Source organism: Taudactylus pleione, unplaced genomic scaffold (genome assembly GCF_031769625.1).
Source record: "Taudactylus pleione unplaced genomic scaffold, aTauple2 ptg000016l, whole genome shotgun sequence".
Classification (NCBI taxonomy): domain Eukaryota; kingdom Metazoa; phylum Chordata; class Amphibia; order Anura; family Myobatrachidae; genus Taudactylus; species Taudactylus pleione.
The window spans coordinates 13549647-13693825 of NW_028284418.1; the positions used below are offsets into that span (position 1 = coordinate 13549647).

The 144179-nt window shown below is 45.5% G+C and overlaps 2 protein-coding genes across 3 annotated transcripts; both read right to left on the minus strand.

Annotated features, from left to right (window-relative positions):
- Positions 1-30579: 30579 nt before the first annotated feature.
- Positions 30580-36208, minus strand: MCRIP1 (MAPK regulated corepressor interacting protein 1). Of its 2 annotated transcripts, none has more exons than XM_088473203.1 (5): positions 36038-36208; positions 34715-34785; positions 34446-34564; positions 34180-34278; positions 30580-31248 (listed from the first exon to the last, which is right to left on the minus strand). In XM_088473203.1, the coding sequence occupies exons 2-5, from the start codon at positions 34720-34722 to the stop codon at positions 31184-31186; spliced, it is 291 nt and encodes a 96-aa protein (XP_088329329.1). In that variant the 5' UTR covers positions 34723-34785; positions 36038-36208; the 3' UTR covers positions 30580-31183. The 2 variants fall into 2 exon arrangements, with proteins under 2 accessions (XP_088329329.1, XP_088329334.1); XM_088473208.1 differs by having other exon boundaries at positions 35962-36050.
- Positions 36209-67192: 30984 nt separating this feature from the next.
- PPP1R27 (protein phosphatase 1 regulatory subunit 27) lies at positions 67193-103360 on the minus strand. Its single transcript, XM_088474754.1, has 3 exons — positions 102990-103360; positions 101517-101667; positions 67193-69964 (listed from the first exon to the last, which is right to left on the minus strand). The coding sequence occupies exons 1-3, from the start codon at positions 103156-103158 to the stop codon at positions 69841-69843; spliced, it is 444 nt and encodes a 147-aa protein (XP_088330880.1). The 5' UTR covers positions 103159-103360; the 3' UTR covers positions 67193-69840.
- Positions 103361-144179: the final 40819 nt, after the last annotated feature.

Genomic DNA, 144179 nt, shown 5'->3' on the forward strand with positions numbered 1-144179 from the left:
GAAATTGTGGCATGATCAATTATATCTCTTAAAAAATTATAATGGACTGAGATAGCTCTACGGTGTGGTACCTGATATGACAGAAAAGTGTCCAACGTATTGTCCCAATCCTTACTGGAAAAATATTGTAGAACATGTGTAAGATAGGAGCGCATTTGCAAAAATGCCAATGGATAAGGGTTTATCATTGGGAAATTATTTGAGACTTCCGTGTATGTGAGCATACGTTTTTCCACAATTGAAACCAGAGGTTTCATATTGGTTATACCCGCCAGACACCATAGTGTAAAAGGGTGAGCAGTCGTGCCATCAAGGAAATTAGGATTACGGATCAATGGGAGATGAAGATTGTAATAGGCATTTAATCCAGTCTTATGTTGTAAGATGTGCCATATCTTTCGAGTTGTCCATAGTAGCGGATTTGATTTATATATCTCAGATATCTCTTGTTCATGTTGATGAAGAAGACTTATTAGATCACTTTCTAGTAGGAAACTTTGTACCACTTGAACATTAGTATATATGGAGGACTGATGCAACCAATCGCGTAAATGTTGCAAAAGTGCCGCCTGATTATATACAGTTATATCTGGAAAATTTATACCCCCGTTGCTCCTAGGCTGGCAAAGAGTGTCAGCTTTTGTTAAGAGAACAGGGAGAGACTGCAAAGGATACATTAAACGGAGGATAGCCACCATCTTTAATAAGTTAGCTCTTCCCAAAAATGATAAAGGAAGACGTTCCCACCCCCTAATATCCGCACTCAATCTATTTATCGCTCTGTAATATTCAGTCTATAAAGATCGTAGATATTGCGTGGTAACAAAATTCCTAAGTATGGTATATATTGTTTAGACCATTGTAAGGGATATTGAGAGGCCCACCTAGGAGATCTAGCAGAACTTTTAAATGACATAGCTACTGACTTAGTCATATTTATATATAGACCAGATACTAGACCAAAATGTTCCAATTTACATAGTAGAAGGGGCAAAGATTGTTCAGGATTACCTATATAGAGAAGAATATCATCCGCAAATGCGGACATTTTTAATTCCTGTCTACCTACAGAGATACCCATAAATTCTCGCCACATCTGAAGAGTTCTAAGAAGAGGATCTAATGCCAAATTAAATAGTAACGGTGAAAGGGGACAACCCTGGCGGGTGCCCCTTTCCGGGTAAAAACGGGGACCTACTATTCCATTGACCAGCAATGATGTTGACGGGTTAAAATAAAAATACCGTATCAGTTCAACAAAATGTGTCCCAAAGGCTCTTCTCTCCAGCACCTCAAACAAGTATGGCCACAACACAATATCAAAGGCTCTCTGAATATCCAAACTCAATAATATATTTTCAACTCCCGACGTTCCCGCCGACTCCACCACTGCTGCAATTGCCGTCCTTATAGCCTTTACTGCATGTCGCCCTTGTACGAACCCTGTTTGATGTTCTGTCACTATGTGAGGTAAGATTGTTTGGAGCCGTAACGCCATGATCTTAGCTAAAAGCTTAAAGTCAACATTTAGGAGACTGATAGGTCTATAAGATGACATCAAATTTGGGTCCTTGTCTGGTTTTGGCAGCAGAATTGTATGTGCCTCATTAAATGTGTCATATGGTGTGTTATTATCATGTATTGTTTTGTATAATTCAAACAATGTTGGGGTTATGTGGGTTTGTAATATTCTATAATATTCGCTGGAAAAGCCATCCGGCCCAGGGGATTTGCCCGCAGGGAGCAAAGTTATGGCTTTATTAATTTCTTCCACAGTTATGCTACCTGCTAACGCCTCCCTCTGCTCCACTGTTAGCTTAGGCAGTGGCGTAACTACTGCCCCCGCAGCCCCCGCAGTGGCTTGGAGGCGCTGGATAGTTTGGGGGCGACGGGGGCAGTAGTTACGCCACTCAGTGGAGGAACTCCCGTGACTCCCTCCATCTGCCGGGCGCCCGCTGAGCATGTTAGCAGCGGGCGCCCAGCTCCTATTGAAACCCCCGGCGGTAGCCGGTGGACGGAGCTCCCTCCGACTTCCGGGTCCCGCAGGGCACTATGGGAGTGACGTCATGACGTCACTCCCATAGTGCCGAGGAACGGACGCCGGGGTATGGGCGACAGCAGCACTGGAGCGGGTATAAAGGTAAGTGTTTTTTTTGTTTTTTGTTTTTTTTTGTGTGTTTGTGTGCGTGCGGGGGGGAGAGCAACTACAGAGGACTAACTACTGGGGGCAACTACAGGGGGCTCACTACTGGGGCAACTACAGGGGGCTCACTACTGGGGGCAACTACAGGGGGCTCACTATTGGGATCAACTAGGTGCAACTACAGTGGGTTGACTACTGGTTGCAACTACAGGGGGCTCACTACTGGGGGCAACTACAGGGGGCTCACCACTGGGGGCAACCACAGGGGGCAACTAAAAGGGGCAACTACAGGGGGCTCACTACAGGGGCCAACTACTGGGCACTACTAAAATGGGCACAACTACAGGGGGCACTACTAGAAGGGGCACAACTACAGAGGGCACTACTTGAAGGGGCACAACTACAAGGGGCACTCCATATGGGCACAATTACAGGGGGCCCTGCATAATGGGCACTACTACAGGGGGCATTGCATAAGGGGCACTATTACAGGGTGGCATGTGTAAGGGGCATTGCTGTGTGGCAGAATGTGTTGTAAGGGGCATTCCGGTGTGGCACACTGTGTTGTAAGTGGCATTACTTAGTGTGTCATAATGTGTAAGGCACATTGCTGTATCATGTAACCACACACCTTAAACGTCGTCTTTGGGTGTGTTTGACCTTTGGGCGGGGGGGGAGTTGGGCGGGAGGGGAGTGCCTGAAACTTTTTTGGTATGGGGGAGCAAAATTTATAGTTACGCCACTGAGCTTAGGTAAGACGTCATCAGTAAGCAGGGTGGATTGAAGTGCGCCATCAATAGATGTGGAACGAAACATTTCTTCAAAGTGATTTGGAAATTGATTAACAATTTCTTTGGAATCAGTAAATATGTCTCCTGTAGTAGGATCTGTCAGTGTAGTGATTGTATGGCGTAGTCTGTAGGGTTTAGATAGCATTGCTAAAAGTTTGCCTTCCTTGTTGTCCCAACGGTAATATTTGTTTTTAGTGTATTCCATTTAATGTTTTGCCTGTGTTAGCAGATATGTTTATAATACCTGCCTAGCTTGTTTGTACTGATTCATTTTTTCAGGTGAAGGATCATTAGTGTATTGTTGAAAGGTGTCCTTTACTACATCTTTTAAGGCCTTGTACTCTGCCTTAGCCTCTCGATGCCTGCGTGCCACGTAGCTTATAATATGACCCCTCATTACAGCCTTTGAGGCCCGCCAAAAAAGAATAGGATCGTCCCAAGAGGACAAATTATCATCCACATAGTTTGTCCAGTGGTGAGTAAGGTATGTTTTAAACTCATCAGATTGAGCCAGATAATGTGGAAAGCGCCAAACATAATCCACTTGTTTCATGTGCGGATGAGAAAGAGCCAGTGTAACAGGGGCATGATCTGAAACTAGTATATCATGTATATCCACTCCCTGTATCTCAGACATCAAACCATCAGAGATCAATATTTTATCGATTCTTGACAGTGATCCATGTACCATGGATAAATAGGTATGTGTTTTATTAGTGGGGTTCAATAGTCACCACGGGTCGGACATATTTAAATTATGTCTAAATGTAGTGAGTATTCGATTACTCGACATCTGAGATCTCTGTGTCATTGGTGATTTGTCAAGTGAGGGGTCTTCCACCATATTAAAGTCCTCCCCCATTATGAGCGGATGAGTAAGCCTACTTTGGAGTACATGACCTAAATCCTGAATGTACATATGGGTGTTAACATTTGGGGCATAAACATTCACTAGAGTATATGCGGTCTGATATAGTTCAACATCTAGGATTATGTACCTTCCTTCCGGGTCAGCCATGTGGGACAGTATAGAGATTGGTAAATCCCTTCGAAAAAGTATGGCCACTCCTCTCGTCTTATTTTTGTAAGAAGCTGAATAACAGGAGCCCAACCAATTAGCTTTTAAGGTATGTTCTGCAGATGTAGGTCAATGAGTTTCTTGTAAGAAAATAACATCTGGATTAAATCGTTTAAGGTGGGTGAGGACCCTTTTCCGCTTAATGGGGGTATTTAAACCACCTACATTCCAAGAAATGAACTGCATGGGTTTAGGGGGAAGCGCGGTTACTTGTTCACTTGAAACTGACAGCATGGCTACTCACCCAGCAAATACAAGAAGATTCCGACAAGATTCCCCTATCATTTAGACCGGCCCTCTCTCTCTCTCCAGACCCCAGATCATCACATTCAAAATACATCAATAAAACAAAAAAGTTTTTGAAAACTTGGTTAGGTTTATCTCTTATTCTTTGTATCCATTGTTGAAGACAAAACTTATTTGATACATAACATCTCAATTCACCATTTTCAACTTTTTCCACTAAACACAAAATGATAGTGGACACCATCAATAGAGTTGCGCACACAAATATATAAAAAAAAAAACTAAATATAATTTAACTGGGGCCGCTGACCCCTAGGAGTATAAGACATAACACTCCCCATCCAGGTATAATGACCCCTACTTATAGAGCTAGCATTGATCAGTAATAATATTCTCAGCGAGGGGATCTAGAAGGTGACCTTGGATTCATAAAATGTACCTTTGCCTTTTCTGGATCGGTAAGAAGGTGCCACCCTTCACCACTCTCAACTTGGCCGGATAAAGCAGAGCAAATCTCTCCTTTTTATTAAATACAAAAGTGCAAATCTCTGAAAATTCCTTTCGTTTTTGGGTGACAGTAGTCGAACAATCCTGAAATATAAAAATTTTGTTATCATTTATTAGCAGTTCCTTCTTTTCACGATAGGCGGCCAGAATTTTTTATTTTGTTCTAAAATCTAAATATCTCGCCAAAACTGGTTGGGATCTCCTTCTTGCTCCCTCCTGTTCGATTCCAAATCTATGGGCTCTTTCAATATACGGAACTTCTATATCAACATCTAATTCCAGAGCGTTTGGGAGATCAGTTGTTAGAAAAGACATTAAATCTGCTCCTGATACTGACTCTGGTGGAATGCCTATAAAACGCAGGTGGTTGCGTCTGGACCGGTTTTCAAGGTCATCAATTTTATCTTGCATTTGTTTCATTAATCTATCATGAGAATCTACCCAGACTGACAGGCCTGCATATGGTCCTCTGCATCACTCACTCTCGTCTCCAACGCTACAATGCGTGATGCATGAGAATCGATTCTAGCTAGACCAGATTCTAAGCGCATTTGGAGATCCTCAAACCGCTTGTCCATAAGAGGCATCATAAAATCTGATATTTCCCGTGCCGTCAAAGGGGTGGTCTTATCGGGTGGGATTTCTGAGGACCCAGATTCAGAGAGAGATGGCGAAGGTGACCCTGATTTCTGGGAAGAGCCTTTTGCCTTACCAATCTTATTTGGTGTGTTAGGTTGTTTGGGAGGCATGATTTTATCAACAAATCTGTCCATGCCCTTCGGACTGCAAGAGAATAACAACTAGTATTGGTCACCTAAGCGAATTATTGGTAAATGATCACCTGGAAAGGGTTTGCATTATCATTGATTAATGTAACATTTCAATAGCTCCCAAAGGTAGCAACCCACAATTATTACAAAAGTCTACATTAGAACAGCTAAGAAGTATCCAAATATTCTGTTATGAAATAATAAAATAAATTTACAGTGGTTGCTGCTAGTGTAACCACAAATCAAATAATACCAATATCAAACACTAAATGGTAATCGTGATACCTTACTATTTTGCAAGAAAAATCAGGCTATACAGAATAACTATTCCATCGCAATCACAAATACAACAATTATAGAAAACGACCAGTAGGTGGCAATCTCAGTGCTGTAAATATGCTGTGGTTCAGTCACTACGTGATCTTGAACAACAACTTACTTTCTGTACATACACAAATACAACAATTATAGAAAACGACCAGTAGGTGGCAATCTCAGTGCAGTAGATATGCTCTGGTTGAGTCACTACGTGATCTTGAACAACAAATTACTTTCTGTACATTCACAAATACAATAATTATAGGAAACGGCCAGCAGGTGGCAGCCTTGACACTGCCAATACGTTTTGGTATCGTGGTAAGGTCTAAAATGCACAAAAATCTAATGCTTCATAAACATCCAGAAATATGACATTTATAAAGATCACCATATCAGTTTTCACAGTAATAGTAACTTATATATGGATTGATAAGTAAAAGGGCATGAAGGGGAAGGGAGTATAGTAGATTAGGCAGGGTGGGACAAAGATTGGGGAGATCGGATAAAACACAAGGTTTAGACAGGGAGTATAGGAAAGCTAAACATACAAGGAGCTATTTAGCAGCAGGGAGAGATAAACCTCTCAGTCCCCCACACCTTAGCCTCAATGACACTGTCACTAATTCTTCAGTGTGTCAGCCAGTATACAGGAGACAGGCAGATGTGTAGCAGAGCCAGACAACACCAGAGAGTCATCAGCCATCAAAGAAAGTCCACCAGAGTCCGTCACTGGACGCCCCCGCACAACCACCACTGATAATGGGTATAGCCGGATTAAGCGCTCTGTAGGATAGGGAACTGGGGATCACCCATACCTGCCTACTTTCTGGCTGCTCCTTCCGGGAGGGAGCAGCCAGATCGGCAGGACAGGGGGGGGGGGGCGTCACCGCCCCCCCCCCCCCCCGCTGCGGGGGCTGCAGGAGTTATAGCGGAGGAATAGGAAGGGTGAGCGGCAGCCGGGAGAATTGCCTGCCTTCCCGGGAGGTCGGGAGCGGCACCCGATTTTCGGAAGGCTCCCGACCAAATCGGGAGGGTAGGCAAGTATGGGATCACCCCACGTGAGCCTGTGAGATAGGGAATTTGGGCATGAGCCACGGGGAGCCACGGGGGAAATGTGTTAGGCACCTCCATGGCACAGTCAGGCCAGCAGAACTTGGCACAGGATGCCGAATAGAGCCACCCGGATGAGAGGATGGTTGGACACAAGTGAGTCACAGGTGAAGACGCTGAGGGTTTCCACACTGCAGTCGGGTAAGCGGAGTCGTGACACCAGCCACGGAGCAGAGCGGTTGAAAGGAGAAGAGGCTGAGCGCAGGTACCTTGCAAGGGGAAGCCCCCCCACAGCAGTGGAAGGCACAGGAGACCCGGGAGTCCGGAGTGACCGCTGCGCCGGGGATATTTTCAGGCGCCAATCTGGACGGCAGCTAGGAAGAGGATCATAACATCCACAGTCTCTCAGAAGGGAAGCAGTCGTAAAGGCACAGCCAGCGATGTTGAAGGTAAGTGTCAGAGTACAGCCGGGGATCGGCTGTCCCTTACCGTCCCGCCGGCTTCCTCTGACTTCCCGGGCGGCTGGTGCGGCGACGTGGGAGGTGCTGAGCATTCTCCCTGATGCTGGTGTCTCTGGCGGCCTGGTGCACGGGGATCGGAGTTCCTGTCATGGGCGTCGTCATGACACTTCCTTATCTGACTCTCCTTCCTTCCCTGACAGTCTGGCCGGTCAGCTGACGCTGTGGACCAATCAGTGGGCTTCCAGGGGTATATATCCGGCTCCTGTGTATCAGGTAGTTGCCTGAACAACCATTGTCGTTGCTAGTGTTACTAGTGGTCTCTCGTTCCAGGTTCCCTTGCTTCCAGCGATCTATTCCTGTGTGCAGCTATATCATCCATCTCACCAGTGCTTTACCATCTCAGCCTGTGTGCAGCTATTTCATTCATCTCATCAGTGCTTTACCATCTCAGCCTGTGTGCAGCTATTTCATTCATCTCATCAGTGCTTTACCATCTCAGCCTGTGTACAGCTATATCATTCATCTCACCAGTGCTTTACCACCTCAGCCTGTATACAGCTATATCATTCATCTCATCAGTGCTTTACCATCTCAGCCTGTGAGCAGCTATTTCATTCATCTCATCAGTGCTTTACCACCTCAGCCTGTGTGCAGCTATTTCATTCATCTCATCAGTGCTTTACCATCTCAGCCTGTGTGCAGCTATATCATTCATCTCATCAGTGCTTTACCACCTCAGCCTGTGTGCAGCTATATCATCCATCTCATCAGTGCTTTACCATCTCAGCCTGTGAGCAGCTATATCATTCATCTCATCAGTGCTTTACCATCTCAGCCTGTGTGCAGCTATACCATTCATCTCATCAGTGCGTTACCACCTCGCCTGCGTGCAGTATACTATCTATTTCACCAGCGCTTTACCATCACAGCCTGAGTGTAGTTATACCTACCCACCTCTCCAGCCTCATAATCTCTGGCTGGCTCCAGTACCACTACCCACCTCGTTACTGGACTCTGTGGTCCCTACCTACATGTTACAGTATTGCACCGTGGTGCACTCTTTCTAACCGGCAACCCGGTAGAGTGTGTCCGCAGTGCACACTTCCTTGTACCTCAAGTACAGTGTCCCTACGTGCTCCTTACTGGCACAGACCCTTTGGGCCATGAGTGTTCATCTCTCCTTTTTCCTGCGGGCTTTGGTCACCTAGTCAAAGGACCGCGACCTGCTCACGAGGTGCAGCTCAAGTTCATATCCCGATTGGTGGGGTCACTGGCGAACACCATCTCGTGGGTTAGATTCCGCACCTTTGACTAGGTCTTACCAACAACCAAGACCTGTGGATGCGGAGGTCGTACATTCAGGCCCCTCGCCTCCGTTTCCTCCAGCAGCCTCAGGCCTCAGCTTCCAGAAAACCGCCTCCCAGCGTGACAGTTTGTTCAGGCCAAATGGAAGCTACAGGCTCCCCAGGTACCAGGAGCTAACCAAGAGGCGGCACAGCAGCATGTGGCCCAGTACCTACAGGAATTATCTGGTCAACTCCTGTCTATTCAGAACACTCTGGCAGCTATGTCTCATGCTCCACCTTCTGTCGCTCCTACGGTTTCTCCTGTATTACCTTCGGGGGTCGTTCCTCAAAAATCTTGTTTGCACTTGGCTACTCCCGAGAGGTTCGATGGTACTCCTCAACGATGTCGTGGTTTCATAAACCAGTGTGAGATCCAGTTCGAATGCCTACCCCAGAATTTCCCTACCTCCCGCTCTAAGGTGGCCTATGTAATTTCATTACTAACCGTGGCAGCTCTGGATTGGGTCTCCCCCTTGTGGGAACGAGCAGATCCCCTCGTATCTAGATATGAAGAGTTCGTGGCAGCTTTCAAAAGGTCTTCGATGAACCTGGGAGATCTGTCTCTGCTTCTTCAGGTTTGCTTCGTGTCTGTCAGGGTACCCGGTCCGTCGGGCAATATGTAGTACAATTTCAAACCCTGGCGTCCGAACTAAAATGGAAAGAAGAAGCACTTAAGACAGCCTTCCTACATGGCTTATCTGAGAGGATGAAGGATGAATTGGCATCTAGGGATTTACCTCCCACCTTCTCGGATGTTATATCCCTCTGTATAAAAATTGACCTTTGCCATAGAGAGCGGTGGGGAAATAGGGGGCATGGAGATCGTCCTCGGGATCGCCCATCCTTGGGAGGTCATTCCTCTCCTTCCTTCTCTAGCAGTGTGGAGCCGATGCAAATTAACAGATCCCGATTAAGTACCGCCGAACGGAACCGGCGTTTTCAAAATAAATTGTGCTTGTATTGTGCTGCTCCGGAGCACACATTAAGGAATTGTCCTGTATTGACGGGAAACGCGAAACCCTAATTGATGTTGGGAGCATGCAATTGTGGGTTATTTCTGACTCCTCCCAAATAAATGACAGTTATTGCCTGTGTCACTCTCCTACCAGTCCAGGACAAGGATGGTTAAAGCCCTTGTGGATTCTGGGGCTGCCAGCAGTTTTATTTCTAAGTCACTGGTTCAGACCCTAGGCATTCCGGTGGTTCCATTGCCAAACAGATTACTGCTCTCTGGTGTAGATGGCAAGACCTTGCTAGGGAGATCCATTTCCTCAAAAACCCTGCCAGTGTTCCTCCGTATTGGATGTCTGCACCAGGAGACTATTGAATTTTTTGTTCTTCCCGACTCCTCCCCCAGGGAAAATTTTTGTGACCCCAGAACTACGGGGAAAATTACTAACTTGGGCTCTTAGCTCTCTGTTTGCTGGCCATTCTGGTATCTTCAAGACTTACAAGTTCCTTCAGCGTTCCTATTGGTGGCCCACAATGAAAGGGGATATTCGAGAATTTATTCTTTCATGTGTAAAATGCGCTCAGCATAAGACTCCCCGCAAGAAGGCAGCAGGTCTCCTGTGACCCCTGTCCATTCCTAATACTCCTTGGACCCATATATCCATGGATTTAATCTCTGAACTACCATGCTCCCAAGGATACAATACCATATGGGTAGTGGTGGATCGCTTTTCTAAGATGGCACACTTTATTCCATTGATGGGTCTCCCTTCTGCTCCTCAGTTGGCAAGAGTCTTTGTTAAGGAAATATTCAGGTTGCATGGACTTCCTAAAGAGATCATTTCTGACTGCGGAGTTCAATTCATAGCTAAATTTTGGAGAACCTTATGTAGCACTTGTGGAACCAAATTAAAATTTTCTTCAGCCTACCATCCACAAACTAATGGGCAAACCGAAAGAGTTAACCAAGAGCTGGAGACTTTCATAAGACTCTTCGTTTCCTCCTCTCAAGATAACTGGCTGGATCTATTACCTTGGGCAGAATTTTCACACAACCTCAAATATCACACTTCCTCCAAAGCCACTCCTTTTTTAACGGGGTTTGGGAGACATCCTCGAGCCCCAGATTTTCAAAATTTGCCTACAGTAGAGGTTCCTGCAGTTTCTGAATTGGTGGAATCTTTTGCAACCGTTTGGAAGAGGGTTCATTCCTCTCTGAAGCAGTCGTCCAAGAACTACAAAAAAATTGCGGATAGACGACGTGTCGCTGTTCCACTGCTGAGAGTTGGAGATAAAGTCTGGGTATCCTCCAGCAACATCCGATTGAAAGTACCCAGTATGAAGCTAGCCCCACACTTTATTGGTCCTTACCGTGTTCGCAAGGTCATCAACCCAGTCGCGTATAACTTGGAACTCCCTCCTCAACTAAGAATATCCAATACCTTTCATATTTCTTTGCTACGTCCTCTAGTGCTGAATCGTTTTCAAACTTCTGCTCCCAAGTTACCTCAAGTGCAAACTTCTCAAGGTACAGAGTTTGAGGTAGGGAGGATTCTGGACTCTCGATTTACCAAATCTAACAACCTCCAATATCTCATTGACTGGAAAGGGTACGGTCCGGAAGAAAGGGCATGGATCAGAGCCACAGACGTTCACGTGCCTCAAATGGTTTGAGCCTTCCATATTAGATTTCCTGGTAAACCTGGTGGGTGTCCGGTGTCCACCCTGAAAGGGGGGGTACTGTCAGAGTTCAGCCGGGGATCGGCCGTCCCTTACCGTCCCGCCGGCTTCCTCTTACTTCCTGGGCAGTCGGGCGGCTGGTGCGGTGACATGGGAGGTGCTGAGCATTCTCCCTGATGCTGGTGTCTCTGGCGGCCTGGTGCGCGAGGATCGGAGTTCCTGTCATGGGCGCCGCCATGACACTTCCTTCTCTGACTATCCTTCCTTCCCTGACAGTCTGGCCGGTCAGCTGACGCTGTGGACCAATCAGTGGGCTCCCAGGGGTATATATCCGGCTCCTGTGTATCAGGTAGTTGCCTGAACAACCATTGTCACTGCTAGTGTTACTAGTGGTCTCTCATTCCAGGTTCCCTTGCTTCCCGTGATCTATTCCTGTGTGCAGCTATATCATCCATCTCACCAGTGCTTTACCATCTCAGCCTGTGTGCAGCTATTTCATTCATCTCATCAGTGCTTTACCATCTCAGCCTGTGTGCAGCTATTTCATTCATCTCATCAGTGTTTTACCATCTCAGCCTGTGTGCAGCTATTTCATTCATCTCACCAGTGCTTTACCACCTCAGCCTGTGAGCAGCTATATCATCCATCTCACCAGTGCTTTACCATCTCAGCCTGTGTGCAGCTATATCATTCATCTCATCAGTGCTTTACCATCTCAGCCTGTGAGCAGCTATATCATTCATCTCATCAGTGCTTTACCATCTCAGTCTGTGAGCAGCTATATCATTCATCTCATCAGTGCTTTACCATCTCAGCCTGTGAGCAGCTATTTCATTCATCTCATCAGTGCTTTACCATCTCAGCCTGTGTGCAGCTATTTCATTCATCTCATCAGTGCTTTACCATCTCAGCCTGTGTGCAGCTATTTCATTCATCTCATCAGTGCTTTACCATCTCAGCCTGTGTGCAGCTATATCATTCATCTCATCAGTGCTTTACCATCTCAGCCTGTGTGCAGCTATTTCATTCATCTCATCAGTGCTTTACCATCTCAGCCTGCTATACCATTCATCTCATCAGTGCTTAACCATCTCAGCCTGTGCACAGTTATATAATTCATCTCACCAGTGCTTTACCACCTCAGCCTGTGTGCAGCTATACCATTCATCTCATCAGTGCGTTACCACCTCGCCTGTGTGCAGTATACTATCCATTTCACCAGTGCTTTACCATCACAGCCTGAGTGTAGTTATACCTACCCACCTCTCCAGCGTCATAATCTCTGGCTGGCTCCAGTACCACTACCCACCTCGTTACTGGACTCTGTGGTCCCTACCTACGTGTTACAGTATTGCACCGTGGTGCACTCTTTCTAACCGGCAACCCAGTAGAGAGTGTCCGCAGTGCACACTTCCTTGTACCTCAAGTACAGTGTCCCTACGTGCCCCTTACTGGCACAGACCCTTTGGGCACGAGTGTTCATCTCTCCTTTTTCCCACTGGCTTTGGTCACCTAGTCAAAGGACCGCGACCTGCTCACGAGGTGCAGCTCAAGCCCATATCCCGATTGGTGGGGTCACTGGCGAACACCATCTCGTGGGTTAGATTCCACACCTTTGACTAGGTCTCGCCAACAACCAAGACCCGTGGATGCGGAGGTCATACATTCAGGCCCCTCGCCTCCGTTTCCTCCCGCAGCCTCAGGCCTCAGCTTCCAGAAAACCGCCTCCCAGCATGACAGTAAGTGAGGCAGGTTTACCAGCAGGGACCCCTCAGGGCATCATCAGGCTGCAAATGTAGGTAGGTGTGTCATTTCCCAGATTAAAGTCTCCGGGTATATGTACTGATGGGCTGCTGGTTTGCAGAATTCACCTTGGAGATCAAACTCACCAGCCAGGTGATAATTGACAGGTGTGGGGTAAAGAAAGCGTGGATGGAGAGGCCACGCCAACCTCCATGCCAAGATAGAGGCGTTCACGTAGGCCACTACTATTGATGGCCGGTCTCCGGTGCTGTAAAGGTCTCCCCCCACAAAAGGAAAGCGCCAAATTGTTCCTCCACACTTCCTCCAAGTAATGGAGTGCAGGAATGTTGGTATAGGCACTTTAGGAAGTGGATGGAGGAGGATTACAGATGACTCTGTAGGGAGACTGGTAAAAGTGCGGCCATGCTGGATGCCCCGCCCACCGGAAGTCCCTATACTATAATAATCACAATTTTTTTGACTGTCACACATCTTTGTGACTTTTTATATTTTTTATATATTGATATTTCCCTGGCAAACTACTTACTATTAATGTGACTAATAAAAGTTATATTTTACAAGTGCACCACATAGTGGGAAAACACGTAAGATGTGTTACATAGAAAGACAGATGTTGAGCCCTGCATCAGCCCCATAATCACCGCCTTATGGTAGCCTAGAATTAATGTCTCATCTATAAGGCAATGATTCCATTACTGCCACTGGCTGCTGTGTGGGATGTTCTCTGTACCAGATTTATGCCCATAGCCTATGGGAGTGTGAGAAGACATCAGCAACAGACCTCCAGAATCTCTACCTCTAATGTGGTTTTGTTCTTAAGCTGTCATTATTAGGTGTGTTCTAACCCCTCCACCATATTTCTGACATTCTCAATGAGTTTATTATCTGGTTCCTGCCATGTAATATGAAGTCATTAGCAGTATAATCCCTCAGAGCTTGTCCTAAGGGGGAACCATTCCAGGGGTAAAAAAGTGGAGGTCTTTAAATAATTACAGCTCCCTATGATGATAAGGAAATGGCCACAATATACGTCATTAACAAGGTGTTTATGAGTTTTCAATCTTCTGTCAAATTATATTATCAGGTCTGTTCAATAAGGTATTTGGGGATATAGGGCCTGATTCAGAGGTGGACGCTATTGCAATTTGCACGCAGAGCGATTGTTTGCCATTGAGCATGTGTATACATCGCAGTGTGCGAAGGCAGCTGTGCGATTCCGCAGCGAACGCCTTGCGAGCCTGCAGGCCACGGAGACCCACTGCAGATTGATTGACAGGTAGTGACCATTTGGGGGTGTTGACAGGTGGGGGGGGTTAAGGAAACGCAGGCATGCCTGGGCGTTTGTATGCCGTTACATGGGCGTGCATAAATTAGCCACTGCAAGTGCATACACTGCCCTGCATGGCAGAAGAGCTCCCTAGGCTGCAGCAGGTCAGACCTTCCGCAAGGGTAAAATGGCGGTCGATGTCCTTCGATGTTACTGATATTTATGTGTGCATGCGATCGCGCATGCAAGTACGAAGGCAGCAGTGGGCGTCTTTATGCACGGGTGATCTTTGATAACATCGGCATATTTACACAGCTGCGAGCGTAGGAAAGCGCGGCTGCGTACGCATTAGCGTCCTCCTCTGAATCAGGCCCATAGTACAGTATGTGTGTATTGGTAAGAGTGTATTCAGAGGATTTGGTTCCATGTGTTCCATTTATGTACATGGGAGACTTCACTTAGATCTATGTCTGAAGGTGTCATTAATATATTATGAGTCCCAACTGCAAAGATACTAATTACGTTTAACAACTGCTATATTCATTGTCTTCTATTAATAATATCAGTGGTATTGATCATGACTCTCAACAGATAGTGGCTGACCTTTATCATCATCAGCAGCAGCAGCGCCTGTAAGTTATATGCCCCCACACAGGTGCATATTCATCTTTTTGTGTGGTCTACATAGGTCAAATTGGTGTGAAAAAATGCAGCCATATCTATATAGGAATAGAAGCGCATGAGGAGCATAAGAAAATGCAATCTGCTCCAAAAACAAAAGTTGCTTACCTCCAACTCTACATTAGTCCCCGGAATGGTATTAGGATGGCTAAAATAAAGATAAAAATGATCTGACCCTGGCGCTCACTATGTGGTCTGTATGTGGGCACTTACTTGGTTGCAGCTGCCAAAAAGAAAACTATGTAGTGTTTTCAAAAAACATATATATAAAAAAATAGGCTGTGCAATCCTCTAATCAATACCCACACACTGATTATCGTGTATTCAATTCAATATTTATTACTACAATATATATTTTTTTATTCCAAATATTGTATTGGAGAACTGCACATGACAACAAATATACATATATTACAGCACAATTAAGGGGCATATCCAATTAGCTGCGGGGTTTACCCCGCGGCTAATTGTCGGGCTGGACGGGATTCAATTAGTGGGGATTCCACACGCGAGTGTCATGAGAACCCGCGCACGAGTCCCCGCTGTTTGACTTTACCTGGCACCTCATGTAGGTGTGAGGTAAAATCAGCGTGAGGCGGCCCTATTCGGCCTCGCATGTGAGGGTATTACACACTGATTCCGCAGTTCTCACGGAATCAGTGTGTTCTCGCGCGGGAGTCCAGGTCTAATGACGTGGGGAAATAGCTATTTAATCGAATAGCTAAACCCCGCGTCGCGGGACTTTTGCCTGTCAATTAGCCGCGGGTGAAATCCCACGGCTAATTGGATATGCCCCTAAGTGTGTGAAAAGTTACATCCATAGCAACATTAATACAAAATTCACACATAACATATTAAAGGAAACAAAGTAAGTGAGAGAACCGCACGTGGTCCACTGAATATATAGGAACATAGAGGTAGGTGCTCTAGAATGGGGGACTTCCCATTGAAATAACCTCGAAGTTGTACCAGGAGGATAACATCACCACACAGCGAAGGGTGTCCCTTACCGAGGAGGGGAGAGTACAGACATACAGTAATCATGTTGCAATTAATTTCTCAGCCCTTTTTTCTTTATTAATTTACATATCTAGCCAATCTATATGGAACAGGTAAGAAATACGTGGCATTAGCAGGGATAGTGTCAAAGGATCTGAGGAGACCCACTGAGATAAGATAGTTTTCTTCCCAGCAGCAGCGATTTTAGGTAATAAAATACGTTGTCCCAAAGGAGGCTTAGTTTTATTGGGAGTTATGTATATGTCCCAAAGGGCCCATTCAGGAGAAATATTAATAGATATACCGAAAACATCTTTAATATACTGTATGTATGAATAATATACCAACATTGTCTAACAGCAGGGCAGCTCCACATGCAGTGATAAAGATCCGCTTCAGGTGTGTGACACTTAAAACAGTTAGGGGTAAATTTACTTAGGGTCAAGTTTGTGTGAGTTTGCAAACTCGCGTGAGTTTAGGCAGTTATTTCATGTCGCTAATTTACTAAAGACAAACTCAAGTGAGTTTGAAGTGAGTTCTCTTTTTTCACTGTTAAAACTCATGTGAGTTTGCAAACTCGAAAAAAACTCACCTTCGCCGAAAATAGGAAGTGCTTTAGATGAAAAAGATGCAACTCGCAAATTTACTAAGATTCGAGTTTCCAGTCTCGTGTAAGATTGCAGCAAACTCACTGTGAAATAGAAGTTTTAAACACTCACCTCCGGAGCTGTGAGTTTGGCTGAAACATACACAAATCATTGTGATTTGTGTATGTTTTTTTTTTTTACTTGTTTAAGTAGGGTTAAGTATTAAAATAAAAATTACGTGAGGTCCCCCCCCAAAAGACTAACCAGCCCCGGACTTGGCAGCCTGTCCTGGTACTTAAAATTAGGGAGATCAAAACGAGTAGGGTTCCACCGTAAATTAGGTACCAGAACCAGGCTGCAGGGCCAGTCCTGGTTTTAATTATAGGGGCAAAAAGTTTGTGTAGGGGTACCCCTAAAATTAAAATGAGCACTGGACCCTTTCTAGCAGGGGCTGATGCCACAGCCAGGGGAGCCCTTTCACCGGGCCCCCCAGCCGCAGCATCAGCCCTGACCGCTAGTCAGCCGGGGCCAAGGATCCCTGGGGAGTTGGGGACCCCTCCAATAAAGTGGTTCCCCTCTCCAGGGCACCCCTGGCCTAGGCTGATAGCCTGGGGCTATCCCCGCCACCCATGGGTGGTGGGTGGCGGGTTTATAGTGTAGGTGTAGTGTTAAAAATTGAATTAACAAATTGTCTTTACAGTAGAAGTGCAGGTCTCAGCAAGCCTCCCCCGCATGCAGTTACTTGGAGAACCACAAGTACCAGCATTCGGGGCATTAAGGGGCCACTGGTACCTGTAGTTCACCTGTAACGAAATGTGTACAAAAAACAAGACACACACACCGTGAAAATAAAGTTTTATTACATCCATACACACTCACATACTCACCTTCTTCCAGATGTTCATATCCCCTTCTCAACGTAAAGTATCCAATGGAAGTACCTGTAAAAAAAGATCCAATACTCACCTTTTGTCCCATGATGTTCTCTGCAGTAATCCAAATAAGGCCACGGACACACTGTAACAAGACGCTACAGCATATTGTTACAGTATCACTAATGACAGCTCTGGGCTTCACCTATCATTAGTGCCGGGAGGCCAGCCAATCAGCGGCGGCTTCCATTAGTGACCGCTCATTGGCTGGGACCCACGTGGGCTTAGCCAATGAGCGGCTCCTCCACGTGTGTCCCAGCCAATGAGCGGCCGCTAATGGAAGCCGCCGCTGATTGGCTGGCCGCCCAGCACTAGTGATAGCTCAAGCCCAGAGCTGTAATTAGCGCTACTGTAACAATATGCTGTAGCGTCTTGTTACAGTGTGTCGGAGGCCCTATTTGGAGTACTGCGAAGAACATCGTGGGACAAAAGGTGAGTATTGGATCTTTTTTTACAGGTACTTCCATTGGATACTTTAGGTTGAGAAGGGGAAGTGAATATCTGGAAGAAGGCGAGTATATGAGTGTGTATGCATGTAATAAAACTTAACACATTTAGTTACAGGTGAACTACAGGTCCAGTGGCCCCTTAATGCCCCGCATGCTGGTACTTGTGGTTCTCCAAGTACCAGCAGGCGGGGGAGGCTTGCTGGGACCTGCAGTTTTACTGTAAAGACAATGTTTTTAATTATATTTTTAACACTACACCTACACTATCAACCCACCACCCACCGCCCCAACTCCCCAGGGATCCCTGGCCTGAGCTGACTTGCGGTCAGGGCTGATGCTGCGGCTGGGGGCCCGGTGAATGGGCTCCACTGGCTGTGGCATCAACCCCCCGCTAGAAAGGGCCCAGTGCTGGTTTTAATTAGAGGGGTACTCCTATGCAAATTTTTTATCCGTATAATTAAAACCAGGACTGGCCCTGCAGCCTGGTGCACGTACCTAATTTACAGTGGAAACCTACTCGTTTTGTTCCCGTAATTTTAGGTACCAGGACAGGTTGGCAAGTCCGGGGCTGGTTAAGCTTTAGGGGGGGACCCTATGTAATTTAAAAAAATATATATATTTAACCCGTTTTTCAGAGGTATTAAAACACACAAGCAGCTTACACATATCTCACTGATATGTGCAGGCCGCTTGCTCGGGTGAGTGTTGCAGAGAGAAAACACTGCAATCTCCCGTAGGTAATCTCATCTAAACTCTCACCTAAACTCTCATCTAAATTCTCCTTAAACTCACCTTAAACTGTCATCTAAACTCGCAATTTGGGGGAAAAAAAATCGATCTGCTTCATCATCGAAAAACTCACTTTCAGCTAAACTCACTTCTTAGTAAATTTGTGAGTTTGATAAGGGAAAACTCACCCGAGCAAAGTGAGTTTAAAAACTAAAAAATTCGACCAAACTCGAATCTTAGTAAATGTACCCCTTAGAGTCTGTGGAAACCCCCATCAAGAGGAGTAATTTAGGTGTATAATAAGCACAGTGTAGAAGCTTATAGTGCATTTCTGTGTAAGAGGCAGAAATAAGGGTTTTGTTAAGATGAGTGAAAGCAATGAGAATAGTTTTGAGAGGAATAGTGGGAAAATCTTTTGTCCATTCAGCAATGCTAGACTGCACCTTGTCCAAATCTATAGAACGTTTAATATGAGTATATAGTAGTGAAGTAGAACAGCCACCTCTAAGGCAGCGGCACAGCACACAATCTAGCATGTGTTCTATCAGCTTCCGTTAACTTAGAGAGTAATTTAGACACAGAGTTACGAATTTGGTAATATACAGTGTATCCGGAAAGTATTCACAACGCTTCACTTTTTCCACATTTTGTTATGTTACAGCCTTATTCCAAAATGGAATAAATTAATATTTGTCCTCAAAATCTACACAATACCCCATAATGACAACGTGTGAAAAGTTTTTGAGATTTTTGCAAATTTAATAAAAAAAAAAACACACTAAGAAATCACATGTACATAAGTATTCACAGCCTTTGCCATGAAGCTCAAAATTGAGCTCAGGTGCATCCTGTTTCCACTGATCATCCTTTAGATGTTCCTACAGATTAATTGGAGTCCACCTGTGATAAATTCAGTTGATTGGACATGATTTTGAAAGGCATACACCTGTCTATATAAGGTCCCACACTTGACAGTTCATGTCAGAGCACAAACCAAACATGAAGTCCAAGGAAATGTCTGTAGACCTCCGAGAAAGGATTGTCTCGAGGCACAAATCTGGGAAAAGGTACAGAAAAATATCTGCTGCTTTAAAGGTTGCAATGAGCACAGTGGCCTCCATCATCCGTAAATGGAAGAAGTTCGGAACCACCAGAACTCTTCCTAGAGTTGGCCGGTCGTCTAAACTGAGCAATGAGGGGAGAAGAGCCCTAGTTAGGTAGGTGACCAAGAACCCGATGGTCACTCTGTCACTCTGTGGAGAGAGGAGAACCTTCTAGAAGGACAACCATCTCTGCAGCAATCTACCAATCGGGCCTGTATGGCAGAGTGGCCAGATGGAAGCCACTCCTTAGTAAAAAGCACATGGCAGCCCGCCTGGAGTTTTCCAAAATGCACCTGAAGGACTCTCAGACCATGAGAGACAAAATTCTCTGAACTCTTTGGCGTGAATGCCAGGCGTTATGTTTGGAGGAAACCAGGCACCGCTCATCACCAGGCCAATACCATCCCTACAGTGAATCATGGTGGTGGCAGCATCATGCTGTGGGGATGTTTTTCAGCGGCAGGAACTGGGAGACTAGTCAGGATAGAGGGAAAGATAAATGCAGCAATGTACAGAGACATCCTGGATGAAAACCTGCTCCAGAGCTCTCTTGACCTCAGACTGGGGCGACGGTTCATCTTTCAGCAGGACAACGACCCTAAGCACACAGCCAAGATATCAAAGGAGTGGCTTCAGGACAACTCTGTGAATGTCCTTGAGTAGCCCAGCCAGAGCCCAGACTCGAATCCAATTGAACATCTCTGGAGAGATCTGAAAACGGCTGTGCAGCTTCCCATCCAAGCTGATGGAGCTTGAGAGGTGCTGTAAAGAGGAATGGCTGAAACTGCCTAAAGATAGGTGTGCCAAGCTTGTGGCATCATACTCAAAAAGACTTGAGGCTGTAATTGCTGCCAAAGGTGCATCAACGAAGGCTGTGAGTACTTGTGTACATGTGATTTCTTAGTTGTTGTTTTTTTTTTAAATAAAATTAGCAAAAATCTCAAAAAAACTTTTTAGACGTTGTCATTATGGGGTATTGTGTGTAGAATTTTGAGGACAAAAATGAATTTATTCCATTTTGGAATAAGGCCGTAACATAACAAAATGTGGAAAAAGTGAAGTGTTGTGAATACTTTCAAGATGCACTGTATATGCTTTGGGGGCAGTGGCGGTTCTAAGGGCGGGCTAATAGGGCCATCGCCCAGAGCACCGGCCCCTAGAGGGCGCCACTAAGTCCCCTGAAGGATAAAAAAAAAATCTCCCCCCCCAAAAAAACCAGCGCCAGTCCCCCCGCGCTAGCCACCGCAGGGAGGCTCCATTTGACGGGTGCCCACTGAGATTTGTTATCAGCGGGCACCTGGCTCCCTCCCTGCAGCGGCAGCCGAAAGCCAGAGCTCACTCCTGAGCTCCGGCTTACGGCTCCAGCAGAGGGCACTATGGGAGGGACATCATGACGTCTCTCCCATAGATCCGAGGAGCCGGAGCTCACTCCTGAGCTCCGGCTCCCGCAGAGAGCACTATGGGAGGGGTGTCATGACGTCTCTCCCATAGATCCGTGGTCGGACCGGACGGCAGCAGACGCAGGAGCGGGCTTAAGGTAATTATTGTGTTTGCAATTGAATTGTATTTTTTTTTCAGAAGCATCAGCACTGGGGGCACGACTATAGGGGGCATTACTACTGGGGGGATTGCTATAGGGGGCACGACTATAGGGGGGCATTACTAATGGGGGTATTACAACTGTGGGCACTACTATTGGGGGCATTACTAATGAGGGCACTACTATAGGGGGCACTACAACTGTTGGCATTACTGTAGGGGACATTACTACTAGGGGGATTACTATAGGGACTTTACTACTGGGGGCACGACTATAGGGGGCATTAATACTGAGGGCACTACTAATGGGGGCATTGCTAATGGGAGCACTACTATAGAGAGAATTACTACTGGAGGCACTACTATAGGGAACATTACTACTGGGGGCACTACTAATGTGGGCACTACTATAGGGGGCATTACTACTGTGGGCTCTACTATAGGGGACATTACCAATGGGGGCACTACTACTGTGGGCATTACCACTGCAGGCACTACTGAGGACACTGCATGGGGGGCACCACTACTGGGGCCATTGTGTAAGGGGCACCACTGCTGTGGGCCTTGTGTATAAGGGGCACTAATTTGGGCATTGTGTAAAAGGGGCACGACTGTGTGTCATAACATGAATAAGGGACTCCTGTGTGGCGTAATTTGAATTGGGGATAATGTATTATAAAGGGAATTACTGTGTGGCACAATGTATTATACAGGGCATTACTGCGTGTGGCATAATGTATTATACAGGGCATTACTGCATGTGGCATAATGTGTTATACAGGTTATTACTGCGAATAGCATAATGTGTTATACAGGGCATTACTGCATGTGGCATAACATGTTATAAAGGCCATTACTGCGTGTCGCATAATGTGTTATAAAGGGCAATACTGCGTATGGCATAATATGTTACACGGGGCATTACTGCATATGGCATAGGGCCGTATTCAATTTGGAGCGAAAAGTCCGTTTCGATGATACTTTTTCGCCGATGACGTCATTTTGCCTTTACCACGTATTCAATTTCAAAGACTTTTCGCCTAGGCGGAAAGTCCATGCAATGGACCCGGCGAAAAAGTTTTGCCTATTTATTTATTTATTAACAGTTTCTTATATAGCGCAGCATGTTCCGTTGTGCTTTACAATTGTAAACATTAATTACGAAACTGAGTAACAACAGACAGATTAATTACAAAACTGGGTAACAACAGACAGATATATAGGTAGGAAGGTCCTGCTCGCAAGCTATGAATAGCAGGCGGAAAAAAGTGCAGAATTGGGGTTTTGGGGTGCAATGTTGCGGGAACCCCCGTTCTGCCTTAAGACAGTCCCCCAAAGGTAAACCGCATTAAAAAATAAATAAAAAAAACACTTAAGAAAACCCCCCAAAAAATACTTTCTTTTGGGGGCGAAAAAAATAATAATTGGGGGACAAAGTGAAAAACTAGTGAAATTGACTCCAAAGGGGTCCCCAAGTATACCCCAGGTGTTTTTTTTATTGCAGTTGCTTGCGGAAGGTGGATTTTTAAAAAATTTTAAAAATTTTACTTTAGCAACTTTTAAATATCATACCCCCCATTTTCATGTACCCCAAATTCGCTGAGACTAGTTATTTTCACCAAAAAAAAACAGCTAAATGCAATTCTTCACCACTTATGCAAAGACGCTAATTACAACCTATTGAGAATATTTAAGTACCCAAATACCTTCAGCAGGCCTATTCGGGGGTATCCATATAGTGATTCCCCATGTCAGTGCATCGTTTGGGGAGTGTCAGGCTGATTTCCCCAAATCTGACAGGACTTTCCGCCTGTTTAAGTTTCGCCAGGTCCGGTTTCGCGTCCTTTCAAATTGGATACGGGGATAAGCGGGGACGCATGCATTACTTTTTCGGCTGCAAAACACGCAATGTAGGCGAAAGGTCCGGCAGGCGAAAAAGTATCGCGGGTGCGAAACATATTGAATACGGGCCATAATGTGTTATAAAGGCCATTACTGCGTGTGGCATGTGTTATACAGGGTATTACTGCATGTGGCATAATGTGTTATAAAGGTCATTACTGCGTGTGGCACAATGTGTTTTAAAGGACATTACTGTGTGTGGCATAATGTGTTATAAAGGGCATTACTGCCTGTGGCAAAATGTGTTATACATGGCATTACTGCGTGTGGTAACGATACTGGATCAGAACCTCTATACACACCTTCCTATACCTTCTAATGTCCTGCCTATACCTTCTAAGGATGACGCTAATTTGCGTACGCAGTCACACCATAAATAATGACTTAGACGTGGAATCTGTGGTTCCAAAGCACAAGTGATATTCAGGTAAAAGTTCAGACAGTTACATGCAATTGATCAAGACACAATTTAGGCGCAAAAGGAAATTATACAGACCCAAGTACAGTATACATACGCAGGCGCTTCCGGACCCAGAGATAGACATCAGCAAGAGACCCCTCGTCATTCAGCATTCAGCACGAAGACTCAGAACCAGCGTTCGTGCACTCATATTTATACCCCCCCCAGAATAAACAGGACAATAGGGAAGTCTGTTGCTGATATCATTGGTTCTCAGGAGTGAAGCATCTGTTACAGCACATTTAACAGGCTGGTTCAAACAGACTCTCCCTGCCTCTAACAGCTGGGGGTCTTCCTCTTCACGCCTCTCGTAGCATCCTAACAGTTGTTTTTAAAATATACATTTTGTTGCTTGTAGGCTCTGCGATCCATAACTCGGGAATGCATGATGCGATCTCCCCACCGATAACACCGGAATACTGTAAAAAGGATACGCATCAGTACAACTCCAAACATGATTTGTTTAGCATGTATAATACCTTAGTTATCAAATATCTTTATTTCTCAGCATTTAAACTAACTGAACCAACTTAAATCATATACTCTAGAGCTTGTTGAACCTTATGTGTGAATATGTAATGTGTGGGTATTCAGGGTTTGAAATAAGGACGCTAGTTAACTTGGGGCAGATGCGTGCGCATAAAGCTAATAAAATAGCGGTTTCATACAAAGTCCTATGCATTCGCTAATATTCGACTAGTTAACAGTGCAATTGTGTTTATTAATGTGTGTATGAGAAATGGTGAAAGATGCAAACGCATGGTGCTATTAGTATTATCACCACATGTACTAAAATATGAGTTTATCTAAAATGGCGCTTAGGCGGCCATTCGCAAAATGGCGTCTTGCGGCCAGTCGCAAGATGGCGTCACCGCAATTAAATTTTAACCTGAACTTGTCTTAGCCAAAAATTCAGCTTCGACAGTGGCATAATGTGTTATACAGGGCATTACTGCGTGTGGCATAATGTGTTATACAGGGCATTACTGCATGTGGCATAATGTGTTATAAAGGGAATTACGGTGTAAGACATACTGTGCAAAGCACATTACTGTACATGGCAATTATTCGCCACGAGGGGAGAGCTTGGGGGAAGCCCAGCACCTCCGCATGTGCTGGGCACGCCCCACAGTGTGATGAATTGGGGGTGTTCCGCAAGGATACGCCCCCTTTCCGGAAGCACACGCAGAGGAACGCCATCTACAAAAAGTTATTTTTTTGGGGGGGGGGGAGGGGGGGCGCAACTGTATATGTTGTCTGCAATATTCCTAAAAGAAAGGACACACTCACTAATGTGCACATAGAGACAAGCAGCACTACATATCAGGACCTTTACTGAAGACTGAGCAACCACAGACAAGCCCACACTGAAACTTGCCATAACCTTCAGCAGGGACAGACTGGGGCTGTATATCAGCTCTGGCAGTCCGCCCTGCACTTCCATGTAGAGGGGGGCGTGGTAAATGCAAGGGGGCGTGCCTCAAGTCACGGGGGCTGGCCTCGCGACCGTCTCTTTTCGGCCCAGCACAGCCACCGCCGGCCCGTACAGGCCTCCACCCCTTCCGGCTCTGTGAACTCTTAATGATTTCGGAGCAGTTGGGTGGAGGGCGGGGGTCTTTTCCTTCACCCCTACTCGAGCCGGTCCTTAGGCCATCGGCCCTTCTGCCATATGCCAGAAGTGCCCGATGGCCAGTCCGGCCCTGACCATCAGTGATAAGGGGCACACCTGTGAGTGTAGAATATATACATCAACTTACCTTTATTTGTTACTAGTCTAATGGAACCGGAGTATGCTGGGTCACCTCAGTCTTCGCCCTCCCCTGCCTGTCCCCTCTGCACTAGCATCATCTTCCCAGCAATTTCTGTACTGCGCATGCACAAATCATATGGAATGTGCTATTCAATTTATATGATTTTTACTGTTTATTGATTTCTAAATTATATTGACTTTTTTTACTGTATAAGTTATAAAAAAAAATTGTATTTTAAATTGATGGAATCATGACACAAATTACATACGATGACATGGAACAAAAGGGGAGATAGATTATAAACTCATTGGGGCAGGGCTAAGAGGTGTGGGGAATACTTGATTCATTAGGTAATAGAGTAACTAATTATAATACACACATCCAATAATATAGGACCCACTGATGACTGGCATTTCCATGCAGCTACCAGTGGTAGGGTACAGTTGGAATGAGAGGCAGCAGAAGGCAGAGACATGAGACATAAACCAGTCACTGTAAAGATCTTACACCAGTCATCTGCTGGCAGCCATAATTGTCCTTCACCATTTATCATTGACATTCTGGAGGTAGACATTTGGTCCCCATTTGCGGAAGCCATGGAGACACCAAAGGAGGAAGAGGTGGCCACAGTAGTGACAGTTATGCTCATTGGCAGGGCCCATTATGGGCACCTATTATTGCATTAACACTGTAGGCCCTTCATGCCATTCTCACAATATTGTTGATTTAAAGAACTCTATTCACACAATTCTAGCATTGACTTCAGGCAGAGGTCTCTTTCCTGAAATATAGAGCTCAGAATTCCTTGGAACCTACAAGGGATTATAAAGTTCTATACCAGTGATTCTCAAACTCGGTCCTCAGGACACCAAACGGGTCACATGTTCCATGTCACCCACCAGGTGCATAGGTGTATTCATTATTCACTGACACATTTTAAAAGATCCACAGGTGGAGCTAATTAATTCACTTGTGATTCTGTGAGGAGACCTGGAAAACATGCACTATTTGAGAACCTGTGTTCTATATAGACAGATCAGATTAGTTTTATGTTCTATAATAGTATAGTAAATTATCAATGCTTACAGGTTGTTAGGGTGCACATGGGAGACAGAACTCAGGCTGAGTAGCAAGTACTTGGCTCTAAGCTAGGGGTGGGGAATAAGCGGCCCCCCAGCTGTTGTAGAAGCGCACATCCCAGCATGCCTTGCCACAGTTATGCTATTTGGCCATGCTAAAACTGTTGCAAGGCATGCTGGGAGGTGTAGTTCAACAACAGCTGGAGGGCCGCTTATTGGCCACCCCTGCATAAGCACTGCTCAGATAATTGGGGCTATTGTCTCCTTATGAAATAAGTTCATTTACAAGAGATGTAATTTAGCAGAAATAATTTTTAGCAAAGACGCTTCATATAATGTAGAATCTATTCCTTATCTGTATTCTGAGATACAATTTACTTAATGTTATGCTTCAAAAATAGTGATATCCATTGATATATGTATGCAAAATATTGTCACTTTAGTCAGCGTTCACTAAAGAACTGTGACCCATAAAAGTCAGTAAGCTTTTGCTGCTATTTTTATTTGTCATCTTCCATGACAGTACTTCTACAACAAGTAGTGAGCACAGTTTAGTACAGGGAATTCCAATTGGATTTGGTAACAGTGCCAAGATTATTTATTTACTTTATTTACTTGTGCCAGTCATGTGTTCATTTTATGTTTAAGTACATGCTGATCTTACTGACGCATGGAGCAATCTTCCAGCCACAGCTCAGTACATTCCACAGACAATGCATGTTATTATTAGCATGCGTTACAGCTGTAATATCCGCACATAGATATATTAAATATTCTCCAAACAACACAGCACCACTTGGGAAACAAAGGATGGCGTAGTGGTTAGGATGGCTGAGGTCACATAATAGGTTGGATTCAGTAAGACTGGCACTAAATTGGAAGGCTGGCTGTGTTTGATGCACACAGCAGGAGACTTGATATTGGGCATTAAACTGAATTCTATAAATATCAGCCTCCATCTCAGATTTAATTATTTTTTTAACTGTCTTCTCTCAACCATCTTATTTTTCTGTCCATTTCTGCATCCTCCTTATGGTGCATATGGCAGCTCTTGTGCTCCCAGGGATGAATTATACCTTTTACAAGCCCTTCCTGAGATGCAATTTGCTCCATTTTATTAGTTTTAATTGGAGTGAATGGGACATGTGCTTTATACCTAGGAATACACCTTTAGCACCAAATGACAAAAAGGCTGCCATGAGAACTCTTGGGATCTACAAACATTTTATGAACATGTCCCCTGCCTGACCCACTCTTCTTAGAGGAGTGTAGAAAATGGTGGCTTATACTGTATGTAAAGCAGACTTCCAAGATTACGGTGGCTGGTGCACAGCAGACCTGGACTTTCTGGTGGTCAGTGTCTTACAATATTATACATCAGTGAGACAATAGTATACACAGAGGGCCTAATTCAGACCCGCTCGCGAGCGCAGGACGCTCGCAAGCGGGTCGATGGTGCCCTAATGCGCATGACGGAGGGAGCTCCGTCGTGCGCATGCGCGAGACCCGGACAGCGACAGCCAAGCTGTCGCTCGCGGTCTCGCACCAAAGGGGGCGTGCTGTCGATGGTGACTGACAGCACGCCCCCTTTGGTGGGCATGCCGGGGGCGTGGCTGCCATACGGAGGCGTTCCCATGGGAACGCCTACCGTCTGAAGCCGGCCCCACTGACATCAGTAGTGATGTCAGTGGGAGTGATTTTGGCTCTGATAGAGCCAAAATCACTCCAGGGCTTGCGGCCACGAGACCCTACTGCAGGGTCTCGTCGCAAGCCCGATGGTCGCGATGGTCTTGACCATCGCGACCATCATCATGGACGCTCACATAAGCTGTGGGTGGTAACCCACAGCTATGCGAGCGTCCAAGAGGCCGCTCCATTTTTAGGTAGGAGGGCCCTGATTCAGAGGGAGCGCTCTGGTCAGAGCGTCCGGCTCTGAATCAGGCCCAGTGCTCCTTCCTTATACCACCTCTTGGTTTAATCAAGAATCACTGTGTGTACAATTGGATACATTTGCTTCTGCTGGAAATAATGCCAATTTGAAGATATAAATTAATTTTAATTATTTAGCTATTGCTTTCCACATTGAAAACCGTATAAATTAAATTTCTAAGCAACTGTTATGTCTCTAAAATGATGTCCCACTTTGCTTTATGAAACAACTGCCTGGTGTGTAACGGGATACCACAGATTCCTTTCCTGGCAATGAGGTGCTGGACCAATTTTGTGTGAATCCAGCTGTAAAAAGAGATTATCTACTTTTCAACTAACCGACAACTCTATAGCCTGCCTGTCAAATACCAAATAGGTGTTAAGATAGGAGGCAGACCCAACAGCGTATATGAAATAGGAGTACTCACTCCATTTAGTGCTATTCTGGTGAATAGAATATTGAATCAGAGAACACCACCTTATCTGCCTTCCCATATATTAACAGACCTGCATGAGGGTCTCTAACTGCTTACATCACATGATAGGATATAAAGAGGGGATGCTAAACTTGGACAACCTCTTTACGTCATATAAATATTTGCAAACTTTAAAAGAAAAACCTTGACAGAAAATATTTGTCATCATAAATAAGGTCAGTGGACACCCTGCTGTACGGGATGGAGGTGCTTTTTATGTTGTCCTACAAAGTTACGTCCCTTCACAAGATGCTAAGAAATGAAAATTGTGTGTCTGGGAGCTGAACACTATAGTAAATATCAAAGCTGTATACTGCAACACAGTGCAGATCAGCATCATTCAGATGAGGCACTAAGCTAAAGCATTCATTTAATGCTACTGCAACGGAATAGTATTGAAATACTGGTTCAAATCCCAACAGTGGATGCCCAACAGGATCAAGATCCCGACAGGGGCAGGTAAGTACCCTAACCCTCCCTTAGTAGTGCCTAACCCTCTCTCTGGGGGTGCCTAACCCTCTCTCTGGGGGTACCTAACCCTCCCTGCCTAAACCTAATCCTCCCCCCTCCCAAGCCTAACCGCGCTACACTCCCTAATCCTAAACCCCCCCCCCCCCCCCCATGCGACTAACGCTAGGGGCGCCCCTGAGTTGCCTTCCTTCGGATGGCGTTCTCGGTGTTGGGATTATGATAGGCATCAGTATTTTGCCGCAAGTCCCTAGCTGGAATTCCGTTGTCGGGATTGTGACCAGCAACCGCACATGACTACATCCCACTTCAATGATGCATTATTGGTGGCATATACAGAGCTGTATTGTGAAAAACATTGTAATCATCGTTTCATGAACCCACCCCCCTCAAATTTACATCAACATTTACTCTAACCTTATTTGTCAACAGTAATAAACAAATATAATTTATATGTGCAATCCAAATAAATGGGACTCCACCGATATATGCACAATGCATGCATGTTGGAGACCGGACAGACCATAGGAGTTTATTATATAGCTGGCAAATATCAGGTCAGTTTGATAACTGGGCTCGGGTACCCATCCCTAGTAATACTCCCAATTAACCTTTAGGGGTGCAGCAAGGGTCGTAAGGAAGGAGTTTTACACTCAAAATACAGCATCAATTTGAAAAACAAAATGTGAACATTCAGGAATAAGCATTAAAAAATAAATTACTAGTGGTCATGTGCCAATCAATTGCCATCTCATCATACCCATTTAACTGCCAGTTGTGTTAGCTGGCAATCACTCCATAGAATCAGTAGTATTCCTTGCAAAATAAAGGTGTGATAGACTGGGAGGATTGTTGCAGTTCGCCACTGTAGCTGGTATGGAGAATAAAAAGGTAATGGCATTTAACACACTATTACCAAAGTTATTCGATTTTTTTTTTTACTGGTTTGCTGTGAAGGATGACAGCTCAGCTGTAAGTAAGGTGACCTGGTGTAGGGTACACAGGTTAGGAATTCCTCTAGTGCTGAAGATTTACTACCCTAAAAGCAGAGGCTACTTTGTTAGTTGCTGAAAATGAGTAGAGGAGATGGTTTCATTTTTATAATGATAAAATAGGCATCAGATTATCTTTTCAACATTTTATCACTAAGACATACAAATAGGTAGAACACACACAAAACTATTAACAATTAAAAACTCCAAATGAACAGACTGATGTACAGTGTCAATTTTCAACCAGTCTGTATACTTGCACCACTGTAGCATTGTGAGTGTGACATCGTCTGTACTTAGATGCACTGGAAGATTACATTTTGGATACTATTAGTGGGGGTAATATTGCAGAACAACTGGGAACATAGGCATGAGCCGTTTAAAAGACTGTCAAGCTCTGAGCTGCGATTTTGATCGCAACCCAGCCGCAGCAGACAGCACTGATATACACCACCCACAGATTCAGCTTCTCAAATAGTGAAATGGGAGTTAAAAGGGGTTTGTCGTGATCCGCCAGTTTGTGGACAGATCCATGGGATAAAGGGCATGACACATATTGGTACAGGAAGAGGGATTTGAGGAGGGGGTGGGTCAGAGGACGACAACTCTGTCTAGTCCACACAATAAAGTCCCAGAGTAGTCCCTTTATGCAGGTAATGGACAACCAAATGGAAGAGAATGAAAGAGTCCAAACTGAGCCATTGGGAGGAATGATGAGCCAAATGTATAACGTTATTATGACTTCTTCGGGTCCTGTGTGCCCCTCCTCTTCAGGTCATTCAGATCAACTGGTTTAAAAGCTGGGGAGACACAAAGGGGATAAACTGGTAAAATTCTGTGAATGCTGATCAGCTTACAAATGCATAAGTAAAGAAATAATTCTAATATTGTACAAATATTTATTTTTACCTCTAGTACAAAGAAATAAGCTTTTCTAATAATAGATTTAAACTGGATGCGGATGACAAGTACATTTCTACACTTCACTGATTTAAAACCATCACAAGCAACATTTATGTTCAACAGGAAGGAAAATGTCATAGAAGTGTATGGTATTTATTATGCAGCTACCACATAAGCTGTAAAACCACTGCACAGAAACTGCTCTGGTATTCTGTTAAAGCACATGTTTTAAGGATGAGATAATAAACAGAATTTTCTCCCAGCTATTTTTCTGCTCAGTGCAAACAGCTAACATGCCATCAACCCAAAGCAAATGATTCCAGATAGTAATTAAACTTGATGTTTAAAGTGTAAGGGGCAGTTTGTAAAAGTCTCCACTTTCAGACGTGTTTAAGGAGCAATATTCAATTGTTTCCGTTTCACGTGCATGTCGCACCCAAATAGACCGGGTTTAGAGGCATAAAGTGGCTAAACCCGTCTAAAGTCCTTTATTTGGGCACCCAAGAGAGGGACTTTTTTGCTGATTTCAGCTCGCCACCTCAGAAGGCTGGGAGCAGAAAACATGCATTCGGCCTGTCCCAGAAACAAATGAATGGCTCCAACGGGCGCTCAAAAAACCAGCAACCTACAACAAAAAATGTAATTCTCCCCTAACAGCTGTGGGTTATTTTGTAGCCTCCTCTCTCACAGTTATTCCGGTGGCAAGCTCCTGATTGCAGAAATTCTAACATCAGGGACTCCTGTTTTGTATCAGTGGAACTTAGGGCCTGATTCAGACCCGCTCGCGAGCAGTCGGGCAGTGCGCTCGGGGCTCGCAGCAAAACGAGGCGGCTGTCGATGTTGATCGACAGCTCGCCCCGTTTTGTAGGCGGGGAGGGGGGGTGGCTGCACAAACTGAGGCGTTCCCGAAGGAACGCCTGCCGTTTGTGGGCGGCCCTACCGACATCACACGTGATGTCAGTAGTGAACTTACTGCTCTATTAGAGCAGAAAGATCACTGGGTCTTGCGGTGGACGAGACCCTACCACAAGGGTTTCGTCGCTAGCCCGATGGTCGCGATATTCGTGACCATCGCCAGGCTGTCCGCACAAGCTGTGGGTGGTCATCCACAGCTATGCGAGCGGCCTGGAGGCGGATTTTTGTTTAAATCCGCCCTGATTCAGAGCGAGCGCCTCTGAATCAGGACCTTAGTTTCACAGCTGCACTCTTATACCGCTTTTCCACCTAAATCCCGAGCCCATCCTGGTTTGGACCCGGCCTCAGAGACTATTTAGACAGACAGTGGCTGCTGCATAGATGGCTGGTGCAGGCACCATCGGCCAGTGCCCGAGACGCTCAAATCACAGTCTTTCGGCATTATCCGGGTCAAATAACCTGGGTCACAACCGCCTCATTACCCGGGACCTACCAGTGTCCAACCCTGCTCGATTCCCGGGTAGGATTGCCAAGTCAACTGAAAGGTTATTTTTTTGGAGCCGTTTCCACTAACTCGACTATAACCTGAGTTTTTGCTCTGGTGTAAAAGGGGTATAACTGATTGACTGCCTATCTCCATACGTATTAGAGTTTTTACTAGTGAATTATATCACACTATAGCCCTAGATACAGGTAACCCGGACATTTGATTATCATCATAAAGTTTAGCCAGCCGCATTTCTGTATAATTGACTGTGTCTTTATACGTCACGCGAGTCTGTAACAGTGGATCCCAATATGTTAATACAGTTATAGCCCTAATTACGACCGTCTGGGATGGTCTGCTCATCTTTTATTTGTTCCATCTGATCCGCCATTGGCACATATATGAGAAAATGTACTTGGTTATTGGTAATGTCAAAATAATATGTAATTTGGGATTATTATTTACATTGTATTCCAAACACACTATATCCACGATTGCTACACTAATTACTCCGGGCCTACACAAGTGGATAAAAGGTGTCCATCCCCTATGTCTGCAATAGATGCATTTTTGCTTACAGATGTTCAGTATTCCTTGTTAAATACATAATTATATTGTTGATGAGCTTGTTTTAGATCACTGTAAATTTGACTCTATTTTTTATTGTTTAGAATATATTGTATTTCTTTTTGTAATTTAAACGGTCACAATTATTGAGCTCTATTTGGTGAAGAAAACAAAGGTTCATATTTTTTCCGTTTCTGATTTGTGGTATATACAGAATGACCCTGCTGCAGCGCATTTGTACTTAATTAGTAGATTCTCTTTTGTAACCTTTTTATTCCCCAAACTAGGATGGCCTGAAATCAGTGTACCCCTCTAATGTACTTACAAAATACTTAAGTCCCAGGTAGCCAATCTGGCTATAGATGGGAAGGAGATTGCTGCATAGGAGGTTGGGAGCTTTTAAATTTACCTCTAAAATCTCAGTCTATTCCCCAGGTTTCCATAGTCTCCCGTGGATGAAAGAAATTCTTGATACAAACATTGCAAGAAAAATGTAACACACAAGTTTATGGGAGGAGCATGTAACTTTAATAGACCTGGTGTAAACAGCATATATCTGGAACTCCCGTAAATGGAAGAAGTAACTAAATACATTATTTAGAATATAGCACACCCTGAGTTACAGAAAACAATACACCAATCACCAAACCAAAGTATTGATAAAGTTCAATTCAACAGAGAACATAAATGAAAAGGTAAAAACTTGGCCTGGTCATTAAGGAAGGAAAGCAGACACAGCAGTATTTGAATACGGCCATTTGTTTCAGATTTTTCCAAAATGCGCACCTGACGTTACCCCTGTAGCTATGCGGAGATGCAGAAATTAGCATCAGTACTTACTATGCCTAACAACACTTACATTTCAGGTTGCTTGGCTGCTTCTCCACATATTCTTCCACAAGTCCACGATCTACACCTGACACCTGGTTTCTTAGGTCCCTCTCCACACACTGCCACGCTTTGATGGGGAAACACACAAGAGTTAATGTAGGAGTGGTTCTTGCTAAAATCCCAGAGGCACACCTCCAGCGAGACAAGGACAGGCACTAACAAATGATTTTAATACAGTCACAATAGACTGTACTAGGACAGCAAAAAAGGGCTTCAGAACAAAACACTTCTTACCTTCATAAATAAAACGAACATTCTCCTCGTGAGCTGGTGTAAATATCTCACTGCTGCTTGGAGAGCGTGTGCTGCTTGTAGGGCGCTTGCCGTTATACACTACTCGAGAGACTGGGGAGCTAGAACATTATCAGTTGTCAGACACTGGAAACCAACACAGCTATAACTCCTCACCATTACAGCCATTAATGTAAACAATGGGCAGTCCCACTGAATACACCAATACCTACAACATCAATTTCACATTATATAATCTGAAACAAACTCACCTAGTCATTGCTGAGCAGTCAGGGATTTGGCAGAAATTGATGTGTACTTTCTTGTTACAATGCCGTAGAAACTGATGAGAACAGAGAATACAAAGGCCCTCAGAGTCTATACACACACATAACATGAAGATAAGGTCCGACAAGCTGACAGGACAGGTAGAGGCTAGCAGATTATCTACAACTACTTATTATGAAGCACAAATCCAGCAATCCCTGCGCCTAGGTCAGAAACGCTAGACCCATCATAATGGCATGAAAAATGACATGCAGCCAGCAGAGCAGGGGCTGCAAAGTGTAGCGTGATTACACATGTTTAAGAGGTAGAAACTGATGCCTCAGCCATTTACAATTACAGCCAAGTATGGTGAACTTGGATGCACAGTATTCATGCTTTCATATGAACCATACTGTAGGTTTCTACAGTGACAGCCATGGACATTGCGGGACATGCCGTGCAGTGATGGATGGGACAATGGCGAACTCTGGGAGCAGGAAGAGGAGGTATCACTACAGAGTTATGCAGCAGTAAATATAGATATTATATGGCACCCCTGGCTAGCTTTCCCGATGCACTCCCCTATGGATGAGCACCTTTCCAACCTTAGCAGGTGCAGTATGTACTGCAAGGTGGGTATGGGATGATGGCAGTCAGAAACCAAATGCTGGCATCCCGACAGGGTTAGGATACAGACACCGGTATCTTAACCTTACCCCTCCCCACACCCTAACACACCCTCTAACCCCACTACTTACCGTCGGGATGCCTACATCCTGTACAATAAGCTACATCACTTACTGGATGTGTTTGTAGGGTGATGTGTGAGTTACAGTTGGAATAATAGTTGGGGGCAGAGTGACAGTGTGCTACATGTACATATTTACAGGCCAACTGGCTGCCCCTGTCTATACCCCTCACATGCCCAGGAATCTATGCAGCAGGTGGAATGTAACCCGGCACTTTGGAAAGAAACAGGGCACATCAAAGCCAGGGTAATCATGCTACCTTTACCAGCAACCTCAAAGTGTGGAGATAAAGTACCAACCAATCTGCTCCTAACTGTCACTTTACAGGCTGTGCTTGAAAAATGACAGTTACGAGCTGATCGGTTGGTACTTTATCTCTCTCCACTTTATCTTTTTCCACGGCGTAAGAAATCTACCCTTCTTATCTGTGAGTTATGCTGCCAGCGAGCACACACAATTATTGGGGCTGTGATGGGTGACACCAGCCCAGGCCTCTCACACACCTCCGCTCAGCAATAATTCCCCGGTGACTGTAAGCCCGTCATTACCGGTGCCCCGCCGCCACTGCCAGCCGCTTACCGCTGTTATTGTTGTTGTTTCTCCGGTTCCCAGCTGGCAGGCCCGGGGTGGAAATGTCGTCACATTGGGCGGAAGTGTCCCCGGTGAGCTGCGCACGCACCCAGACGGGGGAGGGAACGGTGCTGCTATGTCACGTGATCTCTTAGTCACGTGGGGTCCTGCTACTGCCTAAACTGTAATGTTAACGGACGGTTGGGGGATACAGATACATACATCCTGGGGAGTGGGCGGGGCTAGCGTCGCACTATAACAGCTTAAAAGCTACCAATTGTGGTTATCACCTCCGTATTGTATTTAGTCAGCGTCAATCTTAATAATATTGGTGGTTTTCATAGTTATAAACCAAAAATAAAATGTATATTTAATTTACCCTAATTAAAAGGTAAAAAATAAATAAAAATATAATTTTCCCAGTATTTGAAATGGTTAAAGGCAGCACCAGCTCATGATTTCTTCTTGTGACTTATGCTGGGCAAACACTACGCAATTATCTATAAGATATCAGTCCCATCTTTCTGGCTGGAATGAAAACTTGGTAATATATGGGAGCTAATGATATGTGGCCATATGGTCCCAAACACTGGAAAACAACCAAAAACGATTGTTTAAATTGGTTAAATCCATTTGATTTAACCAATTTGTCTGAACGACCATTTTTGTCAGTTTTCCAGTGTTTGTGAGTAAATGGTTGATTGTCATTTGCTCCCATACATTACCAGGTTTTCATTCCAATCAACCAGATTGGACAGATATCTGACAGATGATTGTATAGTATGCCCAGCATTATGGATGCAACACGTAGCACTGAGGATTTAGCTTTGTATGATGAACGTGTGGTGGTGCACATAATCAATGGAAGGTACCTCTTAAGGCAATAGCTTGAGATATTGGATTGTGGTTATTCTCTTTAAAGTGTACTCTTCGCCTACTCGCAATGAAAGTAGCCTCTTGGTTTGTTAATCCGTAATCAGGGAACAGGTGTTTTTTTTATTTAATTTCCATGTTTCTTGACTTCAAAGACATGCATGCACCTCTACAAAGCCAGTCTATATGATGTAGGGCCTGATTCAGAGATGTACACTTGCCCAATGGTTAGCGCCCACCTACGATTGTTGGAGGACTGTGCATGTGCAGCTCTCTATCTGCACGTCCGCTAGCAGTGTCTCTCAGCTGCAGCCTGATTGACATCGTTTTGCAGCGTTTTGGAAGCAGAGCAGGGGCATTCCTGGACACTGTTCCCGAAAACAGTGGCGTGTTGCCCCCATTTTCCGGGAGGGACAAGCCCAGGGTCAGAATTCCCGGCCTCGTAAGTGAACAGGCACCGGCCAGGCTGAGGTAAGCTTCAGTTTACGCAGCCTGGACAACGGGGCAATCATCACGGATGCCGGACTGTAGATAGACAAGTAATTAGTTAGACAATGTCTAGATCGACCCCAGTTGTTAGTCAATAGATCGACAGGTACAAAAGGTCGACAGGTACTAAAGGTCGACACACTAAAGGTCGACATGTAAGAAGGTCGACAGGTACAAAATGTAGACAGGGTCAAAAGGTCGACATGGAAATGGTCGACACAAAAATGATCTACACTTTTTTTGGGGGGGTTAGGCACTTAAGATGAGCCAGTGTCCAACGTCATTCCCTACCATCCAACGTCATTCCCTACCATCCAAGTGGGCATGGAGGGGGAATAAATCCATGTGGCGAGCGAAGCGAGCCACCATGCCCGCAGTGTGGCGAGCAAAGCGAGCCCGCAAGGGGCCGAATGGTATTTATAAAAAAAATAATAATTAAAAAAAAAATGTGTCGACCATTTCCGTGTCGACCTTTTCCATGTCGATCTTTTGACCCTGTCGACCATTTGTTCCTGTCGACCTTCTTCCATGTCGACCTTTAGTGTGTCGACCTTTTGTACCTGTCGACCTTTTGTACCTGTCGATCTATTGACTGTCTAACAACTGGGGTAGATCTAGACATTGTCTAACTAATTTTTGTCTATCTCTTATACCACACCCAATCATCACGACCAATGGCTGCGATGGTGTTCCGAGGTATCATTTACAGATGCTGCATTCAGACCTCTCAGATGCAGCAAGGAAGTGTCTATTTCCTCCAGACACCTCCAGCTGCATTTACATTTTGTTGGACAGTATTGCAATACCATCCATCTTTGAATCAGGCTTATATCCGAAGCAAACAGCACAGCAGCTCGGTCTCATTTTTCCAGTACAGTTTACAAACTGAAATCAAACATTCGTTTTGTTGCTATGGGCAATACCACATTTTTTGTGTGCTCCAATTTTCATAAATACTACTTATATCTTGCCTCTTACTTCAGTATTCTGTAGCTTCCCAATTTTCTGTAATCTCTTCCAGGCATTGCCTATTCCACCCAGTGTAACCTATGTCATGCTACCAAGATGGCTGCCTCACCTGGTACCTTCATGGGTAGGATAAATATTCCTTGGAATTTCTTATCCAAAATGGCTGCATCAACTCTGTATTATGTTCATTGGTTTCTGTATTTCATGTAAATGTAAACCTCTGTATTATGTTCATGATTTCTGTAAAACACCTTGATTATTTCTGTTGTTATTACTATATTTAGTAAAAGTTGATAGAAACCAACACACAACAATTAAGTTATCCGAAGGTGGGACAACTCTGATGCTGGCCATAGACCTACACGACCAGCATAAGATCCGATTCATCTTACTATTTCCCTTCGATTCCCTGGAGCTCCCTGGCAGTCCCGGCAGCATGTTTGTTGTTTTTCTTAACGGATCTGTCGTATGATCGATCCTGTGCCTCACGTGCTCATTAGGGAAACAGTCATTGAAATGATTTGAATTGCTGCACGATGGATCGCATGAACAAAATAAACGCCACGATCTGCGCACGATACGATGGAACATATGGGCTGCACATCTGATCATAAGATCCAATTATAGGAGCTGCGGGAGCGAGCATCGGATCTTATCTTACTAAAATAATACACGATTTTCACAAGATCCATCTTATGACTCATCGAAAATCGGGCACTCGGCCCGAAATCGTGCAGGTGTATGGCCAGCCTAAGCTGCACATTTCACCCTGTTATTGTGGTTCAAGAGGCCGAGTTAAGTTTTTCACTTAATTTCTGTACTCTCCAGTTTGCACAACTGTATAACTTTACTCTGTGAACGACAAATACGCCAACCTTATATCAGCTAGGGACCACATGACCACTTCAGTTTACCAGCCAACATGTATTCAAAGGGCCGCCAACTTAATACACAAAAATATTATCTTCATACAGAAAACATGCAGTGACATGACAAACACAAAAATATCTCCTTTACCTTACACTTCTATGCTGTAAATATTAACAATTGTGTTACTTCATCTTTTACTTAAATACCCTTTATTATTTTAGTTCTTTTGGTGTTATAAAATTAATAAAGTGGTAACTATTCCATATGCATCATGGCAGGTTGTGTATATGTCGGCTATACGAGGCTATTAAATAACAAAACTGTACTTGTAAAAAATAAACCATACTTCGTGAGTTAAAAGGGAGTCGGGGAACATTGGCCCTCATTCAGAGCCGTACGCTCTGAGCAGAGCGCACGCTCTGCATGAGGGCCGGGCTCCTTTTTCATGGAGCGTCCTCCTGGACGCTCGTATAGCTGTGGGTCACCACCCACAGGCTATACGAGCGTGCATTTTGATGGCCGCGATGGTCGTGACCATCGCGACCATCGAAATTGCGAGCCGGAGCCTGCGGTTGAGGTTTTCAACCGCAAGCTCCGGAGTGATTTTGGCTCTATCAGAGCCAAAATCACTCCCACTGACATCACTAGTGATGTCAGTGGGCCGGCTTCTGACGGGAGGCGTTCCCGTGGGAACGCCCCCGTCAGGGAGGCACGCCCACCAAAGGCGGCGTGCTGTCAATCAACATTGACAGCACGCCCCCTTTGATCGGACACAACGAGCGAAGGAAAGTCCTTCGCTCGTCGTGTCTGGCGCATGCGCACGACGGAGCTCCCTCCATCGTGCGCATGCTCAGTGCAGACCATCGACCCACTTGCGAGCGTACAGCCGCTCGCGAGTGGGTCTGAATCAGGCCCATTGACCTTGGACTATCCCAAAACGGTTTAGCAGTTTCACCCCTCTCACACATATAGCATACATGCCTACCCTCCCGTTTTTCGCAGGAGGCTCCTGATTTTTCAGGTAACCCCCCGCACCCTTGGAAGGGTAGGCACTTATCTAGCATTCTGCCCACTTCCTAGTGAAGTGGGCAGAATTCGGAGAATTTCTGCAGCGATCGCGGGTCCCCGTGTATGGCGGGGCTTAATGACGCGATTTTCCTTGAAAGCCAATCGCGGCAATTTGCCCCCATCACAGCCCACCTGCTTCTCCTCCCCAGGCTTCTCCCAGGGAGGAGAAGCAAAAGATAGGCAAGTATGACTTTAGTTTGCTGTCACACAGCATTCGAAGAAGTTGTGTTTTTCCCGTACATCGTAAAAATGCTAAGTTCAAAAGTAGAGCAACGTGTTAACTTGAAATTTTTTTGTTAAATTGTGCAAAATGCCCACAGAGTCTTTCTGTATTTTAACCGAGGCTTACGGGGCAGATTGTATGTCACGTGCACGTGTGTTTGAGTGGTACAAAGGATTTAGTGATCGTCATGAGGATGTCGAAGATGATGAATGTCCCAGAAGGCCTTGCTTATCAAAAACAAATGAAAATATGTAAAAAATAGTAAAATAAAAACCTTTTCGAATTCAACGTCGACTCAGCATCTGAATGATAGCAGAAATAGTGAACATCAACAAAGAAACTGTTAGGCAAGTTTTGCATTAAGATCTTAACTTGACTAAAGTTTGTGCTAACATGGGCCCTCATTCAGAGCCGTACGCTCTGAGCAGAGCGCACGCTCTGAATGAGGGCCGCCCTCCATAAAAATGGAGCGTCCTCCTGGACGCTCGTATAGCTGTGGGTCACCACCCACAGCCTATACGAGCGTGCAGTTTGATGGCCGCGATGGTCGTGACCATCGCGACCATCGAAACTGCGAGCCGGAGCCTGCGGTTGAGGTTTTCAACCGTAAGGCCTGGAGTGATTTTGGCTCTATCAGAGCCAAAATCACTCCCACTGACATCACTAGTGATGTCAGTGGGCCGGCTTCTGACGGTAGGCGTTCCCTTGGGAACGCCCCCGTCAGGGAGGCACGCCCCCGGCATGCCCACCAAAGGGGGCGTGCTGTCAATCAACATCGACAGCACGCCCCCTTTGATCAGACACAACGAGCGAAGGACTTTCCTTCGCTCGTCGCGTCTGGTGCATGCGCACGACGGAGCTCCCTCCGTTGTGCGCATGCTCAGTGCAGACCATCGACCCACTTGCGAGTGGACAGCCGCTCGCGAGTGGGTCTGAATCAGGCCCATGGTTCCAAGGCACTGCCGAGCAGAAAGAAAAACAAAAGCGAATTTGTACAGACATTTTGGAACAAATTCAAGTGGATTTACATTTTTTAGATAAAGTTATTACCTGTGATGAAACATGGACCTTCCAGTATGATCTCTCTTCTCCCTTATGTCCTTTCTGTCTCAGCACCTCTGCCCCTGCCCTGCTTTCTGTCCTTTACTTTATATGTCTGTCTGTCTTCCTCAGTTATATGTGTGTATTTCTCCATGTCCCCATTCAGAACTCAGTTTGTCTCCATGTTAGGGATGGCCATTGGAGGGGTGTCCATCGGTTGTTACCATCAATGGCACACACACCATCTATGGTGAAACATTGATGGTTTGCACCCCTCACCGGGCAGTGCTGCAGTGCCACCAGTCTATGGGCAGTGCTGCAGTGGGGAACGGCAGGCTGTAGGCCAATCAAAAACAGGGACTGGGCTTAGCCGGTACTGAGGGCGGGGCTAAGCACTGTCCCGTCCAGAAAAAATATATATATCGGCTCCCACCTGTCCATCGATGGTAAAAGTATTCAACATCAGCCATAAACCATAGATGATTTTGAATCATTGATGGTCGATGGCCATCCCTACTCCATGTGCTGCTCACCCCACCAACAGTATGTATGTCTCCGTGTCTCCCTCCCCCTACCAGCTGTGTGTATGTCTCCCTTCCCCCACCAGAAGTGTGTATGTCTCCATGTCTTCCTCTCCCCACCAGCAGTGTGTATGTCTCCCTCCCCCCACCATGTCCCCCTGTCAGGTTACGGCCTAGGATCGGCCGTTATTCACCCCAGCCCCGACTTTCCCTGACTTCTTGAGCGGTCAGATGTCAGGTATGGCAGCCAGTAACATGCTGCAGATTTGTTATGCCACGGGTGTGACTTTAGAGGGTAATGTCTAACAACTGCCTTGAGGGCTGGCAATTCTTGGCTGGATGTGGCCATACAACAACCTGGCTGGATGCGGCCGTACAACCTTTATAGCTGAGTTGACATGAGCACCTGACGGTGTAGTGCGGCCTGTGCCGCCAGGTTGACACAAGCAGCTGACACTGTAATGCGGCCTGTGCCGACGGGTTGACACAAGCAGCTGACGCTGTAGTGTGGTCTGTGCTGCCTGGTTGACGCAGGCAGCAGACGCTGAGCGCTCGTAAGCTGGTCAATGGTGCCATAGTGCGCATGCGCATGACGGAGGGAGCTCCGGGCGTCCGCATGCGCGAGACCCGCATAGCGACGGCCAGCCGTCGCTATGGGTCTCGCACCAAAGGGGGCGTGCTGTCAATGGTGAGTGACAGCACGCCCCCTTTGGTGGGCGTGCCGGGGGCGTTGCTGCCCAGACGGAGGCGTTCCCATGGGAACGCCTACCGTCTGGGTCCGGCCCCACTGACATCACTAGTGATGTCAGTGGAAGTGCTTTTGGCTCTGATAGAGCCAAAAGCACTCCTGGGCTTGCGGCAGCGAGACCCTACCGCAGGGTCTCGTCGCAAGCCCGATGGTCGCGATGGTCTTGACAATCGCGACCATCTTTTTGGCCGCTCGCATAAGCTGTGGGTAGTCACCCACAGCTATGCAAGCGGCCAGGAGGCCGCTCCAATTTTAGATAGGAGTGCCCTGATTCAGAGAGAGCGCTCTTGTCAGAGCGTCCGGCTCTGAATCAGGCCCAGTGTCCGATTCACATTACACCACATAGTAGCATCTCTTATTTATGTTCTGACACAGTAGTGCCCCTTTTACACAATGCCAACATTAGTGCCCCTTATACACAATGCCCACAGTTGTAGTGCCCCTTAAACACAATGCCCACAGTAGCAGTGCCCCTAATACAATGCCCACAGCAGTAGTGGCACTTATACATAATGCCCACAGCAGTGGTATCCCTTCTGCAGTGCCATCAGTAGTGGTGCCCCTTCTGCCATGCCCCCATTAGTAGTGGCCCCCGTAGTAGTGCCCCCAAAAGTAATGCTCCCTGTATTAGTGCCCCCAGTAGTAATGCCCCTGTAATAGTGCCCCAGTAGTAATGCCCCCTGTAAAATTGCCCCCAGTAGTATTGCCCCCTGTAAAAGTGCCCCTGTAATAATGCCCCCAGTAGCCCCTGTTAGTTCCCCCAGCAGCCCCTGTAATAATGCCCCCAGCAGCCCCTGTAGAAGTGCCCCCACCAGCCCCTTAAGTAGTGTCCCCAGCAGCCCCTGTAATAGTGCCCCAGGTAGCCCCTGTAATAGTGCCCCCAGTAGCCCCTGTAGTAGTGCCCCCAGAAGCCCCTGTAATAGTGCCCCCAGCAGCCCCTGTAATAGTGCCCCCAGCAGCCCCTGTAATAGTGCCCCCAGTAGCCCCTGTAGTAGTGCCCCCAGTAGCCCCTGTAGTAGTGTCCCCCAGTAGCCCCTGTAGTAGTGCCCCCCAGTAGCCCCTGTAATGGTGCCCCCAGTAGCCCCTGTAATAGTAGCCCCTGTAGTAGTGCCCCCAGCAGCCCCTGTAATAGTGTCCCCAGCAGCCCCTGTAATAGTGCTCCCAGTAGCCCCTGTAATAGTGCCCCCAGCAGCCCCTGTAATAGTGCCCCCAGTAGCCCCTGTAATAGTGCCCCCAGTAGCCCCTGTAATAGTGCCCCCAGTAGCCCCTGTAGTAGTGCCCCCAGCAGACCCTGTAATAGTGCCCCCCAGCAGCCCCTGTAATAGTGCCCCCAGCAGCTCCTGTAATAGTGCCCCTAGTAGCCCCTGTAATAGTGCCCCCAGTAGCCCCTGTAGTAGTGTCCCCCAGTAGTAATGCCCCTGTAATGGTGCCCCCAGTAGCCCCTGTAATAGTAGCCCCTGTAATAGTGCCCCCAGCAGCCCCTGTAATAGTGCCCCTAGTAGCCCCTGTAATAGTGCCCCCAGTAGCCCCTGTAGTAGTGTCCCCCAGTAGTAATGCCCCTGTAATGGTGCCCCCAGTAGCCCCTGTAATAGTAGCCCCTGTAATAGTGCCCCCAGCAGCCCCTGTAGAAGTAGCCCCTGAAGTAGTGTCCCCGGTAATAGAGCCGAGCAAAAAAAAAGTTTACTTACCTTAAGCCCTGATCCTGTGTCCGCTGCCGTCCGCCGCTCCTCGTTACTATGGGAGAGACGTATATCGTCTCTCACATAGTGCCCGTGAGGGAAGCCTAGCCAGAGCTCAGGAGTGAGCTCCAACTGCTGCTGTGGGGAGCCGAGCGCCCGCTGGTAAAATCTCAGCAGGCGCCCGGGAAATGGAGACTCCCTGCAGCGGCAGCGGGAAGGAGGGTGGCGCGGGAAGGGAGGGAAGAGTGTGGCGCGGGGGAACGACGGGATGGGAAGGAGTTAGTGTGGCGGCGGGAGGAGGGTTCCTGTAAGTTTGGCGGCGCTGGGGATTGAGCACCCTCTGCTGGCTGGCGCCATACACACGTGCGTAGTCGGCATAACGGGTGGGTCAGCCCTGTCTCTATCCCCCCTCCCCCACCAGCAGTGTGAATGTCTCCATGCCCCCCTCCCCCCACCAGCACTGTGCATGTCTCCATGTGCTCCTCCCTCCACAGTCACCAATGTGTATCTCCCCCTGTCTCCCTCCCCCAGTCAGCAGTGTGAATGTCTCCATGTCCCCCTTTCCCCACCCACCAATGTGTATGGCTCTATATCCCCCCAGTCACAAGTGTATGCCTCCATATCCCCCCATTCATCAGTGTGTACTTCTCCATGTTCCCTGCTCCCAGTCACCAGTGTACGTTTCTATGTCCCCCTCCCCCCACCCCCAGTGTGCATGTCTCCATGTCCTCCCCCCAAAGTCACCAGTGTGTACATCTCCATGTCCCACTCTCCCCCATTCACCAGTGTGTACATCTCCATGTCCCACTCTCCCCCAGTCACCAGTGTGTACATCTCCATGTCCCACTCTCCCCCAGTCACCAGTGTGTACATCTCCATGTCCCACTCTCCCCCAGTCACCAGTGTGTATATCTCCATGTCCCACTCTCCCCCAGTCACCAGTGTGTACATCTCCATGTCCCACTCTCCCCCAGTCACCAGTGTGTATATCTCCATGTCCCCTTTCCCACACCCCAGTCACCAATGTGTACGACTCCATGTCCCCCTTTCCCCACCCCAGTCACCAGTATGTATGTCTACATGTTCCCCTTCCCCCACCTCAGTCACCAGTGTATATGTCTTCAGGTCCCCCTTCCCTCACCCCAGTCACCAGTGTGTATGTTTCAATGTCCCCCCTTCCCCCACCCCAGTCACCAGTGTGTACGTTTCAGTGACGCCCTTCCCCCACCCCAGTCACCAGTGTGTATGTTTCAATGTCCCCCTTCTCCCACCCCAGTCACCAGTGTGTACGTTTCAGTGACGCCCTTCCCCCACCCCAGTCACCAGTGTGTACGTTTCAATGTCCTCCGACCACAACCAGTGTCTTCGTATACATGTCCATCTGTCCCCAGTCACCAGTGTGTATTTTTTTCATGTCCCCCCCCAGTCACAGATGTGTATGTCTCCATGTCTCTCCAGGCCCCAGTGTGTTTCTGTTACATTGTTGTGTGTGTTTGGCCTTTGTGTTTTCTCTCCTTCTTTTACCTGTGTCTTCCATTACTCTTTTTATATCTGTCCCTCCACATAATTCTGTCTTTCCTCCCCCGCCAGTCTACAGAGTTGACAAAATGCAATGCTGTTCCTGTCTATTACCATTGTGGAGCTGGTGGCTTTGCCCGGCATTATCCTAATCGTGTACCTGGACGAGGAATACCCTGTTGCCACTAACACTCCAGCCACTATTGCCGCAACTTGTGCTGAACTGAACTGGGGATGCACATGCTGCTGGTGTCCTGTGCTGGCTAGCTGTGATACTGTCGGGTATCTGACGGAGAGTGCAATTACAATTATATTGGCACCGGGAGCCGCGCTCACACCACTATCCCAGATTTTATCCCGTGAACACAGAACATAGGCCCTCATTCAGAGCCGCTCGTTAGCAGCAGTACGCTCGTTGCGTTCCAATGTTGAGAAACCGCGCATGCGTCGGTGTAACACTGCGCATGTGCGAACGGCAGTTTGCGAGCTTATTTTCACTCGTTCGGCAAATTGCGAACAGGAAGTGACATGTCAAATGTGATTGACAGAACAGGCCGTTTTTGGGCGTTGACGGGGGTGGAGATGGGAAAACGCAAGCATGGCGAGGCGTTTTTGGGGCGTACATAAATTAGCTCATGCGAACGTCAAATGTGTTCGTACCAAGTCATACGTCACTGGCTGATCCTCTTTCCGTTCAAACTGCTCGCACAACTTGGGGTCTGGATTACTCGACAACAATGGCGATGGCCTTGTCCTCTGGTCCGGGCCTCTTCGATGTTTCATCGATTTATCACGGCTTCTCAGATAAACAATCAACTTTGGATTGAAAACCAGCTTGTAATGTTTTGTTTTTTTTTGTCTTTGGGTTAGCACAAAACCGTACGCAGCTGAAAATCTCAGCTGCTAATTTCAGGATTACACAATCAATTAGCATATTTTTGAAGGAATGTTTTTTACAATTTTGTTAGGGTTTTGTGATATTGTAACAATATTGTCATCATGTTTGTGTGTATTGTAACCTTTTGCATTGGCCTGGAGATTTTGGTGTTTTTTTATAACAAAGTGTTCCTTAAAGAAACATTTTTTTTTAAACCTTTTTTTTAAAGGTTTTTTTTTAAAGTTAAGATTTCGTTTTTGCCTTGTGGTACAGGATTAACTCTAAACCATTTTTCAAATAATGTCACAATTAGGGGTGAGCGGGTTCGGATTTCTGAAATCCGAACCCCCCCGAGCCCCCCCCGATCCGAGGCCGATCCGAGTCAGGCTCGACTTTTCCCGCCTGACCCGGATCTGAAATCGAGGCAAAACGTCATCATCCCGCCTTCCAGGTCTCGCGGGTTTTGGATCCTATATAAGGTACCCGCGTCGGTGCCATTTTCTCACTCGGCTGTGGACAGTGAAGAGGGAGGGTGGGAGTTAGGGCTGGCTGGGCTGTGTAGTGTAGTGTAGTGCAGAGTAGTGTTGTGTTGTGCTGTGCTGTGCTGTGCTGTGCTGCTGTTGTCCACTACTTCAAAGTTCATAGGGGCTGGCTGTGTTGTGCTGTGCTGCTGTTGTTAATAGGGGCTGTGTCCACTACTTCAAAGTCCATAGGGGCTGGGTGGACTGTGTTGTGCAGTCAGTTCTCCATAGGGGCTGTGTCCACTCCAAAGTCCTGTGCAGTGTCCCAGTCCTAAAGGGGTGCTGTAGTGTTGTCCAGGGGGTGCTCTGTCCATCAGGGGTGCTCCCCCCAAGTGCTAAAAAAAATAATATTTTTTCTGTGTTTGTGAATTGTGTGCACAGTAGCCGCACGTGCATCAACAAAGTAGTGCCAAGCGTGCGCCTGTGTCATAAGTAAAGGGCCGGCTGGCTTGACCGTTAAAGGGTGCTGTAACCCCCAAAGTACACTCCAGTCCAAACCCCCCAAAAAAATATTTTCTGTGTTTGTGAATTGTGTGCGCAGTAGCCGCACGTGCATCAACAAAGTAGTGCCAAGCGTGCGCCTGTGTCATAAGTAAAGGGCCGGCTGGCTTGACCGTTAAAGGGTGCTGTAACCCCCAAAGTACACTCCAGTCCAAACCAAAAAAATATATATTTTCTGTGTTTGTGACTTGTGTGCACTGTGGCTGCACGTGCATCAACAAAGGAGCAGCGCCAAGCGTGCGCCTGTGTCCCATAAGTAAAGAGCCGGCTGGCTCATTTCTTAAAGGGTGGTGTAACCCACAAAGTGCACTACTCTCCAGCAAAAATAAAAAAATATTTTCTGTGTTTGGGTGCGCTTTAGCCGCACGTATATATATCAATATAACATAAGTGGAGGACCAAACTTTCTCTGATAAAAATAAAATAGGGAAAGATCAAGAACCACTTCCTCCTAGTGCTGTTGCTGCTGCTGGGAGTTGTTCATCATCCCAGAGAGGAAGTAGGAACACCACCACTTTTACTAAACAATTGACCCTCCAACAGTCCCTAGCGATGAGGATGAAGTACGACAGCAGTCATCCTGAAGCAAAACGTATAACTGAGGCCTTTACTGCTATGTTGGTGTTAGACGTGGGTCCGGTATCCGCCATTAGTGCAGTGGGATTTAGACAATTGATGGAGGTAGTGTGTCCCCAGTTCCAAATCCCGTCTAGATTCCACCTGCATCCTCAAAGCAGCAGCGACAAGCGTGCGTCTGTCTGTTAAAGGGTGGTGTAACCCTCAAAGTGCGCTCCACAAACAATTAAAAAATTCTTCTTTTTTTTTCTGTCTTTGTGAAATGTGTGGGCTGTAGCCGCACCTGCATCCTTAAAGCAGCAGCGACAAGCGTGCGTCTGTCTGTTAAAGGGTGGTGTAACCCTCAAAGTGCACTCCACAAACAATAAAAATATTCTTCTTTTTTTTTCTGTCTTTGTGAATTGTGTGGGCTGTAGCCACACTTGCATCCTCAAAGCAGCAGCAACAAGCGTGCGTCTGTCTGTTAAAGGGTGGTGTAACCCTCAAAGTGCTCCAAAAAATAAAAAATATTTTTTTTATGTGTTTGTGACTTGAGTGCGATGTAGCCGCACGTGCAGCAACACAATAGCAGCGCCAAGTGTGCGCCTGTGTCATAAGTCAAGGGCCGGTTTGGACATCTGGTCCGGACTGAAGGATGTGCCAACAATTTCTGACAAGTCTACTGTCACTGCATATGATACTGTCCTCAAAGCAGCAGCGACAAGCGTGCGTCTGTCTGTTAAAGGGTGGTGTAACCCTCAAAGTGCGCTCCACAAACAATTAAAAAATTCTTATTTTTTTTTCTGTCTTTGTGAAATGTGTGGGCTGTAGCCGCACCTGCATCTTTAAAGCAGCAGCGACAAGCGTGCGTCTGTCTGTTAAAGGGTGGTGTAACCCTCAAAGTGCGCTCCACAAACAATTAAAAAATTCTTATTTTTTTTTCTGTCTTTGTGAAATGTGTGGGCTGTAGCCGCACCTGCATCCTTAAAGCAGCAGCGACAAGCGTGCGTCTGTCTGTTAAAGGGTGGTGTAACCCTCAAAGTGCGCTCCACAAACAATAAAAAAATTCTTATTTTTTTTTCTGTCTTTGTGAAATGTGTGGGCTGGAGCCGCACCTGCATCCTTAAAGCAGCAGCAACAAGCGTGCATCTGTCTGTTAAAGGGTGGTGACACCCTCAAAGTGCGCTCCACAAACAATAAAAATATTCTTTTTTTTTCTGTCTTTGTGAAATGTGTGGGCTGTAGCCGCAACTGCATCCTTAAAGCAGCAGCGACAAGCGTGCGTCTGTCTGTTAAAGGATTACATCGGTGACAGCATCCAAGTAGGCATATCAGACAGTCCTTACCTGTACTGGCAGGAAAAAGAAGCAGTTTGGAGGTCCCTGTACAAACTGGCTCTATTTTACCTGAGTTGCCCCCCCTCCAGTGTGTACTCCGAAAGAGTGTTTAGTGCAGCCGGGAACCTTGTCAGCAAAAGGCGTAGGAGGTTGCTTCCACAAAATGTGGAGATGATGTTCATAAAATGAATTATCAACTCTTCCAGGGATACCAGCCTCCAGAACGTACAGAGGGACCTGTGGTTGTGGATTCCAGCGGGGACGAATTAATACTCTGTGAGGATGAGGATGTACACAACACTGAAGAGGGTGAGGAATCGGAGGATGAGGACGACATCTTCCCTCCGTAGAGCCAGTTTGTGCAGGGACAGATTAATTGCCAGCTTGTTTTGTGGGGGCCCAAACGAACCAATCATTTCAGCCACAGTCGTGTGGCAGACCCTGGCGCTGAAATGTTTGGTTTGTTAAAGTGTGCATGTCCTGTTTATACAACATAAGGGTGGGTGGGAGGACAATTCCATCTTGCACCTCTTTTTTTTCTTTAAATTATGTACTGTTTGGGGCCTAGTTTTTCAAACTGCCATCCTGTCTGCCACTGCAGTGTCACTCCTAGATGGACCACGTGTTTGTGCCGCCCACTCGTAACTCTTAGCATAGTCATCCAGCTACCTCGAGTGCAACCTTTTGGATATAAAAACACTATTGTGAGGTGTTCAGAATAGACTGGAAATGAGTGTAAATTAAGGTTATTGAGGTTAATAATAGCATAGGAGCAGAAAAACACAAATTCTGTGATTTTAGCTGTTTTTATGCTTTTTTTAAAAAAAATACAGATCCAAAACCCAGAACCCAAAACACGGAAGGGTGGTTTTGGCAAAACCAATCCAGATCCAAAACACGAAGAAAGATCCAGATCCAAAACCAAAACACAAAACACGAAAAGTGGCCGGTGCACACCCCTAGTAACAATACAGTTGCGAACATTTTTTATTTTTTTATTTACTCAACACATTTTTGAACAAATCATGTGCATTTTGCCTTAAAAGTTTGGGGTCATTGTTACCCACTAATATTTTTTACATTTGACTTTAAAATTAAGCCAATTTTGGCAACAAAAAAACTACAAATTCAAAACAATTCACAAGAAAGGAGAGGGAAGTTTTGGCCCTTAAGGAATATGGGGCAAGCACAGAAGGAGTGTGGGAAAAGTAGCCAGTGCTGTCAACGTTTTTTCCCCCGTTTAGCTGGGGTAGGGTGGGCGCCAGACCGGGTCCGGGATGTCCTCTGGCTGGCCTGTCCAGAGGCAGATGTTGTGGCCTCTGGACTAGGCACAGGGCTAGGCACATTTGGAGGAATGGCTGTTGTTGTGCTAGAGGTGGAGGATCCAGATGTTCCGGCAGGAAGGGAGGTCGGCTCCACCATGTGCTGGCGAACGAGCTGCTCCAGGGCATTGGCGATTCTGATGTTGGCCCTGGTATTTTCAGCCAGGGCCTGACCAATGGTAACGAGGGCCGCAGCATTTTGCTCCAGGGCCTCAGCCACCCGTAGCAGACTGGCGTCCATCCTCTGCAGAATCTCCGTATGGGAATCCGATTTAAAATTGAGTTCTGTGAGGAGTGCCACTGCCTGCGAGGGGGATTGCCCAGGACTGGCTTCTGCAGGGTCCTCAGCTGGATGTACTGTTTCCTCCCCTGCAGAGCCAGCAGAAATTCTGCGGCCAAGGCTCCCCTCTGGAGCAGACTCATCCACCTGTGTATCTGTGAGAAAAAAGAGAAAAGAGGAACATTACAATCTACATATTGTCACAATAACATTTCAGAGTTGGTTACATCACATCATTTACCTGGGACAACATGAGGAGCCGCAAAGTCTGGCATGTCCGTATCCATGTTGGACACGCCAAACACCTCCACATCTTGCACACACCCCTGTGCCAGCTCTTCCAAATCATTAAACTCCAATGACACAGGGGTGGGACCCCCACCTGTCCCCCTTGCATGCCTAGCCCTGTCAGCCATTTTTTGCTTCAGCCGATATTTGAAGTCTTGCCATCTGTGGGTGAAAAAGTAGGCATTATTCCTGCATTATTTGACCCTTTTTATTTTTGTGGGTCAAGTTTTTACTTACCGGCGTTTGACATCCCGGGCTAGACGGACATAATCACCCACCCTATTGACAGCACTGGCTATCTCCTCCCACATTCTCCACTTCTGGCTTACACCCATATTCCTGTCTGCCTGTGGCAGGATGTCCACACACTTCTGAACCAAAACCTCCATCTCCTTTCTTGTGAATTGTGGCTGCCTTTTCTTTTTGCCAGCTTTGGCCGGAATACTGGGCCCAGCAGCCTCTTCCATGTCATCCTCAACACCTATTTACATTAAATTATTGTTAAGTTAGATGTCAATCTTTCACTATATTCTGCTTCTAAATAAGCCTTGATTTGAAATGTGAGAAATACTTACCAGCCGCCTCTTGGCCATTGTTTGGCTGGTCTGTAGCCATTTTTCAATCAAAAACAAGAACTACACCAGACTGTTTGTTTTTTGCCGTAACGTATTTATACATGCGTCCTTATTATTCGGCCGCATCATTGATTGTGCGTTCCTATGATCCGTCCTTAATTTGAGCGGGAAAAGAAACACTATTTATGGCTTTTGGCGACTCGAGTCGAGGTGGCGGGTGTTGTTTGTTGGAGGTTACGTTGGTCAGAGTGGATTGTTGGCGGGAGTTGTATTTGGAGGTGTTTTGGAATTTGTTAGAGGCGTTTTTTTTGGGGTTTAACTTTCCGTTCACATTTTTTGGTGTGGTTCTTTTAGTTGTGGTGTATTTTTTGGGTAAGTTTTTTCCCATCATCCTTTTGTAAAATATGGCTCTCCTTTTTGTTTGGCTTTTGCCCAAAAATAATTATTTATTTTTTTTGTAGGTTTATTTTGGCTCTGCCCCAACGACCTTTTTGTTCTGTGACTTCTTTATCGTGTATTGGTAAGTTTTGATTTTAACTTGTTTGTTAAATGTTCATGACTTTTTTTCCGCATCTTCTGGGGACATTACTGATTTCTTCTGGCTTTTGGGGATGTGAAAACTGCGAACTATTTAGTGCACTTTTATAGGCTTGATTCCCCTTGTTAAATTGCGAACTATTTAGCGCACTTTTGTAGGCTTGATTCCCCTTGTTAAATTGCAAACTATTTAGCGTTCACAATCTGGGTTGTTTTTTGGGGGCCAAATTGTGGAAGTCGTCGCAATGTCGGTTTGCTCTTTGCAGAAATGTGTGTTTACCCCCTTTATTTTTGTGCCTTTACAAAAATCAAGCTTACAAAATGGACACCACAAAAACTTAAATTTTTATGGTCTGTTGAAATGTAGGTTTTGGAAATCATGACAATACCCCGGCATGTAAGCAGTTTTGGATTGTATCGTAAAGATAAGTATTTTTCAGTATTTTTTTGGGGCAACATACCTTAACTACAATTCTTACCATTTCAGGTTGATGTTGGTCGTATTATTGTGGCCATGCTACCGGAAGCCGACCAACCTCAATCTCGTCCCAGGCATAGGCATCGTAGGCGTGCAAGGCCCCAGATATATAGAACACGTGTCACCCTTTTTGGAATGCTCGATGATGAGGTGTTAAGGCGCTACCGTCTTCCGCCCCAAATCATCATAGACACTCTCTCATTAATAGAGAGTGATCTTGAGCGGCAAATTGACAGTCCTACAGCAATACCACCACTTACGCAATTTATGGCGGTGTTACATTTCTGTACCTCAGGATCCTTTCAAACCACGGTGGGAATAGTTGCGGGAATATCCCAATCCTCCTTTTCAAGGATCCTGAGGGCAGTGATGGAGGCCCTTTTCAAGCACCTCCTTCATTTTATTAAAATGCCTTTGGATATGGGTTACCTTAGTGTGGCCAAGGCCAATTTTTACCAAATAGCTGGCTTCCCACACATCATAGGGGTTGTGGATGGTACTCACATACCACTTCAGCCTCCAGCACGGCTGGAGGTCATTTTTAGGAACCGAAAACACTATCACTCACTGAATGTAATGGTGGTATGTGATGCCTCCCTCCAGATCCTGTCCCTGAATGCAAAATTACCCGGGAGTGCACATGACTCATTCGTCATCCGGCAATAAGGGATTTGGCAAAAATTAAACAACCTACAAGCTGGTGATGCGAGGCTTCTGGGTAAGTGGAGACCTTTAGTAGATACCAATGCAAAGCTTGATACACAGTGATCCTGATGTTGTCACGTTTTTTTCACAGGAGACAGTGGCTACCCTTGCACGCCCTGGCTGCTCACTCCTTATTTGGCTCCCACACCAGGCCCACAAAGTGATTTTAATTCCGCACTTACAGCCATCAGGCAAGTGGTGGAGCGCTGTATCGGCCTTTTAAAAGGCCGATTCAGATGCCTCCACCGCTCTGGTGGCGAGCTCATGTATTTGCCGGATATGGTTTCGAAAATTGTGGTCCTCTGTGGGATATTTCACAACATCGCCATAAGGAGTGGTGTCCCAATGCAGCCAGAGGATGCCTTGCCTGAGGATGGCCCCCCCGAGGGTTGGTCGGAGGTCAGTATGTGGGGGGGCCATACGCGATGATGTGGTGGCCAGATTCTTTAGGTAATTATTGACACAAAATAAGTTATTTGACACAATGTAGAAAGGTAATTATTTTTTAATCAAATTAATCTGTTTTTTATTTCCCATCTTGTGTTTTCTTTCATAATATTTTGGAATGAAACGATGACTACTTCCTGCTCCCAAAAAATGACTTCATGTGGCCACATTGGATATATCTTCTGGACCCAATTTTGCAACAACACATTTGTGGAATCATGTTGGCATGCTAATTCGTCAACCAGTTCTTGATTGTTTTTTGCCTTTTTTATTATGGTGTAGGCTGGATTTTTGAGATTGTTTTCACTGTGTGTATTGATTGTGACCCAACACTTTTTGTTTATTATTTATGTGTAATAAATTTTCGCTTATTTTAAAAACATCATTTCTTTTCGACATTACAAGCAAGTGTAAGCTGGTTCACCCAAGGAAAAGTTGCTTAATGGCTAATCCTGTAATATGTCAAATTGCTCAGTATTTTACTATGCTTTGTGGGTTAAAACCAACACCAAAAGGTATTATGTAGAATCAGTATGTTTTATAATCTCGGCCTAAGCAGGTTTTTAAAAATATTTAACGAACCCAAGAAATATTTAAAATCACAAATGCTGGTAACTCTCCAAACCTATTGTTAGTGTTAGGTGTTTCATGTGCCTGCTTAAAAAAATCAGCTTAACACAATCTTAGTTACATTACTTTCAAATACTTGCTGCAATAGTCTACTTATGTAAGTTTAAACAATCTAAGATTTACAGACAAGGAATGAGACTGTATTCAAACTTTGCAAAATATTTTAAAAAAATAAACATTTAAACAAAAAATAACAAAAAAAATTAGTGGCGCAGGATCCCCGTCATTCTATCCAGGACCACCAGCAGGCCGATAACATGCCCCCTTAACATCTGGACACACCGGCTAGCTCCGCCAACCGCCTCTGTTCTCTGTGGTTTATAAAATTGTGGTGCTTACTAAAATGAATCTTTAATTTATGATTCTAAATAACTTCAAAAGCAAAATCGACTTAGCAAAAAGTGACAATTGTTTTTAAAAATCCAAAAAAACACCAAATGAATTTTCCCAAACCCCCACCCCCCCCCAAAAAAAAAAAAAAACTTGCTACCATAAACAAGAGATACAAGTATGAGTGTTTGGACATGTGTGATATGTGTATGGGGAAAACATCTGTGACATTTTTAAACAAAGATATATATAACCAACCTTTTAAAATACTAAAAAATGGAAAAGGCACAAACAAAGGATTACATCAACACATTAAAATAAAAAAAAATAAAAAAAATGGTTAAAAGGGAAACATACCGTTCTGAATGACGCCTGGACCAGGAACCACACCATTGTCCTCCTCGGAGGTGGGACAATTGCCTAAGGAGGTCGGCGGGGTGATTACTGACAGTGGTGATGGGGTGGTCAAGAGAGGGGTGGGTTGAGGGGAGGGGGAATTTTGAGGGATGGGAATTCTCCAAGAGGGAGGGGCATCAGGGTCTGGGCAGGCTGGGGTGGAGGGGGAATTTTGGGGAGAGGAGGTTTGGCTAGGAGTTGGGGAGAGGGGATGAGGGCGACGTCTTTGCAGGCGATGACGCCGTAGTCTTCGCTCGGCCCCTAAATGATGGATAACAAATTGAGGTTAGTTTTTAAATTCACCTTTCTAAACGCTAATTGGTTAACAAACAAAAAGGAAAACATGCACACACAGATATGTGTGAAAAAAAGAAACAGGCCAAGCAGGAAAACATGCACATGCAGATAGGTGTGAAAAAAAGAAACAGGCCAAGCAAGAAAACATGCACACGCAGATAGGGCCGCAAATAAAAACATGAAAACCCAACAAAACATAACTTACTTTCCGCTATACGCTGGCAAAAACATGCCAGCAAGCAGGGCGTCCGCCGTTGAAGGTCGGGTTAGCTATGGTTACCCCCGATTTGGCTTGCTGAAGGTATTTGGTGTTTTTAAACAGGCTCAATAGCTGCTAAATAGCGTTTTTGTATAAATGGTGAAGAATAGTATTCAGGAGGGTTTTTTTGCAGAAAATAAGTTATCCCAGCAAATTTGGGATACTTGAAAATGGGGGTCAGCATATTTTAAAGTTGCTAAAGTTAAGTCTTAAGTGTTATTTAAAAAAAAAATTGATGCAGTTTACCTTTTCGGAACTGTCTGAAGGCTGCACGGGGGTTCCCGCAATGTTGCACCCCAAAACCACAATTCTGCACTTTTTTCCGCCTGCTTTTCATAGACGAAACTTTTTTGCCTATTACATTGCATTGACTTTCCGCCTAGGCAGAAAGTCTTTCAAATTGAATGTGGCGATACTTTTCCACCTGGCGAAATGACGTCATCGGCGAAACTTTTTCGCCGATTCCGGCTTTTCGCTCCAAATTGAATATGGGCCCATAAATTAAGCAGAGATAATGCTAATTGAAATCGCTTTTCTTCTTGCAAGATAGACATTTATTTCAACTATTTAGATAACTGTTTTCCGGGACTTTTTTGTTGTAATTAAAAACAGAGAATACCTTCAGTCTGATATCCATGGGATCAGTTACTATACACGGTGTCATTTACATTTTATAAATGGAGCATATTTAATTGATTTTAGACATATATGTATAAATGCATGTTTTATTTTTATGTATGATCTAATTTTCATGTATATCTACTATTAAATAGATTATTATTCAGTGTAACCAGCGCTGCATTGTGTTACTAATGTTTCCAATTAGCTGGATACATTTTTGACGTTTGTTACTTTCATCCCCCACCACCCATCTTTTTCCTGTGCCCCCACTACCCACTGTTCCTCTTATGCGGCCCATACACGGGGCGATTTGAAAACGTACGACACCTGGGTACGTTTTCAAAATCAGCCCGATGCATCGCATGCTGCTGTGAATGGTAAATGATGCATCTTACAAGATGCTTTACTTACCTATTTATCAGCATGACGGATCGCAGATCTTATGGTTTTTCCATAAGATCTACAATGCCGATGTACGACGGCAGGGACGGGCATCGCCGTCGTACAGCATGCCAAAACACACACGATATGCACGATTGATCGTTGTGATCGATGGAAATCGTGCATATCGTGTGTAAAATTGCCCCATGTATGGGCCGTATTACCCAGCTCCTATTCCGCCACCCCATTTCTTCTTTCTCTTGTCCTGCTGGTTGACGATCAGAAGTGGCGTGGAGAAGCCTGAGGATGGCAGGTAAGCACAATCTTCTGTTTTAAATTAATATTTTTTCTCTATAATGCTGCTGTCACTGGCGAAAACCCTGGCGGCAGTAAAATATGCCAGTGAAGCTTTCCCTTATTGACAGCGCAAGTATTATGGCGATATTTGTATCGCCACAATACCTGTTATTTCAGCGGTTTAAAATAATAAAAAAAATGTTTGAAGGATATTTTTAGTTTAGTATTTATTTTTTGTTGCAGGGGCGATTGGGGGGGTCCAGACCAGTGACTTGCCTAGGGCCCCATGAAGTGTAAATCCAGCTCTGACCAGCCCACGCAGCTCTCTCTGTGAAGTAGTTTTTGGCCGAAAAACAGATTGCAGTGCCTCATACTTGCCAGACCTAGCACCATGTGCAGGGACGTAACTAGACTTACTGGGTCCCCATAACAACATTTTCACGGGCTACCCTAGGTCCCTGTCCTCCCTTGGTCCGGGCCTCAACCGCACCCCCCTCTCCTTACCTGCTCCATGGTCGCGCTGCGCAGGGCAGGCACACCTCCTCTCCCGGTCGGCTCAATCTCTCTTCACTGACTGATGCTCGGATCAGCCAATGAAGAGAGCCGAAGACGGAGTCGACTTCGAAAAAGCGACCACGGAGGGGGAAACCACGACCACGGATCAGGTAAGACGAGGAGAGGGGAGTGAGTAGGGTGTGGGAGGGGAGTGAGGAGTGCGGCGGGAGGGGGGGCGCGGACCGAGTCAAATCTGTGCTCAAGGGAACCCATTTTGCACCACTTACTGAGGTAAAGAAGAAAACGATGGAGCTGTCAAGACAGCTGACAGATAATGAGCTACAGCACGGCTTTGACTAATATAAAATAAGAATGCAGCAGCTTGTGGATGCAGAAGGGGAGTATATAGAAGGGGAACATAGTTAACATGTACTAAATATAATTAAACATGCATTATAGCATCAGTCTCGTTATGTAATAGCCCCACCTTGTATAGCTAAGTGCAGAGTATTGTTTACTTCTAAACTCTAAAATGCCTCCTACAGTGTTTTACAGGATGCTGGCGGGCAGGAAACTTAGTAGCATTGGACAGACTTGTTTCTCGAAGTTCTGGTTAGTTGTGAAACCTTGCTATCTATAATATTTGTGTGGCTCTTCCCATAATGCTATTTAAACCATTGCACTCTATTGTTGAGGGCCACATACTAAGTAATCATACATAGCCGCCTAGTGCCAATTTCAGAGGTACAGTATCCCAGCTGTTACACTGTTAGGGGGTTTGACACGCTGACCTGCTCTGCACATCAGAACAATGTTGAATGTGTGCCCAATGCTCTGGCCACTGAGGTTGTGGAGTGGGGTTAGGGGCGATCTAATGCTTACACACCCTTTACAATTAGAGCTCTGCAAAAGTTGGGTGGTATGAACTATAATTGTACTTATCTATAACCTTTGCCATTTACCTCATTGGAATTTTTTGTGTAACTTTTATTTATTATTGCAAATGTTCAACACCTAATATAGCAAAAAGGAGTATCAGAAAAGACCCACAGATTTATTTAAAATGTGGTAACATAAACTGCAATTACCAAGTTACGTTAAAGAGAAAATTCACGTTCAGACATAATATATACTGAAATACGTTACAGCCTGTGTATTGCTGAATCAGAAAGCCACCTCTTCAAGCTGAAGGATTCAGTCTGTATGATGCAATATAGATGCAGTTTAATTTGGCTGCAAACGAATATGTGAGTTTGACATTCCTGGCTTTTATTATTTAGTTCTTTACAATTTATTATTTTATTTTGTCTTTATAATTTGTGTAGATGTTTCTCTTTTTTTTCCATATTGGAGAACAGAAGTAGACTTGATCCATGTCTCCCCTGCTCCTCAGTGATCTTAGCCACTTCTATTACATATTTGAACCTAGCTTACTTGCATACAGGGAAAATACTGGCTGCTTTTGCATGTAGCAAATAAATACAGAGTAGCTTTTGCTTTTACACTAAAATTTTGACTTAAACTAGGACACGCCCCTTCCCAACTAAATCTCTCTGAACATTTAAAACTGCCCCACTTACTATGCAACATGGTTTTGCCAAGGTGCAAGTTTGCACCTCTTTTGCTCCATTTTTCGATTTGCACTTATCTCAGCACATGGGCCTAAGGGCCTGATTCAGAGCCGGACGCTATTTGCGAACGGTCGTTCAGAAAAAGGGGCCGGCTATTTAAATTGAGCGCTCGCTCTTTGCGGTCTGTTGACGCATCTATGTCTGAGCGAGGGAACGAAACATGCGCTCGCTATTTTGTAAAGACGCCCCCTGGCCGTTCGCATCATACGTCATCTCCGCTATTTATTAGATTAATCGAGTACATCGAAAGGCGTCTGAACTGCTTGCAGTGCTTGTGGTAGGTTTTACTTCCCGCAATCACTGCGAGCAGTTCAGGCTAAAAGACAACCAAGTGACGTGGTCGATGACGCTGCTTTGTTAATTATGCACACCTATTAAACGCCCGTTTTGACCGTTTGGCACGCCTGCGTTCGGATCTCTACTCCCCGTTTTCAAGCACCTTCCCATGTTACCACCCACAAACGCCTCATTCTGTCACTCAAATTAGCAGCCCCTTGCTGTTTTGCGAGCGCACGATTTCCTACCGCAATGACTGGTTGGCGCATGCGCATTACGACCCATACGCATGCGCAGATATGCGAACATCGCTCGGAGCGAACGAGCGGCCGCCTACGAGCGGCTCTGAATCAGGCCCTAAGTGTCCAGAAGGCAATATGTCAATCTGACTTTAATTTTCCAGAAAGCAATATTGTTTAGGGAAAGATCGTGTACTATATCAGATCTCTGACAGTAGCGTAATGCACTGACCATTATATTGTACTTTTATGTTTCATGTTATTTTTGTGTTGGCCTCTGCTATTGCTATTGCTATTGCTATTGCTATTGCTGATGGAGCCCTACCAGCAGCACCAACATTATGTACAGGATTTATAAACACTAGTCAAACAAACTCTGTTTTACTTTCATATATATATAAAATGAGCGAGTCATATTTTAATTAAAATGTGTTTGTATTGGCAAATCTCTGTTTCTTTTAAGCCAACATATACTTCCGTAGAATAATTTGACTATAAAAAATAACAGTTTAACTTTATATATTGTATCACAAAACCACTTACCTTTAGGATCAATGCTAGTACTTCATATGAAAAAAAAACATTCAGCACCTGTGGGTATATTTACTAAAGGTCGATTTTAATCGATTTTGATCTTGTGTTTCTGGGGCTAAATTACACATTTACTAACAGACAATTTAGGATTTGTTTTTATAAGTATTAGTAAATTTGTGATTTAGCCTCAGAAGCACAACATCGATGTTGATCGATTTTAAATCGACCTTTAGTAAATATACCCCCTGGTGCTGAGTTTGATATTTATTCAACATAATTTACCCTAAAAAAGCAGCATTAATACGGTACATAGCATATTTACTATGTTGAGGTGTACACATTGCAAGATACATGCAGGTCTGCACAAGTAGCATATGCACACTTACAACTGTATTTTTAGTAGGGGTGAGCGGGTTCGGATTTCTGAAATCCGAACCCCCCCGAGCCCCTCGATCCGAGGCCGACCCGAGTCAGGCTCGACTTTTCCCACCTGACTCGGATCTGAAATCGAGGCAAAACGTCATCATCCCGCCCTCCGGGTCTCGCGGGTTTTGGATCCTATATAAGGTACCCGCGTCGGCGCCATTTTCTCACTCGGCTGTGGACAGTGAAGAGGGAGGGTGGGAGTTAGGGCTGGCTGGGCTGTGTAGTGTAGTGTAGTGCAGAGTAGTGTTGTGCTGTGCTGTGCTGCGCTGTGCTGCTGTTGTCCATAGGGGCTGTGTCCACTACTTCAAAGTCCATAGGGGCTGGCTGTGTTGTGCTGTGCTGCTGTTGTTAATAGGGGCTGTGTCCACTACTTCAAAGTCCATAGGGGCTGGGTGGACTGTGTTGTGCAGTCAGTTCTCCATAGGGGCTGTGTCCACTCCAAAGTCCTGTGCAGTGTCCCAGTCCTAAAGGGGTGCTGTAGTGTTGTCCAGGGGGTGCTCTGTCCGTCAGGGGTGCTCCCCCCAAGTGCTATAAAAAAAAATATTTTTTCTGTGTTTGTGAATTGTGTGCGCAGTAGCCGCACGTGCATCAACAAAGTAGTGCCAAGCGTGCGCCTGTGTCATAAGTAAAGGGCCGGCTGGCTTGACCGTTAAAGGGTGCTGTAACCCCCAAAGTACACTCCAAACCAAATAAAAAAATATTTTCTGTGTTTGTGAATTGTGTGCGCAGTAGCCGCACGTGCATCAACAAAGTAGTGCCAAGCGTGCGCCTGTGTCATAAGTAAAGGGCCGGCTGGCTTGACCGTTAAAGGGTGCTGTAACCCCCAAAGTACACTCCAGTCCAAACCAAATAAAAAAATATTTTCTGTGTTTGTGAATTGTGTGCGCAGTAGCCGCACGTGCTTCAACAAAGTAGTGCCAAGCGTGCGCCTGTGTCATAAGTAAAGGGCCGGCTGGCTTGACCGTTAAAGGGTGCTGTAACCCCCAAAGTACACTCCAGTCCAAACCAAATAAAAAAATATTTTCTGTGTTTGTGAATTGTGTGCGCAGTAGCCGCACGTGCATCAACAAAGTAGTGCCAAGTGTGCGCCTGTGTCATAAGTAAAGGGCCGGCTGGCTTGACCGTTAAAGGGTGCTGTAACCCCCAAAGTACACTCCAGTCCAAACCAAATAAAAAAATATTTTCTGTGTTTGTGAATTGTGTGCGATGTAGCCGCACGTGCATCCTTAAAGCAGCAGCGACAAGCGTGCGTCTGTCTGTTAAAGGATTACATCGGTGACAGCATCCAAGTAGGCATGTCAGACAGTCCGTACCTGTACTGGCAGGAAAAAGAAGCAATTTGGAGGTCCCTGTACAAACTGGCTCTATTTTATCTGAGTTGCCCCCCCTCCAGTGTGAACTCCGAAATAGAGTGTTTAGTGCAGCCGGGAACCTTGTCAGCGAAAGGCGTAGGAGGTTGCTTCCACAAAATGTGGAGAAGATGATGTTCATAAAATGAATGATCAACTCTTCCAGGGAGACCAGCCTCCAGAACGTACAGAGGGACCTGTGGTTGTGGATTCCAGCAGGGACTAATTAATACTCTGTGAGGATGAGGATGTACACAACACTGAAGAGGGTGAGGAATCGGTGGATGAGGAGGATGAGGACGACATCTTGCCTCCGTAGAGCCAGTTTGTGCAGGGACAGATTAATTGCCAGCTTGTTTTGTGGGGGCCCAAACTAACCAATCATTTCAGCCACAGTCGTGTGGCAGACCCTGGCGCTGAAATGTTTGGTTTGTTAAAGTGTGCATGTCCTGTTTATACAACATAAGGGTGGGTGGGAGGGCCCAAGGACAATTCCATCTTGCACCTCTTTTTTTTCTTTGAATTATGTACTGTTTGGGGCCTAGTTTTTCAAACTGCCATCCTGTCTGCCACTGCAGTGTCACTCCTAGATGGACCACGTGTTTGTGCCGCCCACTCGTATCTCTTAGCATAGTCATCCAGCTACCTCGGTGCAACCTTTTGGATATAAAAACACTATTGTGAGGTGTTCAGAATAGACTGGAAATGAGTGTAAATTAAGGTTATTGAGGTTAATAATAGCATAGGAGCAGAAAAACACACAAATTCTGTGATTTTAGCTGTTTTTATGCTTTTTTTAAAAAAAATACAGATCCAAAACCCAGAACCCAAAACACGGAAGGGTGGTTTTGGCAAAACCAATCCAGATCCAAAACACGAAGAAAGATCCAGATCCAAAACCAAAACACAAAACACAAAAAGTGGCCGGTGCATAGTAATACGCTTCGCCAGTGAAATGTACGTTTGCTATTGGGTTTCAATAAAGTAAAAAAAAAAAATTAAATAATGGGTGCAACTCTCCATCTTGTGCAGCAAAAAAAAACAACCCATTGCTTAATCACACACACTTGAAAGCACTAATGAGCTTCAGAGAAGTGGTTAGGTAGTGCTGGCGAACATCACCATCATCAGCATGTATTTTCTCTATATGATTGATTGTACTATTATAGGCATGTATGTGCTTCAGTGGCAGTCTGCATCTGTGCCCAAGTATGCAAATAACACAAGCACACACTTACTGTATGAAACCTATGTTAGAACGCTCCCCCCTCAACCTGCTTCCCTAGTCGTAAGCGATTATGGGCCTTATTCAATTAGAATCGAAAAGTCAGTTTGCGCGATACTTTTTCGCCGATGACGTAATTTTTGAAGATTTCATTTATCCCCGTATTCAATTGTAGCGTCTTTTCGCCGGTGCGATAACGCAATGCAATGTATTAGGTGAAAAAATGTAGCCTATGAATACCCGGCGGAAAAAAGTGCAGAATTGAGGGTTTGGGGTGCAATGTTGCGAGAACCGCCCTGCACTCTTTGGACACCCCCCTGACACAAACTGCATCAAAAAACACAGAAAAAGCACAAAGGACACCCCAAAAAAGCAGTTTGAAAAAGTCAAAGTGGGGGTACAATTCAAAAAGTAAGCCCTAGTTTTTTAGTTTTTTTTTAGCCGATTGCTGAAGGTGCATATTTAGCGCTTTTTAACACTTCACAATAGCCAATTAAAAACATGCTTGCACCCATTTTCATGTACCCCAAATTTGATGGGAGTTGTTATTTTCACAAAAAAACCCCTCAACATGCTGTTCTTCATCACTTATGCAAAGACGCTATTTAGCACATATTGAGCCCTTTTAAAAACCCCAAATACCTTCAGCAGGGCAATTCGGGGGTACCAATAGTGATCTCCCATGTCAGAGCATCTTTTGGGGGGTGTCAGGCTGATTTCCCCAAAACTGACAGAACTTTTCGCCGATTTCAGTTTCACCAGATCCCGTTTTCGCTGATTTGGAATTGAATACGGTGATACACGGGACGAGTGCGATACTTTTTTGCGCAGAAAAGCAGCGAAGACGGCGAAAAGTCCGGTAACTGAGTTTTCGCTCCTAATTGAATACGGGCCTAGAAATTATAAATGTCAGAATCACAAGCTGGCTTAAGTCCAATGCCCAACACCACATAGGACACTTGCCAGATAAAGCAAGGTACCACACTTCATTTATTGTAATTTACTTTTTGATATACACATCCCCTGGTAAAAGGAACAGCATTTGTCAACCAATAGGGTAATTGTTGGAATATAAAGCGTATAGTCCCAAATTAGATATACCATAGCTGATCAATTAAAAATAGCATCCACTGGATACGGACGCTATCTTTATAACTAAACAACATTATTACAGAAGTAAGGGACAATACAGAGTAAAAACAAAAGCACTTTACAAATACAATATCACACTTGTTATGATTGCAAAATCCCAGCCAGCACTGCTGCTTGTCACAACCATGATCTTGCTATCTTGCCCATTGGGGAAGTTTAATATGTTCATAAATAGCTGCCGTCAGAATGTGCCTGTAACCCAAGCTATTATTTTTTTATACTATACCTTCCCAGATGCCTCCGTTACTATGAGATATAGGGAAGCACCTGTACACTGTAAGCAATTTATATCTCCTTCTGTGTCTTTGTAATGATGAGCTAATCCTTGCCTCCTCCCAGGTTTGTGGTCCTGGAGACACTGCCTTATTGTCTAGCTGGACATGTTTGACCCAATTTAGTATTCTTAAATCACTGAAATGTTGCAGTAGGGCCTTTAAGTCATGAACACTGCATGATCACAGTGTTCTTACATGTTTGTTCACAAGTATACCAGTAAGTTGAGTTCAGAAGGAATACTTATAGTATTTAACCTAATATCATAGAAAATGTAAGAACAAATGGTATTACATTTTAGTATAAGAATACATTGTATAGATTAATATTGTATTTATATAGGTTATTATAATATTTATACAAAACCAGGTATGCACTTTGTACTCACACAGATTTTGCCGTATACAGTGTTCTACCGCTGTGCGTGCACAGAAATAAATATTTGTATTTTCGCCCGAATGCAGAGTTGTACACAGCTGTGCGAGTGGACCGCCACTATTTGTATAGTTAGTTTGCTACTGGCCACTGTTATCAGTGCAGGATTGCAACAGCCTACAGTGCAAATGATTCACCTGGAAACAGGTGTATTTATGCTTCCATACAACTCTACATAGCCCGCACTTCCATCAACACGCCCCCTCCCTGAACTTTGTGAGACGCCCCATTACAGCCTAGTTACGCCTCTTCAGTCATATGTGCATCGTCCATACATGTGTACGCTAGCTTCCGAAGCATGTGCAGTGTGAAAACACACAAATTGTGCTTTGCAAACCGGCATGTGTCCAACTCAGCATCAGGCATGGGGGACCTGCTAGAAATATTTGAAGTAGTTATCTCTATATTGTAAAAGAAGGCCAAATATAATCTGATTTACAGAAAAGAGTCATTGGTGATATTTACACATCTATATGCAAGATAATATGTGGATTGAAAGAGAAGAGGTTTTGTGCATTCAGGCCAGTCCCCTGTAAAGGTAATGATTAATAGTAGTGATTAATGGTGGCTCTATCCCAACTAACCATGATGCCTGATTGATATTGCAGGGTTGCAATATATGTAGGTGTATGGGATGGGGGGAGCCAAAATGACACACCCATATCATGACAATACATGGTGTGGGTGTGGGTGGTTTCTCTGATTGTGGTCAGTCAAGGGGAGGGTTCTAGGTACTCAGAAACCCACCCTGCGTGCGCCACTGTATTAATCAGATTACAGTCACACAGTTTGGTAGATGCAGTTGGCAGATTACAGCTATTGCGTTGTGTGTGCCATTATCTTCCAAATGTATTATTCTGACTGAAGCTGGAAGCGATAAAGACGAGTCTGGCAGGATCGTCCCGTCTCTGGCTAGCTGAATATCAAATTTTACAAGACAAATCCTTACACTCAGATAACAAAAAATATGTACATTATCACATACAATTTTGAATGCTACAATAAACCTTTTCATACTACATCAACAGGAACGTTACAATTAGCAGCCTTTTAAACACAACTCTGCACAGTTATAATCTGCTTTGAGTTTTGCACACCCAGATGAATTTGTTATTTAGGTAGTCTGGGCATGGTTCAGGGACACAGAAATAGAAATGACTATTTGCTAACTTTATTCACTTTTTTTTTTTTTATATATATATTTACTATTTGGTCATTATCAGTCACTTATTTTTTCACCAGTAACAATGATGGCTAGAGGAGCATGAGGATACAGAGTGCCTACTTTAGGATATACTGTAGTTTCTTACAATAACTAGGGCAGAATGAGCACTAACTGTAAGGGAAAAAGCACATTTTCTATATTAAAAAAAGGCATTTATAATTTGAAAAACTTTTTTTCAACTATTGAGATGGCTTTCAGAGTAAAAATGGGCTGGCTTTAGGTTTTTCGTTTGTAGCATCCTATTTTACATTGAAAAATAAAAGAAAAAGTAAAAAGTTGCAACTTTTTTTATGGTATAAAATAAAACACACAAAATATGATTTCCAGGGAATAAACAAGCACAAGTGGGAGTTTTCCGGTCAGCTGTGCACACATTTTGTTGACTTCACTCAATTTAAAAAAGAAAATCTCAAAGACTGCAACTAAGAGGGAGATGTATCAAGCCTTGGAGAGAGACAAAGTGGAAAGAGAGATAAAGTACCAACCAATCAGCTCCTAACTGTAATTTTTCTAAAACAGCCTCTAAAATGACAGTTAGCAGCTGATTGGATGGTACTTTATCTCTATCCAAGGCTTGATACATCTCCCCCTGTGTCCACTTAATAAATGTTTGTTACAGACTCAATTGCAGACAACAGGCCTCATTTAGAGTTGGACACAGGCCATTTTACTTTGCATGAAGTATAAATTCCTGTACCTTGCATGATTGTTGCATATCATAGTTTTGCGGACCCTTATGCCTGCATATGTGTCCGAGGGTGGGCAGAGACAATCAAGGGTAAAATGAGTACAGTAAGGGTGTGCTGAAGCAAGTGCAACATAGATGTGAAAGCAACCCTAAGAACCAGGGACGTATCTACCCATTGGTCAGGATGGCACTCGGCAGGGGCTGCGACCAAAGGGGGGGCGCCGTCCGGCAGTGCCTCCAGCAGCCAAGGGGTGGACAAGTCCCCCGGCCCCACAAGTGTGGGGCAGATCGCAGTGAGAGCGGTCTGCCCTACACAGTTTACAAACACACAGCAGCCAGCGGCGGCTGTGTGTTTTTAATAGCAGCCAGCTAATGAGTCAGACAGACTCTCATTTGCTGCTGCGTTGTCCGTGGAGGGAGCCGGCTGGAGCTCACTCATGAGCTCCGTGTTCTGGCTCCCCCGACAGCATGTGATGGGAGGGACATCATACGACATGACGTCTCTCCCATGCAGGAGAAGAGCGGTCAGGACTTAGAGCGGACAGCGGTGGTCGCGTCAGGAGCGGGGATCAGGTAAGTTGAATTTTTTTTTGTTCTTTTTGTGTGTGTGTATAAGCCTGGCACTACGGGGGGGGGGGCACTGAAATAGGTGGTGGCCGCTACTGGGGGCACTTTATGGGGGGGTGCCCTCTACTGGGAGCACTTTATAGGGGTGGCCACTACTAGGGGCAATTTATGGGGGGGGGTGACCACTACTGGGAGCACTGTATAGGGGTGGCCACTACTGGTGGCAATTTGGGGGAGGTGGCCACTACTGGGGGCACTCTATAGGGGGGACTACTACTGGGGACTATTACTGGGCATACTGTATAGGGGGGACTACTACTGGGGTCTACTACTGGGGGCACTGTATAGGGGGACTACTACTGGGGGCAATGCAGCATAGGGGGGATTACTACTGGGGGATTACTACTGGGGTCACTGCATAGGGAGGGGGTAGGGGGGCATCAGTCCATTACATTGCCAGGGGCGCTTTGATCCCTAGATACACCCCTGCTAAGAACACCTCCCTTTTACAGGTACTGTAGGGCTGGTGCAAGGATATGTGATGCTCAGCCTCATCACCAGCAGCAGCACTATTTACCTGCTTACTGACCCCTCCAGCTGGTATTACTTCATTCATTATGTTACATAAAATCACGGCCCTCTATATGCATATTTGTCATTATTTGTCGTTTCCTTTTAGACTACTGCAGGACAGTAGATTCCCTCTGGACTTTAAGAGGGTAAACAATAGACATGTGGATATTAGTATTTCATTACATTTATATGGAATATGTTTTGCAGTTCTTACTTTGTTATATTGTGTACTAACAGGGTAATGTGACTTGGGGCATCTGTATGAAACCTTTCAGAGAGATAAAGTGGAGAAGTTGCCAATAGAAACCAGCTTATAGCTATCATTTATCCAGCACAGTTTAAAAAATCAGTTAAAAGCTGATTGGTTGCTATGGGCAACATCTCCACTTTATCTCTCTCAAAGGTTTGATACATCTCCCCCTTTAGAATTAACAGTGTGAAGCCACATCCTTATCTATGCCTAGTCATAAGTATACACACTAGTACTCCTGACGTATATAAGGCACAAATGCTACGACACATCTTGGGATACATCTGACTACACACATAAGTATGCTTTTCTTATCCATGTTGTGTTCTGCTAACAATGCATTCGTAAATGCGCCCAACTGTAAAAGAGGTACAGTATTCTTCATATTGATTACAATGCTGTAGCTGGTAGATTAGTTAGTTATAGTACACAGTGCTCTGCATACGCACATACATTGCCCTATAAATAAAACAAAGTCAGATATCAGCTTTCCATGTCAAGTAATTGTCCAGCACTTGTAGACAGGGCCCATTGTTACCGGTAAACAGTCACAATACGGTCACCCTACTTCCATTGTGAATTTACACATGCTTTTCACTTTGTGTTTTGTTTAATTATATTATCAAAGAACCAGTATAAATATACTATGTTGCTTGTCACCGTCTTGTCCTTTACAGTGTGTGTGACAGTAGCATAACATAAAGAATCTCCTCAGGTATAAGTTAGGTTGAATAGACGAGAACCCATGGAGAAACCTCTGCACTCAACGTTCCACCACAAGAGAGCAGCACATTTCAAAAAATTCCAACCCTGCTTCACTGGCAATCAGCCCAAGGGCCCGTCAGTCGCCCTCCTTTGTTGAGAAGATCTGCACTAACTCTTCGCAGTCAGAGTCTATCAGTTCACATGGCTTCTCCCCTTCACTGTTCACAACATCTTTTTGTGCTCCAAGAGAAAGGAGGTATCTGTATGGAAGAGAGAGAGAGAGAGCGAGAGACTGGTGTAGTCATATATATTAAAATACACAAGTAACAAGCAAATGTCATCTCCCAGTGTGAGTTATAAAGATGTTATTTAAATTAGTATGTAAACATTGTAATTCTTTCCTGACATCCTATTGTCCCATCTATAACAGGGCTTTACGATGTGCTGTGCTGCCGTCCCACTCCCCTGACCGCGTGACATCATGATGAGGGGGTGGGGCCATAGTGACAGGAATAACAGCAATGTAGAGGCTGCTGTAGCAGTGACATTGGCTGCAGGCTGCTGTTCCAGATAACCTGCTAGTCAGATGCAGGGACCACCATGGGTCCACAGAGCCCTGCTCTCTAGTTATGGCCCTGGTCCCATCATACTTAGCGCCATGTTCATATTTGGGCTATCTGCCAATTTATATTTTTCTAATTTGTTTTTATTTATTTTCTAAGACAAAGAGGTACAGAAAAAAGTAAAAGCAGTAAATGGGAAAGGAATGGAATATAATAGGGGGGACACAATCACCAGAATCACACAAAATATATACATACATGTACATGGGTGCACAACCTCAGGTGGTAATTAGGGATGTGCGCCGGACCATTTTTGCCGGATTTGGATTTGGATTTGGTTCTAATTCGTCGTCCGGCTTTGGATTTGGATTTGGATTTGCCAAACTGCGGTGACTGGCTTTGGATTTGGATTTGGATTTGGATTTGGATTTTTTTACAAAAATTGACAAAAAAAGCTAAAATCACATAAATTGGTCTTTTTTTTCTTCCTAGAGTATTATTAACCTCAATAACATTAATTTCCAGTCAATTTAGACCATATCACAGCTTATAATATTGTTTTCAACATTATTGGCCAAAGGTTGCAGTGAGCTGACTGGTTACTAAGCGACAAAGCAGCGGCACAACGACACAGACACCACAGTATAAAGCACATCTATGACACATTGCCACACAGCAGTGGCAGAAATGAAAAGTAGTGCACCCACCCAGTGGGGTACGGCCAGCAGAGTCACAGTACTTGTTTACAAAGTGGGCTACGGCCCTAGGAGTCACAGTGCACAATCTTATTAGCATTACACCGCACATAGGGCCTGATTCACATTACACCATAAAGTAGTGTCTCTTATTTATGTTACGACACACAGTAGTGCCCCTTTTACACAATGCCCACAGTAGTGACCCTTTTACACAATGCCCACAGTAGCGGTGTCCCTTACACAATGTCCCCCAGCAGTGGTGCCCCCTATGCAGTCCCCTTAGTAGTACGGTCCACTATGCAGTGCCCCCAGTTGAATGCTCCCCAGTAGTATGCCCCCCCAGTAGTATGTCCCCCATTAGCAGGCCCCCCCAGTAGTATGCCCCCCATTAGCATGCCACCCAGTAGTATGCCCCCCCAGTAGTATGGCTCCCCCAGTAGTAGGCTGCCCCAGTAGCAGGCCCCCCCAGTAGTAGGCTGCTCCAGTAGTAGCCCTCCCTGTAGTATGGGCCCCCCCTGTAGTATGGCCCCCCCTGTAGTAGGCCCCCCCAGTAGTATGGCCCCCCCCCAGTAGCAGGCCCCTCAGTAGTATGGCCCCCCCCAGTAGTATAGCCCCCCCCAGTAGCAGGCCCCTCTGTAGTATGGCCCCCCCAGTAGTATAGCCCTGCCCAGTAGCAGACCCCCCCCAGTAGTGCAGACCCCCCCAGTAGTATAGCCCCCCCCAGTAGCAGGCCCCTCTGTAGTATGGCCCCCCAATAGTGCAGATCCCCCCCAGTAGTATGGCCCCCCCAGTAGCAGACCCCCCCCAGTAGTATAGCCCCCCCCAGTAGCAGGCCCCTCTGTAGTATGGCCCCCCCAGTAGTATTGCCTCCCCCAGTAGCAGACCCCCCCCCAGTAGTGCAGACCCCCCCCCAGTAGTATAGCCCCCCCAGTAGCAGGCCCCTCTGTAGTATGGCCCCCCCAGTAGTATAGCCCCCCCCCAGTAGCAGACCCCCCCAGTAGTGCAGACCCCCCCCCCCAGTAGCGCCCCAGGACCTTTGACAAGTAAAAAAATAAAAAAAATAAAACTTACCTGTATCCCCGCTCCCGCGCCATCCGCTCTGTCACACGCTGAGGAGGGAGCCGGAAGACGGAGCTCATGTGTGAGCTCCAGCCGGCTCCCTCCGTGCAGCAGCCAATGAGAGTCTGTGTGACTCTCATTGGCTGCTGTAACAAACACACAGCTGCCGCTGGCGGCTGTGTGTCTGTGTCTGTGTAGGGCAGAGTGCTATCACTGCGCTCTGCCCTACACGCGAGGAGACCTGATGTCGGATTCTCTAGTGAGAATCCGACATCAGGCGGCCGCCGTTCGGCCCCGAACGGGGATCCGAGTCAGGCGGTGAACACCCGAACAGGGTTCGGGTGGACTCGGATCCCCAATGTTCGGAGCGGTTCGGATTCCACAGAATCCGAACCGCTCATCTCTAGTGGTAATACTTTTTATTCTGCAGACTAAACAGCTGGGACACTGGGACACTGAGAGCACCGGGAGTCGGAGCTGCTCGGCCAGGGTTTAACACCAGACCAGCCCTTCTGGCATTTGTGGAGAGACTTTTCCTCAATTTGGTTCTTGTGTCTGGACCCACTATTCTCACTTGGCCTATAGCCCATCAGTGCGATTGTGCCTGGAGCCTAGGTCACCAGTGACCCTGGTGATGTTCATTTTCTTTTGTAACTCCACAAATAGAATCTGTCATTGACATAAATGACCTTGGTCTTCTGATATATATTCCTTTGTTTTATTGTTGTAAAGTTCTTTGATCAATTTATACACTAGTGCGCTGTAAGCTGCAATTTCCCTCTGTCCTCCCCACTCGCTCTACTGTTATTTTTTTATGAAAGGTATTTAAACAAAAATATATATTTTCAACGTGTCACAGTTATATTGTAAGATTACAATTCTATATAAAAGGAGGAGATACGTGCTGTGTTCCTGGAGCATGCATTGAGCAATGGTGTGATATTCCTCCACCATAAGGCCATTGTTTACTTCCAAATGGAAAATAAGCATATTTTAAATGAAAGATATTATATGTCACCCACCTTGGAGTTATTCCCCAACTATTAGAACCAGGTGTATACAACCCACCAAAAAAGCATAGCAGCTGTAAACATTGTGCAGAACACCAGGTGCTAGATAATTACAATGTACAGCTATAAGCATACACATGCTTTAAACTAAATATAATTATCCACATGGTAAGCTATACCCATTCACAGATGCCAGTTTGTATACCCTTTAGAATATGTTTAGTAAGATATAGCGAGTATTCTAATAAGATCCTATTTAATTTTCAATGACACCACCAGTGAGTGGCCCCTATAACATAACTATTGCTGTATGTTAGCTGAGCACTGTACTTAATGGCACTTGTCCAGTAGGAGCTGCCTATGGATACAGAATCAGTAATGTATACCTAGTAAGTGTCAAACAAATGCTAATCCCCATGGCCACTTACACATGTTCCCTGAAGAATGCCGCCTATTCAGTGCATAACCCCTCTTCTCCTGTGCTTATATAGGCTCTAGATGATATCTCTGCTACACCAGTGCTAGGTGTGTAAACGCTAAATACAAGGTTAGCGACATTAGCACTACACGACACAGTGATCAGCATTGTGAACTACTTATACTGCACTGAGAGGTAATCTTGCTGGAAACCCCAAACTAATGGTAACATTGGTTTTCTAATGCGGAATTCTATGGGGCTTATGTAATAGGGTGCGATCTGCAGCCGCTGCAGGAACTCCTGCAAGTCTTCCTGTATTTTTAAAGCCAAAATTATTTTAAAGGCAAAACCAAGGTTTTGCCTTAAAATAATCGTGGCTTTAAAAATATGGGAAGAGGTTTTGCCTTTAAAATAATTGTGGCTTTAAAAATACGGGAAGACTCGCAGGAGTTCCCGCAGCGGCTGCAGATCGCACCCTATTGCATAAGCCCATATGTTTCTAAATGAATTGTAAGTATACATACACAATAAGGTTTTTACCTTCAATGCAGTATACCTGTCACAATAGAGATCATTGATCTTTATGCTAAAAGTAACTTATGTACTCGTTACAGAGCTGACTGCACCTACAATACTATATGCTGCATTTTAGGTTTATCCTGCACTTGGAAAGTATGTTTGTGATTACCCTAGAGATCAATTATATAATGTGTATTTACCAAGTGTGTATGTAATCTAATTGTTCTCAGCTGCTGCACTGGGGTGGGACATTATTTAGTGGAGGCACATACAGGGGTTCAGGAAAAGCTTGGCATGGACAAATCTGGCCTTCGAGGTGTCATTCACATGATATTATTATTTTTATTTATCTGTAAAGTGCTGCGGAATATGTGTGCGCTATATAAATATCTTATAATATATAAGGCGCCACAAGGGTTCCATACATAGTAGATGGAATATACAGTAAAATTACATAGATGGGAGAGGACAGTTAAAGACAAATTCACAACTTTACAGATATACTAATATGCATAATATCATAATCAGCAGATAACATAATTACTTAAAGATCTCAGAAGGAGAAAAGGCCCTGCCTGCAAGATCTTACATTCTACAAGGGCTTAGGGTAAACATATATAGGGGGTGGAGCAGAGTTATAGATTGCAAAGGCTGGTGCGTTGGGAGGAGGTGTGGTAGGCTTTGGTGAATAGATGAGTTCTGAGGGTATGTTTGAAGGTTGGGAAAGTATCTGAGAGTGTGGGAGGAATTCAAGAGGATAGCAGCAGCACGGTAGAAATCCATCCCAGTGTGGGAGGAGTTCATCGGGGAGGAAGGGAAGCAGCAGTCATAGGTAGAGTGATGTGGGCGGTAGAGAGTGTTGGTGGGAATCAGGTGGATGATGTAGAAAGGAGAAGAGAGGTTGAGGGCTTTGCATGTGTGAGAGGAGTTTTGATTCTGAGTGAGACAGGTAGACAGCATAGGGGGTCAGGCAGACAGCATAGGGGGTCAGGCAGACAGCATAGGGGGTCAGGCAGACAGTACAGGGAAACAGGCAGACAGGACAGGGTGACAGCAAAGGTGTAAAGGTGAGAGGAATATGAGGCAAGTAGTTAAGGAAAGACTGAAGGGAGCAGATCAATAGGTTGACGAGGAGCAGATTACAGTAATCTTTACAAGAGATAATAAGGGCTGCGATGGGGGTTTAATGGCTCCCTTGGGGCTCTATTTATTAACATTATTTTTACTAAAATAAAGTGAAAAAGGGTGTTTTCACACCCTTTTCACATTATTTTAGTATCACCTATAGTTATTACAGGGCAATTGGAGTAGAATTCGTAAAATTCTACTCCAACCCCTAAGTATCACTAATTTTTAGTAAAGCAGATCGCATTTCCCATAATTGTAATGGGAAATGTGATCCGACCTGAGTTACTAAAAATAAAATGTGAAAAAATATCAGGGAAAGCACTGTGATAATAACGCCACCTGGAGGTGGCGTTATCCAGGGTCTCCCCCGGTTACCGGCCTCCTGCCCTGCTCTAACGGGGAGAGCAGAGCCGGGAGTCGGTCCCAGTAATTAGCTGTGTGGTCTAAAAAGACCACACGCTGATTACTGTAAAAAAAAAGAAAAAAAAGTTGTAAAAAGAAAAATTTACTTACCTGACTCCAGGGACCGGCGATCGGGCCTCCGGTGATGACTCCCATCCGGTCAGCTGGTCTCCCAGAGTGCACTGTGGCCCGGTCATCAGGTGATCGGGTGCCAGTGCAGTATGGGAGATCACCTGACCGGAGGAATGGAGAACATCACCGGAGGCCCGGAACATACAGGTAAGTGTATTTAAGGGAGAGGGGGTCGCGGGGGGGGTCCGTGATCGCGGGGGCGGAGCTTAGCGCCAGGGGGGTAGCAGTGGCAACTGGTCGGCGCATGCGCGGGCACTTAATCACGGTATTTTTTGCGAAAATTCCATGATAAGGCTCCAAAGGGGATTTGCAAGGACAGAGCTTTATCGCAAGCTCTGTCCCTGTAAGGGAATTGTAGTAAATCCCTCTGATATTGCCTGAATTCGCAATGCGAATTCACTCGGTAATATCACACTACAATCTGCATTCAATATGCGGATTGTAGTAAATAGAGCCCATAGTCAGGAATGTTCTAATCCTGGAAATATTTCAGAGATGGAAACAAAAGGATTTAGAGAGGGATTGGATGTACAGGGAGAGAGAGAGCAGAGTTGAGGATAAATCTATACATGGTTTTTGGGAAACAGGGATCCCGGCTGCCAGGAAGAGCATTCAAGTTTCCAGGTCAGGCACCACGTCTGACCGGAGCCGTCCACTTCCCGGTTAAAGTGGGCAGTCCAGACGGCCTATGACGCAATTCGTGCTGAATCACTCCATCGTAGCCACGCTGCCAACATTATAATGCCAGTAATATCGGGGCCATGATGATGTGATAGCGTCATCACACCTCCCGCACTGTCTACCTACGCTGAGCCACGCCAACCGCCGTGCCAACCTCCCGGAGGGGGCAACCAGTAAGTCGGTAAGTATGATGTAATGTAACAAGTTTGGGGGATAGGTACCATCTCCTGTGGTAGACAGTAGTGAACAGCAGCTGAGAGATCATACAAGTTGAAGGTTTGGGGTATAACTGACCTGTCCAGTTTTATTAAGCTGAGAAATAAAATAAAACTTCAAAATAAACACCTTGCCTGTCCGGCACTTATTAAACTTACATTTTTCCTGACTGTCAACTACAAAATCATTGGAAGTTTCAGCAAGTGTACTGTAGCTCACCTTTAGTAGCAGGTGTTCTCTCACAGTGGGCCCTATGTATCAATATTATTTTTTATAAAAAAATGTGACAGGCAGAGCACAGCCGGGCCCTGTGATCAGCTGTGTGGTCTAAAGAGACCACAAGCTGATCACTGAAAAACAAAGTAAAAAAAACCCCACTTACCTGCATCCAGGGGCCGATTATCAGTACTCCGATGATGTCCCTGGGGCTCCGGTCAGCTGGTCTCTGGGCTCTTGCACTGTGACCTGCTGCATAGAGCAACTGACCGGAGTCACAGTGCAGAGGATGGAGACCAGCTGACCGGAGCCCCAGAGGACATCACCGGAGGCACCACTCACCAAGGTAAGTTGATGAGTCGGCGGCACATGCGTGGACATCTCACTATTTCTTGCGATAGAGATTGCAAGAGATTTTTGATAAATCCCTGTGATATTTCCTATATTCGCAATGCGAATTTAGCCAAAAATATCACTCTACAACCGCATTTTAAATGCGGATTGAAGTAAATAGGGCCCAGAGACTGCAATCCCATTCTCCAGGCAGTGAGAGACTGGATATTCAGCCTGCCATTTTTATTCACATATTCACACAGGTGCAAGTACTAACCAGCCTACTCATAGGCTGGAGGCCCTAATGACCTAAAATGGGCCTAATGGATGGAGCCCACCCTCACTCTCCATCTATAACCCCAGGAACCCATAACGAGTTTTTACCAAAGCCCAAAAGCTCTCATGAAGCCGCTTAAATAACAACAAATCATACTTGCCGACAATGTGACTGCCTCCTCCAGGAAGAGGCAGCCTAGACCGGTATAGCAGGGGGGACGTGCCACTAATCGGGGACGCAACTGCGCGAATCATGTCATCGGCTCCCCTGGACTGCCCTCTTACAAGGGAGATGGGGAGCGGATGCCTGTTGCAGGCCAGCAGGTAGACTTTCCCAATCTTCTGGGGTGCCGGGAGAGTAGGCAAGTAACCAACAAACATTTTCCTGGGGTTTTTAAAACATGTAGCTCAGAAGCCTGGGACAAATAAACCTGCCTTCACACACTATTCCAGTGTTCTTGTCACAGTACTTTTGTGTTAAGCTAGTGAGAAAAAAAATAAAACTTAGACTTCCCCCAGCAGCACTAAACAAGTTGTTTACATCTTGTGATATTCTGACTGCAAGGAAATAAATGGTAATGTTTCTAAACCCAGAGTTGGTATTCTATATATAGCCACCATTAGAGGGTGCTAAAGAGCTGATGGAATACGTTCACTAACCCAATGTAAGATTTACATGGAGATGGGTTAGAAAAAAGAGGAAAAAAACATTTTGAGAACTATAAAAATGTGTACTGCCCATTCATTAGACTAATACCCATTTTCCACCAAAATTCTGTGTCCGACCCGGGTTTTTGAACATGGTTCCAACCATGTCATAGCCTTAGTCATAGTTAGATTCTTTTTACATGGGATATAGTCACCATCGCAGCGGACGGGATGTTGGAGATCAGAAAATCAGTGACTGAATCCTGACAGTAGTCGGAATCTCGGCTCCAGAAGCCAGACTGCCGACATCCCGACGGTAAGTATTACGGTTAGGGGGAGGCTTAGGGTTAGGCACTAGGGGAAGGGTCAGGATTAGGCTCTGGGGGGGGTAGTGGGGGGTTAGGCTGAGGGAAAGGTGGGTTAGGGGTTAGGGTTAGGCTACTCACCTTCAGGTGTCTGGATTCTGACAGTTGAGATGCTGCTGTTGGTATTCTGACCTCCGGGATTCCATACCCAACCCCTTTTACACTGCACCTTGGACCTGGGTGGAGACTGCTCACTGAAGCTCCAATCAGGGTCGTAACTAGGGGTGTGCGAGTGGTGCGAACGCACAGAGCGCAGTGCTCTGTGGACGGCACCACCGCTCAACCACAGCTCCTGCAACTGGCTAGCAGGGTGCTTGTAATGGCACCCTGCTGCCAGAATCTCTGCAGCTGTGCCACATGTAGCGTCTTTAGGTCACAACGCTCCAGACGGCAGCCCAGAGCGCAATCACCTGGGTGCAGGCCACGCCCCCTCAACGTGACATCATACAGAGGAGCGTGGCCAGCATCGGGAGCACTAGCTATGGCACTAGCTCCAGTCAGCGGCTTCTCTTTTGCGTGACCCTCGGCCCAGGTTATTATTTTTAGACTCTCTTATAGCAAACGTCGACCCGGGTTATTTGTTTGGCATATGACAGTGTTCTGCCAGAGATCAACATATCAGCATTATAGGTTTCCACCCCATCCCTCATTGCTTTAATATAAATTGGTACTTTTGCTGGGGTAACTTGAAAAATTGCTTTACAGGCTGTGAACAACTCACAAGCAAACAAAAGTCACCCACTAACCACTAAGGTACGGAATGCCCCCCACTCAGTTATTTTTGTTTCTTAACAGTCATTTATATAGTAGCGGTATGCGTTCGGCATCCCGGCGGTCAGGATGCCGATGCTGACATTACCTGGGCCAGAATACCGACGCCAGTCAGAATCCCGGCGCCGGCTTCCTAACTGCCAGAATGCCAAAGGTAAGTAATGGGATCGGGGGTGGGTTAGGCACTAGGGGGAGGGTTAGGAAATAAGGGGGGAGGGTTAGGTTTAGGGTGCGGGGAGGTTGGATTCAGGCACTAGGGGGGAGAGGGAGGGTTAGGGTAGGGAGAGAGGGAGGGTTAGCATACTGGCCAACAAGTGTCGGTATGTTAACCCTGTCGGGATCCCGGGTTCGGGATTCTGACCGCCAGGATCCCGATTGGCGGTATTTCATACCGATTCCATAGTAGCAGCATAGTCCATTGAGTTTTACAATTGGAAACAAAACAGTAATAAAATTACGTTTAGGGGGAGGTTTAGGGTTAGGCACTAGGGGGAGGTTTAGGGTTAGGCACTAGGGGGAGGGTCAGGGTTAGGCTGGGGGGGGGTAGTGGAGGGTTAGGCTGTGGGAAAGGTGGGTTAGGGTTAGGCTACTTACCTTTAGACGTCCGGATTCTGACAGTTGAGATGCTGTTGTTGGTATTCTGACCTCAGGGATTCCATACCCAACCCCTTTTACACTGCACCTTGGACCCGGGTGGAGACAGCTCACTGAAGCTCCAATCAGGGCCGTAACTAGGGGTGTGTGAGTTGTGCGAACGCTCACAGCATAGTGCTCTGTGGACGGCACCGCCGCTCATCCACAGCTCCTGCAACTGGCTAGCAGGGTGCCTGCAATGGCACCCTGCTGCCAGAATCTCTGCAGCAGTGCCACCTGGAGCGTTTTTAGGCCATAACACTCCAGGTGGTCACAACGCTGCCCTTACAACAATCTGGAGCATAATCACCCGCTCCCGGCGCTGGGTGCAGGCCACGCCCCCGCAACGTGGAGTCATACAGAGGGGTGTGTCCTGCACCGGGAGCACTAGCTATGGCACTGGCTCCAATCAGCTGCTTTTTGCGTGACCCTGGTCGTATAACTCGGGTTGTGCAGTTTACACCGCTCCATTACCAGGGTCGGATTCCCGGGTAACTCGGCCCAGGTTATTTTTTTTAGACTCTCTTACAGCAAACGTCGACCCGGGTTATTTGTTTGGTTGAAAATCCCCTGCAGCATATGACAGTGTTCTGCCAGAGATCAACATATCAGCATTATAGGTTTCCACCCCATCCCTCATTGCTTGAAATATAAATTGGTGCTTTTGCTGGGGTAACTTGAAAAATTGCTTTACAGGCTGTGAACAACTCACAAGCAAACAAAAGTCACCCACTAACCACTAAGGTACGGAATGCCCCCCACTCAGTTATTTTTGTTTATTAACAGTCATTTATATAGTAGCGGTATGCGGTCGGCATCACGACGGTCAGGATGCCGATGCTGACATTACCTGCGCCAGAATACCGACGCCAGTCAGAATCCCGGCGCCAGCTTCCTGACCGCCGGTATGCCGAAGGTAAGTAACGGGGTCAGGGGGAAGGTTAGGCACTAGGGGGAGGGTTAGGGTTAGGCAATAAGGGGGGAGGGTTAGGTTTAGGGTGCGGGGAGGGTAGGTTTAGGCACTAGGCGGGGGAGAGGTTAGGTTCAGGCACCTGGGAGGGAGGGTTAGGGTAGGGAGAGAGGGAGGGTTAGCATACTGACCAACAAGTGTCGGTATGTTAACCCTGCTAGTAGGAAGGCACCTGACGCAGTTGTTCGTTATCAGCAAGGGAGTGCCGACCTTTACAGAAAGCATATATATATATGATGAGTAAAGACCTGATCTGTCAGAGTGGAAAATTGTCAGCTAATTTCCTGCATTGGCAAAGTACCATACTTGCCTACTCTCCCGGAATGGGCAGGAGGCTCCTGAAAATCAAGTGGCACTCCCGGCCGCCTGGAAAAGTCGGCAAGTTTCTTGACCGGCCCCCACCCGCCCGCATACAATCTGCCCCCAAGGGGGTCTGTTGACACAATTTGCGCTGAATCGCGTCATCATGGTGCCACCCCCTGCTTCACAATAACGGCATTGTGTAGTGGAGGCGAGGCCATGATGATACAATCGCACGGTCACTCCTCCCGCTCTGCCCCAATAAAGGATTATGTTCCCACCACACCATCCTTACGCCGCACCGTTATGTTGACCTCGCTGCCTCCTCCCAGAGGGGGCAGCTGGAATTTTGGCAGGTATGAGAAGTGCCTGAAGTCCTGATTTGTGCATTCTTGATACTCACATGTGGATTACATTGTGTGACCTACTTAGTTTTATGTATAAGAAGTTAAATCAGCTGTCAACCTAATATTAGCTACAACTAGTGATTTCCTAGGTACTCACAGTAAAAGGCTGCATGGGTGAAACACAGCATTACAGGCACCATAGCAAAAGTTGGGGTAGGGCTGGCGATGCCGTGCTATCCTCTGAGCTCCTATGCATAAACAATGAAGCCTTGCCAAGGGCTTCACTGAACATGTGCCGTCTCCCGTCTCCGAAGAGTAGAGCAGAAAGTTCGTCAAGAAAGTTGTCCACCATTGCCGTACTTACGCATTCTTCAAAGTGTTATCAGTTCCACCACTACAACCCCTGCAGTGGTGATAGATCCACCAGTGTAAACAAAGAGGGGTATTCAATATGGGAGCGAAAAGTCCATGACTTTTAACTCCACATCGGAGCTTTTCCTGGGATAAAGTATCGGGTGCGCGCCCACTTTAACCCCGTATTCAAATAAAAAGCTACGCAAACGGGAGCCGGCGAAATAGGATCAGCGAAAAAAAACGAGATTTACCTGGAATAAATTGTAGGACCCCCCTCAAGCTGTCAAAACATGGGGGATCACTATGGGTACCCCCGTTTTAGCCTGCAAAAGAAAGTCGGGGTTTTAAATAGCGGCTGCAGGTGGTTTTTTCCGACATTGAATAAGTGATGCAGAAGAGCACTTAGGTTATTTCTTTTTGTTTTTTTAAGTGGTCCCATCAAATTTGGGGTACATGAAAATGGGTACTAGCATATTTTTATGTCCCTAAAGTAATTTTTTAAAAATTCTGCAAAAATGCACCTGCCGCTAATAGCCTATTCTAGAAAACACCTGCCGCATACTTACAGAATAGCCCTGAACCTATTTCCCTATTGTTAATCATGTTTTTCCTTTTTTTTTTCACCCCAATTTTTAAATAAATTTTTTGGAGTGTCCCTATTTTTTTTAAAAAACTTTTTTTTACACAGTTATTTTTAAAATGTAATTCCCAGGGGTGCAGGCTATTTTTTTTAAGCCTGCACCCCTAAACTCCAAATCTGCACTTTTTTTCGCCACCTATTCAGTGGTGAAAAGTAATCCCGTTTTTTTTTCAAAGGCTTTTCGAACCTGCGAAAAGTCTTTGAAATTGAATACGGGGATAATTGAAATCGGCGAAAATGACGCCGATTTTCACTCCAAATTGAATACCACTGAAAATGTAATTCCATGTCAGGTAGTTTTTGTCTTATAGTGCTAGCATGAATTATAATATAGCAGCTGTCAGTACGTGACCCACAGTGCCACCATCAATTCAATAACTGAATGGAAGCCTCTTTCTTAATAGGAGTCACCAACCAATATTAGTTACAGTTGGAGCCTCTTTCAGAAACCCCTAAACCCAGGACCACAAAGAGAAACAGGAAGAGAGATAAGCAGATAAGCATAGTGACCGTTATAATTAGAGGATGAAGATATAATCCAAGGAAATGTTTATTCAGTATTTTAATAAATTATTTTATTCTTTACAGTTTTTCAAGTTTTCGTTTTTTTTAGTTTACTTAATGAAAGTTGTTTAAATGAATGCATTTTTTTTTCTTCTGGAACTTGTTAATTATACTTATGCCACTGTACCACATTAACGCCACTTCTTCCACTTGAACAATTGTTTTCAAATGTCTTGCATGAGCGAATCTTCACTTGAGCCAGGTAAAGGATATTGGAAAACAGCGGTTCAAGTAGAAGAAGTGTTGCTAATTTGCTGCAGTGGCGTCCATATACCGTAATTAACACGTAACTTTCTTTTTTTTTTTTTACAAATCAATAAAAAGTAGTTCTGCTTTAGATGCTTATACTTCCAAGAATAAGGATTTATGTAAAAGCTTCTGTCCCAGTAACAATATATGATGACGGTGGTAACAGAACAGAGAGTACCACCTCAATGCTTGAAAAATAGGCTCCACCAACAAGTGTTATTGCTGATTGTACCTTAATATATAGGGCCAAATGTAATAGGGTGAGAGCTTAGAAAATGTGAGAGTTTAGCTGTAAATTCTCACACTTGTTAAACTCGGCCAATGTAATAGAGTTTGAGAACAGGCAAACTCACATGTTTTTCAGACTCAAAAAACTCTCACGATATAAACTCTCATCCAGATGTTTTCCCATCTTGAAGATACAACTCGACCAATGTAATAGTGTGAGAGGTTACTGCTAATCTCTCACATCTTCTAAGCTCTCACCCTATTACATTTGGCCCATAGTTTGCAGTGGAAACAACTCATTTTGCAAAAACACTATCTTCTCCAGAATTGCATTCTGCCCTTATTACAAATCAAACCCTTTGGTCAATACTGTAATAAAACATTTCTATATAAGCTGTTGCTATAATATGATATAATAAACCACATTATAACTAATCAGGTACGTGCAAACATAAAAGTAAAGTTGGCTAAGCACACCAAAGTGAACAAACATATCTAAAGAGATCTGGGTCTGATTTTTATTTCCAACCCAAATTACAGTGGGAGTGGGTTATACATTATAAAGCCGCCAAAGTCTGGGTCTGCTTTTTGCCCTAATTTATATTTCTTCTCTCTGTTAAGTTATCTATATTAATTCGATACAATAGTTATTCATTATTACTTGTATATAAACTATAAGCAAGTAATAAACAGACTGAATTGATACAGTGCTATGCATCAAGTAATGAAGCTGAGCATCAACACTTTGGGCTCTATTTATTAACATTATTTTTACTAAAATAAAGTTAAAAAGGGTGAAAGGGTGTTTTCCTATACTGAGTAAATAGGGTATAGACAATTGGACATTAGCTGAACCATGATAGGTCGAGATGTATCATTATTCACAGTCAATATGTGATTATATGATTATATACGCAGCTTACTGGCTTTTATTCTTTGCCAGCATGTATGAAGATCTTGTTGCTGGGACAGCTGTGCGATAACCTTTAGTATCTAGTTTACTGAAAAATCTTTATATAAATCCCACATTTCCAAGAAAGAGATTGTGGAATATAAACAATCACTCACATAGGGCTCTATTTATTAACATTATTTTTACTAAAATAAAGTGAAAAAGGGTGTTTTCACATTATTTTAGTATCACCTATAGTTATTACAGGGCAATTGGAGTAGAATTCATAAAATTCTACTCCAACCCCTAAGTATCACTTATTTTTAGTAAGCAGATCGCATTTCCCATAATTGTAATGGGAAATGTGATCCGACCAAAGTTACTAAAAATAAATTGTAAAAAAATATTGGGGAAAGTCCTGTGATAATAACGCCACCTGGGTTTCCCCCAGTTACCGGCCTGCTACTCTGCTCTAACGGGGAGAGCAGAGCCTGTAGCCGGTCTCAGTGATCAGCTGTGTGGTCTAAACAGACCGCAAGCTGATTACTGTTAAAAAAGAAAAAAAATTGTCAAAAACAATTTTTACTTATCTGACTCCATGGACCGGTGATCGGGCCTCCGGTGATGTCTCCCCTCCGGTCAGCTGGTCTCCCATAGTGCACTGCGGCTCAGTCATCAGGTGATCGGGTCCCCTGATCGGAGGAATGGAGAACATCACCTGAGGCCCGGAACATGCAGGTAAGTGTAATTAAGGGAGGGGGGGTCGCGGGGGGATCCACGATCGTGGGGGGCGGGGCTTAGAGCCAGGAGGCGGAGCTTAGGGCGAGGAGTGGTAGCAGCGACGGTCGGTCGGCGCATGCGCGGGCACTTTGTCACGGTATTTTTTGAGAAAATACCGTGACTAGTGTGCGGAGGGGATTTGCAGGGACAGAGCTTTATCGCAAGCTCTGTCCCTGCAAGGGATTTGTAGTAAATCCCTGTGATATTGGCTGAATTCACAAAGCAAATTCAGTAGATAATATCACACTACAATCTGCATTCAATATGCGGATTGTAGTAAACAGAGCCCTATAACAGTAACATCCAGAAAGTCTTCAAACAGGCGAGTTATAAAGGTAGGACTATGGTAAAATACAGGCCTTTTGATTCTGTGTAAAATAAGTAAAATAAACAATAATCCTTAGGACTTTTGAATAAAAATGCTTCTTAGCCTAATAGGTATATAAACCACGCCTAAATTATACAAACCACACCTACATGGATTGTCACGCCCATTTTTCCATTGTGGTATGCTGGTAGAAGAACCTGGGCTCCTTGTTTGTTTTGGCTAACAGTCACGCCACACAAAAGCGTCACAGACTACACATGTGGAGCTCATTTTGCAAATGAGTGAATGGGGGAGATGTAAGAAGCTCAGAAGCGGTATCAGCGCACGTTATGTGCACTGATACTACTTCTACTTGATGTATGATCGGGGTTTTGGCGGTAAATGACAGGGGGCCCCTGTCATTATTGGCGCTGCTATCTACAGGATAGCAGCGCCGATAGCCTGGGCCATGTATGAACGGTCAGATCGCTTGACCGTTCGGCCCGCTGTAGCTGTCGCTATCAACAGCTACAGCCTGCCGCTGCCCTATCCCCAGAGCAATACTTGCGAGATCCCGCGCATGCTCAGTGGAGCCAGCCGGGACTGAAACACAGCGCATTAGCGCTAGGTTGATGCGCTGCGGTCTCTAGTGGGGAGCGCCGGAGGGGGGAGTTATCACTCCCCCGCTCCGGCCGATGAGATGTTTATACAACTCATCGGTAGTGCTTCCTGCTTTGCCTCGGTAAAGAGGTGAAGCAGGAAGCGATATAGTGGCATGTTAAGTGCCGCTATAATACATCTACCCGAATGTCTGGTAAACCCGCCTACTTAATAGATGGACAGTCATTCAGGAGAGGTAGTTCCGTTCAGGGGCGGGCTGGGCTGGGGGGCAGAGTGACATCTGCCCCCCAGGCCGGTAAATTTTTAAATATTTGGGGCCAGCCGGCCAGAAAGGAGACCGCCTGTATCTGACGGACTTCACACACATACAGTCTGGACAGCTTTGCACCACGATCATGCTTCTCTGTCTGCAGCAGGATTCTACAGAGGGAGGTGCGGCCGGTGTGGCTCTGGCTGCCGAGAGGGGAAACAGATTCTTTCACCAATAAGGAGGAGCAGTGCAGAGGCGGAGCAGAGTTATTCTGACAGCCTCAACATGTATCAGCCAGTGCGGCTCTGCCTCCACAGTCCACAGAAACCCTCCTGGCTAGCTCCGATGACTCCTCTATTCAGCTGCTGCCCCTCCCTCCTTGATTATGAGCTTAACGGGCTACATCTAGCCATTCCTCTCCCTCCCCGCATGCCTTTCCTTCTCCTCCCAGTTACTTCCTCCATAGCTCCGCGGCTGCCTCCGATTTTGGGGGTACACCTGCAGTGGTGCAGAGAAGGAGAAATGTCAACAAAAGCCATGCAGTCCTGCTGGGACTTCCTCTATTACAGGCTGCACACATAGTGGAGAAGAAAGAAGAGGGACGGATCTGCGCTACTGCTGCTTCGCCTGCATAGAAGGGGTGCCCCTGGGGCATGAGATCCGGCTGCCAGTCTAGGCACAATTTTACCTAAGAGTAGCCTGACAAAAGTTCCACCAGAGACCGATTTGAATAAAAGACCTGATGGTGGGTAACAGTGTTCCAAGGTACAATTTTTGTGTATGTAATATATATATATATATATATATATATATATACACACACACACACAAAAAATACCCTTATTTTGCGCTAAGATATGTGCCGCACCTCAAAGAGAGCCCCTGTTAGTGGGAACCAATTCTAGACAACAGAAAAATAAACATATGAGGGCACAAATCACAACAATATTTCAAACAATTAATAGAATGGAAAGAATGTCAGACGTATGGAAAAATTTGTGATCCACACCAATGGAAATGTCCAATATAGTCTCTATTAAAAAAATTTCAAATGACAGTCCACTTTTCTTCTTTATTGTACTGGACCAACTTCACGTGTCTCCAATTGAACTTTTCTAAAAAAGACCCACTCACCAAGAAAAACACCCAAGACAAATTGGCCCAATGGCCCACTGTTAGATCTTTGAAAGCATTGATTTTATTCAAAAATTGTCTAATAGACATATATATAAAAGAACATTTATTATATAAAATGCTTACACAGTTTCTTCAATAATCAATATAGAAGACAATATGGAATCTGCTATTAGGAAGCAGTAAAAGTTAGTGAGGACACTTTTAAGAAGCTTAAAAGGGAGGTTTCATTGATTGGTAGTAACTTTCCCCAGAATGATTGACAGGAAGTGACATCAGTCTCATTTGAGGATATAAAGGGGGATAGAGCAAACCTTTCATTATAGCTTGATCCAGGGATCAGAGCACATCACAGTCTGTGGAGTTTCTTCAAATCAACTAGTCCATCCTAAAGGACAGCATTGTACTATATTCACTCTGGATTTATGTCCTAATTTGGTCCATTTCAAGGACAACCTTAAGGATAATACTTTACAAATTTCTGCTGGAGTGTGTGTATTTGATATATATATGCCCCTGATGAAGTCCTAACAGATGAAACGCGTTGGGTTGTGAACTATTATCAGCATGGAGAAACCTGCCCATTTCAAAAATCTGGCCTCTCAGGGGTAATAGCAGATTCCATATTGTCTTCTATATTGATTATTGAAGAAACTGTCTAAGCATTTTATATAATAAATTTTCTTTTATATATATGTCTATTAAAATTTTTTGAATAAAATCAATGTTTTCAAAGATCTAACAGTGGGCCATTGAGCCAATTTGTCTTGGGTGTTTTTCTTGGTGAGTGGGTCTTTTTTAGAAAAGTTCAATTGGAGTCATGTGAAGTTGGTCCAGTCAATAAAGAAGAAAAGTGGATTGTCATTTGAACATTTCTTAATAGAGACTATATTGGACATTTCCATTGGTGTGGATCACAAATTTTTCCGTACGTCTGACATTCTTTCCATTCTATTAATGTTTGAAATATTGCTGTGATTTGCGCCCTCATATGTTTATTTTTCTGTTATATATATATATATATATGTATATTTTACCCCCATGTGTTCTTAAATATATACACTTAAACACTATACACATATAGCTGTAATATGTGTGAGTGGGGGGCTATGGTATTATTGTAATGTGTGTGTGTGGAGAGGTACTGCTGTAATGTGTGTATGTAGGGGTATTGATGGAATGTGAGTGGGTGGGTGTAGGAGTATTGCTGTAATGTGTGTATGTAGGGGTATTGATGGAATGTGAGTGGTGGGTATAGGAGTATTGCTGTAATGTGTGTATGTAGGGGTATTGATGGAATGTGAGTGGGTGAGTGTAGGAGTATTGCTGTAATGTGTGTATGTAGGGGTATTGATGGAATGTGAGTGGGTTGGTGTAGGAGTATTGCTGTAATGTGTGTATGTAGGGGTATTTGAATGTGAGTGGGTGGGTGTAGGAGTATTGCTGTTATGTGTGTATGTAGGGGCATTGATGGAATGTGAGTGGGCGGGTGTAGGAATATTGCTGTAATGTGTGTATGTAGGGGTATTGATGGAATGTGAGTGGGTTGGTCTAGGAGTATTGCTGTAATGTGTGTATGTAGGGGTATTGATGAAATGTCAGTGGGTGGATGTAGGAGTATTGCTGTAATGTGTGTATGTAGGGGTATTGATGGAATGTCAGTGGGTGGATGTAGGAGTATTGCTGTAATGTGTGTATGTAGGGGTATTGATGGAATATGAGTAGGTGGGTGTAGGAGTATTGCTATAATGTGTGTATGTAAGGGATATTGGTGGAATGTGAGTGGGTGGATGTAGGAGTATTGCTGTTATGTGTGTGGACGGGAGGTAGTTGAAATCCCGGCTGCCAGAATGCCAGCGCTCAGTATGCCAGCGCTAGTGGGGTTAGGGTTAGGCACTAGGGGGGAGGGTTAGGTTTAGGGTGTGAGGAGGAAGGGTTAGGATACTTACCGACAGGTTTCGGTATCCAATGCCGGCATCGTGATTCTGACTGCTGGGATCCTAAGCTTTCCATACCCAACCTGTGTTGCTGTTATGTGAGAGACGGGTAATGTTGATTGCTATAATGTGTGGGGTACTCCTGCAGTGGATATAATATTGATGTACCAGGGCTACCAGTAATGTAGTGTTGGGTATTCTTGACTGGAAACATGCCTATTTGTTACATTACATTTTAATGCTATTGAACCAGTGTTGGAGCAAGTTGGAGGGGCTAGACTCTAGAGTGTTTATTTGCTACTCAGCCTTCCAGAAGGTGCACATTACATATCTCTTTTCCAAACATGGCCCTAAATTCAAGGATCTGTTCAAGCAGCAACTAAGTGTAAGGCACTAGTGATGTTGGTTGCATGACCAGTGCTGTGGGGGTGTTATCTGCACACGGAGAGTGGCTAGCACCATGGAGGGCATAGCTAATACATAAGAAATATATACACATCTATACAAAGTAACAAGAGGAGATTCGACCCATAAACAGCTTTAATTCACAAAGGGTGCTTAGTCAAAAACATAAAGATCCAGATAAACACTGTCTAAAAAGACAGACATAACGCCAAGTAATAGTAAATATCATTGCTAAATGATTCTCAAGCCGAAAAAATTCCAAGCCATGATATTCAAAAAAGTTCACTTAATGGTATACTTATTATATCTATTATGGACAAAGGGCCTGATTCAGACCCGCTCGCTAAGCCGCGGACGCACGTTTTGGGCGATAGTCAATATGCGCATGCGTGCGTCACTCCCTGCAATCGGGAATCATAGTACACAAACTGGACGCTATTTTGAGTGACAGATAGTGCCGTTTGTGGGTGGTAACAGGGGAAGGTGCTTGTGAACAGGGGAGTGATGATGTGAACGCAGGCGTGTTTGGGCGCAAAAACTGAGTTTAATGGGTGTGCATAATTAGCAAAGGTGCATCATTGTACACGTCACTTGGTTGTATTTCTGCCTGCCGTGATCGCAGTGCTTGCGGTAGTGTATAGTCAACCACAAGCGCTTCGTTCGCATCCGATGGTACCCGATGTACCGATGGTTACATACACTTCCTGGAGATGACATGTGCAAGTAGGCGTCTGCATACACAAAGTGATCGCACGCCAAGACATAGTGGGCGTGCTTATGCCTTGCTGTGCGATCGCCTGCCTTGCTGGGCGTACGCTGGATTTGCATACACAGGGAGCGAACGAGCGCAGCCTAGCAAACGGGTCTGAATGGGCTCCAAAGTGTCAAGGCAGTGAAATCATGAGCCAGATGACCATTCTAGTAGTATATCTCCACATTTATTAAGGGCTTCTAATGTTAGAATAAAATATCTGGTTAGAAAGAATAGATGGAGCCTAGTCGCCAAAATCGCAAAAAAACAATAGGAAGCTTCAAGATTCACCTCGTGTCATTCTGACTGTTGGATTCCCAGCTGTCGGGATACTAAACGTATTTCGTCAGGTCTGAGGGTGGGTGGTGAGATTATGCAATTCTGGAATATGATTTAGTTCAGGAAGAAGGGGAGTGGGTTGCCAGGTCAGGGGGGGTGCAGTTTTGGGACATGATTTTAATTGAGGGAAGAGGGGGGAATCACATTTCAGATGGATATTAATTGAGAAAAGAGGGGGAGATTGTCAGGTCTGGGTTATGTTTGCAATTGAGGGAGGGGAGTTGTCAGGTTTAGGGCTATGATTATATTTGAGGAAGGAAGAGGGCTGTCAGATCTTAGGTCTGATATTAAACAACAGAGGAGGGGCACGTCATTTATAGGGGAACTCATTTTCTAATGAAGAAAGGGAAGGTCAGATTTGGGGGTCTACTAGTAAATGTAAAAAAAAACATTGGGAATAATTTTTTTTATTTATTTTACCAATATAAATTGGTCACTACTTTTCTGAAATTGTTGGTGTATTTGTGGTAGATTGTTTGTTTTGAGGGTTAAATAAATATATGCTTTAGTGCCAAGTCAGTAATAGTCTTATTTATTTTTTATGATGTGTCTTAGTATGTGACCAGTGCCAGCACTAACATTTGCATTTAGATTTTAGGTAGTATTGTTAGTAAGAGACGTCCAGTTTCTCTTTCTGGGATAAGTGGACTTGGGCACATACAGTCAGGTCCATAAATATTGGGACATTGACAGAATTTTCAGATTTTGGCCTCTATTCACCACCACAATGGCTTTGAAATGAAACAAACAAGATGTGATTTAACTGCAGACTTTCAGATTTAATTTGAGGGTAATTACATCCAAATCAGGTGAACAGTGTAGGAATTACAACGGTTTCTATATGTGCCTCCCACTTTTTAAGGGGCCAAAAGTAATGGGACAAACTAAACAATCCTAATTCTAACATTCACAGCCTGAAGTGTGGAACGCATAGACATCACCAGACGCTGGGTTTCATCCCTGGTGATGCTCTGCCAGGCCTCCACTGCAAATGTCTTCAGTTCCTGCTTGTTCTTGGGGCATTTTCCCTTAAGTTTTGTCTTCATCAAGTGAAATGCATGCTCAATCGGATTCAGGTCAGGGGATTGACTTGGCCATTGCATAACATTCCACTTTTTAGCCTTAAAAAACTCCTTGGTTGCTTTTGCAGTATGCTTCGGGTCATTGTCCATCTGCACTGTGAAGCACCGTCCAATGAGTTCTGAAGCATTTGACTGAATATGAGCATATAATACTGCCCGAAACACTTCAGAATTCATTCTGCTGCTTTTGTCAGCAGTCACATCATCAATAAATACAAGGGAACCAGTTCCATTGGCAGCCATACATGCCCACGCCATTACACTACCACCACCATGCTTTACTGATGAGGTAGTATGTTTTGGATCATGAGCAGTTCCTTTCCTTCTCTTCTCTTCCCATCACTCTGGTACAAGTTGATCTTTGTCTCATCTGTCCATAGGATGTTGTTCCAGAACTGTAATGGCTTTTTTAGATGTTGTTTGGCAAACTCTAATCTGGTCTTCCTGTTTTTGTGGCTCACCAATGGTTTGCATCTTGTGGTGAACCCTCTATATTCACTCTTGTGAACTCTTCTCTTCATTATTGACTTTGACACATATACATCTACCTCCTGGAGAGTGTTCTTGATTTGGCCAACTGTCGTGAAGGGGTTTTTCTTCACCAGAAAAATAATTATTTTGTCATCCACCACAGTTGTTTTCCATGGTCTTCCGGGTCTTTTGGTATTGCTGAGCTCTCCGGTGCGTTCTTTCATTTTAAGAATGTTCCAAACAGTTGATTTGGCCACATCTTATGTTTTTGCTATCTCTCTGATGGGTTTGTTTTGATTTTTCAACCTAATGATGGCTTGCTTCACTGATAGTGACAGCTCTTTGGATCTCATATTGAGAGTCGACAGCAACTGATTCCAAATGCAAATGTCACACCTAGAATCAACTCCAGACCTTTTACCTGCTTAATTGATAATGAAATAACGAGAGAATAGCCCACACCTGTCCATGAAATAGCTTTTGAGTTGATAGTCCCATTACTTTTGGCCCCTTAAAAAGTGGGAGGCACATATTGAAACTGTTGTAATTCCCACAACGTTCACCCGATTTGGATGTAATTACCCTCAAATTAAATCTGAAAGTCTGCAGTTAAAGCAAATCTTGTTTGTTTCATTTCAAAACCATTGTGGTGGTGAATAGAGGCCAAAATCTGACAATTCTGTCAATGTCCCAATATTTATGGACCTGACTGTATGTTCCCGCTTTCCATGTATGGGAAAAACATGAATATTCTCCCCTACGCAGAGCTGTCTACATCCTGTGGTACGATGACATTTATCCATATGTTTGGTTTGCTACGAATCATCTACATTGTGCACCAGCCTACTCAAAAGATGCGCATAGTAACAGACATATATTTACACTTACATCCAACTCTGTGGCTGCAGTTCTGTCAGCACTGTCACTGAGCTTCATCTACATGAGACTGCCTGTTACATCCCAGTTACACCTTTGCAGCTATAAGTGGAGATGTGCTTGAAATGCGTGCAACTCTGTATCACTTGTAATTACAAATACCCGATTCATGCCCATTTTTCTATTGCCGAGTGTCCATGGAAAGCTAGGGCCACTTGTTTGCATTTGTCCCCCTGGCTAAAAGTTGCCAGCCAGCCCCTGGTTCCATTATTGGATTACTACAATGTAGACTAGCATACCTATGCCTCCCATGGTGCAAATGCCATGGAAATGCCATTGTCTGCAGTAACAGTTTGTATTTTCTAATAGGAAATTATTGAAGGATTGGGGTGTTCCTTGCTAAGTACAGACTGGAACTGTTCACATGGAAAAACATGGTTTTGTTTTCTGAGATGAAATTATTTAAACAAGATTTGAGGGGTGGAGTTTGTGTATTAATGGGGTGAGTGGGTACATATGTACCCGGGCCCACAAAGTATTTTTCTGCTTACAAATAGGAAATTTTTAGTGACAGTGGTGAAAACCAAGCCTCATCCTCTGTTATCAGTGCAATTCTTTTATCACCCTGCATCACACATTATACAGAGAGCCTCAGTTCTATGCACAGATTCACCAATATAATACAAACCTGTAAAAGTGACACAGGTAAAAAAGACAGTCCTAATGTCCCCTCACTTGCTTATATACAAATGAAGCTAAACATAGCAGCATTTTAGGAGTAAATTCAAAAGTTTAAATTAATGAAGGGTCACATATAGGACTTGGGACTTTAATGTGTGGTTAATAAACTAATGGACATAGATATAGTGGGAGGTACTAGTATATGTGGTACAAACAGAGGCCCTGATTCAGAGCCAGACGCTCTGACCAGAGCGCTCGCTCTGAATCAGGGCCGTCCTATTTAAATTTGGAGCGGCCATTTGGACGCTCGCATAGCTGTGGGTTACCACCCACAGCTTATGCGAGCGTCCATGATGATGGTCGCGATGGTCAAGACCATCGCGACCATCGGGCTTGGGACGAGACCCTGCGGTAGGGTCTCGCTGCCGCAAGCCCTGGAGTGATTTTGGCTCTATCAGAGCCAAAATCACTCCCACTGACATCACTAGTGATGTCAGTGGGGCCGGCCCCAGATGGAAGGCGTTCCCATGGGAACGCCTCTGTCTGGCAGCCACGCCCCCAGCACGCCCACCAAAGGGGGCATGCCGTCAATCACGATTGACAGCACGTCCCCTTTGGTGCGAGACCCGGAGCGACAGCTCGGCTGCCGCTATCCGGGTCTCGCGCATGCGCACGACGGAGCTCCGTCCGTCGTGCGCATGCGCATTTGGGTACCATCGACCCGCTTGCGAGCGTCCTGCGCTCGCAAGTGGGTCTGAATGAGACCCAGAGTCCAAAATATACATGAACTATATAAATAGGTAAAACTACAAACAATTTGTTTATTTTACCTTATCCTTTTTTTTGTCTTATGCCTACAGTGCATTGTATTTATTATAGGGATGTGTGCCGACCCCCGTGTTTTGGTTTTGGATCTGTATCTCATTCGAGGTTTTGGATCTGGATTTGGTTTTGCAAAACTGTCCTTGCGTGTTTTGGTTTTGGATTTGGATCTGTATTTTTATCAAAAAATTATAAAACCAGCTAAAATCACATCATTTGGGCCTGTTTTTGTTCCTACAGATGTTATTAACATTAATAACAATAATTTTCAGGCATTTCCAGTCATTATTAACCACCTCATAGCTCACAATATTGTTTTCATTACTGTTTTTCACCAATATAGGAGCAGCGTCACAAATGTACGGCAGTTTACAAAAATATAGGATATCTATGAAACATTACCAAACAGCAGTAGCAGACAGGATGGCAGTTTAACAATCTATCAAAATGTCTGTCGGCAATGCCCCAAATTGTGCAAAATGTAAAGAAAAGAGGTGCAAGATGGAATTGTCCTTGGGCCCTCCCACCCACTCTTATGTGGAATATTAAAAAGGACACACACAGTTTAACAAACCAAGCACTTTAGCGACAAGGACTGACACTTTTGTGGCTGAAGTTCTTGGTTTGTTTGGGCCCCCACAAAACAATATTTTGGAAAGACTACCTTCAATCATTACAGAGGAGGTTAATCATGAGAGTGTTGCTGGTGGAGATTGCATGTGCTGGCCTTAACTGCTGGTAGCTGATACTAGACTGTTTGTTTTTAATTTACAAATTTGTTAAATAAATTGCATGAACTCGCTGCAAATGACATAACAGGGAGGAGGTGCCTAGATCGTTAACGTCCCTACCTCTGCTAACTTTGGCTTCACAAATGGTACAGATGCCTTCACATCTGTTGTCAGGATTTGGGTTAAAATAATTCCACACCCAAGACTTGGCTTTTCTGGTCTTATGCTCAGCCGTCACGCCAGCCTATAACCCCAGTTTATATCGTTACCACAATTTATACCATCACCCCAGATTATATAATCCAAGCCTGTATAGTCACCTGCCTGTAACCCCATTTTATATTGTCACTCCAATTTATATCGTCACCCCAGCCTATAACCCCAGTTTATATCATTACCCCATCCTATACCATCACCCCAGATTATACCAGCACCCAAGCCTGTATCGTCACCCAGCCTGTTACCCCATTTTATATTGTCACCCTAGTTTATATAATCACCCCAGCCTATAACCCAAGTTTATATCGTTACCACAGCCTATACCATCACCCCAGATTTAGCACCCAAGCCTATATTGTCACCCCACCCTGTGTTGTGTATAAATTATAGCTATGCTCCCTGTTAGATTGGGGATTCATTGTCCACTTCAGTGGATGTGAGCTCCATTTTAGTCCATATCACCACACCCCCTATACATCTTCTGATCTGGGCTACAGGAGGAGCAGCTGCACTCTGGAATATAGCTGCATGGAGTTGTCCCTCTGACTAGCTGGAATTCAGGTAGAGGGGCCATGGGTAGGGACACTATATCAGAGAATACAGGTTTAGCTGCTTTATTCTGTTTTTTAAACCGTATCCCTCTAATTTCACCTTTTGAAAATATGTTTATGTGAATCTCAGCTGAGGCGTTTGTGATGGCATGGGGGCGTATTCATTAATACTTAAATATCCTTGGAGGTAATTAGGTTTAGAACTCGCATGGAGTTCTACCTAATTAGTGGAGGAATTAATCATTCCTCCTCTCCATAAATATCTATTCCAAAAAGCTGTAATTTTTGCGATTACAGCTTTTCGGAAAACAGATAAAAATTTCTTATTTCCCTGTATCCCACCCCCCTCTCCCCCACCCCACCTACCTGGCCAGCTGTCAAACGCTGCAGCCGCGGACCCCGACCTCCCGGTCTGCAGCGGCAACAAGATACAGGACAGCTAGGCAGATGGGGCTGTATATTTTTTTTCTTTTTAAATTTCACTATGTTCTCACCGCCGCAATGCTGCTGCCACTGCCGGGAAGAGTCTCCCCTCCGTTCCCCGGTGGCACTTGTAAGCACTTACAAGTGTCACCGGGGAACAGAGGGGAGACGCTACCCGGTAGCAGCAGCATTGCGGCGGGGAGAACACACAGCGCAGCAGCCAGAGCCTGAGAAGGGACCAGGGAGCGACGGAGGGAGCCGATGGGGGACCTGCCCAGCTGAAGGCAGGTAAGTATATCACACTGTATGCCACCTGAGAGTGGCGTACAGTAACACCATCGAATACCAAAAAGACATAATTTTCGGAATTTGATGAATAGCCTAATTTCTACATCCTATATGGAAATTAACGCAGACGGACTTAACCAGGAGATATCAACGATATCTCCTGTGTTAAGTGTCTTCATGAATACTAAAAAATAATGGTAATTAAGAAAAAATGTCCTTAAAACCGTTATTTAAGTGTTGATGAATAGGCCCCATAATGTTTTATATATTACGCAAGTTTAATTTTTTATTGCTAATTTTGTGTGTCACAATACGTTTATGAATATTACACTGCGTTTCCACTTACATCGTCACAATACATGTTGACTATTACACTGCGTTTCCACTTACAGTGTCACAATATTTTTTATGAATACACTGCGCTACCACTTACAGTGTCACAATACGTGTTGAATATTACACTGCATTTGCACTTACAGTGTCACAATATTACTGACCGACAGCGTCACGCACAATACTTTACGAATTATACACTGCAGTATTATGAACCTACAGAGTCACTCACATTATGGGAAGCAGCGTCACAGTGTTTTGGATACACTAGGGGGGGTACGGTATACAGTGTCACAGTGTACGGTACAGCACAAAAAATATATATATTTTTAATTTTTTTTTACTTATTTGTTTTATTTTTTAAAACTTTTAGTTACTTTTTTTTTTTTTTTTTCACAGCCTGTGGATGGACAGCACACTAGATGGACAGCACACCCCTTGATGGACGGCACAGCACACCACTGGATTAGCAAAGCAATGATAAATTACACAGCCCCTGGACAGAGCACAGCACACCATGCCTGGATTGGACAACACAGCCCAGCACAGCACACCCCTGTATTTGATAACACAGCCCAGCACACCCCTGTATTTGATAACACAGCCCAGCACAGCACACCCCTGTATTGGATGACACAGCCCAGCACTGCACACCCCTGTATTGGACAACACAGCCCAGCACTGCACACCCCTGTATTGGACAACACAGCCCCCCTTGGACGAAGCACATCCCTGTATTGGACAACACGGCCCCCCTTGGACGAAGCACATCCCTGACAGCCCGGGACTCAGCAAGCAAAAGATCACTGTGGGGAGGGACTTATATACAATCCAAAACCTGTGAGAATCCGACAGCGGGATGATGACATTTGCCTAGTTTTGGGATCCGAGTTAGGCGAGAAAACCCGAACGGGACTCAGATCCCGTCCCAGACCGTGAAGTTCGGGTGGGTCCGGTTCTCAGAGAAAGGGACCCGCTCATTTTGTAATTTATTACTTGGCATTACATATTTATATTCTACATCTCTGTATTTACTATATTATTACTATGCCAAATCTTCATACCTCTTCCTTCAACCGTTAACCAGTTTAATTTCTACTAATATATAACATTTAGTATATATGTCTATTACATGTGTAGCATATTTGTCAATACAACCATTAGTATTTAATAAGTATAATTTTACCATGGTTATCCCCTACAAACCATGTCAGCTTTCCTGTAATTATCCCAACACCTGCATTTACCCAATATCAAACTATTATTTTGTGATTTTGCTGCAATTTGTTTGTCTTATACTTCTAATTTTAAAGTCATGCCTTTAATGGCACCTACCCCGTCATCCCCTCTTCTCTCACCCCCTTGGATGCCCCTCTTTCCTCCCTATGCATTCTCTACTATTTCTACTCATCTATAGACCCTTATTTTCTTACATTCAGTTATTTTTCTTCTTCATTGCATTCATAATATTCATTATTCTCTATTAACCCCTCCCCCCCCCTTTATTTTTGCCCTGCATCGCCTTCTGCAAATACTTTCCCATTCCACTCACTGGCCTATAAACATTGCGAAGTTGGCTCAACCATCTCTTAATACATTTTCTACGCACCTTCTTCTAGTCACACCTGTTCCTTCACTTCTTATCACTTAGTTACTCATGTCTTCACACATCATCATTGACAATGATACTGCAGATCCCTGCCTCCAGTGCAACACCATCCTAGACATAGATCCCCGGGACATCAAGGGGCCTCTTACAGTCATCCACAGCTATAAATGGGTAAGGACTTTAAATTGACATTTTATTCTTTTCACCATTCGCAGTCCCACAAAAGTAGGTGAAAATGTATTTTTACATTGGGCCTGAGTCATTGGGCCAGTATCAGTACTGGTATACTAGCCTGCGTCTGAACGTGCAATGACTTAGAGCCCACTTTCAGCGTCTGTGCACCGATGCTGTTTATGACGCCACCATCGGGGCACCATCATTTGCACCATTCATACTTACACCAGCTATATGGAAGGTGCAGTTTCTCCGTCTGACTCTGGCCTCCTATGGCTACATCTGGGAACGCAACTGCTTTCACGGATAGGCTTATAACACCCCTATAACACACCCATGAGAAGGACTGTTTTTGCGTGCACTTCTAGTCACCTGCCAGTCACCACCCAGGAATGCCCATGACTTTCGCCAGAATTTCTTATACCATGCAAAATCAATCGCAGCTGCGCCTCTGTGCGCACACAGCATAGGACGCAGACTTCCTTGACCTGGCTATCCAGTTGCGATGGCTGAGTAAGCTTAGGCTCATGCAGACTGGCTGAGGGCTGCAACCATGGCAACTCTAGATCTGATACAGTGTCTTTGGACGCAGCACTCGATTGCAGATGCATGTGGAAGGTGTCTAATTCCTACTGACGCCTCCTGCTGCATTTGCATTTTAGTTGTACGGTATTGTACAGCCACTTCCCTGCAGCTGTGCAATACTGTCCACATCAGAATCAGGCTCTAAGCTCTGAGGATACTGTGACTATGGCAATTCGTCTGCAGTAATTCCGTAAAAAAATTGCAGCTAAAAATCCATTAAATGCTAATGGCGGATTTTACACTAGCGCTTTGGCTTTTTCAGCCTGCTTACACATGCCACAGACCTCAGATGTGCTGAACAAATAATAAACCTGTTACTGGAAAATGCAATTCTGTCAAAATCAGTCTCTGACAATTACCTGGCACAGAGAATGTATTTACTGCTGATAATCAGCTATTTGTAGCTGTTTTATTTTTCCTCTTCACATCAAAATGACCAGATAACCCTTACTGGTTGCTTTTCACTTGCAGAAAATCACAGCAGAAAAAACTGTTAAAGAATCGCCAATGAAAATAAACGTGACTGTAGACAACACCAGCAGTAAAACCATCATTGTGAATGTAACTCTGAAACGGTTGAGACAGGTAAGTTACAGTCTATGACCTCACTATCTTCCCCACCTCCTCACTCATGTCAGGCATCTTCTGTCTGGTCTGTAAGTCTCCGTCCTCAGCGTCTTTTCCCCTGTATGTTAAACCAATGCTTTTGGACATATACTTGCTTCATAATTGTAAGCCCCCACTTGTGCCCCTTCCCACTGTGCAGTTCATTAGTTCACTGAGGGCGGAATGTATTAACCCCAAAATGCAGTCAAACCACCAAAAAACTGCCCTTTTGTGATGATTGCCACAAACGCCATATGTATTATCGTGGTCTGCAGTGGATATTGGTGACATCCGCTGTGGCCCGTCGGCACTGCAGTCCCCATAGATTTCTATTGGGCTGCACTGTGCTGGTATGCACCAAGCTCTGGAAAGCTAAACGTTCCGGAGCTTGTGGCCGGTAGGCATTGTCATCTGTAGATGGCGTTTACTATAAAAGCCTATGGGCTTCTTATCGTAGAACTACCCTAGGAGGGATCAGAAGGATCCCTATCTGACCCCACCCCCTCAGGTTGCGCATGGCCCGGGGCGGCGGCCGCGTATGCGCAGTAGGACCCCCGGGTCATAAACGAGGAAGTCCTCACATCACAAAATACAGCTGTCCTTTGTGTTTTTATTTGCATTTATTCATACATAGGGCGATAATAAACGCTATGTATTGTATACTCAGATGTCCGATGCTGCGACCAATGGTCATGATGTAAATCTGATTCTGCATCTTCGGACGCAGCCCTCGGATTTGAGATGCCGGCAGTAAGAGTCTTTTTATACTAGACACCTCCTGTGGCATTAGCATATTTTAGTACATCCACTATGCACTTAGGGGCTTATTCATCATGACATAATTATCACTAGTGATAAATATGTTTTAAATTTGCTGCAAGTTTAAAAAATGTTTTGGAGGCATTCATCATGCCTCCCTAGCTAAAGTATCAGTGCCGAAAAACTGTTTTTTTTTGCTTTTTTACTTTTCCGGGATGTGGCGGGATGTATCTCATGCAATATGCATTATACATCACACCCTTAATATTTTTAGATGTTCTGCTCTACTGTGTAACTCTACTTCCCTCCTCACTGTATTGTACTGCGGACACCTTGTGGCGCTTATAAGTTGTTGTTATTATTATAATTATTTTTTATTATTAAAAATCACACATCTGCAGTGCTTCCATATCTACATTCCCGGCACAGTAGACGTCAAAAGAAGTTATTTCTTCATTGACCTCACCTGGCAATGTGTGGGTGTGCATCACTACATGCCATATGCAAGGGAGTCCAGCCATTCTCATCCCTCTGCTCTATGTCTGCTCCATATTTCACCAGCAGCTTCACACACTCTAGATTCCCAGAGAGGACTGCTTCATGCAGAGCACCCATACCTGAAAGGTGAAAGCAGGGGTCACAGGTCAGCTCATACTGCTTTTGTGAACAAGACGTAATCATTGTAGTCATGTAGATGATTAACTATTGTTATATCACTCTACTGTAAATTCCAGCAGACCAACATAATCCACCATTTCTCAACACAGAAAACATACAGATTATTTTTACTACAGCACAAGCATCGGTATAGGAAAAGGAAAATCTATGCATTTATTTCTCACATGGGGCGGGATGCAACAATGAGAAAAATGCGGTCAAACCCCGAAAATGCCTGTTTGACCACATTTGTCATATGCACCAATCCCCGCTAGGTTGCGGTGTGTAATACCATCTTCCTGATGGCATTACCCATAGAAGCCTATGGGCTTCTATCGGGGGTGAGCTCAGAGAGGGATCCAAACGCTGTGCCGAAGGACGCTGGAGGGGCTTCTGGGTCGTAGACCTGCAATCCCCTCCACCGCAAAGGGCTGCTCTTACCGACAGAGTGGTCCTTTACAGTGACCATCATGCATTCCGGCGTTACAAATACCGGCATGCATGCGATGACCGGCAGAATGCTTCGCATCCCGAGTGCGATGTGTCATGCATCCTGCCCATGGTCAGACAAAGGCATCCTAGATGATAACCATGCATAGATGTAACAAATACCAGGTGATTGGCATTTGAATTCTAATTCTGATTCATTCAGGGCAGTCTATAAGAAAATATGAAAATATCTAAAAATATTTAGCTGTCAGTTTGGACCAAGGAAAACCTTCAGACCTCAGAAGCATGTAACAGGTAGAACTCTACAGTCATAAAGTGTATAAAGTAGTGTTTTTGAGTGCCATCCTTGTGGAGATATACAACACAAATCTAACCAGCTTTTGTTCTTGTAAGCCAGGAGTTTTGGATGCCCAAAATATGGTGTGAATTCATTAACACAAATCCAGAGCTTTGCCTTATTATGCTCCTGAGACTACATTTGTTGCACATCAAAGGACAAATGCATCTATAGAAACTACATCTGGGGTTTTTACCACAACTGATGGAACTGCTGTTAGAAAGACTGGTTAATAAAATCATATCTCTGTAGCGTAAACATATTCTGGTTGCAGTGTAAGTCAACAAAAGCTAATAAACAACTGTCATAAACAGATTGATGTCATTGGGGGAGAAGCTGTGGCAATTATGGCCAAGACTGGAGACGTCTCAGAAGGCAGGGAGCTGTGGTGCAGAACACTTCTATATTTATATATGGTCATGCACCATTATATTACCTGCTGAATAACTCAAACTAGACTGTTTTCCTCCCAATTATGACAATTGATACCCTCACCTGTTAAGTAGATTGAATCCAACGTCACCTTTCGTGCCCGGATAAATCTCCCAACTTGGTCCAGGTCACCCTGTCGGATATGATCCAAGAAGACAACGTCATTTGGAAAACGAACTGACCGCGTCGACCTCAGGCTACGTGCAGACCGACGGGTAGGGTAGTACCTCATCCTGAGGATGCCGTGATTTGGGGCCGCGGAAGGTGAACTTAGCGCCAGCGCTGTCAGCTAGGTATTTCCTCTTGGGCAGAATCGGGTTTGTCTCCTTCCCACAAAATTAGGTAAGTCCCTGAGCCACAATTAAGGTTTAGAACCCAGTAACACAGATCCGAATACTGAACACCAATTCCACACACACAGCAGCAGCACATAAAACCCCCTTTTTATAGCTCTGCCTTCCCATCTATTTAAGGGACTCATCTCATCGCACTGTAAGGCAAACGACCAGTGCAGACGCCCACTGCAGTTCAAGGGAGGCTCATCTTACCAGGTCAACTGATCGTGAGAGCAGCTGCTGCTCAGAGCTTCGCAGGGTCACAAGCAAGAAGCAGAAATTGGCTGCAAGTTTGGGGTGGGGTGTGTGCTACCATGGTTATTACACACAGTACAATATACAAGATGGGACAGTTATCTGTCTTCACACAGAAGGAAGTTATAACCTGGCTCATTAAATAGAGGTCAATAGAGCTAGGTCAATCTGTCTAGCCAGGTCTTAAATTATACAAATTATAATGAACTGTAAACTGCATAAGGAATGTTTAATGCTCACGCAAAATGGCTCCCCTAGTGCCAAGAAAGAACACTTTCTCTCCTGACAAATGGTGCATGGTTTAAATTGCAAGACAGACTTAGCAAAGAATTAAAATACTAATGTGTGTGGCTTGAAATTAAAGGATTGTATTACACAACATGCTAAGAGCAAATCAAAGAGCAAATAAACCCATTACTAAAGGTTAAAGTATATAAAAGTCAGTATATAATTGAGGTAAATAATTATAGATTTGTTTTGCCTCACATTAGTAGCACCAATGTAGTCCTTCAACAACTTACAGGAAATTATCAATAATACCAGGCTAATTCAGAGATGTATGGTATTCCAATGTGCACGGACAGTGACTGTGTCTTCTGACACAGATTTGCTGGACTCGGCAGCAGAGATGAGCAGCTATTCTGAGCCTTAGGCTCACTCAGATGTCCGATGCTACGACCAATGGTCGTGATGTAAATATGATGCTGCATCTTCGGATGCAGCCCTCGGATTTGAGATGCAGGCAGTAAGAGTCTTTTTATACTAGACACCTCCTGCAGCATTAACATATTTTAGTACATCCGCTACGCACTTAGGGGCTTATTCATCATGACATAATTATCACTAGTGATAATTATGTCTTAAATTCGCTGCAAGTTTAAAAAATGTTTTGGAGGCATTCATCATGCCTCCCTAACTAAAGTATCAGTGCCGAAAAACTGCTCTTTTTGCTTTTTCACTTTTCCCCTGCAGCTGAGGTATCTTCACTGCTGCATGTCTCCCCCCTCTCTATTCCCCGTTCGCTAACATCCAATGACCCCTATGTCCTTTGGTGTCCTATCCGGCCGGCGCACCCCGCGGGTGAAAATTCGGTTCCCTCCTCCCCCCTGCGGGTGTCAGATGCGGCCCCCCTCCCCCCTGCGGGTGTCCAATTCGGACCCCTCCCCCCTGCGGGTGCCCGATGCGGCCCCCCTCCCCCCTGCGGGCAGGGTCGGACTGGCCCATAGGGTGACAGGGGAATCCCCCGGTGGGCCCCACTGTCTGGGGGCCCACCCCCTCCTCTAAGCATCAGGCTCCAAACTCTGCACTTTAATTATACATTATACATATGTTACATTATACTGCACAGGACTATGATGTTGTACAATGCATTGCTGGTATTTATCTGGTACATTATCATGTATGTACCAGCAGTATTTACTATATATTTTTACAGAGGCCCAGATCATACACTCTCTAATGGTTACCCAAACCTCTCTGGAGGCTGGAGACACCCCTAAGTATGGGCCCCTATCATTGCATTCCCCCTGTGGGCTCTTCATGCCCCAGTCCGACACTGCCTGCGGGTGTCCAATGTGGCCCCCCCGCAGGTGTCCGATGCAGCCCCCCTCCTCTCTGCGGGTGTGCGATGCGCGCCCCCCCTACTGCAGGTGTCCGATCACTCAGTGTAGACACAGCAGGGAGGGATCTTAATAGATCCCTCTGCTGTGGCTGAAATGTAGATTTTCACAGGCTGCCATGTAAACAGCAGCCTGTAAAGATTATTGGGGGCTGAACGCCATCTCAAGATGGCGTTCAGTAACACCATTAAGTTCCGAAAAAAAAAAAACATTTCAGAACTTCATGAATGGCCCTGACACTTACTTTTTACAAAAGTATGTGAAAATGTAAATTTTCACATGCTTTTGTGAAAAATAAGTGCTGATGAATAGGCCCCAAAGACACAGCAGCTGTGCTATACTGTCCATTTCTGAATCAGGCCTTACATTTGTTAATATGTGGTATAATGAATTTGAATATTGCATATATCTCAGGTATATATAATGCTCCCCCCTATTATAATTTTAATTAGTTTCTTTATTGTAACCTGTTGGTGCCACTGTTGAATGCATTTTGATGGTATCCTGACAGGATAGGCATTTCTCTTCTGCAGAGCTTATAGTCTGAGGTGCAGAAAAACTCCTTTAGGTCTGTAACCGGTTTATCTCAAATATAGCAGAAGGGGTGCTACACCATATATATTGTGATTGGCCAGGGGCATGAGGCAGCAACAGGTCATACATGGCAAAAAAGTGCATCTCAGGGCTGGATGTATACGTTCTGTGACTGGTTAATATACAACTCTGGGATGCCTTATTTCGCAATAATAATAATAATAATAATAATAATAATAATAATAAATTATTAAATAATAAATATTATGCAGCCAGTATTTCCATCCAATTTAAAGTGTACCTACAGTAATAAAAAAGCATGTTTAAACATTTAATGCAGTGCTTAGTTTTTAATACATACCAGCCTAGAGAAAACCAGCAGCAAACCCTTGCCACTCTCTTGTTGCCATCTATCACCAGCTTTAAACTTACTGTAAATTAGCAGTTGGCCTCTCATGTGGGCTAATTAACATGTGAAACATGTGCATGACCCGTCTGCTGCAAAGAGGAACAGAGAGACAATAAGGAGCCAAGGAAGTGCTTTGTCATTAATATACAGCTCCTCAAAAACAATAAAAAATATGAAAAAAGCTGTTCTGCTGTGCTATTCACAGAAAACACTCCAGGATACACACTCATAGACACTAGTCTGGGTTATAGTACAGTTTGCTACTACCCATACGCTAAATATCTTCACTTCTGATAATTCACTATGCTATTAGTTATTGTGCAAGGACAACAACAAGCTAATGATGGACTTCACTGCGAGGAACCCACACAGGTTACTGAGAAATCTGCTTCTATATTAATAGATTAGGTAGTGTAAATAGATAACAGATATATTCTGTTTCTACATGGAGTGATCCAAGGCTTGAAATTTATGGCACACTCATCGGAAAGATGGAGTGACATGGCCTCAGCATTGAGCTTAGGAATCACCCAGTACTGAGAATGAATGGGAATTGCCATGAATACCAATAAGCACAAATAAACTTTCTTCAGTGAAATGGAGCAAGATAATATCAGGAAAGATTGTTTCCAGAATCCCAATCCAGAACATGGATGAGTATTTTAGCCTAAGGGGTATATTTACTAAAGTGAGAGTTTTTAGAAGTGGAGATGTTGCCCATAGCAACCAATCAGATTCTAGCTATTATCTTCTAAAAGGTGTTAGTTAAATGTTAAGCAGAATCTGATTGGTTGCTATGGGCAACATCTCCACTTCTTAAAACTCACTTTAGTAAATATACCCCTAAGACAGGTCAAGAAGCAGCAAATTAAAGTCTTGGACATAACAAAAAAAGACATTTGGTAATCATTCAAAATACCATCTTGAAAGGTAAGAGCAACAGTTCTACACAAAATAAAACCTCAAGATATGAGATTCCCATCAATAGCAACAACAACCAACAGTTTTCCTTGCATACTGTGGGGATTCCATGTGTCTGAATGAAGCCAAAGTTTAGAAGCTTTTGTCAGATTAGATGTTCACTATTACAGTATAGAAAACTGATAAATAAAGTTCTAAAAGCTTGGAGTCTCTGATTTATGCTGGGTGGGCAAGTAACCCATCACGTGGCCTGTTTGTCAGATGACCTCTGGGCTTTCGCTTGCCAGATCACCCTGTTTGCTCTGTTGGTGATCTCCACACACACCAAGAAACTGGCTCCTTGAGTAAGATCCCTTTGTTTTCCCAGATTACAGAAATGACCAAATTTTCAGGCTCTTGGGTTCTGGAGCAGACAATAGGTACATCCATCTTTGGTGGGATTCCCATTACCCAGTACCCTCACTGGAAAGAGGATGAATAACTCTGAACCTGAAATTTTTTATCACACTTAAGCCGGGATTCACCCAAAGGCTTTGCCAATTGTAGCAAGGAAAGAAAATGAGTGTTATGGTAAAATGTACCCTTGTTAACTCTCTTTCTTCGAAGTCTATAGGGTCCACAAGGAGACAATGGGGTGTAGGTGGTACTTGGAGGACAGGACACTAACAGGAAAGCTTTTTTCTATCCCAGGATGCTCCAGTCCTTCCCCCTATACCTTGCCCACAGCCTGAAGACAACTCAGTTTTGTTAACAAGCCCAAGGCAGGAGCAGGATAGGAGAGAAGGAAGACTGGTACACTGAAGAATCACTCTCACACATAGAAGGAAACAAGTGACCAAGAGAAAAAACCCATATAAGCCAGGTGCATCAGTGTGGGTTCCCCGTGGAACCTATGGACTTCGAAGAAAGAGAGTTAACAAGGGTAAGTTTTACCATAACTCTCCTTTTCTTCAGGGTTCATAGGGCTCCACAGGGAGACAATGGGGATGTCCCAAAACAGTTGTTCATGGACGGGGACGCTCCTGAGCTAAGAGGAGAACCCAGCGCCCAAAGGAAGCATCCCGAGGGGTAAATGTATCAAAGGCATACAACCTAAGAAAGGTGTGGACAGAAGACCACGTGGCTGCCTTCCATAGTTGTTCAGCAGATGCACCACGGTGGGCTGCCCACGAGGGACCCACAGAGCAAGTAGAATGAGCAGATAATGTAGCCGGCACAAAGGCAAGCTTTCGTGTAAGCCTGTGAAATAGTCATGCAAAGCCATCTGGCCAGAGTCTTGTTAGCTGGCCATCCCTTCTTGAAGAATCCATATAGGACAAAGAGGGAATCAGCTTTCCAGATGAAACCAGTATAGTCCACGTAGATCTTCAGACCACAGGCCACATCTAAGGAGGCCTCACCTGCCGAGAAGACTGGTGATTGAAAGGCAGGACGTTCAATTTCCTCATTAAGGTGTAAACAAGAGAACACTTTGGGAAGGAAGCCAGGGCGCATTCGAAGAACAGCCCTATCCTGATGAAATATCAGAAATGGGGAGCAACAGGAGAGCACCCCTAAATTAGATACCCTACGAGCAGATGCTATAGCCAGAAGAAAAAGAGTTTTTGCAGTGAGCCATTTGACGTCTACTGAATACAGGGGTTCAAATGGAGGTTCCTGAAGTGCATGGAGAATCACTGACAAATATCAAGGAGACACAGGAGGGACAAAGGAAAAGTTGTATACTGAGAACACCCTGCAGGAGGGTTTGAACATCCGTCAAAGGAGCAATTCTGCGCTGGAACCAGATGGACAGAGCAGAGACGTGCACTTTCAGAGAGGTGAGGCGGAGTCCAAGATCCAATTCAGCTTGAAGAAAGGCAAGGATTCTAGAAACCCTAAAAACCTGAGGGTCATAGTTTCAGGTAGCACACCAGTGTTAATATGTATGCCACACCCGGTGATAAAGCCGGGCAGAGGTCAGTTTATGTGCTCTGAGCATGGACTGAACAGAGCTAAAACCCTTTAGACCTTAGGAGGGATGTCTCAAAAGCCAAATAGTCTAAGACAGACGAGTCAGGTCCGGATGTAAACAGAGACACTGCAACAACAGGTCCAGTCATTGAGGAAGTTGGAGAGGAGCGTCTATGGAGAGACTTTGAATATCGGAGTACCAATGGCGTCTGGGTCAAGCTGGAGCTACAAACAGGACCATGCCCACATCTTGCCTGAACTCCGAAGAACCCAAAGAAGGGAGACTGGAGGGAAGAGGTAGGCCAAATGGAAGGTCCACTTCACTGACAATGCATTCACGAAGGCTCCGTCAGGGTTCCTGGAAGCTTGTGTGTGTGTCGTGAGGCCATTTGTCCACATCCAGTAGACCCCATTTGTCCACCAGGAGCTGAAAGATTTCTGGATTTAGAAACCACTCCCCTGCATGCACATCGTGATAGCTGAGGAAATCCGCTTCCCAATTTAGAATCCCCCGGATGAACACTGCGGAAATGGCTGGGAGATGGTGCTCAGCCCATGTGAGAATGCAGGACGCTTCTGCCATTGTAGACCGACTTCAAGTACCTCCCTGGTGATTGTGGCATTGTTAGACTGTACTTGTACTGACCTGCCTTGAAAAATATTCTGAGCCATAGTTAGGGCTCTGTAGATGGCTCGGAGTTCCAGGACATTGATTGGTAAGATTGCTTCAGCTGGAGTCCAGCGTCCTTGGAAGGAGTGCTGGCCAATCACTGCACCCCACCCTTGGTGGCTTGCATCCATGGTGAGGAGTGCCCAGTCTGGGATCCAAAAGGGGCAACCCTTGTTTAAGTGGGATATCTGTAACCACCAGGATAGGGACAGGCAAACCTCTGGAGAGAGGCCCATTGTCTGGGATCTGAGCAGATGGAGCAGCCCATTCCATAATGAGAGGATCAGGTGTTGTAGGGTCCTAGAGTGGAACTGAGGGCACTCCATCATTTTGAAGGTGGACACCATGGATCCCAAGGTCTGCATTGCAGAGTGAATTGACACTTGGCGACTGTGGAGTAACCCTTGCGCACTCGGTGCTGTAGTGCAGAGCTTTTGTCTGCTGTCAGGAAGATTCTTTGAGCCTGAGAGTCCAGGAAGGCTCCCAGATGCACCATTCTTTGAGAGGGGATCAGGAAAGACTTTTTCCAGTTGATCGGCCAGCCGTGCATTTGTAGAAAGACAATGGTTACCTGTAGATGGCATTGAAGAATCTCTGGAGAGCTTGCTAAGAGCAAGAGATCATCCAAGTATGGGAGCAGTCTGATCCCCTTTGCACACCTGAAAGCTTGAGACACTTTCCACTCAGACTAGCACCCCTACTACATTGATATAGAGCATGGAGTCTGGCATTGTAATATGCACACCAGTCAGAGGCACAATATAGGTAAGTCCTGCAAATATTTAGACTGTATAGTGCAGCTTTGGTTCATTTTTGGGGCGTGGGTCCCCCTGGATTGCTTTGGTTGATCTGCCTCAGGGCACCGCATTAGAACACATTTTTCCCTTCAACACATTTTAATGCTTCACTGTCTGTTATTTGACACTCCACTGCTGCTTTTGACACTGTTGACCACTCTCTTCTCATGCAAACACTGCAATCCCTAGGTCTTAAGGACACAGCTCTTTCATGGTTTTCTTCCTACCTATCTGATCGCTCTTTTACTGTTCATTTTTCTGATTCTGCCTCCTCTTCACTACCTCTATCAGTTGGAGTACCGCAAGGCTCTGTCTTAGGTCCTTTACTATTCTCAATCTATACCACCTCTCTTGGCAAACTAATCCGCTCTTTTGGATTTCAGTACCATCTGTATGCGGATGATACTCAATTTTACCTATCCTCTCCAGATTTATCTCCATCTGTATTGGTCCGTGTCACTGAATTTCTTTCTGCCATTTCATCTTGGATGTCATCTCGCCACCTGAAACTTAATATTTCTAAAACAGAATTAATTATATTTCCACCGGCCAATAACAGTTACCAACCTGATCTCTCTATCACTGTTGATACCTCGACCATCCACCCTGCCCCACAAGCTCGCTGCCTTGGTGTCATCCTTGACTCTGAACTGTCCTTTGTTCCTCATATTCAATCTGTCTCAAAATCATGTTACATACATTTAAAAAACATATCCAAACTTCGACCATTTCTCACACAAGATACTGCAAAAACTCTAATCCATGCACTTATTATTTCCCGCATTGACTATTGCAATAGCCTCCTTACTGGTCTTCCCAAAAACAGGCTATCACCATTACAATCCATTATGAATGCAGCTGCACGGCTTATCTTCCTTGCGAAACGTTCTTCTTCTGCTGCCCCACTCTGTCAGTCCCTCCATTGGTTGCCGGTTTTCTACCGTATTCAATACAAAATACTTTCACTTACACATAAGGCTATTAACCAAACCACACCAACATACATCTCTTCACTCATCTCAAAATATCTCCCAACCCGACCTCTCCACTCAGCACAAGATCTGCGTCTCTCATCCCCATGCATTACTTGCTCCCATTCACGGTTACAGGACTTTCTTCGCGCTGCACCCACTCTATGTAATAACCTACCTCGCACAATAAGACTTTCCTCTAGTCTCCAATTCTTCAAGCGTTCCCTGAAAACTCACCTCTTCAGGCAAGCTTATCAGATTCCAGAACCTCCCACATAACCTTCATAGCTTCCATATCTAATTACATCCCCTTTTACAGTCCACACACAATCTCACACATTGTCTTTCTCTCACATCCTCAAGACATTTGGTCGATATTCCTGTGTGACTGGATCATGCAGCCAACCAAGAAACTGTGCATTCTGGCTGGACCAAAATGCAATATATAGCACCTATCCTTGTGTATCAATGCCTATTTCCCTATAGATTGTAAGCTTGCGAGCAGGGCCTTCCTACCTATATATCTGTTTGTTATTACCCAGTTTAGTTTTGTTCTGTTAATGTTCCAATTGTAAAGTGCAACGGAATATGCTGCGCTATATAAGAAACTGTTAATAAATAATAAACAAATAATATGTATTTAACTTTTATTTTTATTCTTAACATGCAGCTGCGGCAGCTCTTAACTTTTTCCTTTATACTTCACTTTTCTTATTATAGCGGTGCCTTGGGGTGGCTTAGCTGGGCTAGTTTGGGGGTGTCCTGCGCTCTGGATTTGAACCGTAGTATGTTAGGGACCTACCCTAAAGAGGTTACCCAGATGTGGTGGGTAGGCCCATAACCATGGCCAAGATCATGCCAAGAACCTCTATTTACTGCAAAAATGTATGTATTTATTTTAGGGGTGTGCACCGGCCACTTTTCGTGTTTTGTGTTTTGGTTTTGGATCTGGATCTTTCTTCGTGTTTTGGATCTGGATTGGTTTTGCCAAAACCACCCTTCCGTGTTTTGGGTTCTGGGTTTTGTGTTTTGGATCTGTATTTTTTTGAAAAAAAGCATAAAAACAGCTAAAATCACAGAATTTGTAGGTTTTTCTGCTCCTATGCTATTATTAACCTCAATAACCTTAATTTCCACTCATTTCCAGTCTATTCTGAACACCTCACACCTCACAATAGTGTTTTTATGTCCAAAAGGTTGCACCGAGGTAGCTGGATGACTATGCTAAGCGACACGAGTGGGCGGCACAAACACGTGACCCATCTAGGAGTGACACTGCAGTGGCAGGCAGGATGGCAGTTAGAAAAACTAGGCCCCAAACTGTACATAATGCAAAGAAAAAAAGAGGTGCAAGATGGAATTGTCCTTGGGCCCTCCCACCCACCCTTATGTTGTATAAACAGGACATGCACACTTTAACAAATCAATCATTTCAGCGCCAGGGTCTGCCACACAACTGTGGCTGAAATGATTGGTTCGTTTGGGCCCCCACAAAACAAGCTGGCAATTAATGTGTCCCTGCACAAACTGGCTCTACGGAGGCAAGATGTCATCCTCATCCTCCTCATCCACCGATTCCTCACCCTCTTCAGTGTGTACATCCTCATCCTCACAAAGTATTAACTCGTCCCCACTTGAATCCACCACCACAGGTCCCTCTGTACCTTCTGGAGGCTGGTCTCCCTGGAAGAGCTGATAATTCATTTTGATGAACATCATCTTCTCCACATTCTGTGGAAGCAACCTCCTACGCCTTTCGCTGACAAGGTTCCCGGCTGCACTAAACACTCTTTCGGAGTACACACTGGAGGGGGGGCAACTCAGGTAAAATAGAGCCAGTTTGTACAGGGGCCTCCAAATTGCCTCTTTTTCCTGCCAGTACAGGTATGGACTGTCTGACATGCCTACTTGGATGCTGTCACCGATGTAATCCTCCACCATTCTGTCAATGGTGACAGTATCATATGCAGTGACAGTAGACATGTCAGAAATTGTTGCCAGGTCCTTCAGTCCGGACCAGATGTCCAAACTTGGTCCTGCCTGCCCTGCATCACCGCCAGCGGGTTGCTTAGGATACCTAAGTTTTTTCCTGGCAGCCCCAGTTGCGGGAGAAAATGAAGAAGGAGCCGTTGACGTGTCACGTTCCGCTTCAGCTGACAGTGTGTTCACCAGCAGGTCTTTGCACCTCTGCAGGCTTGTGTCGGCCGGAAAGAGAGACACCACATAGGCTTTAAACCTAGGATCGAGCACGGTGGCCAAAATGTAGTGGTCTGATTTCAACAGATTGACCACCCTGGAATCCTGGCAAAGCGAATGAAGGGCTTCATCCACAAGTCCCACATGCCGAGCGGAATCGCTCCGTCTTAGCTCCTCCTTCACTTTCTCCAGCTGCTTCTGCAAAAGCCTGATGAGGGGAATGACCTGACTCAAGCTGGCAGTGTCTGAACTGACTTCACGTGTGGCAAGTTCGAAGGGCTGAAGAACCTTGCACAACACGGAAATCATTCTCCACTGCGCTTGAGTCAGGTGCATACCCCCTCCTTTGCCTATGTCATAGGTGGATGTATAGGCTTGTATGGCCTTTTGCTGCTCCTCCATCCTCTGAAGCATATAGAGGGTTGAGTTCCACCGCGTCACAACCTCTTGCTTCAGGTGATGGCGGGGCAGGTTCAAGAGTGTTTGCTGGCGCTCCAGTCTTCGGCACGCAGTCGCTGAATGGCGAAAGTGGCCAGAAATTTTTCGGGCCACCCAAAGCGTCTCCTGCACGCCCCTGTCGCTTTTCAGAAAATTCTGCACCACCAAGTTTATTGTGTGAGCAAAACATGGGACGTGCTGGAATTTGCCCAGATGTAATGCCCGCACAATATTGGTGGCGTTGTCAGATATCACAAATCCCCAGGAGAGTCTAAGTGGGGTAAGCCACTGGGCGATGATTTCCCTCAGTTTCTCTAAGAGGTTGTCGGCGGTGTGCCTCTTACTGAAACCGGTGATACACAGCGTAGCCTGCCTTGTAACGAGCTGGCGTTTCTGAGATGCTGCTACTGGTGACGCTGCTGCTGTTGCTGCGTAAGGTGATACATCTACCCAGTGGGCTGTCACAGTCATATAGTCCTTAGTCTGCCCTGTTCCACTTGTCCACATGTCCGTGGTTAAGTGGACATTGTGTACAACGGCATTTTTCAGGACACTGAGGACACTTTTTCTGACGTTTCTGTACAGTCTCGGTATCGCCTGCCTAGTGAAGTGGAATCTAGACGGGATTTGGAACCGGGGACACACTACCTCCATCAATTGTCTAAATCCCACTGCACTAATGGCGGATACCGGACGCACGTCTAACACCAACATAGCAGTCAAGGCCTCAGTTATACGTTTTGCTTCAGGATGACTGCTGTCGTACTTCATCCTCCTCGCTAAGGACTGTTGGAGGGTCAATTGTTTAGTAAAAGTAGTGGTGTTCCTACTTCCTCTCTGGGATGATGAACGACTCCCAGCAGCAGCAGCAACAGCAGCAGCGGCAGCAGTAGGCGTAGCAATGCAGGATCCTCCGGAGGAATCCCGGATAGGAGAGTCAGTCATGCCAGTGATATGGCCTGCAGGACTACTTCCGATCCTGACTAAGGAGGAAATTGACGAGGAGGGAGTTGACGGTGTGGTTTGCAGGCGCTTGGATACAACAGGACAACGGGATTTAGGTGTCCCTGGACTGCTTACGGTCTGAGCCAAAGTTTCTGAACTTGACAGTAACTTTTTATGAACGCGCTGCAGGTGCCGTATAAGGGAGGATGTTCCTAGGTGGTTGACGTCCCTACCCCTACTTATTTCACCTTTACATATGGTACATATGGCAAGACAGTTGTTGTCCGGATTTGGATAGAAATATTGCCAGACCAAAGAGGTGGAATGTTTGGTCTTCTGCCCAGGCATGACCGTGATGGGCTTTTTCATCCCACGGACAACAACTGTCTCCCCCGGAGCCTGATTTAAACAAACCACATCACCATCAGAATCCTCCTCGCCAACTTCCTCCTCAGCGCCAGCTACACCAGTATCCTCATCCTGTTGTACTTCAACAGTGACATCTTCAATTTGCATATCAGCAAGTGGACTGTGGGTGCTCCTTTCAGCACTTGCAGGGGGCGTGCAAATGGTGGAAAGAGCCACCTCTTCCCGTCCAGTGCTGGGAAGGTCAGGCATCGCAACCACCACCACACTTGGACTCTCTTTGGGGATTTGTGATATCTTCTTAGAAAGCACAGTTCTTCGCTGTGCTTTTGCCAGCTTAACTCTTTTGATTTTTTTAGTGGGAGGAGTGCTTCCATCGTCATGTGAAGCTGAACCACTAGTCATGAACATACTAGGGATCGACCTTAGCCGTTCCTTGCCACTCCGTGTCGTAAATGGCATATTGGCAAGTTTACGTTTCTCTTCAGCTGATTTAAATGTCTTTTTCAAGGTCATTTTCCTGAACTTTGCCATTTGGGATTGTATGTGCCCTCTACTATGACATTGGGCATCGGCCTTGGCAGACGACGTTGATGGCATGTTATCGTCTATGTCATGACTAGTGGCAGCAGCTTCAGCACTAGGAGGAAGTGGTTCTTGATCTTTCTCTATTTTATTTTTATCGGAGAAAGTTTGGTCCTCCATTTATGTTATATCGATTTGATATATACGTGCGGCTAAACACAGAAAATAAATTTTTTTTTGGTTCGGACTGGAGTGTACTTTGTGGGTTACAGCACCCTTTAACGGTCAAGCCAGCCGGCCCTTTACTTATGACACAGGCGCACTCTTGGCACTACTTTGTTGATGCACGTGCGGCTACTGCGCACACAATTCACAAACACAGAAAATAATTTTTTTTTGGTTTGGACTGGAGTGTACTTTGGGGGTTACAGCACCCTTTAACGGTCAAGCCAGCCGGCCCTTTACTTATGACACAGGCGCACGCTTGGCACTACTTTGTTGATGCACGTGCGGCTACTGTGCACACAATTCACAAACACAGAAAATAAATTTTTTTTGGTTTGGACTGGAGTGTACTTTCGGGGGTTACAGCACCCTTTAACGGTCAAGCCAGCCGGCCCTTTACTTATGACACAGGCGCACGCTTGGCACTACTTTGTTGATGCACGTGCGGCTACTGCGCACACAATTCACAAACACAGAAAATAATTTTTTTTTAGGTTTGGACTGGAGTGTACTTTCGGGGGTTACAGCACCCTTAACGGTCAAGCCAGCCGGCCCTTTACTTATGACACAGGCGCACGCTTGGCACTACTTTGTTGATGCACGTGCGGCTACTGCGCACACAATTCACAAACACAGAAAATAATTTTTTTTTTGGTTTGGACTGGAGTGTACTTTCGGGGGTTACAGCACCCTTAACGGTCAAGCCAGCCGGCCCTTTACTTATGACACAGGCGCACGCTTGGCACTACTTTGTTGATGCACGTGCGGCTACTGCGCACACAATTCACAAACACAGAAAATAATTTTTTTTTTGGTTTGGACTGGAGTGTACTTTCGGGAGTTACAGCACCCTTAACGGTCAAGCCAGCCGGCCCTTTACTTATGACACAGGCGCACGCTTGGCACTACTTTGTTGATGCACGTGCGGCTACTGCGCACACAATTCACAAACACAGAAAATAATTTTTTTTTGGTTTGGACTGGAGTGTACTTTGGGGGTTACAGCACCCTTTAACGGTCAAGCCAGCCGGCCCTTTACTTATGACACAGGCGCACGCTTGGCACTACTTTGTTGATGCACGTGCGGCTACTGCGCACACAATTCACAAACACAGAAAATAATTTTTTTTTGGTTTGGACTGGAGTGTACTTTCGGGGGTTACAGCACCCTTTAACGGTCAAGCCAGCCGGCCCTTTACTTATGACACAGGCGCACGCTTGGCACTACTTTGTTGATGCACGTGCGGCTACTGCGCACACAATTCACAAACACAGAAAATAATTTTTTTTTAGGTTTGGACTGGAGTGTACTTTCGGGGGTTACAGCACCCTTAACGGTCAAGCCAGCCGGCCCTTTACTTATGACACAGGCGCACGCTTGGCACTACTTTGTTGATGCACGTGCGGCTACTGCGCACACAATTCACAAACACAGAAAATAATTTTTTTTTTGGTTTGGACTGGAGTGTACTTTCGGGGGTTACAGCACCCTTAACGGTCAAGCCAGCCGGCCCTTTACTTATGACACAGGCGCACGCTTGGCACTACTTTGTTGATGCACGTGCGGCTACTGCGCACACAATTCACAAACACAGAAAATAATTTTTTTTTTGGTTTGGACTGGAGTGTACTTTCGGGAGTTACAGCACCCTTAACGGTCAAGCCAGCCGGCCCTTTACTTATGACACAGGCGCACGCTTGGCACTACTTTGTTGATGCACGTGCGGCTACTGCGCACACAATTCACAAACACAGAAAATAATTTTTTTTTGGTTTGGACTGGAGTGTACTTTCAGGGGTTACAGCACCCTTTAACGGTCAAGCCAGCCGGCCCTTTACTTATGACACAGGCGCACGCTTGGCACTACTTTGTTGATGCACGTGCGGCTACTGCGCACACAATTCACAAACACAGAAAATAATTTTTTTTTGGTTTGGACTGGAGTGTACTTTCGGGGGTTACAGCACCCTTTAACGGTCAAGCCAGCCGGCCCTTTACTTATGACACAGGCGCACTCTTGGCACTACTTTGTTGATGCACGTGCGGCTACTGCGCACACAATTCACAAACACAGAAAATAATTTTTTTTTAGGTTTGGACTGGAGTGTACTTTCGGGGGTTACAGCACCCTTAACGGTCAAGCCAGCCGGCCCTTTACTTATGACACAGGCGCACGCTTGGCACTACTTTGTTGATGCACGTGCGGCTACTGCGCACACAATTCACAACCACAGAAAATAATTTTTTTTTGGTTTGGACTGGAGTGTACTTTCGGGGGTTACAGCACCCTTTAACGGTCAAGCCAGCCGGCCCTTTACTTATGACACAGGCGCACGCTTGGCACTACTTTGTTGATGCACGTGCGGCTACTGCGCACACAATTCACAAACACAGAAAATAATTTTTTTTTAGGTTTGGACTGGAGTGTACTTTCGGGGGTTACAGCACCCTTAACGGTCAAGCCAGCCGGCCCTTTACTTATGACACAGGCGCACGCTTGGCACTACTTTGTTGATGCACGTGCGGCTACTGCGCACACAATTCACAAACACAGAAAATAATTTTTTTTTTGGTTTGGACTGGAGTGTACTTTCGGGGGTTACAGCACCCTTAACGGTCAAGCCAGCCGGCCCTTTACTTATGACACAGGCGCACGCTTGGCACTACTTTGTTGATGCACGTGCGGCTACTGCGCACACAATTCACAAACACAGAAAATAATTTTTTTTTTGGTTTGGACTGGAGTGTACTTTCGGGGGTTACAGCACCCTTTAACGGTCAAGCCAGCCGGCCCTTTACTTATGACACAGGCGCACGCTTGGCACTACTTTGTTGATGCACGTGCGGCTACTGCGCACACAATTCACAAACACAGAAAATAATTTTTTTTTTGGTTTGGACTGGAGTGTACTTTCGGGGGTTACAGCACCCTTAACGGTCAAGCCAGCCGGCCCTTTACTTATGACACAGGCGCACGCTTGGCACTACTTTGTTGATGCACGTGCGGCTACTGCGCACACAATTCACAAACACAGAAAATAATTTTTTTTTTGGTTTGGACTGGAGTGTACTTTCGGGAGTTACAGCACCCTTAACGGTCAAGCCAGCCGGCCCTTTACTTATGACACAGGCGCACGCTTGGCACTACTTTGTTGATGCACGTGCGGCTACTGCGCACACAATTCACAAACACAGAAAATAATTTTTTTTTGGTTTGGACTGGAGTGTACTTTGGGGGTTACAGCACCCTTTAACGGTCAAGCCAGCCGGCCCTTTACTTATGACACAGGCGCACGCTTGGCACTACTTTGTTGATGCACGTGCGGCTACTGCGCACACAATTCACAACCACAGAAAATAATTTTTTTTTGGTTTGGACTGGAGTGTACTTTCGGGGGTTACAGCACCCTTTAACGGTCAAGCCAGCCGGCCCTTTACTTATGACACAGGCGCACGCTTGGCACTACTTTGTTGATGCACGTGCGGCTACTGCGCACACAATTCACAAACACAGAAAATAATTTTTTTTTAGGTTTGGACTGGAGTGTACTTTCGGGGGTTACAGCACCCTTAACGGTCAAGCCAGCCGGCCCTTTACTTATGACACAGGCGCACGCTTGGCACTACTTTGTTGATGCACGTGCGGCTACTGCGCACACAATTCACAAACACAGAAAATAATTTTTTTTTTGGTTTGGACTGGAGTGTACTTTCGGGGGTTACAGCACCCTTAACGGTCAAGCCAGCCGGCCCTTTACTTATGACACAGGCGCACGCTTGGCACTACTTTGTTGATGCACGTGCGGCTACTGCGCACACAATTCACAAACACAGAAAATAATTTTTTTTTTGGTTTGGACTGGAGTGTACTTTCGGGGGTTACAGCACCCTTTAACGGTCAAGCCAGCCGGCCCTTTACTTATGACACAGGCGCACGCTTGGCACTACTTTGTTGATGCACGTGCGGCTACTGCGCACACAATTCACAAACACAGAAAATAATTTTTTTTTAGGTTTGGACTGGAGTGTACTTTCGGGGGTTACAGCACCCTTAACGGTCAAGCCAGCTGGCCCTTTACTTATGACACAGGCGCACGCTTGGCACTACTTTGTTGATGCACGTGCGGCTACTGCGCACACAATTCACAAACACAGAAAATAATTTTTTTTTTGGTTTGGACTGGAGTGTACTTTCGGGGGTTACAGCACCCTTAACGGTCAAGCCAGCCGGCCCTTTACTTATGACACAGGCGCACGCTTGGCACTACTTTGTTGATGCACGTGCGGCTACTGCGCACACAATTCACAAACACAGAAAATATATTATTTTTTTAGCACTTGGGGGGAGCACCCCTGATGGACAGAGCACCCCCTGGACAACACTACAGCACCCCTTTAGGACTGGGACACTGCACAGGACTTTGGAACTGACTGCACAACACAGTCCAGCCAGCCCCTATGGACTTTGAAGTAGTGGACACAGCCCCTATTAACAACAGCAGCACAGCACAACACAGCCAGCCCCTATGGACTTTGAAGTAGTGGACAACAGCAGCACTACACTACACTACACTACACAGCACTAACTCCCACCCTCCCTCTTCACTGTCCACAGCCGAGTGAGAAAATGGCGCCGACGCGGGTACCTTATATAGGATCCAAAACCCGCGAGACTCGGAAGGCGGGATGATGACGTTTTGCCTCGATGTCAGATCCGAGTCAGGCGGGAAAAGTCGAGCCTGACTCGGATCGGCCTCGGATCGGGGGGGCTCGGGGGGGTTCGGATTTCAGAAATCCGAACCCGCTCACCCCTAATTTATTTATATATAATCAGTTAATTTGGAGTTATGCACTTGTATTTCTTTTTGTGTATATATCAATTGTCTCCACAGGTAGCACCTCCAATTATATTTATATATATATATATATATATATATGTGTTCAGGGTGTGCAGTCTGAGGTCCATTTTCTTTAGAGAATATATAGACTTCAGGCAAGCTTCAATCCTTCTATCCGTAGTCCTCTTTAAGGAGGTTGCTGTGAAAGGAATAGGTAAGGTAGCGTTCTTAACCAGGCGTGTCACGTGGGAATATACTGCAGGGGGAACTTCCCATTTAGGGCAATCAGTAGCTGGAAGAGGGTAAAAAAAAATCAAGCATTTAGGCAGCTAAAACTTTTTATTTGGAGTATTCCATGCTTCACTCATTAGATCAGATAGCTGATCAGAGTGAGGAAACTCCGGCAAAACTACCTTCTGTCGTTTATAGAGTGGCTCTTTTGGCTTAGGAGTGGGTTCTATATCTTCTATTTGATGAATTGATTTTACAGCACTCACTAGTGCAAGTATATTCAATTTAGAGGGGGGGCTCCTCCTCTCCAAAGAGGGAGTCAGAATGAAAGAGGTCTGCGTGTTCTGCCTTCCCAGATAGTAACTCAGATCTGATAGCTGGGTGGACTGGGAAGATAGCACAGCATGCTTAGTAGTTTTACTAGGTAAGGGTCTCTCCTTTTGCGGCATTTGTTGAAAGGCTGTAGAGATAGCTGCCAGACTCTTCACTAAGGTAGAAAGTATGTCTACCCATGGAGAAGGTAAAGGAGGCACTGGATTTGCAGTGAGTACCTGTTGTGTCCATCTCATAGGGGGAGCTACCGCAGGGACCGCTAGGTGGTCCGCAATTTTTTCCAACACCTGTGAAAAAGAAACCCAGGGGTGTCCTGAGGAGAGGTTGCAGGGGCTGATGGGCCAGGTGCCGTATAACAAGATGCACATAGACCATCTTGAATTACATCCTCTGAAGCTAAACCTGCTAAACAGGACTTACAAGAAACCAGAGTGGGAGCAGTAGCCTGCTTGTTACTCTTGCCTTTGCTAGACATAGCTGCAAGGACAGTATAGCACACAATCTGGCACAGTTCAACATGCAACACAGATATACAGTGTGTGACAGCTCTCAGAAATACAGGCAGATGTGAGGTTCATTGAACCCCCTATACCTCAGTATTCCATGGTTATAGTGAAAGAAAGGGAAAGGTATAAGCTGACAGTTGAGAAAAATAAACAGACAGCAGCGCTAGCACAAGTCACATACAATGCAGAGCATACAATATAACTGCAGAGGGCACTATATTCAACTACACAGACCGCACTTGCTGGTAGGAAATAGAGCTGTATAACCTGGCTCCTAGGAAAGGTATACAGGGAGACCGGACCCAGCGTTCCCGGAGACCTGTGGCTGTTGCAGAAAGTGGCCGCAATGAGTCTCTGAGGGGGCGGAGGGTGAGGGAGGAGCAGCTCAGGGGTGGAAAGACCACAGTGGAATGGCGCCTGGAGCTGGGGGAGGGGCCGCAGGGAGAGGACCGTCTCCCCTATGCTGACATCAACCACCAGGTCCCTGGCCTCAGCTGTCCCCTGCGCCAGTATAAGTTATTCCCTGGCGGTCTAGTGGAGTCGCGGACGAACCGGTGTCTACATTAGTGCCTCCGGTCTGTCTCCTGAGACCGGAGGCAAGACTGGGCATAGACACGGGTTCCCGCGAGTGGGAACCCACCTTACCTTTCCCCTTGGACCCGGCTGCAGGACTGTCTAGCGCTGCTTGCTTTATAGAAAAATAAAAATAAATCATAAAATAATGCTTGGGCTGCTTAAAAGCAGCCCCACTGTCTAACAGTGATCCAGCTCCTGCCGGACACCAACAAAACTGAGTTGCCTTCAGGCTGAGGCGGGGTATAGGGGGAAGGACCGGAGCATCCTGGGATAGAAAAAAGCTTTGCTGTTGGTGTTCGGCTCTCCCAATACCACCTACACCCCATTGTCTCCCTGAGAAGCCCTATGGACCATGAAGAAGAAAAATAGTGAATTTTTCCTCTTAAATAAGGAAATATTCTGGAAGCTCCTGGCTTCTATGGGTCCTGTATACCAAAAGCCTGTATAACAGCAAGCCCAGTGCCAGATTAATGTCCACGTGGGCCTGGAGCTGAAGTTTATGAAGGGCCTATTGTGTGCTGCTGCAGGGGGTGTGACGAGGGCTGTGACGGTGTGATTAGTGATGTGGGGGCGTGGCCAGTATGGTGTGGGTGTGGTCTACATAGGGGGTGTGTCCGGTGCCACAGACGTTGCTATCTCCATGTAGGGCATAGCTAGCGCCTACCTTCAACCCCTTTGTAGTGGAGCTATGGGTGTGATTCAGAGTTGTACGCAATGCCGATATTTTTGCATTTGAGAGATTGTCAGTAAACTATGTATGCATCTAAGTCGCATCACGGTATATTACCAAAGTCGCTTGCAGTGACTTTTTACTCGCATTGTGATTAACAGTTGGGGAGTGTTTGGGGGAGGTAACAGGGAGTAGAGGCAAATAACACAGGAGTGTCGCAACCATTTTGGGGGCGATCCCATACACAACAAAAATGGCTCTTGCTTATAAGTTCCCGCATCCATTCTGCATAACCAACACTCCAGCACATGTACTATATGCAATTCTATTATTTGTCACAGCATTTAGTGGTGCAAGAAAGGTGGTATGACGTACCACTCAGAAATAAGCAGCCAGTACATGGTACCCCCTACAACCGTACTGCCGGCACCATTAGCTGCGCTGCTGAGTCACAGCACTCTGCGGTAAGGCGGACCCCAGGAAATCAGTGACAAGGAGCAGCCCACCAGCTGCCAGAGTGTTGGACATACCGCCAGAGTGACGAGAAAAAGGGGCATATTGAGCGGACACAGACATTTTTCGAGTGACTACACCACTTATGATGTGTAGCCTAGTCTATCTATCTATCTATCTATCTATCTATCTATCTATCTATCTATCTATCTATCTATCTAATGTTTCTCCTATCTATTTATCTTTCCAAAAGTTCTGTACTCCCATCTCATTTCCGGGACAATGCTGGGGCTACCTCCAAGGTGTATTCAAAGATAACCCATACATATATAGTAATAGTTCCAAAATGAGGATGGAAAGCCCCAACCAGACCTGAAATAAATCAGTATGTCAGCATTTGTTACAACAAATCCATAACATCTCTGGTCGTCGACATTTCTGTCCTTCAAGAACCTTTGTCAAGACTCTGTAGGTGCAGTATGACAAGAAATACACAGCATATCAGGCAGAGATTACCTCACTATCTCCCCGCGTCCCATATTTATACCCATGAAGATGTAAAACAGAGCCAAACAAATTGCGTTCCAATCGTGAAACACATACCAGAAGTGATGTCACAAGCTCTGTTTCATTCATATCAAGTCTGCAAATAAGCTATCAAATATGGCAGTGTGTTAACATATAAATGTATGCATACCACCATTAGATACTGAAGGTGTGCGCATGCCCGATCTGCATTTCACTGTGAGTGTGCAAGCCCAGCTTTGTACTACAAAATGGAACACAAGGGCCTGCGCAGGTGCAGCCATTTGTATACGTTTTGTCTATTGAGGCTTGTTTTTTAATCTATAGTGACCTTTAACTAATATATATATATATATACTGCGTGTGTGTGTATATATATATATATATATTATATACACACACACACACACACACACACACACACACACACACACACACACACACACACACACACACACACACACAGTATATACATATATATGTATATACACAGGGACCAGACATGACACCTAACTGTGGGAAAGTCCTCTGGTTATGCATGCTGATTTCTCCTCACAACCAATGACAGGTCCTTTCCTAGGCAGTCTCTGCACTCAAACCACTGGCTCTTCTCATGATTTCAGTGCCCAGCAGCAAACTCAGTTGCTGAGAGCGGGGTGATTAATTGGTGAATGTGCATTGGCCAGGTCGGGGACTTCAGCTAACCCAGAGGGCTTCAGAGGATAACCCAGGAGGCGGATTATTGGATGACCAAGGAACACAGGGACAGCTGTGGGTGATCCAGGGGGCAGAGCTTAACATGACCAGAGATGGAGCTTTGGTCAGAATGTGGGTGGAGCTTCAGATGGGAGGTGTTTCAGACAGTAGAAGGCAGGGCTTCAGACGGCCCTGCTGTCAGCGCGGCTTCAGCTGTTCGGTTGGGGATTGGCCTAGGGAGAGTGAAAGGACTAGGGATGGCCATCAGTGGTAGTACCATCGATGGTTATCATCGATGTCAAAATAGCAATTATCCACCGATGGCTACAAACTATTCAATAGATGACCATCAATGTTATCACCAACCGAAGGTCATCCCCATCGATGGAAAAAGCAATCGACATCGGCCATAAACCATCGATGATTCTGAATCATCGATGGTCGATGGCCATCCCTAGAAAGGACAATACTCAGGGAATGAATGGACTGGACTGTTGATAGTTACAGGAAAGAAATATTTTTCCTGTCAACACTGTATTGCTAGGGATCCTATACCTATGGGCCTATATTCATGGGTGGCCTGGAGCTGAAGCTCCACCCGCCCCATTGTTAATCTGGCCCTGAGCAAGCCTGTCTAATAGCAAGCCTGTCTAACAGCAAGCACTAGTTTGTCTACAAGAGGACTCCTCACAACCTGCAGAGTCACCGTGGGGAAGCAATCGGGAAGCCGACTGCCTATTTACCGGCAGCCGGCTTCCCGACTGTCTTATCCCGGCAAGGGTGAAATGCCGGGCATCTAGATGTAGACGCCCGCATTTCCCCGACGCCGGGAGACGGGCGCCCGGCATCACGATCGTGAGCGGACAGACGCGGGGGGGGATTAGGTTTAGGGCTCCCGGGGGGGACTTAGGGTTATGCACCCCCCGGGAGGGTTAGGGTTAGGCTAGGGGGAGGGAGGGTTAGGGTTCGGCACCCCCGGGGGGGACTTAGGGTTAGGCACTCCCCCGGAGGTAGCGGGGAAGGGGGTGGTTAGGGTTAGGCACTTAGAGGGGGGATTAGGGTTAGGCACTTGGGGGGGAAGTTAGGGTTAGGCACCCCTAAGGATGGTTAGGGTTAGGTTAGGTTAGTGGATACTTACCTATCCACGATCGGGATTTCCAGCGCTGTCGGGCTTTCGCTGCGTCGCACTCTGCTCCTGTCGGGCAGCCGCTGACGGGAATCGAACCGCCGGCAATGCGGCCGGCGGTATTTCATACCCATTCCCACCCGTGAGCATGTCCTCCTGTGAGCAATACTCAATCCAGAGTCCTCATAGGACTGAATCTGGGACGAAATCTGGTGCTTGAGCATTTTTGTTTATGAAGGAAAATCTGGCAATTTCTCCAGTGAGGAAGCCATTTGCGTAAGTCCCTATACTGATTTTTGCAAGCTCCTAGCCCAAGATGGTTCCTGAGCCACTGACTCCAGGGTAAAAAAACTCCTGATTAGAAGGATGAATCCCCGGGATCCTAGCAGTGGGATTAGGAGAAGGGTTGCACTTACCTTCTTAGGGCATGCAGCAAGCTGTGTTGGACTGCAGTGTATTGGGCCAGCGATTTTTCCAGGCTAGCTCCACCATCTCAGCTGCTTCCCCCAGACATGAGCCGTTTGCGGGCCTCAGCCTTGTAATAAGCATCTGGTTTTGGGCGCCCATTTGGAAATGTAATCTGATATTTGAAACAAATAAAGAATATTACTGACTCTCAACAGGTTTAGTTCTGCAAATAGTCACTTTCTCAGACATGACAGGAGGGTGACCAAGAGACAGGGGAATAGCTGCTGAACACAGATAAACTAGAGTAAGTAAATCTACAGACAGACAGGGAGCTACCCTAAGGTACAGAGCAATCTTGTAGTAAGAGAGCACTTGGTACAGACCATAGACAACATACTTTAGACAACTGTAAATCTCACTAATGTAAGGGAAGGAGTGACCACAGTGTTCACACCTCAAACTTCTTAAATGTAAATGAAATCACATACAGTATATAATCAGGGGCGGTTCTATGGTTACGCATGGTACGCGGCCGCGTAAGGTGCCACGTAGTGAAGGGCGCCGCGGCCGCGACCATGCATAATTACCGCGGTGCAGACTGTGTCTCTGTGACACAGCTGCACCGCGCGTGTAGCGCTGACCGGACGGAGTTCGGTCAGCGCTACACAGTGCCAAACACACAGCCGCCGGAGCCGGCAACTGTGTGTTTGTTTCAGCAGCTGATGAGAGTCTGTCAGACTCTCATCGGCTGCTGTATCTCCCACTGCGGGAGCCATCTTCCGGCTCCCGCAGTGGGTAATGGGAGAGACGTCGTCATGACGACGTCTCTCCCATAATGCAAAGCGGCCCTGGAGAATGGTCGGGAGTAGCGGATATCGGCGGCGGGAGCAGGAGCGGGGGGTTCAGGTAAGTGGGTTTTTTTTGTTTTGTTTTTTATAACGTGTGTCTCTACTGGGGGGGGGCTACAAGGGGGGATTACTACTGGGGGCACTTGAAGGGGGGGACTACTACTGGGGGCACTTGAAGGGGGGATTACTACTGGGGCACTTGAAGGGGGGATTACTACTGGGGGCACTTGAAGGGGGGGATTATTACTGGGGGCACAGGAAGGGGGGATTACTACTGGGGGTACTTGAAGGGGGGATTACTACTGGGGGTACTTGAAGGGGGGATTACTACTGGGGGAATTTGAAGGGGGATTACAGGGGGCACTAGAAGGGAGGATTACTACTGGGGCACTTGAAGGGGATTACTACTGGGGGCACTTGAAGGGGGGGATTACTACTGGGGGCACTTGAAGGGGGGGATTACTACTGGGGGCACTTGAAGGGGGGGATTACTACTGGGGGCACAGGAAGGGGGGATTACTACTGGGGGTACTTGAAGGGGGGATTACTACTGGGGGTACTTGAAGGGGGGATTACTACTGGGGGAACTTGAAGGGGGATTACAGGGGGCACTAGAAGGGAGGATTACTACTGGGGCACTTGAAGGGGGGATTACTACTGGGGGCACTTGAAGGGGGGATTACTACTAGGGCACTTGAAGGGGGGATTACTACTGGGAGAACCTGAAGGGGGATTACAGGGGGCACTAGAAGGGAGGATTACTACTGGGGCACTTGAAGGGGGGATTACTACTGGGGGCACTAGAAGGGCGGACTACTGGGGGCACTTGAAGGGGGGATTACTATTGGGGGCACTACTACTGGGGGCACTTGAAGGGGGGCAACTACTGGGGGCACTTGAAGGGAGGATTACTACTGGGGGGGACTACTACTGGGGGCACTACATGGGGGGGAAACCTCCACTGTGGGCACAACAATGGGGGGACTACTACAAGGGGGGACTACTAGGGGCACTACAAGAGGGGGGACTACTACTGGGGGCACTGTATAAGCTTACTAATGGGGGCACAAGGGGCACTGCACAGGGGGGACCACTACCATGGGCACTGCATAGGGGGGGCGCCAAAAAACCTACTCGCTTACCAAAAAATTTGGGCTAGGGCCGGCCCTGTATATAATAAGAGGAGATATGATAAAACTCCGGAGTGCACACACACGCTCAATATTTTTCCAGAAAAAGAAACTATTCACACAGGACTGTTCCCCAGTAAGGAATAGGGGGGAGGAGTCTCTATCAAACAAAGAGAGGAGTTGTGTGACAGTTCTGACGGGCCCTCATCTGTCATGTAACGCCCACCAAGGAAGAGGTGCCAATTGCAGGGGTTATGCTGCAGCTGGCGTATCCCCCTTCTAATCACTACCCCGGTCACTTGTGGCCCTCAACATTCCATTGTGCAGCATTTGGCGGCAGCTATGAATCGCTATTGACCAATCTAAAATTTAATAAAAATGAAAGAAAACAGTAGGAAGAAAATAAAAATGAGCTTGCCATAAGCAGCATTTTAGAAAAGTGTCCTATGGACACCAGTTTAAATATATTCAAAGTTCCGAATCTACTTCTTTCTTACCCTCTCTCTAACAGACAATCAGTTTTAACCTAAAGGCCTACATCAGCGCAAGCCCTCTACGCAGTGGTTCCTCAAATTGAAGAAAAATAAAGGGGATCGGTATGGCCGGCAGTTCGCAAACCCAGCAGCGGCAGGCCGACAGAAGCAGAGTTCCCGGCAGCGGAAGCCCGACAGCGCTGGAAATCCTGATCATCCGTAGGTAAGTAAAAACTAACCTAACTTAACCCCCTAACCCTCCTTAGGGGTGCCTAACCCTAACCTCCCCCCCAAGTGCCTAAACCTAATCCCCCCTCTAAGTGCCTAACCTTAACCCCCCCTTCCCCGCTGCCTGACCCTAAGTCCCCCGGGGGGGGTGCCTAACCCTAAATCCCCCCCCCGGGGGTGCCTAACCCTCCCTCTCCCTAGCCTAACCCTCCCGGGGGGGTGCCTAACCCTAAGTCCCCCCCAGGGGTGCCTAACTCTAACCCTCCCTCCCCCTAGCCTAACCCTCCCGCGGGGGTGTCTAACCCTAAGTCCCCCTCGGGAGCCCTAAACCTAACCCAGCGGCTGTCCGCTTGCGGCGCCCGGCTTCCCGATCGGGCGCCTGTCAAGATATAGACACCTGTCATTTAACCCACGCCGGGATAAAGCAATCGGGAAGCCGGCTGTCGGTATCACGTCAGCCGGTTTCCCGATTGCATCCCAAATAAAGAGAAAGCAATACCGACCTTCTTATATTGATCTATAGGAAGGAGGTGCGGCTTGTAGGTGGTTTCTTGTTAAACCATGGATTGTTAGGAAAACCACTGAGGAACCTTAGAAATAGAAATAATGCGAATCAGGTTTGGCCAAAAACCTGATAGTAAGGATGGGGGAGAACAAGATAAGCACAAATAAACAACATAGGTAAATAAGAGAATAATTACAATAAAATGAAAGACAAAAGCACAAAATGAGAGTATAGAATCTATATTGCATATTACGGGATGTAGTTAAATGGCTGGCATATGGGATGCCGGACGACAAAATACAGACAACAGCATCCCGCCACCGGAAGAATTCTGACGCTGATATCCCGAAGGATATCAGGATACCGGTGTCGGCATACCGAACGTCGGAATGCCGAACACTGGTAAGTACAGTTAGGGGGTTAGGTTTAGGCACCCCAGGGGGGAGGGTAGGGTTAGGTACCACCCCACGGGAGGGTAGGGGGAGTAGGTTTAGCGTTAGGCACCCCCGGGTGGAGATTAGGGTTTGCCCCCCCCCCCCCCCCCCCGGGAGGGTTAGGATGCAGGAAGGGGAGTTTAGGGTTACGCACCACCGGGGGGGGAGGTTAGGCTTAGGCACTAGGGGGAGGAGGTTAGGGTTAGGCACTGAACAGCTAGGGTTAGGGGGGGAGAGGGGTAGGAATAGCTGATTATCAGCCTTTGGGCTTCCAGTGTCGGGATTAGAACCGGAGGCTACTCAGCCGCTGGTATATCATATCCATTCCCATATTACAACCTGTAAACTACGGGTTGAATGTGCATTAAGGGCCTGATTCAGTACGGGTCGCTGTGATTGCAATAGCGATTACACACGAAGTCCAGGGGTGTATCTATAATGGGTGCAGGGAGTGCAGGGAACATGGGTCCAGGGGGGTCCCGCACCGCACACCCTGCATCCATAATATTACTTACCTCTCCGGAGTCCCACGTCGGCGCGGGGGTCTGGCGCTGTAAAACGACTGGAAAATGGCTGTGGCGGCCATTTTCCCATTGTTTGCGCATGCGCAATACAGGGAAAATGGCCGTCACGGCCATTTTCCCGGTGACCTGTGCATACATTATAGACTCTGGGCACACTCTAGTGCCCAGAGTCTATAACTCTGGCTCTGGCCGTGCACAGCTCAGTGCGCTGCCGGCCGCTGGGCAGAGAGGATGGGGCCCATGTCGGAGACTGCACATGGGCCCCCTCCTCTCTAGAAACGCCCCTGACGCAGTCACACTGCAAAGATATGCTAATGTCTGATATCGCTATGCTATACGCACAGCAAGACCAAGGTAGTACTTCTAGACAGGCCCCAGACAATACTCAGGGAGTCTTCAACATCTTACATGTGTGCACCCCAACAAATGCCCCCCTCATACTTCACAGGTTACATTGGGATTACATAGATGAGGTTCTGTGCAGGATCTAGATCGGTGGTAGGTTTCTAGACTCCAATTTGGCACTCTATTAAAAATCCACCGCAAGAATATTTCTGAATAGCTTTTTATCTTCCTTTTTTCCCATTACCAATGGCACTCATCAAGGCTGTCCCATATAGCCCCTCTGCCTGTGACCCTGACTTCTGCTTGTTTCCTCATTCTACATCACTGCCTGTGACCCCGGCCTCAGCCTTTACTTTCATTCTGCACCTTCACTGGTGACCGTGACTTCAGCTTTCCTGCATTCTTCTGTCTGTTGATTCTGGGCCTGATTCAGAGCCGGGCGCTATTTGCGCTCGCTCGTTCAGAAAAAGGGGCCGGCTATTTAAATTGAGCGCTCGCTCTCTGCGGTCTGATGACGCCTCTATGTGTGAGCGAGCGAACGAAACATGCGCTCGCTATTTTGCTATTTATTAGATTAATCGAGTACATCGAAAGGCGTCTGAACTGCTCGCAGTGCTTGTGGTTGGATTTTCCTACCGCAATCATGTGAACAGTTCAGGCTAAGAGACAACCAAGTGACGTGGTCGATGACGCTGCTTTGTTAATTATGCACACCCTTATAACGCCCGTTTTGACCATTTGGCACGCCTGCGGTCGGATCACCACTCCCCGTTTTCAAGCACCTTCCCCTATTACCACCCACAAACGCCCCATCCTGTCACTCAAATTAGCAGGCACTCGCTATTTTGCGAGCGCTCGATTTCTGACCGCACTGACTGGTTGGCGCATGCGCATTACAACCCATAAGAATGCGCAGATGTGCGAACATCGCTCGGAGCGAACGAGCGGCCGCTTACGAGCGGCTCTGAATCAGGCCCTCTGTACCATGCCTGCACTCCCATGCATTCCGACAGCGACTGCCTTGCAGTCATTCTTGGTGAAAACCATAAGGGAAGAGGGAGTCAGTAAGACTCAGTGCATTGATTCTGCCAGTGTTGACTGCATCCTATAACAGTGCACCATAAATATGCTTGGCAGTCAAAGTGCTTGAATTACTTAGGAATTTCAGCTAAAGAAGAAGACATTTTGTACTGTAATTACCAATCCTTATAACTAAAATGGTAGCTTTAACTAAAGATTGGTGGTGAGATGTATCAAGCCTTGGAGAGAGATAAAGTGGAGTAGTTGCCCAAAGCAACCAATCAGTATCTAACAATAATTTTAAAGGCTGTGCTAGATAATAGACAGAAGCTTATCGGTTGCTTTGTGCACTTTATTGAGCATTGTAGACTTACTACTTGTTGATAGATACACCATTTAGGGCCATATTCAATTTGGCTGGGAAAAGTCGGAATCAGCGATAATTTATCGCTGGTGACATCATTTTTGCATGTTTCAATTATCCCCGTATTCAATTTCTTTGAAAAAAACTGGGATAAGTTTTCACGATGTTTTTAAAAAAAGCGCAGAATTGGGGTTTAGGGGTGCAGGCTTAAAAAAATTAGCCTGCACCCCTGGGAGTATCATTGTAAAAAAAACTGTTTTAAAAAAAAGTTTTTTTAAAAAAAAAGTCTGGACACCCCAAAAAATGTACTTTAAATTTGGGGGTGAAAAAAAAAAGGGGGAACAAAATGCCAAACTAACTAAATTAATTCTGGTGGGGTCCCCATGTATGCGGCAGGTGTTTTCTTCATTGCGTAGAGTAGCGGAAGGTGCATTTTTGCAGAATTTTTAAATTTAACTGTAGGGACTTAAAAATATGCTTACCCCCATTTTCATGTACCCTAAATTTGATAGGAATAACTAAATACAAAAAAAAAAAAGTGCTATTCTTCATCACTTCTTCATAGCCGCAAAAAAAACCTGCTGCGGCTATTTAAAAACCCTAATTACCTTCAGCAGCGAAAAACGGGGGTACCCACAGTGATCCCCCATGTCAGGACATCATTAGGGGGGTCCCAGGAGAAATTCCCGAAAATTCCCCTATTTTTCCAATACTTACCTTTCTGCGGGCTCCTGTTTTCGCCGGCCCCAAATTGAATACGGGGATAAAGCGAGCACGCGTCCGATACTTTATCCCCAGAAAAGCTCCGATGTGGAGCAAAAAGTCCAGCACTGACTTTTTGCTCCAAATATGAATATGGCCCATAGAGGGAAATCCACGTGTGTATATGCTCTGCGTTTCACTCCCGGAGCCATAAACTGCCTTTTCCCTGCGCGGTAAACCCTGTGTTAATGCATCGCTCACCATTTGATTCTGATTAAAATGCAGAATCAATGGGTATCCCTGCACGTTAAACCCCATCAGGGTACCTTTTATCTCTAACTTTTCCTCACAGCTTCACCTCTGGGTCTTAACACACATGGTAAACCCAACTAATTGAATCGTCTGGACCGGGTAATTATTTGCAGGGTAAACTAAATACTGCAAGATGTGAATGAGATTATCAGGGTTAATAATAGAAAAATGATGCAATTTTTCTATATTTATGTAGGGAGACTTTGGGGCTGATAGTGTAGGGGGTGTATATGCTCATGTAGCACTGGTCACACCTCCGCTTCTTAGTATAGGCCAGAGGTTCCCAAACGCAGTCCTCAAGGCTCTCCAACAGTTTAGGTTTTAGAGGTATCCATGGTTGAGCACAGAAGAATTAATTATTACCTCAGTCAATTTGATGTAACCACCTGGGCTCAACCATGGATATTGCAAAAACCTGAACTGTTGAGGAGCCTTGAGGACCGCGTTTGGGAACCCCGGTATAGGCACTTGATCATGTTCAGCCTCAGGCCAATGTGGCCCTTAATCCGGCCCTGCTGCTTTTGGTGCAAAATAAGCCTTCCTTTGGATTGTTATAAGCAGTTATGTCTGTATGTACCACAAAGTCCCTCATGTTTATGCCCCATATAAAGTCCCTCATGTTTATGCCCCATATAAAGTCCCTCATGTTTATGCCCCATATAAAGCATGACATGGATTCTTAAATCAATAAGTTTTCATCAGTAGTGACAATTGACCTCAAAACTTTTGCTGCCTGTAATATAGTTGCTAACCTATGGAATATAGTTGTGTATTCTTGTGAGTTTATTAGGCAAAAGATACCTGTGTGCAGTGGCGTATCTATAATGGGTGCAGTGTGTGCGGGCACACGGGCCCCCGGGTCCAGGGGGGCCCCGCACTGCACACCCTGCACCCATATTATTTTAAACGTACCTGTGCGTGGTCCCGCGTTGGGTGTCAGCGCTACTTAGAACACCGGAAAATAGCCGCTGTGGCCATTTTTCCAGGGTGTTCTGCACATGCGCAGTAGACGCCGGGCACACTCTAGTGCCCGGAGTCTACTAAGACTCCGGTGGCTGGCCAGCCGCGTTAGTCGGCTGCCAGCCACCGGGGTGAGAGGAGGGGCCACGCACGGGGAGTGCACATGGGCCCCCTCATCTTAAAACGCCCCTGCCTGTGTGGATGTCTTTCAAGTGTGATCATTGTGAACAATATTTTGTTAGTCCTTCTAATAGCTATAGCAGATTGTATGATATCCTTACAATGTTGTAATATGCATCTGTCTTTTACCATGTCTGCTATTATGGTCAATCCTCATGCTAATGGTCACATGTATTTTTTGTATACATCTTTAATGATACTTTATGAAAATTAATAAAATTGTTTAAAAAAAAAAAAGATACCTGCATGGAATAGGTAAAGTCTTTGTACACCCAACAATTATTTTTTTTAGATAGCCTTGAGCTCATTGGCTCCCTAACTGGGTGCAGTGTCACCCTGGGCCATCGCAGTGCACTTGCAGGGGTGCTGCAGGTAAGTGGTCTAGTTCCACATCAAATTTTTTGGGATGGTATCTTTGTAGACTGGGATACACATAACCTGTTGTCTTAAAGAGACAACACATGACCATTTACACAGACTATACAGCTTGGTGTGTACCTAGCATCGCCTGTCCCCTCCTGCACTTCCCCTTCTTTCTAGTCCACACGGCTTTTACACAGAGGGACCCATCTTCTCCATTACCTACACCTGGCTACATTCCTCCTCCATCCCCCCCATGTTTTTCCCATCTGCTGTGTCTCTGCTCACTCTCTGTGTGTCTGTCATCATCTTTATGGTAGTCTTTCTGTCTTTAAGCTGTATGAATACGGGTCTATGTCTCCTCCCATGTGCCACTTAGTCCTTCCCACCTTTGTATGTATGTCTCCCATTGTCACCCTATCTTCTCTGTTCCATTCTCATTTTTCACCCATCTGCTCCACACCCACTGTCAACTTGAACCACACTTCTCCCTTCTCGTATTCCACTTCTCCCCTCTTGGTTTTCTTTCCTGCTTTTCTTTTCGATGTGATAGGAAAAACCAGTGCTGGTAGCTGCCAATCTGAAGTTACATTTACTAACAGAAAAGTAACTGTGCCCATCACTGCATAACTGAGCGTAAGAATGTCCGATAAGCACAATTTTCTTATTTTAAGAGTGTTTGCTGAGTATCTCAATACTTTTAGCCTAGGGGGGATGAGATATAAATGCTGAGACTAGGGCGCATGATTCAGGAAAGTTTGGGAACCACATTTCTAGCTAAAAATATGTCATGTCTCATTGTTCTCGAGAGTTGCTAGTAATGTGTTGAACTCTCTACATCTGTAAGAAAAGAAAAGTAGGATCCTTTTCAAAGCTTTTGGATGATAACTTGCCTTAACTAATTTATTTTCATCTGTAGGCTTGTGACATAATGAGATTGTAATGTCATTATTCTCTTCCTGTTTCTTTTGTCTGGTCTCACTCTTCTTTTGCTGTAGCGCAGTGAAGAAGCCACAATCATACAGGTCTGTTCCTGCAGAGCTGCCAGAGTAGAGGTATGGGCCGCGCAGGCTGTATGGCCCCAGCTTCACAGTCTGAGAGAAGGTGGGATTCAGAGGACTCTTAAACTGGGTACACACTGACAGATTGTCACAACGCCGCCGAATCCAGGTTGCTCCTACCTGGTCCGGTGACGCTGGAGTCCGGGGCTGGTGTGTGACAGCGGGCGGGGGATCTCCGGCACCCATTGTCAGCTGCTCCTCTTCTCCCCTGGCAGCTGTGTGCAGGCGGCCGCGGCTTCCTTAGAAGCGCGCGCGCCGCTCTGTTAAAGCATTTAAAGGGACAGGCACCAAAGTAGGGAAGCGCTGATTGGGGCTAGTTGAACTCTGACCTATAAAAGGAAGTTCCTGGGAGCACTCCAGTGCCAGAGTATAGGCTCCATTACCATACTCCAGCGTTCCTGTGCATATCCTGATAATTGGTTCTGACCCTTGGCGTGTTTTGTGACTCTGATTCTGCCTGACTCCTGGTTCTACGTTGATATCTGGTTCTGACCTCGGCTATTCCCTGTGACCCGTTTACGTCTGCTCCCTGGTACCGCTTCGTCCGTTTGGTTCTGACCCGGCTAAGTCGACTACGCTCAAGTCTCCTGTATACCGACCAAGTGCCAGCACCTGTATAAGGAAACCTAAACTGAGGACGCAGCCAAGTCCATACCTTCTTGCGAGGGTCCCTGGTGAAAACCGCTGGCACATTAGACTCTGCTCCTCAGGAATAGGTCTAGACAATTCCCTGAATACAGGTAGCATCCACTATCCGCCCGTGAGTTTGTGACACAGATATATTGGCCGAACAATTGATCGGCCAATATATCTGGTGCCTGTCGGTCAGTATGTACAAGCGCTATGTCTGTGAACGACATTGTTCACAGACATATTGCATCTGCTGTGCTGCAGAGCCGATGGCAGATATATCTCCAGATATACTGTATCTGGCCATCGGCCAGTGTGTACGGGCGGTCTGCAATGATTTCAGCATTGGAAGGAGATGTGATGTTCCAAGCAACTATATAGCCTGAAAGGAGTGTTACATAGACCTCAAGAATACGTATAAAACTTGTAATTTAAACACTGAGAAGATAGATCAAAAAACTGTTTGGTTTTAGATTGTAAAAGTATGTTATTGGACCCATATGTGGTTTCAGTTTTTTTCTGGAAAAATGTGAGAATATTTATTAAGTACACTTCAAAGTGATACATTCTGGAGAAAAAAAATTAAATGTTAAGTCCTCTTTTAGAAAGGTGTCTTTGAGAACCTATTGTATTGGCCCCCATATCTTCCGAACCAGTCCCTGGTTTTACTCCGACAGGGGCCCTATTGTTTGTTTGACATTCAGCTGATCTGGAACGGTGAAGTCACTGACACTTTATAAGGACTGCTGGACGCTATTAGGTCTCAGTTCCAAACTATTTGGTTGTAATCTCCTTACTGGTTGTGCTTGTTCTATGCCAGAAAGCCACTTATATACTTTATTTTTACTGATAGTCCATATTTACTTTGAGAAGTTTTTTTTTATTTTAGTGTAATCCATTTTTTTTTCCAGTACTTTTTTCTCTGCGTTTTGTAACGTGTATATTTCATTACAAAAGACATCTCATGGGGAAGTGACTTGTTGCTAGGTTTGAAAAAAAATTGTACTGAAGTGTCCAATGTGCTAGTCTACTCTGCTAGCAACTGAAGCTGGCTACTGAGGTGTGGAGGTGCACACATGTCACAGGGAAAACCTAAACTGAAGTGTCTATATAATAAGTACCGATTCTCTCTATGGAGGGTGCTCAAAAACAGATTTGCTATAAATCTGAGCATGCTTGCTTTTATGGTTACCACCCCTCTGGGATTACTCCAGACTGTCCGGTAATACCACTATTTGTCTGGAGGTAACCTAATCAGGTGATTTTAATATTTTAGCACTTACCAAAAATACTCAAAAACGTATTCACCAGATAGACCTATCATTACTGGTAAAATGGGTGATTTTGGGGATTTCTTTTACAGAGCTACAATAATGAGGGAGAGCTGCTCTACTTTCGATTTCTCAGTCTACCCGAGACCTTGTAAAATAGTGGAACAAAAGTTGTGGATGAAATCATGCTGAAGCGCTACCCTCAGGGGTGGGGACCAATTCATTTCTAGTTTGATTATCTTCACTATATGTTAAAGCTACCAGACATTTGACATGAATTTCACATTATTTATTTTATGAATATCCACACAATTGTTCATATTGTTAGTGTTCATTTCATTCCATATTTTATTGGGAGTGAATTTATCATTTTCTCCTAGAAATTAATTTGTCCCCACCCCTGAGGGTAGCGCTTGAGCACGATTTCATCCAAAACTTTTGTTCCACTATCATTACTGGTATTGACTCATTAACTTCACATGCTTCCGAGGACCGTATTCAATTAGCCACGATAAGTCCGAATCTGCAAAAAAGTATCGCCGATTGTGACTTTTTGCCAGTGTGACAGTTTCCTCCGTATTCAATTCCAAAGCGTTTTCATGCAATGCAATGTAATAGGCGAAATAGATTCGCCTATGAATAGGTGTCAAAAATAAGTGCAGAATTGCGGTTTTGGGGTGCAAAGGTGGGGAAACACCCTACCAACTTTGGGACAGCCCCCCAAAGGTTAACTGCATCAAAAAAATGTGGAAAAAATGACTTTGAAAAAGTTCAAAGTTTGGGTACAAACTTAAAATTTTTTGATTGGAGGTGTTCGCTGAAGGTGCATTTTTTACAACTTCACTTTAGCGATTTTTACCCATGCTTACACCCATTTTCATGTACCCCAAATTTGCTTGGACTAGTTATTTTCTCCCCAAAAAATCCTGCTAAATGCTATTCTTCACCACTTGGGCAAAGACGCTATATAGAGCCAATTGAAAGCACTTAAGTACCCCAAATAACTCCAGGGGGGCTAATCGGGGACATCTATAGTGATCCCCAATGTTAGTGCATCTTTTGGGGGGTGTCAGGCAGATATCCCCAAAACTCACAGCACTTTTCGTATGTTTGAGTTTTGCCGGGAAGCGTTTTTGCGTCCTTTGGAAATGAATACGTCGAATAGCGTGGGAGCGCACAAAAACATCCGGCTAAAACACGCGAAGTAGGCGAAAAGTGCAGCATGCGAAAAGTATTGGACTTTTCGCCTGGAATTGAATACGGCCCTAAGTTGATGTATTTCTCAATAAGTAGGTCAATAAGGACCTTCCCTCATAACATCAGGAAACTACCAGTATATTAGACAAAGATATGAATTGGGAAAATAGCTTCATGTAGGTCACTATGGATGTTCAGTCTCTCTACATCTGCATTAAGCATTTAAAAGGCATTTATGTGTGTAGATGTAAGAGGTGGGAGGGGGGGTGTCCCCCTGAACTGGCGGCGTGGAGTCTGCCGGTGGACTCGGGCACTTACCTCCTGACTCCCAGACTCTCACCTTCAGGCCGCTCCCGTCGACGGTCCTGGAGCACAGGTCAGACGCGGACAGTCGCGAACTGGGTTTCCACTCCTGGCCCTGGAAAAGAACAAGGTGCTGAGGCGGGGTGACCTCCACTGGGATCAGTGGATGGTCATCATTGGCACTTGTGGCCTCAGACTGGCTACACCTACGTGCCAAGCACAAGGGTGTACCCCGAACGAAAACGCCCGACAGGGAAAAGGGAAGTTGGGTGACACACAACACAAACAGCAAACAAAACAATTACGCTCACCAACAATAATCTTGTCCCTTTGCTGGACGAGTCCTGATCTCAGCACCTGTAGATGAACACAACAGCAAGAGCCCCGCACAGGACCCGATACAATAACAGATACCTTACCACTGCCTACCTTTAATGGGGGCCCGACTGTGGGAGATACAGCGACTTACCAACAGCCTACCTTTAATGGGGGCCTGACTGAGGGGGGGTGCAGCGACTTACCAACAGCCTACCTTTAATGGGGGCCTGACTGAGGGGGAGAACGTCCTGGTCCCAGCCCGGTCTACCTTTGATGGGGGCCTGACCGCCGGACCAATTTTCACGATGCTTCTAGGGCCTTCTGCCCTTGCGTACCTGTGGCCTAGCCTGACTGTCCCTTGTCCAAGGCCTACCGCCGAATTACAATGACCCACGGCCTAGCGCCGAACTACCATGAGACACGGCCTACCGCCGAATTACAATGACCCACGGCCTAGCGCCGAACTACCATGAGACACGGCCTACCGCCGAATTACAATGGGGCACGGCCTAGCGCCGAACCCTGGTGGTCTAGGGAGGTGTGAGGGACTTAGCAGTCCCGGGGCCTCCGGCGGAGCCGAGCCTGACCCAGCCTCCGCGTTGTCTTCACCGGAGGTGGAACAACGTCCGCCACCTCCGGGCTTCCTGCAGTCTTCACCTGGGCAGCAGTGGCCGGGGCTAGCTCTTTTGCGTCGCACACTGCTACCCCAGGGCCTCCGGTGCCTTCTCCGTCTTCACTCCTGGTGGGCGCCGGTCTGCAGCTCTTCACCCGGCGGGCGGCAGCCTGGGTGAGCTCTTCTCCGATGGCCGCCGCCCGGCGGGACTTCCGTCGTCTTCCTTCTAGTATCTTCGGGAGCTCTTCACCGCTCCGTCCCGGCCGTCGCACTTCCCGTCCTCTCCTCGCGCCAGCTAATTCAAGCTGACGCCAGGGGGCGGGGTGATGATGCGGCGAGCTACGATTGGCTCGCCGTGGCCATCCCCTGCTGGCTGCCGATCTGTGAGCCCTGATTGGTTCACAGTCGGCGCCACATTCAAAGGGGCACGTGCTGATTGGTTGAGTCTGAATCCACCAGGATTCAGACTTGCCATCACGCCCGTGGAGTAGCGGCGGCAATCCGCCGCTACCTCCACGCCCGCAGCGCCGGATGGGGGGTGGGATCACGACCGATCCTGACCCGCCGGCCAGCTTGCGGATGGGCCCCGCCACACGCTCGAACGGGGCTGGGATCTCTCCGGATCCCACCCCACTCTGATGCCCGGGGCTCCCGCTGCCCCAAGGCACCCCCACCATCCAGGCGTGGAGGGTGAGGATGCCTAGTAGCAGGGTGAGTGACCGCACTGGTACACTCAGCCCTGCTACATAGAGAATTTTTAAATAAAAACCATTCTGTCTTGAATATCATAACAATTTATTTGTGAGTTTTTTTATTTTTCATTATTTTATCACAAATTATTTTACATTCTTGGACCAGTTTTATCTTCAACTATGTGGTACTGCTATTGGTATTACAGTATCTTGAATTTACACACAGCCAAGCTAACTTACTTAAAGGTGGCTGGGAGAATTAAATGCATCTATAATAACAACCCATTTAAACATCTAATACATCTATACAATAGGTACATAGGTGATATTATTATAATATAGAAATGTGATGAGGCCGATTTTAACAATTTTAGATAGTATATTAATAAAAATGATTTTAATCTAAAATTCATTTTTAATCTACAAAAAAACACAGATTGCGTGTCTAGACTTGGTTACTGAAGGGATCTGGAAGTACCATCTCCACAAAAAAATTTCAAATTCGTGGATATTAACAGCTATCTATGATATAACCAGGGGCGCCTAGAGGGGGGGTGGGGGGGGATCGGGTACAAATTACCTGGACCCGGGCTTCGAGGGGTCCGGCGCCGTGCCCCCCCTCTTTCCTTCGCAGCAGCCCAGCCTGGAATGCAGTGGGAGATTGCTCACGGCTGCTGAGCAGCAGCCACCGCAATCTCCTATGCCTGAGGGGGGGAGCGATCACACTGGCTTTGCACTGGGCTGAGGGGCTCACAGCGCCCCCTCCCCAGCGCCGCGTGTTTTTTTTTTATTCTAAAGGGGGCGTAGCCACACCTTTCACGATTAGGCCACGCCCCCTCTTTACCTGGGCCCGGCGGCGTTCTCTACGGCCCTGGATATAACAGAGGACATGTAATGACCTGGAAAAATAACATACTCTATTCCCAGTTGCACCATATTAAATGTAACTGTAGTGATAACGCTACATGCAAGGAACAGCTGGAGTTTTATACTGGCAGATTCAAAGAAAATATTCTAAAAAATTATCAATAAAGCCTTTAAAAACTCGATCACTTCAAAGAGACCAATTACTGGAATACAGAGTGAAGAGTGCTAAAATGGTCTCAATACTTTTTGTAACCCAATTACACAACGGGAAAGGGAACCTAAAAAAAACATGTATTCTGCTTAAAATAGACCCCAGAGGAGCGGACCTTTCTGTTACGTTATAACAGAAGGAGTTGTTCAAGGTATTTGCATTAAACACCATGGCTTGATGTTGACTCAAAGTGAAATAGCACCTTTCTTATAATACCCCTCCTCCTGCCCAATCTAGTGTTGCTAGACCTCTTTTACTATATAAACTCACTAACGTGTATTATCGTGTTACCATATAATAACCTTCTTAAATACAATGTAACTTACTTCTAAAAATAAATACACAGACAACAGTGTTGGCTTTTAAATATTTTGTCAAATTTATTTTTGACAAGTCATTACATTTCAGACTATAAGTTAATACTAATAATGGTTACGGCACAAAAAGAATGCACAGGACAATAACAAGCAAACAGCTCAAACACACACACACACACACACAAGCCAAGCATTGGTGATCAACTCTCCTTTATCTTCAACCACCGGTTCAGGTGGTATAGTCATTTCATGTCCAAGACAATTAGCTGTCGTCTTACTCCGCTTTAATGAGAGCGCACCCACTAAGCCTAACTATTAACATAAAGTAACTCCAAGTGTCGTTCTTTTCCGCCGAACCAAACAGCTCAAACAAACGCACACACAAGCCAAGCATTGGTGATCATCTCTCTTTTACCTTCAACCACCGGTCCAGGTGGTGGAGCCATTTGCCGTCCAGGACAATTGGCTGTTGCCTTACTCCACTTTACTGAGAGCGCACCCACTAAGCCTAATTATTAACATAAAGTAACTTCAAGTGTCCTTCTTTTCCACAACCACCAAACCAACCGTCATACATTCAACAAACGAAAAACAAAAAAAGGGACGGAGGGTGGGAAAAACTGGAACAAAGAGGCAGATTTACATACAACACTCCATTAAATACTCTTAGACCACTCCCCATGAAACATTCATTGGCTGCATAAGACCAGCTAAACTTAAAGGGGCAATATCCAACATGTTATTAAACTGGCAACACTCAAAACACTTGTGGTTTAATGTCCCTCATGTTTACATGTCATCCTTCGGGCTTACTTTTACTCAAATATGTAGATGTTATCCTAGTGTTTTGTATTTATGAAATTGCCTGAACTTGATTTGTTTCTTAATATAGTGTATTTATCAACCTGTTTTTGTTCTGCTTCTGTATTTCACTTAGTCTGATTATATGTATGATTATTGTGTTTTTATATTTTGTGCCAGCATATTCTTCTTTACAAATGGGAACTAAACAGTAATAAAACAAGACTGGGTTATAACAGACAAAGAGGAAAGAGGGCCCGGCTTGCAATCTAAAAATGTGGGTCTACATACCGTTTATGAAATAAGTGTTCACCTCGTACTTCTAATTGATTCAACTCTATTGTGACCTGTGTCTAACATTACAAGTGCATATACAGTACTGTGCAAAAGTTTTAGGCAGGTGTGGAAAAAATGCTGCAAAGTAAGAATGCTTTTAAAAATAGAAGTATTAATCATTTATTTTATCAATTAACAAAATGCAAAGTGAATGAACAAAAGAGAAAACTAAATCAAATCAATATTTGGTGTGTCCGCCCTTTGCCTTCAAAGCAACATCAATTCTTCTAGGTACACTTGCATGCAGTTTTTGAAGGAACTCGGCAGGGAAGTTGTTCCAAACATCTTGGAGAACTAACCACAGATCTTCTGTGGATGTAGGCTTGCTCAAATCCTTCTGTCTCTTCATGTAATCCCAGATAGACTCGATGATGTTGAGATCAGGGCTCTGTGGGGGCTATATCGTCACTCCCAGGACTCCTTGTTCTTCTTTACGCTGAAGATAGTTCTTAATGATATTGGCTGTAGGTTTGGAGTTGTTGTCCTACTGCAGAATAAATTTGGAGCCAATTAGATGCCTCCCTGATGGTATTGCGTAATGGATAAGTACTTGCCTGGATTTCTCAGCATTGAGGACACCATTAATCCTGACCAAATCCCCAACTCCATTTGCTAAATTGCAGCCCCAAACTTGCAAGGAACCTCCACCCTGCTTACTGTTGCCTGCAGACACTCATTACTGCCTTGGTTGGAAACTTATTTGATTATGAATAATGTAATATCCACTGC

What these genes read in the sequence shown, in the direction of transcription:
- MCRIP1 (XM_088473203.1), bottom strand. An exon ending in TGTTCGTTTTATTTATGAAG is followed by an intron (nt 34,279 to 34,445) that starts GTAAGAAGTGTT and finishes TCCCCATCAAAG; the next exon opens with CGTGGCAGTGTGTGGAGAGG. An exon ending in GCAGCCAAGCAACCTGAAAT is followed by an intron (nt 31,249 to 34,179) that starts GTAAGTGTTGTT and finishes GTGTCTCCCCAG; the next exon opens with CTTTTAAACCAGTTGATCTG.
- PPP1R27 (XM_088474754.1), bottom strand. Translation starts at nt 103,158, where the DNA reads ATGAGGTACTACCCTACCCGTCGGTCTGCACGTAGCCTGAGGTCGACG. An exon ending in GGATTCAATCTACTTAACAG is followed by an intron (nt 101,668 to 102,989) that starts GTGAGGGTATCA and finishes TTCACCTTTCAG; the next exon opens with GTATGGGTGCTCTGCATGAA. An exon ending in GCACACCCACACATTGCCAG is followed by an intron (nt 69,965 to 101,516) that starts GTGAGGTCAATG and finishes TCTTCCATACAG; the next exon opens with ATACCTCCTTTCTCTTGGAG.